Source organism: Solenopsis invicta, chromosome 8 (assembly GCF_016802725.1).
Source record: "Solenopsis invicta isolate M01_SB chromosome 8, UNIL_Sinv_3.0, whole genome shotgun sequence".
Taxonomy (NCBI): domain Eukaryota; kingdom Metazoa; phylum Arthropoda; class Insecta; order Hymenoptera; family Formicidae; genus Solenopsis; species Solenopsis invicta.
The window spans coordinates 16,352,818-16,485,783 of NC_052671.1; the positions used below are offsets into that span (position 1 = coordinate 16,352,818).

The 132,966-nt window shown below is 36.0% G+C and overlaps 4 protein-coding genes across 9 annotated transcripts; 1 reads left to right on the forward strand and 3 right to left on the reverse strand.

Annotated features, from left to right (window-relative positions):
• Positions 1-9,454: 9,454 nt before the first annotated feature.
• LOC105206253 (ATP-binding cassette sub-family G member 1-like) lies at positions 9,455-75,043 on the reverse strand. Of its 2 annotated transcripts, XM_039452393.1 has the most exons (11): positions 74,300-75,043; positions 59,186-59,442; positions 44,195-44,657; positions 39,454-39,571; positions 25,285-25,480; positions 24,856-25,003; positions 22,844-23,083; positions 21,952-22,068; positions 19,287-19,547; positions 10,387-10,643; positions 9,455-9,862 (listed from the first exon to the last, which is right to left on the reverse strand). In XM_039452393.1, exons 3-11 carry the CDS (start codon positions 44,409-44,411, stop codon positions 9,524-9,526), a joined length of 1,893 nt encoding a protein of 630 aa, XP_039308327.1. In that variant the 5' UTR covers positions 44,412-44,657; positions 59,186-59,442; positions 74,300-75,043; the 3' UTR covers positions 9,455-9,523. The 2 variants fall into 2 exon arrangements, with proteins under 2 accessions (XP_039308327.1, XP_039308328.1); XM_039452394.1 differs by lacking the exon at positions 59,186-59,442.
• Positions 53,317-54,359, forward strand: LOC120358360. The gene is made up of 2 exons (XM_039452401.1): positions 53,317-54,193; positions 54,240-54,359. The coding sequence occupies exons 1-2, from the start codon at positions 53,733-53,735 to the stop codon at positions 54,268-54,270; spliced, it is 492 nt and encodes a 163-aa protein (XP_039308335.1). The 5' UTR covers positions 53,317-53,732; the 3' UTR covers positions 54,271-54,359.
• An 11,635-nt stretch (positions 75,044-86,678) lies between the features above and the next one.
• Positions 86,679-94,079, reverse strand: LOC120356842. Of its 5 annotated transcripts, none has more exons than XM_039452388.1 (5): positions 93,818-94,073; positions 93,328-93,427; positions 90,676-91,035; positions 90,227-90,357; positions 89,141-89,881 (listed from the first exon to the last, which is right to left on the reverse strand). In XM_039452388.1, the coding sequence occupies exons 2-4, from the start codon at positions 93,419-93,421 to the stop codon at positions 90,266-90,268; spliced, it is 546 nt and encodes a 181-aa protein (XP_039308322.1). In that variant the 5' UTR covers positions 93,422-93,427; positions 93,818-94,073; the 3' UTR covers positions 89,141-89,881; positions 90,227-90,265. The 5 variants fall into 5 exon arrangements, 4 of the variants coding, with proteins under 4 accessions (XP_039308320.1, XP_039308319.1, XP_039308322.1 ...); XM_039452387.1 differs by having other exon boundaries at positions 93,616-94,071; XR_005575313.1 differs by lacking the exons at positions 89,141-89,881; positions 90,227-90,357 and adding exons at positions 91,183-91,421; positions 91,960-92,201 and having other exon boundaries at positions 90,910-91,035; positions 93,616-94,079.
• Positions 94,080-117,624: 23,545 nt separating this feature from the next.
• Positions 117,625-118,575, reverse strand: LOC105206569 (formin-like protein 14). The gene has a single exon (XM_011176057.2). The coding sequence runs from the start codon at positions 118,573-118,575 to the stop codon at positions 117,625-117,627; it is 951 nt and encodes a 316-aa protein (XP_011174359.2).
• Positions 118,576-132,966: the final 14,391 nt, after the last annotated feature.

The following is a 132,966-nucleotide window of genomic DNA, read 5'->3' on the forward strand; positions in this document are numbered from 1 at the left end:
GCTGTCATAAATTACTCTTCGAGCCATTCAACTTTCATTTAAAACATTTTTTTCTATCTCTTATAGTTTCGACGGCATACACTTCGAAAGAAAAAAACCGATTTTCTTCAAAGGGGTGTTTCACCCCCTTAAAGTGCGTATGGGCACGTATAAAAAAATACGTATCCCTTATTTTTATCTGTACTACAACATATTAAAAACTCGTTTTAATCTGAGGCGGACACTTCCCTGTGTTTCCTTGTGAGTTAGGCAACACTGAAGCAAAAATGGCCGTTTTTGCTTCAATGTTGAATAATTCAGTGAATAAAAACCGTACAACGCTCAACAAAAACTTAAATTAAAAGTAAAGATTCACGCTTTTGAATGCTGTAAACCGCATTTTTGTGGAATTTTTATTTCACGCTGTAAAGCTTTGCAAAATTCGTGAAAAAATTCGACAAATGTCAAAATCTTATAAAAATTTTGCTAAGTTGTACAGCGTGAAATAAAAATCGCATACAAGTGCAGTTTACAGTATTTGAAAGCGTGAATCTTTATCTTTAATTTACATATTTGTTAAGCTTTGTACGATTTTTTTTCATTGAGTTATTCAGCACTGAAGCAAAAATGATTCCTTTTTTCAATGTTCAATAAATCAGTGAATAAAAATCGTACAACGCTCAATAAGTACGCAAATTAAAGATAAAGATTCACGCTTTCGAACGCTGTAAATTGCATTTGTGTGAAATTTTTAATTCACGTCAAATAAACTCGTAAAATTCGTCATAAATTTTGCCGCATTTTTATTTTTATCCGTATAGCTCCGTAAAAAATCAGTACTTGTTTTCAAAGTCAATATTAAAAGTGTATGTAGAAATGTTAAGCTGTAAAATGCGTTTTGAAAGATTTGATTTATCATTTTTGTTGGTTTATCATGTTACACTCTCGTTTGAAGAGTAACTATAGGTGATCCTTTAATTTTGTTGTTCCACACTCACTCAATTTTTACTAAAGTTGTTCAAATAAACATAATAAAAAAGAATATAATTTACGATTTTTTTTGTCACAAACTAATCATCCAATCAGCATAAATAAAAAAACAAAAATATTTGGACAATTTTAAATTATAACGAAAATTTTATTTTAGTTTTATTTATTATTAACACTGAAAACTTTAATGAAGTTCTGATTGAGCATTACGTTTTATAAATACTTTTCTTAACTCATTGATTGACTGCATTACACGCAAATGCAAAGCATTTGAGCATAATGCAATTGATCTATGAATGTATATATAAGACAGCATATATGTACATATAAATTTAATTAAAATAGATTTTTAATTTTTTAGAAAAGAAAACCAGAAATTATGAAGTAGTATAAAATTCCTGAACAAAGGTATTTTGCAAAATTTTATTACTTACTATAAAATATATAATATTATTCTTCACAATCTTGCTAAGTAGAAATCACATCTTTCATTTAAAAAAATAAATATTGCTTCACATTACAAAACGCGTAATATCAGTACAAAATTATCTTTTAAAAAAAGGTAAAAAAGACGCTAAGTGTGTGTGTGTGTGTGTGTGTGTGTGTGTGTGTGTGTGTCCCTCAAATTTTGATTTTTTCTACAAAACTCAAGTGGTATTTTTGTTTCTTCATTGAAAAATTTTCCTATTCTAACCCATGTAGTACTCCTTTTAACTTTTACACAAAACCTAAGTAGTACAGTGCGCGTCAATAATTCGCTGGGTCATAGTAGGTAGCTTGACTTACCAACACTGAGTCGATAACGATGAACGCCTGTGCGCGCGCGTTTATACGAAAGGGACATGAATAATAAATATTTGGCACGGAGAATATACGTTACTGATTCTTTTAGTTATCCTCTTCTTTCTTCTTAGTTTAATTTAGGTTAAATATTTTTATTATTTATGTTAAAATGTCTACATGTTAAGCTGCATAATAAAATAAATAGTAAAATTAAAATTCAACACACAACTTTGATACTTTGTTTTCAATTTTAAATATGAATTTATTTAGTTTAATGTAATTATGTTTTTTTCTATTGCGTATAAACAATAATGTATTCATATAATTACATACGCAAAATTGTTAACGCCGAAATGCACGCAGAATAATCTCTGTTACGTTATGTTTACACCGCTTGTAGATCTATCCTTATAAATTTGATTTAATATTATGTTATTTTTGCACAGACAGAGATATACATAACAACAAAGATAAACGTGTATGAAGAGGTGAAAAAGGTAAAAAAATAAGTGATTTATTAAAATTAAAAATATATTGGTTTTTTAATTTTTTTTTTAAATTAAATTTTACATTTTTGACGAATGTTCCACCGTTAAATAATTTGGTGGTTCTGAAAAGAACCGTTTGAAATAATACTGGCACCAGCTAATAGTCGGTCCAGTATCCTTCCCGTGCAACCACTTGCTGCAATTGCCTCTCTACCGAATCGTTTAAATGTGCAAAATATTGAGGCTTATGCCTCAAATTTTCCGAGTTCTTGGCATGTGCAACCAGTTGTTTTCTAGTTCTCTCATGTCTCATAAATAACTAAGAGAATCAGTAATGTATATTCTTTGTGCCAAATATTTATTATTCATGTCTCTTCCAAATAAACGCACGCGCGCGGGCTCGTTATCGACTCAGTGTCGGTAAGTTAAGCTACCTACTATGACCCAGCGAATTATTGACGCGCACTGTACTATCTATGTATTATCATTGAAAAATCTTCCTATTCCAACCCAACTAAATACATCCACTAAGGTTAGAACATATTTTTTATTAGATTTTTTATTACACAGAGAGTACCATTTGAATTTTATTTAAAATTAAATTAAAGATGTAACGCTGGTACTTTTCCGGTGCGGCGGGAGTAGCGGGATATCTTTCGGTGCGTTAGGTTATCGTGATCTGTTGCTCGGATGTGCTCGCCGGATGCCAGGGTTTTTCGGTAGTAATGAGAACTCCGTGTTGAGTACAATAATGCAAACGTAACAATATATTTATCAGGTGTAATCAAAATACACAAGTAATACTAAGGCACCGGAGTGCTCGGTTAAACAATAATCGGACCCGCGCAAAATAAAACGGACGAAATATAATTCACGGCGTAACTTAAGATTTAAACAAAAGAACAGATTCGGATAACTAAAGAAACGGACGGACTGGTATTATGCGCTATGCGCTCGGAGGTAATACAGGGTGTCCACTACCTGGAAAAACCTGTAAAGTCATGGAAAGTCAGATTTCACATTATGCCCCCTGGAATCTTGGATTTTCCTGGAAATTTGATCAATTTGATCATTAGTCCTGGAATTTTTTGAAGTTTTACTTCTAAAACTTTATATTTTTTTGACAAAATAATTTCTTACATTTTTTAAATTTAGTTCATTGAAATCACAAATATTACATTATGTACGTTTTTCAAATTTGCGCACTTTTCGTATACCGTAGAGCATGCGCATGTTGTCATGGCGCATCTTCATATCGCTATATGTACCTTATCTGACAGGTTTCCTAAGTTCGTCAACTTTAACAATTGATATTTCACTTTGGGAGGCAGAGCAGCAATTATTTCTGTCATCTTCTTTCATTTTGAGCAAAAAGTTTAATTTTATTGAAATTGGAGGTAAGGCCCGTAAAATTATCCAATGTAGAAATTTCGTTCCTATGGTTTGGATTATTTTCAGTAACAAAAATACAAAAGTTAAAGTAACAGTATTAACAATTACGGTGACTATCATAATTTCCTCGAATACGCCCGTCGTAGGAATTGTAATAGTCACCGTAATTATTAATACTATCACTTTAATTTTTGTACTGAAGATGATCCAAATTATAGAATCAAAACTTCTACATTGTTAATTTTTATTCAATAATAAAGTTATTATTTGATTATTATCTACAGATTGACGGCTTTTATGATGTCAAAATTAATAAAATTTCAAGAAATCTGGCTTAAAAACTCTGAATTTCAAAACTGGCTACAGCCTATAATAGAGAAGTCAAATTATGCTCGCTGCATTTTATGTTATTGCAATATTTTTTTGAGTAATATGGGAAAGTCAGCTCTTGTAAGTCACATGAAGAGCAAGAAACACATTGATCGATGTAATTTCATATCATTAAGAAATTTTTTAGCTACAGCTGACGATTCTGCTTCAGCTGTTTCTTCTATTTCTTCCTCTGAATCAGCTCAAGTAAATCCTGAATCTTCCTGATCCTATTGCTAAATCTTTGTCTACGTGTTTCTATACTAATCAATTTTTACCTAATCAATCGATGCAACATTGTATTGAAACATTTTTGTTGAAAGATGATATTATAAAAGTTGAAGTACTATGGTGCATAGAAACTGTAACGACCCACAAATCATTGCGTGATTCAGAAAAAGACGTACGTGTCCTTAAGAAAATGTTTACGGATAATTATATTGCTCAAAAAATGCAACTGATGAGAACCAAAATTGGATATATTATTATGTACGGCATCGCTCCTTCCTTTAATAAGAAATTAATAGAAAATGTAAACCGTGCAACTTTTATTGCTGTTGGCTTTCACGAATCTCTCAACAAAGTTATAAAACGTCAACAAATGGATATAAATGTAAGATTTTGGTAAGATGAAGAAAAAGAAGAAATAGGAACATGATACTTAACTTCACGTTTTCTTCGACGCAAGAGCAACGGATCTTCTTGAAGCATTTAAAGAAGGTATTGGAAATCTGACAGAAAAATTGCTGCAAGTATCTATGGATGGACCAAACGCAAATTGGGCTTTCTTAAAATAATATAAATTGGAATTCTCAAACAATAAATTACTTGATATTGGAAGTTGCGGTCTCCATTCTTTGCATTGTCCATTCAAATCCGGTATATGTGCTACAGATTGAAACATTATCTCATACATGAGAGCATTGTATAATCAAAGATGTGCCAGCTCGTAGAGCTTTATACATTCATTATTCTGGTTCTGATATTTTTCCACTTAAATTTTGCTCCATAAGAGCAAAATTGGAATGGTTGGAAAATTGTGTAGTAGCTCAAAGAGCAATGTCACACAATGCATTAAAAAATTTGTAGAAGGTTTACAACGAGACAAAATTGAACCAATGTGTGAAAGTTATAAAATAATTCTAAAATGCATTCAAGATCCTTTATTATGTGCAAAGCTTGCTTTCTTCAAATCTCTTGCTTCCGATACAGAATCTTTTTTAAGGGAATTCCAGTCAAACGCATTTTTTTTACATAGTGCTCTTTGTTTAATGTTGAAAAACGTTTTATGAAACCCGAAATAATAGACAATATGTCATCAATCTCATTAAAAGATGTTCAGACACAGGAAAATTTACTTTCAGCAAAAAATATTAGGATTTGATACACTAAAAGCAATAAAAAAGTCGACATTAAAAATGTAGATTTTCTTTAATTTTGACAAGATTATAAGAAGTGTCTCCAGAAATTTGTTTTCAAATTAATGACACAATCTCCGTTAACATATACTTTGACAAAAGCTGTTACTTGCTTAGATCCAAGTCTCATAACTTCAAATTTAAATTTAGCCAAGAAACGTATACACAATTTATGTAGTATTAATGAAAACAATCGTTTAGCTGAATCAATAGCTGATATCGTACGACAGTTTCGAGACCTTACATCACGACCGTACATCATGGATATCATGAAATCTTATAATCGTAATGAAAAACGCCTAGATCATTTTTGGCGAAATATTGTAGGCCAAGATTTTAAGGAATTCATGAATGTAATAAAAATGATTTGTTGCCTTTTACATGGCAATGCAAATGTAGAACGAGGTTTTTCAGTAAATGCTGAATGTCTTTAAAAATATGAGAGAAGAATCCATAGTTGTGCGTCGTCAAATATATGATGCCGTATTACGTGAAGGTATTGATGTTTTACAAATACCTAAAGCTCTTTTGCTTATTGTTCGAAATGCTCATTTCCGTTACATAGAAGATTTTAATCGACGTCGACAGCAAGCATCTGTTGTAGAACAAGAAGCGTCTATGAAAAAGAAAAAAACTTTAGAAGTAACAGAATTGGAGAACAAACGTTTAAAAATTCTAAAAAATGCTCAGAAAGAAGCAAATGCACTTAAAGAATAAATTGAAACTTTAAAAACATAGATATATGTATATATGTATGTAACTACTTTGTGCTTACTAAATTATTTAATTATATATAATGTGACGGTGTTTTACGCACCTGACACAAGTTCAGTCGCCCGCTCACAGCGAATCTCGGGAACGCGGTGTTGATCTCCCTCAAATAATTATCAGCGGACGGAATTGGGCGCCAGGTACGAGAGAGCGTGCCACTCTTTTCGGCTCATTAATTTCGCGACTTTACATTAACGTGCTAACCGTGAGCGGTGACGACACGACCATCCGGCAACTCCCCGCTAAGTCGATAGAGACGCGGGGGCGGGTCGGTGCGGGCAGGTGGTGATCGGGGGAGCGAGGGAGAATCGTAGAATAACGAGGCCGGAATTTAACAGAGAAAATAACGTATATTTCGAATTCCGGGTTAGTCAACTACAAAACCTCGCACGCGGTTTACCCGCGTACGGAATGCGGTACAGATTCGCGGAATGTTACTCGAAGCGACTCAGTAATCGGACGATATCGTATGGCAGTCACAAGCGTAACGTTTCAATCGCTTCGGCGAGGTGGTCGCTGCGGGAGAAGGTGCATACATCAAGGCGGAATTCCGCGAAGCGAGTCATGCATACGCTAGTCGAAAGATCTCGCGTTTTCTCTCACCGCTACTATCGTAATCGAGCTACGCTCAACCCGCAGAACTAGACAAAACTCACACACGTACAACTACATAAACTTACGACACAACGACGGCTTGGCTGTGGCGATACAGGTGCGAATACCGAAACTAAAAAAACTGTATTAATACGGCGGGATCGGGCGAGCAATGTCGCGGCTGTAACAACGGTTACGTTTACGATTTTACACGCGAATACGAGTGGACTCTATGTAGTCCTGTCAGTCGCGACGTCACTCGTCCTCGATCGCGAGATCGGTGACTTTACAATACGTGAGTTACGCTCGTCTCACCCTTCGGCGCGGCACGGAGCCTCTTTCTGTGTCCTTTCGTGACTTAGCCTCTGGTGTTCGGCTCTCTGGCTCGGGACACGCTCACAGCACCAGAGCATCGATCCTCGATCCTGCGGGAGGCCCGCGGTGTTGCGTCCCACTTATCGCCGCTGCCGCTTCCGCATTGGCTGTTATCAGGCGGCTAGATCCTGGCGGTATGCGCATTATTCTATCGTTCTGCGCTTCTGACGTTAATAGCGCGCGAGGCCCAAATTCGGCAGGTGATTTTCGGCTTCCCCGGGAACTGATATCGGCCGGCCTTATCTCCGGTGGCGGATGGCCGCCGCCTCAGGCCCGTGGTGCCTCCTCAGCACGGTTCTCAATCTCGCCTCGTTCTCCGTTTTGCCTTTTAACTTCGCACAACTTCCGCCTGCGGAATCGTAACTTTGCCGTTCCTGAAAAATTAACTTCCGACAGACCAGGTTCTCGTTCGGCGGCAAACGAAAGAGACAGTGTGGGCGGTACAATCTGTGAGCCCCCGCGTCTCGGGGTGCTCCGTAAATCCCTCGGCGATGTTCCTGGATCCTTGCTTCCTTCCCAGTGCTTTTGGGTGGGCGAGATGTTTTTGCCCGTACAAAATGTTCTCCCGCAGTCATCGTCTCTCTCCTCGACGGACCTATCGTTCACTTGAAATTAACAGCGGTCGCAGGGACAGCACAGAGACGAACACACACACTTATACAATCGCGCCAACGGAATCGCGCCTGCTTCCGAGCCGGAAGGACGCAGCATCCGTGTCGCGCTTCGCGGTGAGACCATACGGCCCTTGTGAGGGACAACGAACGCAAGTTGCACCGTCACAATAAATATATTTTTTTATTAGATATATTACGTTTGTTATTACAATTTTTAATAAGTTTATGTTTATATAGTTTTTGAATTATTTTTGTCTGAAAGAAATTTATGTTACATATTTTTTGTGATTATATAATACATATTTAAAGTATGTTAAAAAGTATGTTTAAAAGTGTGAAATAAAATCAATTTATTTCAAAGCTATATTCAAAAATTCTCTAATCTTACATGGAATTTTGATAAAAATTCCTGGAAAATCCTGGATTTTCATGGAATTGATTTATAAATTTTGAGTAGACACCCTGTAATAATCGGAGTTGCCATGAAGCGGCTAACCAAAATGCGGTTAAACGGGCCGTGATTGGCCCGCGCGACGGACGGTCGTGATCGCGGAATCGGCGGCGCGCGGTGCAGCGGACAGTTCCGCGATACGCGAGAGTGATCGACGTTAGAGACCTAAGTGGTCTCACTCCGCGAGGTGTTGTCACCCCGTGGGGAGCAGGTTTACGGATTGAGCCGAAGGAAGGCGTCGAGTATTCCCGACGACGGTGTTGATCTCGAGAATTCCCGAGAACGGACTTGCGGGATGGACAGTTCCTATTGGCCGAGAATACCCAGCCGCGGAAACGACGAGTATTTCCGTCGCGGAGGATGGGATCGGCAGAATATTCCCAGCCGTTAGGACCGACGAATATGCCTGTCGTGAGATAGTTAGAACAAGAATGCCCGTTTCCGAGGAAGTGCTTGAGAATACCCAAGCTAAGGAGCGCCGAGGATACCCGGCGCAGGAGCGGAGTAGGTGCGAGATCGGTGGCTCGGAGCGATCTGATTTCGGCTGCCCGCTGCCGGTTCATATAGCGGTCCGCGCGGACGTACCAATCAGCGCGCGCAGTTGGGCCAGCCGGAGTGGGAACGCTTGCCGAACGCGGCGTGCGGCACGCATGGTAGCGCGTGATTGCGGTAAGCTTCGCCGAGCGCGTGCACGTGCTCGGTCTTACGCGTTGTGTTCGGCGTTTGGATCGGAGTGGCGGTGCGGCGGAGGGGCGTAACGTTACAAAAATATCACTACTTGGGTTTTATTAAAAAAATAAAAATATTATCACTTGCATTTTATTTGTTAAAAGTAATACAGCAGTTATTTCATAGAACAATATATTTTCTCTATAATTGGCGCAATTTAAAGATTTCATACATTTTTTTGGAAAAATACATTTAGATTGATTTAAATTTAAGATATTTATTTTTTAGTAAATACAGTCGGGTTGGAATAGGAAGATTTTTCAATGATAATACAGAGATGGTACCACTTAGGTTTTGTATAGAAATTAAAGGAAGTTTCACATAGATTAGAATAGGAAAAGTTTTCAATGAAGAAACAAAGATCATACTACTTGAGTTTTGTAGAAAAAAATAAAGATTTGAGGGATACACACACACACACACACACACACACACACACACACACACACACACACACACACACACACACACACACACACACACACACACACACACAAACACACACACACAAACACACACACACACACACACACACACTTGGCGCTTTTTTTTATCTTTTTTGTATTTAACTCATCTTCTGTTCAGCTTGCACCAAAGTGCGCTAATCGTTAGAAAATGCATTAGCACAAAGATGCCGAGAATGAGTGCCAAATTATTGACAACGTTTACGTTGACAATATCCATCTCTCTGAGAAATATGATGGGTCTCTTAAAGTGACAGTACAATTTATCGCATTTTAAGTCTTTTCTATCGTATCCGTATACAGTATATATTATACTGTGGAAACCCGCACGGAAGTACGATATGTGGAACATCCAACGTAACAGGTGCGGCGTATCAATGTAACGTATGCAGAAGCCGAATGAGGAGAATAGTACTGCGGTTATCGGTCCAATAAAGACTGCAATCTGCAAAATTAATGAAATTCTGAATCTTATTTTCTTCATATATCTAAAATGGAATATTTTAGCATATTTAATTTATAATTTTGAAGATATATAGGAGATTTATAGATTCGATATTCATTCGTTGGATTTCGAAATGCGGAATGAAAATGAGATTCAATTTGTATACGAATCAGTTATTGGAAACAGAATTCGAATTTGGAAAGAGATACGTAACATTGTAATTCTACAATAAATCTTTATGCAAGTTTTAAAAAATTCTGTTTGTTAAGTAATGTTTGCGAACTTTAAAATTCATAACAATAATAAAACTAATGATGAGTGTGCCAATATATGAAAATGAATAAGACGTAAAAAAAGTTAAAAAACGGAGTCAACTTCTTGGATTAATCTTAGCACAACATCAATGAACAGTTTGGATCTGTTATTTAATTAATCTGCATATTGAAATGACGTAACTTTAGATCCAGAATTGGAATTATAGTTTTACTTGGTATCACTTTGAGAAGGAAACAGAAGAAATTCACCTTAATCGGCGTAATAGCACTGATGAAGAAACCCCATGCTTGCGCCGTCAGACTGGTAGCTATGTTGACTACCATAAACAATATTATACGATTCGTTTCTGCGAGCTGTCCGGTCAACCAGTAGCTCACCACCAGATATGGCGCCGCACATGCTGCCTGGAAGGGTATCTCGACTAGCAATATGCTGATGTAATACGGCGTTAATCGGTACCAGTGATTGAAATGCTCTCTCATGAGAATCCGCATCTCCAATGGAACTGAAACCAAAAACTATAAACTTGAATTTGAATACTTATTGTATATCAAGATAATTCAATAAAGTAAGGATTTTTTTTTTAGAAAATGAGTTTAATGGAATGATCAAACTGCGATGAAATCATTCGGCAATTAATTTATTAAATAATATCTTTATGGATACAATAATTCTTGTTTAACATATGAAAAAAAAGATTATATTAGGGATGATGAATAATACAGTTAGAAATTTTGAAATAATTCTATCAATTGGACTAATTACCTATTATTCTTTGATTAAGGGGTTAGATCACAGTAGAATTTTAAAAAATTCGAAATTTTTTTTGCTTAAATAATACATTAAGGTTTTAGAAATAAGATCCAAAATGTTTTATAAGTAGGAAAAGTTTTTGATATAAGCGTATTAAATTTTGTTATAGCTTATTAAACACTAATTGAAATTTTAAACACGTTTTTTTTGAAACCATGTTTTTCAAATCGGGCGGAAGGATAACTCGGTCAAATCTTTACCGATTTACTTTAAATTTTAATTGCAGCTTTAAAACGATATTTTACATGGAAGTACGTACGGCATTTTAATTTCACTATAAACTTTTTTTTGTTATAAATCATTTTCTCGTCATTTTTTTCGTCAAAAACTAAAATATTTTTTTATTTGTGCACCATTTTTTTCAAAAAAACAAAAAAAAAAGAGATTTCCGTACGTACTTCTATAGAAAAACATATCTAGATTTGAAATATTGTTGTGCCCGAGCTTGAGAAGCTGGCCGAAGGAAGATCTATCGATCAGACAGAAGAAGTGCGGCCGGCTTTTGTTTGGTGTTCAGGGCGCGGAGCCGTCAAGAATTATTTTGTACAATTACGCTACGATATTATTATATAAAGTTCCACGATTAAAGCTTGAGTTCTTTTTGTAAAGAGTGTTTATTCATTTTGCGCGTTCGAGTGTCCTAGCGCGAGTGAAGTGTGTGCTCGTATCGCCGAGTATAACATTTTGGGGGCTCGTCCGATTTCGGACCACGAAATGGACATCTCGGAAGATTTTACGGCAGCGTCTCCTGCAAGAGCGGAGAAACGTCCTCTTCGTAAGAGAATGCATCTCCGTACACCTGCGAAACCTCGACTCTCCACCGAAGCAAATTCTCTTCGGGCGGTCGCCGTGGAATTGCGTCAGTTTCGTGCTGAGAGACAAAGGCAGCGGCAGCGTGAGGAAGAAATGCAGGCACTGCTCCAGGAACGCGACGAGATACTTCAGCGTCTAGAGGAGCGGCTACAACACTTTTCAGGCCAGTCGTTACCTTTTTCTGTTTGTCCTCCAACCGCGGAGATTCCTCGGGATTCCGGAAATGCGGGCGTTAATTTTAAATTAAAGCCGGATATTTTCGACGGGAGTGTTTCGTTGCGCGAATATTTTACACAAATTGAATTGATTGTACAAGCGAGTAACTGGGAAGATTTTACGAAAGCGGTCGCGTTAGCCTCGAGTTTGCGGGGGAAAGCGCGTTCAGTTTTAGACGGAATAACGGAATTAGAAAATTTAAGTTATGGAGAAATTAAATCAAAGCTCGAATTACGTTTTGGAGAGGGTCATTTATCTCAAACTTTTTACGCTGAATTTACGAATCGTAAACAAAAATTTGGAGAAGATTTAGCTTCGTTGGGAACCGATTTAGAACGACTATCACGTTTAGCTTATCCGGAGTGTCCTCAAGAAGGGCGCGACAAAATTGCTTGTGCTCAATTTATTATTGCAATCTCTGACGGATTTTTGAGACGCACTCTTCAACTTGAAGGAATTTCTTCTTTGTGTTCTGCAATTGAGAGAGCGAAAATGATTAAAGCTATTCAGGAGACTAGTTTTTCTCGCGTTTCCTCAAATAAAGATGGCGGAAGGAGAAAATTTTATCCTAGAGAGCAAATGAGAAAAGGAAACGGAAAGGAAGGAATTTTTTCACAGGATTCTAAACAAAAAAATTTTAATAAGTGGAGGGCCGACAAAGAATGTTGACAGTGTGGTGCAAAGGGACACTATAGATCAGAATGTCCTGCGGTTTCTTTTTTAACAAAGGGAAATTAGGTTTGGTCGAGCTTAACGGGGTCGACTCGACCATTCGAAGAAAGACTCCAACATTTTCGGAAATTAAAAATTGTAGGAAAATTAAGTTAAAAGATTATTTTTGTTATCCTGGTTTTATTGATGGACAGGATTGTATTTTTAAGATTGATACATGGTCAGACGTCTCTATATTAAATAAAAAATTTGTACTACCACTTATTGAAGAACTTATGTTAGTGTGAATTCTTTACAATTAAGATATCCCACTGGAGAGAAAGTTCCTATAATTTCTAAAAAGGAAGTTAAGATTGTTTTAGGAGATCATAGCTTAGAATTTCTGGTCTTTATTGCAGAAATCGAAGACGATTGTATTCTTGGAGTTGATTTTCTTTGTAAGTTAAATTTAGAAGGAGTTTTTGGTTTAAATTTTTTTTCTCCGAAATCTAAGGAAATACAAAAAACTTTTGTGCTCGAATTAGTAGAGATATAGTTCCAGACTTTCTTGAGGATCTTTTTCTTAGGAGTTCTGAGAATTTGAATGATTCTCAAAAAAAACTTTTTGCAGAATTTCTTTCGGAATTTCAGGACGTTTTCTCAGGAGAAATCGTTGCTGAAAATTGTAAAATTATTGAACATTCTATTCAAACAGAAAATTGTTCTCCTATTAAGCAAGTTCCTCGTCAAGTTCCTTTATAAATGAGAGAAGAAGTGGAAAAGATCATCGAAGAAATGAGGCAACAGGGTGTTATCGAAGAATCAAATAGTCCTTGGACCTCTCCTGCAGTTTTAGTTAAGAAAAAAGATGGTTCAATTAGATTTTGTGTAGATTACAGAAAGTTAAATAATGTGACTCTTAAGAACTCCTACCCAATTCCCAGGATAGATGATTTAATGGATCGTTTTTCAGGAAATTCTTGGTTTTCCACTCTGGATCTCAAGAGTGGTTATTGGCAAGTTAAAATTCGTCCTGAGGATCGAGAGAAAACTGCTTTTTCGATTGGAAAAAGGTTATGACAGTTTACAGTTATGCTTTTTGGACTTTGTAATGCACCAGCTACCTTTGAACGTCTTATGGAAAAAGTTTTTCAGCAGTTACTTTTCAAAATCTGCATGGTTTATCTCGATGATGTCATCATTTTCGGAAAATCTTTTGAGGAGATGTTAATCAATATAAAAAAGGTCCTTTTGTCTTTACGAGCAGCAAATCTTAAACTTAATCCTAAAAAATGTACTTTCTTCGGGAGAAAGGTTAAATATTTGGGTTATGTCATCTCAGAGAAGGGAATCACCACTGACCCTGAAAAGATTGTTGCAGTTAAGGATTGGCCGATTCCTAAAAATAAAGAACAAGTCTCAAAAATAAAGAACAAGCTTCTTAGGCTTTTGCTCATATTATCGAAAGTTTGTGAAGGGATTTTCCCTTATTGCTAAATCTTTATTTGTCTTAACTAAAAACTTGAGTAAATTCAGATGGGATAATGCCTGCCAAGAAGCTTTTGAGTTGTTAAAAAAATTTTTAACTACTTCGCCAATATTATCATTTCCTACTGAGGAAGGAAGGTTTATTTTGGATACAGATGCTTCGTATCATGGAATAGGGGCGGTCTTATCTCAAAATCAGGGAGGAGTAGAAAAAGTGATCGCTTATTTTAGTAAGGTGTTGAGTAAGTCTGAAAAAAATTATTGTGTAACTTGGCGTGAATTATTGGCAATTATAGAGTCAATAAAATCTTTTCATCACTATTTGTACGGACGAAATTTTCTTATAAGAACAGATCATGCTTCTTTAAGTTGGTTACTTTCTTTTAAAAACGTTGAGGGACAGTTGGCCCGTTGGTTAGAACATCTTCAAGAATATAATTTTATAGTAGAACATTGAAAAGGAAAATTACATGGGAACGCTGATGCCTTGTCAAGGCGCCCTTGTGCTAAAAAAGGCTGTAATTATTGTTCTAAAGTTGATCTGAAAGAGAAAAATTCTTCAGTTAAATTAGTAAGACGAATTGTTTTTGGGGAGAATAATCTTGAAAATTGGAAAAATTTTCAGAACGATCCTTCGTTGTCTATTTTCTTGCTAGGAAAAGAGCTTGGAAGACGGCCGACTCGTCAGAAAATTGCCTCTGAAGACGAAACTTCTAAAGTTTACTGGTCTATTTGAGATTCTCTCATTATTAAAGATGGAGTGTTGTTTAGAAAATGGGAATCTCCAAATTCGAAACGTCAAATTCTTCAAATTATTGTTCCACGAAGTCAGGTTCAACGTGTTTTGGAGGAAGCTCACGATTCTTCTTCACGATGGCCATTTCGGTGTTAATAAAACTTTAGATAAAATTCGAAAAAGATTTTATTGGGCGACTTGTAAGCAGGATATAGAACACTGGTGTAGAACTTGTGTTGTTTGTTTATCGAGGAAAGGTCCTTCCGATAAAGGAAAATCAGCATTGCAAATTTATAATTCAGGCTTCGAAAGAATCCAGATGAATATTTTAGGTCCACTTCCCCAATCTTCTTCAGGAAATAAATATCTCTTAGTTATTATTGATTGTTTCACAAAATGGGTAGAGGCATTTCCATTAAAAAATTTTAAAACTAAAACTGTTGCCGAAGTTTTTGTAAGTCAAATAATTTCTCGTTTTGGTATTCCTTCGGAATTACATACTGATCAAGGGAGAAATTTTGATTCACGAATGTTTTCAGAATTGGCACGTTTACTTGGAATAAGAAAAACCAGGACTACTCCTCTTCATCCGCAGTCTAATGGTCAAGTGGAACGTCAACATCAAACTTTGTTGGACTATTTAGCAAAATTTATTACAGAAAATCAAAAAGATTGGGATCGATGGATTCCAATGAGTCTTTTAGCGTATAGGTCTTCAAGGCATGAGGCCACGGGTTTAACCCCTGCGGAAATGAATTTTGGTAGGGAATTGAGACTGCCTTTAGATTTACTCCGTGGAAAACTTCCTGGTTCCGATTCAGTTAATTCTAGGGGAGATTATGTTTCGAAATTAAGAGAAAAACTTTCTCAGATTTATATCGAAGTTAGACAACGGTTACATGTTAGGTCTCAAAAAATGAAAGATGTTTATGATCGTAAGGCTCGCTCTATTTACTTTGAGTCTGGACAGAAAGTTTGGTTTCACAATCCTCGTAGGAAAATAGGTAGGTCTCTTAAACTGCAGAGTAGTTGGGAAGGACCGTTTGAAATTGTCGAAAGGTTAAATGATGTAGTTTATCGTATATGGAAATCGCCTAGGCATAAAAATAAAGTGGTACACTTAGATAGGTTGGCTTCATTTCAAGAGAGATAAATTTTCTTTAGAAAAAAATACTCTGAGCTTACTTAAATTCCTTATTTTATAAAATTGTTTTCTTGCATGTACTTTTTTTTTTTTTTTTTAAGGCAAAGAGTCCTGTTCAGACGATTACTGGGAGCCGCTTCTTTTTGGACGTTTGAGGATGAACTGAAATTATAAGGACAAGTCTTCTGGTTGTATAAACAAAAAAGAAGACTGCCTCGCCGCAGGTTTTTGAGCCGTGGTTTTCCCTGTGGGACTGAGGGCAAATGCCGAGGCAGGAGCTTGGTGAGTCTTTCGAGACGTTGATACCACCACCTTGCTCGAAGTTTTTTTGAAGAAAGAAGATTCCTCAGAAGAATTCTTCGGAGAGAATTTCTCTGAAGAGGTTGTTCTTCGAAAGAGGAGGATTTCTTCTGTGATTAAGAATTCCAGGATGTTGTTTGGATCCAAAGAAGAGTGACTCGGGCCGAGCTTGAGAAGCTGGCCGAAGAAAGATCTATCGATCAGACAGAAGAAGCGCGGCCGGCTTTTGTTTAGTGTTCAGGACGCGGAGCCGTCAAGAATTATTCTGTACAATTACGCTACGATATTATTATATAAAGTTCCACGATTAAAGCTTGAGTTCTTTTTGTAAAGAGTGTTTATTCATTTTGCGCGTTCGAGTGTCCTAGCGCGAGTGAAGTGTGTGCTCGTATCGTCGAGTATAACAATTTCTTTGAATTTTTATTCTAGGTTAAAAACACAGATATCTATACTAAACCTAAATCGCTAGGTTCGGCTGAATAGCTGTGTTCGGTAGAATTTCCGGATTTGGCCATCTTACCCAACAAGAAAATGGCTCTGACGCGTGTGTTAGTGCTTATGTGTTGTTAATTGAGCTAGAGTTCCTAAAATAAATTAGGAAATAAATGTTAGGAACTCTAAGTTGAGCCAGTTGAAAAAAAAGAATGAATGTATATGTTTGTAACATTTGAGTTTTATGACATTTTAAGGTTATACATATTTCAAATAAGCATTACAGGTGTAGTCTTTCGGATATGACATTTTTTTTTATTTTGTGTGCCTGTGTAATTATAATTAACATGATAATTTCTAAGTTCAACATTCTAATTTAGTTGTAAGAAAATCTTACAGATTTCATTAGAATTACGTAAAATTACGAGAAAATCTGAAATTAAAAACATTGAATCAAGTAAAATTAAAGAGATTGAATGGATCTAGTTTTTTATTCCAACGCACACCGCAGACGCGTTTAATAATTGGATTTAAACACATAAATTAAACACGTGAATCGATGATTTATCATTAATTTTAAGTTACATAACATGTGAAAAAAAAAATCTAAATGCTTCATAAAGACGGTAATAATCATTTGCATCAATGACATGCGCGAAAGATCATAATACCAATAGGGTAAAGTCGGTATATACGCCGCAGCTATCGAAAATTTAATTTACTAAGTATTATTTACTATGTTTAAGGAAAATAAATTAGGCTAATAAAAACTTCATACTGTTTACTATTATAAAAAAAATTTTAAGTGCGAAATATTTCTTTTCTTATACTTGAAAAAAAAACTTAAAGAAACCCTTGCATTTTTGTCATATAAAAAAAGTGGCGGGATTTTCGACTACTCATGTGTAAGATACACGGCGCATCGAAATTTACAAATAATATTTTCAGATATGATATAAAATAACATAATAACTTACAAAATGTGTTTATAAAGTTCATTAGGGAATAAGAACAGTAAATATGTATTCAAAGTAATAATAATGCAATATTAAAGAAGTTAATATGCACAGACATCAACAGAGTGCGCATTGTGTTCTCAACATAGTGCTCAACATAGAGTAAGTGCTGCTTTCCAATCACGCAGTGTCTGTATTACGGCATAAATCCCGTTCGCTGAAAAGGCCGTATATCCTAAACAGATGGAATATACAAGATATCAAACTAAATAAAGAATACAAGAGCTATGCACTTGAATCTTGCTTGTATTTTATCCTTTACTATCGCTCTACATTTACATATCATGAAATAATCATTATGTTTTTTATATTTTCTACAGTAATTATTTTACGTAGACGGTAATACACGATCGCGCTACTTCTACATGGAAAAATTAATTCAATTTACGATATTTTCGTTAATATTAACAATAAAGAACTGTAATTACAACACAATACTAATATAACATAAAGGCACATAACAAAATAGTTCTGAGCAAACTATCTTTATTTCTTCTATTTTTTCTGACTGCTGCGGCGTACATCCTCCCGCGGCGTAAATACCGACTTTACCCTATAACTAATAAAAAATTGTCATTGCAATGACTAATGCAATTAATTAACTTTCCTTTGTTAAATTACAAGTTATTATTCATCCTTGACTGATATTACAGATGATTTAATTAATCGGAATGTCTCGGTATGTAGAACAAACGTCAATTGTATTTTCATCGTAATTGTCTACAAAAATTTGTGATAAAAATTTGCGTTTTTGCGTTAAGTATTTGTAGAATTTTTTACTTTTACATTTAAATTCTAATCTTTTTCTTTTGCTAACAAAATTGTTTCTTTGATTATTTTTTCTTGATAATGCAAAAATGATTACAGTAAATATGACACATTGACGTACATTTTCTCCTGACTCACAAATTTTTATAAAAATATTAATGACTATAGAAAACAATATATCGAATGACAGTAGAAGACAATACACAAATTTTTATAAAAAAAATTAATGATAATAGAAGACAATGCACGAATTCTCATTAAAAATTTAATGGCAATAGAGACAATACAATAAATTAGCGCTGTGTGTTTAATCATCTTTTGAATTCTGTACTTCTGAAATTAGATCCATGTACAGCACGTAGATCATTACATGTCATATTTAATTTATATTATTTCTTTTTAATACGTTTCCAAATTTAATGTTCAAAACTCAAGTAGTTTTTCTTTGAGAGTGCTTAATTAAGAAACACTAAAAAGTATAATAAAATAAATTGTTTTGAAAAAAATTTTGTATCTAAAATTTTAAATAACTGGAATTTTAAAAAACTGGAAAATCCGAAAATTCTAAGGGAATTCTTTAATAAACTTTGAGTAAACATCTTAATTAACATATCATTATTATTGATCGTTTGTAGCTAAAAGAAGATAGATATATTTTTAAAAACATTAATTAGATTATTTTCTAATATCTTTTTGTGAATCGTGATCGAATATCTGCTCAAACAATTTAATAACCCTAGATATTGATAAACCTAATTTATAGCTACTTACAGACCGAAATAACAGCCATTTTTCCAGTGCAGACGAGGAACAGCAATGATCCATATAAATAAACACAGTTTGCCAAGACATTAGCTTGATAGCCGCTTTCCATGTACAGATATCCGAAAATTACGCCAATTAACAGATGATAGAGCAGTCGTGCCAGTAGTAAAGAATAGTGTCTTTTCAAGCTTAGAAGTTGCCTCTTGCACAAAAAGTAGCATTGCGTCAAGAAACCGGCAGGCGGTGGTGGTTCCTTGATTTTATCTGCTGGAATAATACATATAGTATAAATTAGCATTATAATTACTGCTGCAGACTAAATTTTTTTGAAGTTTTTCAATAATTTACTATTTTATGTGCACAGAAATATTAAAATAAATTAAAAATAAATGTTTGCTAATATATCCGTTAGCGCGATCAGAGAGAGAGAGAGAGAGAGAGAGAGAGAGAGAGAGAGAGAGAGAGAGAGAGAGAGAGAGAGAGAGAGAGAGAAAGGGAGGGAAGGATAGAAATAGAAACAAGTCATTGAAGGAAATCCTGTTCGTCATGAATAAGGCATGAGAATGTGAAAAATTATTTATAGATTACCAAATCATTTTAAATTAATGAGTATTTATACACAATTGTAATAAGAACACATAACTGACAATAAGTGTCTACAGAAAGATACAGAGAGATGAATTATTCTCTCGCGCATTTAAGTACCGCTAGTATAAATATAGCATTACTCTATACATCATATTTCGGATTCTAAGCGTTCAAGCTGCGTTCTATATATTGGGTGTACAACTTAGTTCGATCCGTTTTCAAAAGATGGCTCTAGGTGCTATAAATAGTTGACGACGACAGCTGATTTTTGTTGTATCGTGAAGTGTCAACATTTGTTAACCAAATATTGTTTACAAGCCTTTGAGTTTTGCATAACAAATTTAATTTTTACTGCGTTGAAAATGTCGAGTATCATTCCAAATAAGCACCATTTGCGACAAGTTTTGATTTTCTGTTTCAATTGAAAGAACAGTGCAGTTAAAGGGCATCAAATGCTTGTGGAAGTGTATGGTAAATCTGCACCATCGGATAAATCTTGCAGAGAATGGTTTTGACAATTTAAAAGTGGTAATTTTAGTGTTGATGACAAAGAGCGTTCGGGTCAACCAAAAAAGTTTGAAGATGAAGAATTAGAAACATTACTCGATCAAGATTCGTATCAAACGCAAGAAAAGCTTGCACCAAAATTGGAAGTTACTCAACAAGCTATTTCAAAACAACTCAAAGTCGCGGGATACATCCAAAAGCAAAGAAATTGGGTTCCATACGAATTGAAACCGAGAGATATTGAACAATGATATTGCGTGTCCGAAATGTTGCTTAAACAGAACAAAAAGGAGTCTTTTTTGCATCGAATCATTTCCGGGGACAAAAAATAGATTCACTACGACAACCCAAAACGCAAAAAATCATATGTAAAGCTCGGCAAACCGGAAACATCAACACCGAAACCGAATATCCATGGTGCCAAGGTAATGCTCTATATTTGGTGGGATCAGAAAGGTGTGATCTACTATGAGCTGCTAAAACCTAATCAAACTATCACGGGAGACTTCTACAGGCAACAATTGATCCGTTTAAAGCGAGCTATAGCCAAAAAACGTACAGAATATGCAACCAGACACGAGTCTATAATCTTTCACCATGACAACGCTCGGCCTCATGTTGCTGTTCTGGTTAAAAACTATTTGGAAAATAGCGGATGGGAAGTTCTGGCTCACCCGCCTTATAGCCCAGACCTTGCCCCTTCTGATTACCATTTGTTTCGATCGACGTAGAATGCTTTGACTGGAATACGCTTCACTTCAGAACAAGGTATCAAAAATTGGATTAATTCATTCTTGGCTTAAAAAAATGCATGCTTCTTCCGCGACGGAATCCATAAATTGCCAGAAAAATAGGAAAAAACTAATGGCTAGCGATGGACAATACTTTGAATAAGGTATTAATTTATTTTATCGTTCAAATAAATACGTTTTTCAAGCAAAAAAAACGGATCGAATTAAGTTGTACACCCAATATAAAAATAAGAAAAAAAATTATTGAATAAGCGAGGTCCATAGAAAATTCATTAAAAAGGTTATGACAAAGAAAATGAAATGTGTCGTAAACAAAGGAAATATTATTATTAAAAATACAAATTTATTATGTTCTATTTCGTTTTTATCGACGATTGTTGGATGCACCATCTTTTATCTGAACGTCAGTTCCATGAAGTACATACATATACAGGAGATCAATTATTTTTTACAAAGAGTTCTACGGACTGATAAATCAACTCTTACGAGAAAAAATGTTTTTAATTTTATTTTGCTAATTTTAAATTTCCTAATGAACATGCCATAAAACATGATTGCACAATCTCTTGGCCTTCAAGAGCGTTTCAAATTTCAAACGGCTAGATTTTTAGATATTTATTGGCTATAATTTGTTATAGACCTTATACTTATGTAATAATTATGTTATTCTTATCAAAGAAACTGGCGTAGTTTCGCAGTTTCTTGAAACTAAAAATATCACAGAATGTAAATAATCTGCGCGTGGATAACAATTTTATCTACTCGAAATTTACAATTAAATTTATAATGTAGAAATAAAATTCCCGAAAAAGAAGCGACCTTACTTTTTTCAGGCTGCCTCGCGGTAAGGGCGACCTGCTTTTCATCGTTCGGTATCGTTTCCGCCGCCGCCACCAGCTTATCGAGCTCAACTCCGTATTCGCCGATCGCCACCTCGATGACTAAAACATATTTAAGGATTCGATTTTAAAGCTATGCATTATTTCGAGAACTATATAATTATTCGCTCTTATGTAGCATGCTTTCGAAGTAAATGTTGACCATTTTAACACCTCGCCGCCGAGCGCACTGTCAGTACATTTGCAATCAACTTATTCAAACACGTCGTTATAAGACTTTGACACGCGACTATTCTTACTTCGTTATCTTGATGTTTCTATTAGAGCGCTTACAATATAAATAGACGATGTTATCAATAAAGATCTGAATCATCACCCACTATATGTATTTAATGACATTTGTCGGCAATATCAAACACAGTCTAGATTTTTAACTTTAACTTTTTCAAAACTATTACCTAATTTATTTAAGACCGTTACTACACTCTCGTGTGTGTGGTGAGTCAAGCTGCTCTTTCGTGATAACGTGCAATTTATAATAATTCGCTTTAGATGTGATTTCGCTGTCTTGGAACGGGCCACCTGCTGCCTTGGTCCGTTTCTGCAGAGTGCGATTTCGTATTCCATCAGCTACATTCGCTCATAAGTAGCTCATAGTCTCAAAAGCGAGAGCGAGAGAGAGAGAGAGAGAGAGAGAGAGAGAGAGAGAGAGAGAGAGAGAGAGAGAGAGAGCGAGAGAGAGAGAGAGAGAGAGAGAGAGCAGAGAGAGAGAGAGAGAGAGAGAGAGAGAGAGAGAGAGAGAGAGAGAGAGAGAGAGAGAGAGAGAGAGAGAGAGCCCAGACTTTAAGATTGCTCTAATTGTTCCAGCTGTACGTACCGAAATCTGCTACATTGTAATTAAATGGACATTGGGCGCCGACGGAAGCCAGGTGTGGTATCAAGGATCTAACCGGGCCTCTGTATATGCAATGACCATCGGCCAGCACGTACAGGGAATCAAACTTCTCCAGAAGTAAGGCGCTCGGCTGATGAATCGTACAGATTACCGTACGCCTTTCTAATTCCGCCAATCGTTTCAAGAGAGCGACGCATTGGCTGGACGAGAAGGAATCCAGACCTGAAAGGTCAATAATTCTCACTCTATCCTAGAATGCGATAAACATTCTGCGATAAACGCATTTTGTAATCGTTTTCCGCACCCAACGCATCGAGCAAGAAATGAGATTCGAGCGCAATCCCCTATTCTTGAACAAATATCGCATACGAAAATGGCAGTTTCGTATACGACTCTCAATATTTGATTTTCATTCCTGGAGGCCGATTCTCAAAAAATATTGCATACAAAAATACTAGGGAACTCTATAATATATGTAACGTATACTATAGTATTTTCGTATATTTTTATAAACGTTATTTTTCAAGAATATGGCCCCTGAATGATTACTACGCAGTCGTATTCGAAAAGTACCATACGATTTACATCGTATGAGTCATGGCATTTAAAATAAAGATACATATGCGATAAATAATCAAAATTCTGCATAACAGTGAAAATTTTATATAACAATGGCAGCTTTAAAAAGGTTAATTCATTTTAAAATAATAAATATTTTGGAAAATGCAAACATTGTGTTCGAAAAATACAGAAAGATTTCAACGTAATGATCAATTTGAATTAAAATGGAAAATGTAAACATTGTATTCCAAAATACAGAAAGATTTCAACGTAATGATCCATTTGAATTAAATAACTTAGAGTTTGTAAGATTATTTCGTTTAAATAAAAATATAACACAAAGAGTAATTGATAGAGGAGAAGAGGGTAATATGGTATCCATTTTCATTTTATTGAATAACTTTTTTTATAATTAATATTTTCTATTAAAACTTGAAACGATTACATTTGTCAGAGTGTTGTTTGACAGATTCTAGATTCAAAGTAATGAAATATTTATTATTTAGAACTTGATTTAAAAAATTTAATGCATTCTATAATCAGTGAAAGAAAAAAGTGATTGTAATATAGCTATCCATAAAAATAATATTAAAAAATTAGTTTAATTTAAAAGAAAACACAGTACTTTGTTACAAAATTATATATTTTTAATTTTCCATTGTTTAGAATTTTCCTGCGTTCAGAAGCTTTAGAAATACCATTAGAAATTTCATTAAAAATATCATTTTATCCTTGTTTAATATTAAACAACAAGCATTAAATGATGTCTCTAATGTTTCTAAACACCGGTCTTTAGAATGACAATCGATTTTTCGAAAAAATATTTTGAGAAAATATTTTGCTTAAAAAACCATATTAACAAAATTCTATGTTATTGTTTTAACTTTGTATAACTCAAAATGTATACGGCCAAATAAAAAGTTAAATAACGAAAAAACGCTCGAGTGTATGTACTTTTGTGTGATAATACACTCAAGTTAAAGAATAATGAAAAAGTGTATGTAATTAAAGGTTAAAGGTGTACCTTGAAAAAGTTTAGAAGTACTCAATAGTAAACATGCCTTATAACAATTGGCAGTCATTATGTATTGGCATATTAGCATCACTAAAAAATGACAGGCTACTAAACGAATAACTCCATAAGCAATTGTTAGAATACGTCACTTAATAACGGAAATAATAGGAGTAACCATATTGTCTACAGTAGCCATAATACCCTCTTTTCCTCTATAGTAGAGGAATATAGTAATCCAGTTTCAAGATCAACAATAGATTCGGAACAAAAGATAAAAAAAAGCTGTATATGTATATCGATGTAAATACATATTTATACATATGTATATATATATATATATATATATATATATATATATATATATATATAATTTAAATTAAGAATTTTTTATCATGTAATCGATATTCCTAATGCTTACCAGTTGTTGGTTCATCGAGGAATAATATTGAAGGATTAGTTAGGAGTTCTAAAGCGATATCAAGCTTCTTTTTCTGTCCTCCCGATAATTTTCCGCATAAAGTGTCGTAGCAATGGCTCAGCCCTAGCATTTCCAACAACTCTGAAACCTGCACACGTACAACAAGCGTAAAAACTATTCTATTTCTATAAAGTTTCATTTTTATAAATATAATTGCAAGGCGCAGCAATATTCAGATAAACATTGAGATAACAATGAACATAACCCATAAATTAAACGTGTCATGAAGAAAGAAGTTTATGAGAAGCAGTCGTGGAGCTTTCTCAAGTTGCCTTTCGAAACTGAACATAAGATCTTATAAATAGGGGTCAGACTTCGGAGAAGAATTTACGACGCAACAATTAAAGTGGACAGACAATTGTGACAAACCTGAGTGTGCTTATAAGCGGAGCTGATTGTGCAGCCAAGTTTCAAATGAGCGGCTAAAGTCATGGTTTCTCCGACGGTGACGTATGGTGTGAGAATGGTGTCCTGCTGTATGTAACACGACATCCTCTTCCATAGTTTGCTCTGTAGTTCACGAAATTTACCGTTGATCCGAACTTCTCCGCTCACACCCTTTACCCTATGCAAAGCCATCGTTATATTTGTATATGAATAGTTACGTTGCTAAACAAATATTGTAAATTACTGACTGCCTTCTGGTGAAAGATTAGAAAAAAAAACATGAGATAAAGTTACATAATAGTTATAAATGTATTCAACTTTGCGAAGATGTTAAAGTATCGCAAATTACGGGCATTTACAGACATTACTATATATCTTCGAATTTACATTACAAAATCACAAAAACTTTTTTTAGAATTGAAATATGCGTAAAAAGAAGATGCGCTCAGGTCAATTTTACAAGAAAATCGAACAAAAATTTAATAAATCATTAAAAATTTACTCGTATATCCGTCACCTAAGGTTTACTTTACCTTAAAGGTGGAAGGTCATATAAAATCGATTTTTTTTATTGCGTGTATTTTTATATATGTATTAACCCTTAAACACGTAAGTGGGTCTAAAAGACTCCATATGAAGTTTGGAACGCTTCCTGTGTGAAGACGGAATGAGATAGGAGGTTCGGACCAAGACATAAAAAAGGTTTGAAATCTCCTCTTTCGATTGATATGGTTGATCAACTTTTTTGGTCAACTAGAATTCGAACGGCACGGCAGCAAAGTTTTGTTAGGGTCAATGCGACCCATATAGTGTGTAAGTGAAACCTTTTTTGTGAGTACTTTACATAAAAAAGCTGGACAAAATACGTTCGAACAGGTGGGTTCGCGGATGTTACTTGCACATACTCTGTCTAAAGCTGGAATACTATACAATGCTGTAGAAAAGGGAGTTTTTCCGAAGTATATCATGAAACACATCAATTTTCAATTTTAGACACGATTTAATCAAAAATACCTCATATTTGCCTTGTTACATAAGTACATTTTTTAATAGAAATGACAATGATATAATTTTTTTTTAAGTATGAATCTTTAGTTTTAAAACGCCGTATTGTAAAGTCTTTAAAAGTTTTTTGTTGCAAAGGTATGACTTTAAAGGAAAATGGATTTTTAGATACCCAAAAATACCTCATATTCTCCATGTTACATAATTATGCTTTTTAAAAGAAATGACTTTGCCAAATTTTATTTTGAAAATGTGACTATTTAGCTTTAAAACGCCGTATTTGAAAGTCCTTAAAAGTTTTTTGTTGCGAAGATATGATTTTTTCGACGCCTAAACAATACTCTGCAGAATTGCGTTCTTTTGCACTCACTTTTCATTATTATTCTCCCCGTGCATATAAATATACAAGAAATATATTTCATAAATGTCTTCTTTATCCCAAAATACTGAATGCATGGTACACCTCTATTAATGATTCTCCGGACATTAATATTGAAACTTTAAATTGCATAAAAGAAAAAACTGCTTTAGTCAATTTTCCGTTATATGCTGGCATTACATTCAATGAAATGGCTATCAGAAAAAAAGTTGAATATGATGGCTCAAAATATTATGGCTATGTCGATTTTGGGTTTGATTCTAATTCTAATTGCATGCTTGTTGCTAAAGAAGCTTTAGTATTTTTATTGACATACCTAAACCAAAACTGGAAAATTTCTGTTGCCTATTACTTTATTAATGGTATAAATACTGAGGAAAAGAAAACTCTTTGGTTAAATTGTATTTCTGCGGTGCATGACTATGATATAAAAGTTGTTGCTGTTCATTTTGATTGTCTTGCAACCAATTTTACGATGGCACGTTTATTAAAACTAAATTTTAATATAGATTCTTTACAGACATAGTTCCATGTACCGAATACGTCAGACAAAATCTTTATTTTATTGGATCCGCGTCATTTACTGAAAATTATTTGTAATGTACTCGGAGAAAAACATACTATGACAGATGTCAATGACAACTTAATATCATGGAATTATATTAAACAGCATTTGTTACAAGAAAAAGAAGTATAAAAATAAAAAGGAGGGCTAATGAGAGTGCTGAGCAGTTGGTTTTGCGCGAAAGTAAATAATCATTTATAGACTGAGAATCATTTAATCGATTGACATTTATTCTTTGTTGTTTTGAAGAAAAATATTCATTTTTTGCAAAAAGTTTTGCAGAAAATTGTTTAAAAAAAAAGTTTATAACGAAACGTAAAATCCGTACGTACTTGCTGACAAATGTATTTTAGAAGCTACAGTTAAAATTTCGAGTAAATCTGTCAAGATTTATAGAAGTTATGAGTGCGGCAAGCTTAAAAAAAGTGATTTCGAGAAAAACGCGTTTAAAGTTTTTTGTAACAGAGATAGAAATTTGTCGTTTACCTTTAATCTGCGATGTCTGCACCATACAATTAGCCTTTCTTATTGATGTTTGCCTTTTACTAATTCCTCTTGACCGATTTTAAAGAAAATTCACTGTAGGTAACTAATTCTTTTATAATATTATTCTCAGAAGGATCCCATCGCAAACGCTTCAAATCTTACCAAAAAGTACGATGCTTTAAACTTCCAAAAATGACACTTAGGGATCTTTTTTCGCATTTAGACCTTTTGTATCTTATTTCTAAGATCTTAAAGAATCATTTAAGCAAAAAAAAAAGGAAACCAATTTGTTGAAAATTCTACAGTAGTGTTACCCCTTAACATTAAATCTGTGTTTAGATTAATGTAGTTGAATTAATGTTTAACTCGAGATGTTTATTAACGTTAAGTCAAAAGTCGCAGCAAATATCTAATCATAGTTAAATGTTTCTTTTAATGTAAATGACAAATGTTTCAAAAAGATTTGTATAAAAACAACTTGTTACTCACAAAGGTCTTTTGGTTTTGAGCAAAATATTTTACAAATGATAAGTTTTTATCCTAAATAAAATCGCTTTAGTAACGGAATTTTGTAACTTTTATTAACTGTATCGATATCTTACTCGATAAGAAACACTGTCATTGCGCAAATATTATGTATGGTGAAAAAACTACGCAACAATAATTTAACGATGCCTATTCTGTCTCTAAAAGATACAAAATTCTACTGTTGTTTTGTTTGAATCGATTTTTTTTAATAAAACACATTGTCTCTTTTATTAAAGTAAGATCTTATTTCAAAGAAGTAAATATTTTGCGTTTTATATTTTTTTCATGATGTAAATGTAAAACATTTTTTCTTAAATGTCCTAAATGTGTTCTATGGAATGAGCAGGGTTGGGTAATTAATTAAAAAGTTAGAAATTTAATAATAAACTTAAAAAGTTAACAATTAAATAATAAAACTAAAAATTTAATAACTTTTTATTTAACATAGTTAATTTCACAGGGGTTAGTTTTTAATTTCAAATAATTATTTTAAAAACACATAAAGTTTAATTTGTTAACATTTTTTCTAAGTTAAATATATATTTATATTTAAATCAATGCCAGTTATTATTTAATTATTAATTGATATTGATATTTATTTCTATTTTCTACATCAGCAGACTAGCCGATATTTGTAGTCGATTCTTATTTCAATACAGACTAAGTATACCATTCTATGTCTTTTCTAAATGTTTTTAAAACATTTATTGTTCATTATAATGTTTTTTATATATTTAATAGACATTTATAATGTCTGAAAACATTGCCTGTTAACTAGAATCGTCTACGGTAGTGTCAATATGCCTATGATAAAATCAGTATTATCAATTTAGTTTAAATGTTAATTTTTTATATGGTAGCAATTTGCTTTACCTCTTATTATAGATACTCTAGACTCTAGAACAAACCACCGAGGATATGTGTATTTTTATTAGGACAGTCACCATGAAGCATGCATTTTTCGACGCGAGTAGGTCGCCAAGAGAACTAGACCGATTTTGATGACTAATAAAACAGTTTATTTAAAGCAAACGCGGTGTACGGAATCGTATTTACAAAGCGTGGCGAAGCCATTAGCACGCGGATGGACAAGATGAATATGACGCTCGGATGGACAAACGGATAATTTATAATACATACGCGGACGGACGGATACAGATAATCGATAATTAATCGCGGGGACGGACAGACGGATAATCGCAAACGCTCGGACGGACGGGATCGAATATGCAATCGCGGCTATTTACAGCGCAGATGATTCCGAAACGGATTTCTCCAAACTCGGAATCCTTATTTACGTGTTGGCGCAGCTTTGCCGAAGGCGGCCACGGACAATGTAGCTCGCGCACGGTACAGCTGTACTGACTCGTTACGTGTTTACGCGATTGCGACGCATGGCGATTAATACCGCGGTGTTGTTGCGGCGGTGGCAACGACTTACGCCAAGATCTCTTGGTAGAATCGCGGAACTCCACACCCCTGGTCATGAGTCAACCGTGCCAACGGAGAGGAGAAAGGATGTAGGTTTCTCCGATTACCAAGATCTCTTAGTTGAGTTTAACTTAAGCCCGTGAATCGGCGGTCTAGGAGTCGGAGTGCTAACTGCCAAAATCTCTCAGCGGAAGCTAAGTTTTCTTAATTTGGAGCTAGCTCGGGAGACACTTCTTTGCGGACGGAGATTTAGAAAGAAGCCACTTTCGTAGAAGCGGCGTCGCTTATATACCCGCATTTCGAAAGGAGGGGATGTTTGGGGAGCGGTACGTCGGCGAAGAGAGGATTCCCGCCACTCGAGATCGACAGCGACCGCCACTTCGGTCGCTTGTACGGCGCGTGCGCGCAGAGAGTGCCTCGACGCGCGGATACGTGTTCGCGCGCTACGCGTATTTGAATTATTATTGGCGCTATGCGCCTCTTCTTTGCTGTCCGGCGAGTAGCCGGACAGCCTGGAGCGGAGGATGGTCCGACGGGGAGCGGCAAGGCGGTTCGTTATAATGTTTATATGACGACGGCTAATTGAATATCTGTTCGTGCTTCGTGAACAGCGAGTTTCTCTGCCTCCTGATTAGTCGCAGAGGAAAACGCGAAGAGTACCGAATTTCACGAAGTTTACCAATCTTACCAATACTATTATAAGTGGAGATAAAATACAACTCCGAGCGAAACGTCTCCACATGTGGTACACGAAATATAATAATAAATACGAAACAGTATCAGTGTTCTCAATTCTCGGATAACTCACTCGGTAAATTCAAGTTCAAATTCTTTGCATTATGTAGTTTAATAACTTGTGAATGTAGATGACGTCGATACATAAATTACTCTTTGTTTTCTCTTATAAATATTAACATCGACTATAACAATGGTTTCTTAGAAGTCTTTAAGATCGAGAATTTCTAATTTTTTATAAAAATTTCAAAATTCCCTAATGCAAATTCAAAATAATAACTTTGAAAGTCACACAATTTTCAAATACATATTTTACGAAACAAATGCAATGAATTTTTTTAAATAACTATAAAGAAATACAATTATTATTAAGTTCATTTAAAGTGAAAATTTCTAAGGTCTTGCGCACAATGGAAGAATATTAGATATTAGAAATTGGAATTAGAATTTTAGAATTAGTTTCCTCAATAAACAGTGTAGATAAATAATAAGTTATGTTGAGTTTTGTTGATGTGCTATATCTTATTAATATCCACTGTGCATTATATTCAATATTCATTGAAGAAACTGATTCTAAAAAGTTTTTCTTATTTTTAATATTTAATATTCTTCTGTAGCTATTAAAAATCTAATATAGCGGATTTACATTTTTTTAATGTTACTTTGCACAATTAAAAGTAAACGTCTTCATATATATCTTCATATTCTCATATATAAATTATTATCTAAATCCATACACTGCACATTTTGGACCCACTTTAAATTTCCCATTCAAAAGGTTAATATTGAATGTGTTACAACCGGAGGATTTCATGATTTCCCTTTTTGCACCCATCATATAAAATATGTGAAACAAGCTAAGGGATTGTCTGTAAAATTTATAATACTTATACCCGGAACTCCACAATTTCTCTTTTACAAATAACACTATCATCCGGCTATTATAAGAAAAAAATTAAACATTGTTCTCGGAATATATATATATATATATATATATATATATATATATATATATATATATATATATATATATATATAACGGCCACATGTTACATCCGGAGCAATAAATAGAAGCAAAAAAAGAGAAATCGTGCGACGACAAAATTACAACGATGCTTATTTAATAATTCATATGAACGAACAAAGCCTGGACTCGAAAGAGAAAAATCTAAACGCTATTAAAGTTTGGCAACAATCAGAGATAAGATTGAGTCACGACGCCGGACGGAAATTATAAAAGGTAAATATATCGAATAGGGGAGGCTGCCCCGATGACCTTGACCTTGACAAATGTTGTCAAGGTCATGACCCTGAGTAACGCCCAACAAGTTTTAGCCGTCGCTCGCCCTTCGTTAAAAAGTTATAATCATAAAAAGTTTATGAAAATTTAAAGCGATAACTACACATATACTCACATATACATATAAAAATATGGTACAGAGACCGCGTGGGCGGGGGCTTCGCCTCTCCCCCTGCACCCCCTCCCCGTATTTTTTCTAACCCAACCTACCCCTATTTTTGTCGAAATTTGTAATAATGTTAGATTTTAAATTATGGGTTAGGTTAGGTTACGCGCGCACGGGAACGGGATGGATCTACCCACAATTGTGGGGAGTATCCTGGCAGCCCCCGAAAACTGGGATGCTTTCGCCGCCTTCTGCAGCACTATTATGCTGCAGAAGGAGGCGGCAGAGCGGGCGCGGGAGGAGGCTCCCGACGCGCCGCCGGAGAGGGGGCGGGGGGGGGGAGGTTCCTGCAACAACATTAGCAGGGACCACCTCCTCCCCCATAACTATCAAAATGCGGGCAGCGGGCAGGGAGAGGGCAAGCAAACTTATGGCCCTGGCTGATACAGGAGATCGCTGGTAACCTGGCGGCGACGGTTTTTAACGCCGCCGGGGACAACTCACTGGCGCGGCCATATACTTCCCCTTCTTTGCCCTTCCTTAGAGAGCGGTGAAGGAGGGATGGCCAGGAAGGAATAGTGGAGAGGGGGGACTCTCACAGCGCCGGCTAGACCGGACAGAGAGCCCTACCCTCTCCACTGTTGAGGAGGTACGCCTCGGGCGGAATCAGCGGCGGGGTAGTTGCCCGGCTGACCCGTGTCGGGGCTTGGGATGCGAGAGTGCGTACCTAGGGCCCTCTTCCAGGGGAGTCCGGCGCACTCCCGGCACCCCGGTTCGGGCGGCTGGGGCTCGACTTCGGTTGAGCTCTGGCCGCTAACTCTGGAGGGGGGTTCCTGCTCTCGGGCGGGGATCCGTTTGGGCTAGGACGGATCGCGGTGCATGCTTAGTTCGATTCCGTGATCCGTCCCGAGCCCAGACGCCGGAAAAAGTTGGGTTTTAGTGAGTATGTCGGCTAGTCAAGTCGACAAGTCTCACATACCCCGCGTTCCTGTCTCCACAGGACCGGGGACCCATAAAGGCGTTTCCCAACTATAAAAAAAAAAAGGTTACACGCGCACATGCGCACGCGCACGCTCACTGCGTGGAACAGTACTAATAGCTTGTTGACCCAGTAACGGGTTGCCATACCCAAAATATTGAAGGAATATGGCGTGATATGCGTGGTGCAATTCCTCGCTATGGAATATCACAAAAGCATTATAAATTTTATCTCGCCGAATTTTTATTTAAAAGAATTTATCCTTTTGATGATAGAATTGACGCATTTTTTCAAATTATGAAAGATATGTATCCACTTAGTAATAATATTGATGAATAAAGTATGTATATAAAACTAAAATTGGTAAAAAAACTCTGAAAGACTCAAATATTTACATGTAGTACAGAGAAAGCTTATTTTAGTTGTAACTTGGCCAAGGATATCCAATTGACCACGTTACAATATTAGATTTAAAATTAAACTAAAATAGAATTAGGAATTAGGTTGGGTTAGGAAAAATACGGGGAGGGGATGCAGGGGGAGGGGCGGAGCACCTCCCCGCCCACGCGTTCTTGGTACTACATTTTTATGTGTATATGTGAATATATGTAAATATATGTGAGTATATGTGCAGTTGTCGCTCTTAATTTTAATAAACTTTTTATGAAGGGCGAACGACGGCTAAAACTTGTTGAGCGTTACTTAGGGTCATGACCTTGACAACATATGTCAAGGTCATCGGGGCAGCCTCCCCTATTCGATATATTTACCCTATAAAACTATAAAATCAAAATTTACAACCCCGGTGTTCAAACCTATGTTTCATCACGAACGGAAAGATGATTCATGTGGAAAGCAAGTCCCAAATAAACGGACGCGGCGATATAAAAAATCGGGACCGAACGTTCCAAGAAGAGAAACCGTAAGATAACGAATCCCGATTGGGTGATGCAACTGCTCGTCCCTCTTAAAGTTAAGAAAAATCAGGAAAAGATGGAAAATTAGCCAACGTGAGATCATCCGAGAAGATGATTGGTAGTGAGCGTTGGTAAACTACTCAACGAATAAGCTCAAAATTTCGATAACAAGGAATCTCCAAGGGAAGGGAAAAAGCTCAGAAAGCTTTAATCTCAAATCTTCATCTCACCCACTAAACTAATTCCACGCCCTTTTCCTAAGCCCTATAAAATGCGCAATTTCGAACGCCTCGAGCATTCAAGTTCACACTCACATCCACGCGTTGCAAGTATCGAAGCTATGCGCGTTATTTTCAAAATCGTTTTGAACTTAGAATCTGTGCTTAAGAATTACATACATTAAAACTCCGAGCAGCCCACCGTTGAAGCATCCCCTAGAGCAGACAGCCTGCGCTGCGTCAAGTACTTTTCAATCCGCCGAATTTCATAGTTTCTTCCCTTTCTCTTCTCGTCTAACTAATAAGTAAGTTTTTTTCTTTTTTCTCTTTTTTGGTTTTACTTCAATTTTCCATTCAACTCGCCAGGAATCAATCGCTAATGAGTAATCACAGCCGTTCATGTCCCAGCTCCTTGTTCCCAATATTATTACTTTTATTTCGGATTAATTAACAGCAATTCTCATTTTAAACAATTCCCGACTTTCTCTCTAAATATTTCTTAAATCTCTATGTTCTACTTCCATTCTTAAATCTTAGGTTTTGAATTGATTTAATAGTTAAAATATGAATCTCAACGCATAATTACGTATTTATTAAAGAATAAGTTAATTCCATCTCCTCCTGTACACATAATAACGAGTATAGTTTAAGTTTTTAAAATTAATTATTTGTAAAACCTATGTTAATTCATGTATAGTTTCTAGATCAATTATTCAATATGTTCCGTTTAGCTTCCTCAATTAAACACTATACTTATAACAATAGATAACTTACACTAACATTAATTCTTAAATATTTGTATTTTTGATAATTAATCATGTTCTTGTAATTCTCAATGCTTCCAAACCTCAAAAATAATGTTAATTTCATATTAAACAATGTACTTAAATTTTAATCTTTGGAATAATCATTACCTAATCGTTTTATATTTTAAATAAACTAACTGATTACGTGGGGTGTATGGGGATTTGGTACAGAGGTAGTACCTTTGACTAAGAGCGGTCACATCCAACGTATACGAGGGATGGCTCGAAGTGACTGGTCCTCGTGCGAAACCCAGCTCTTACTTGTGGCTCCCAGTGCCACACCCCGGGAACTGCATTGACCTGCAGGCGAAACTAAGTAAGGGTAGCCAGATATGGCGAAGCCTGATGGAGGGCAGCAGTAGCCATCAGTATTGCACTGGGGCAGAAAAAGAAGTACGACTTCAGAATGGCCTAGAAGCAAAATATTGCAAGCACGGCTAGAACAGCCTTCATGGTTGCAGTACTGCGGTGCGGAAAGGCAGGGGAATCTACCGCACTATCACTCCCATGAGCACTATGCAAATGTCGAAAAAGGGACCTAATATGTCGGGCAATCCGGTTGACGACCGGCGCCGTCCTACGTCCGGGGTAGATGGTGGGAAATTGGCTACCGGGCATGTAGGTGTGGTCCACTGGGCAATACATGCGAATAAGGCGACCAGCGATGACAGTAAACTCAACGGCCGAGCGGAGTCTCGCCTGGCGACCTGGAACGTTCGGGGACTGCTGCAGACGGGAAAACTGGATATACTGAAGAAAGAACTCGAAAGAAACAGGGTGAAGATAGCAGGAATCTCGGAGACACATTGGCGCGGAAGAGGTCACTTTAGGAGCAACAACTTTGCAATATACTTCTCTGGACCCGATGACGCAAGCCGCAACGGGGTGGCCTTTATGGTGCACGGCACACTGGCTAGGGCGGTCCTCGGCTATGAAACCGTCAGTGACCGTATAATATCAATACGCCTCAAGGCGAAACCGTGCACACTAAATATTATCCAAGTCTATGCACCCACCTCTGAGGCAGATGAGGAAGACATGGATAACTTCTACAGCTCTCTACAAAGGATTATTGAGAAAATACCCAATAGAGAAGTCACCATAATCATGGGAGACTGGAACGCTAAGGTGGGACGCACTGACGGCGATAATCACATCCGCGATGTGCTGGGGAGATACGGCATAGGAATACGGAACGACAGAGGTTCCAGGCTCATCCAGTTCTGTATTGATAACAACCTCGCGATTGCAAATACAATGTTCAAACAGCACATAAGGAAACAATACACGTGGACGTCGCCGGATAATCGCACCAAGAACCAAATTGATTACATTTTGATCAAAAGTCGCTGGAAATCGGCCGTTCTCTCAGCGAAGACACTACCTGGAGCGGACTGCGGTACGGATCATAGGCTGCTGACTTTCAAGTTTAGGACGAGGATGAGGAGCTGCAGAAAAACAACAACCAAAAGCAAGTTACCACCAATTACCGACAAACAAGCCTTCCAAAATGGGCTAAAAAAGGAAATAGAGCGAGACGACATAGAAGAATTGGACAACCCTGATGATCTGTGGGAACGGCTCAAAACAGCGATCAAAACAACAATAACTGGCACGCAAAAACCAAAAGAGAGCCCAAGGAAACGCGAGTGGATATCTGACAGCACCTACAGGCTGATAGAAGAAAGAAGGAAATTGTTAGCCGCCGGCCTAAATAGTACCGAAGCAGTGGATAAATATAAAAAGATATCATCTGACATTCAAAAAAACTGTAGGAAGGACAAAAACAACCTATTGAATGGGATTTGCGCAGACATCCAACTCCATGCAGACCGTCTTCAACCTGGGGATGTATTCCACAAAATCAAACTAATCACACGAAAATTCAAACCACGCACGTGGACCATCTATGATGAAAACGGTACATCAATCACGGATATCGGAGACATAATGGAGGTATGGAGAAGGTACTGTGAGAGGCTGTATAGAGAGGAAGAGGACGCAGTGACTGATTGCCTAGAGAAATATGAACAGGAACCACATATTCTGCTGGAAGAGACGGAAAGAGCCATACGAAAGCTTGCTAACAATAAGGCCACCGGAGTAGATCAGATAACAGCGGAGATCTTCAAAGCAATGGGACCAGTGGGAACGAGAGCTATACACTGCATTCTTCAAAAAGTATGGACTACCGCGACCTGGCCCAAAGACTGGACCACCTCTATAGTGATCCCTATACACAAAAAGGGTCCAGCCAACAAATGTGAGAACTACCGATTAATAGCACTGATATCACATGCAAGCAAAATTCTTCTGCAGATCATACACAGTCGATTACAGCCATACACTAACCGACAGATAGCCCCGGAACAAGCTGGTTTCGTCAGTGGCCGAGGTACACGAGAACAGATACTGAATCTACGACAGCTGATAGAAAAGGCAAGAGAGTACTACATCCCTATGTTCGTCTGTTTTGTAGATTACGAGAAGGCTTTTGATAATGTCAGATGGTGCCTACTGTGGCCCATCCTCAAAGAAATGGGCGTCCCGACACATCTCATACACTTAATCAAAAATCTATACAAAGACAGCACAGCTGTCGTAAGAATTGAGAACATCACCGCGGGAGAGAGTGCATTTAGGAAGGGAGTGAGACAGGGCTGCATATTATCGCCACTACTGTACAATATCTACAGCGAACACGTGATGAGACGGGTGCTGGAGGATTGGGACGGCGGTGTGACCATAGGCGGTGATAAGTTTTCGAACCTTAGATATGCAGATGATACGCTGCTGATTGCCAAAAGCGAAGGAGAACTGATAACACTCATGAAAAAACTGGAAAATATCAGCCAGATATATGGGCTTCGCATAAACAGTTCGAAAACAAAGATCATGATAATTGACCGCGAACACAACAACTCTCCAGAAACGGTGCGTATCGGCAATTTTGAGGTGGTCGATAAATTTGTGTATTTGGGAGCATTAATAAACAACCAGGGTGACTGCGAAGCGGAGATCCGTAGGCGCATCCAAATGGGTAGAACAGCAATGGCCCAACTGACTAAAGTATGGAAAAATCCTAGCATCACAAGACACACCAAAGTCAATCTAGTCAGGGCCCTAGTATTCTCGGTATTTCTGTATGCTTCCGAAACATGGACGCTGCGAGCGGCTGATAGGAAGCGCGTGGAGGCCTTCGAGATGTGGTGCTGGCGAAGGATGCTGCGAATTCCTTGGACAGCGAGAAGAACAAATGCGTCCATTTTGGCAGAGATAAATCCACCACAAAGACTGTCGAGTGTGGTGTACAGCCAAATCCTCAAGTTTTTTGGGCATGTAAATCGCAGTAACAACATCGAACGCCTGATAGTTCAGGGAAAGCCAGAAGGAAAGAGGCGAAGGGGCCGCTCACCAACACGCTGGACTGATACAGTTACGCAACTGCTTGATACCACCATGGAAAAGGCGGTGAGAGCCACCACTAGTAGAGACGGGTGGCGCACCACCATCAAGAGAGTCATTAGAACCATGGAAGCACAAGCATAATCACCACGCATCTGCCAAGATGTAAAGGACTTAGATGATGAACTGATTACGTATTCCTGTTTTAGTTAATAATGATCACCTTGTTATACTGCTTTCTTTTTTCTATTAAATAACAATAACCGATTATGTATTTATTTGCTAATTCTTATGAACAACTTTATAGAAACCTTATGTATATAAATTTCAAGTATCAGAATATATGCTAAGTCTTGTTTAAAAGAAAAGTTTAAATGTAAAATTTTATTTCATCAACCCATCTCGTACTCACACTAACCTCCCGACTTAAAAAGATTGCACTCGGTCCGATCCCGAGTTATAGAGATTGAATTCTCTGAATCAAATTAGGACCAACGATCGCACGATTCTGAAAAGGCGTTAAAGCGTGTCATTACACGTTGACGCATAATTTCGGAATCATCAAAAGTGCGTTTGGCTCGCGCCGCACATCCCACTAGTGCGGTCACGAGAATAAAAGAGTTTTTGTTGCATCCTTCCCTGCCTTCTTTTCCTTAAGGCTGGATGTAACAAATGTAATCAAAACGTTATTTGTCGTTTTAAACCTCGGACAATTCACGGTGAATAAATTCTAGTTTTTTTTTTGTATTATTTAATATTAAATGTAACCGACAACAGAGAGAAACCTGAGATTTTCTAATACGAGTGTATTTTAATACTCAATCAATCTCGAATGACGAAAACAGGAAAATTGCAACTTACAATAGTTGTTAGATGTAGTATTATCTGAAACTTTGTTTTCATAATAGAATTCCTCTATCGTATCATATTACAATTATGTACAAATGCGGTTCGATGTATTATCTTGCAAATGGTCAGGTTTCTATTTTGAGCGTACTTCGCGCAGAATAATGATATTTAACTGTGCTAAACTGCTCAATGAAATTCGTAAAAATAAAAATAAAAAGCGCAGAATAATAAGATTAATTCATTCAGACAGCATGTTGTGGAATGCACAATAACAGGATAATAATAGATATACAAAATGATTATCCGTAACACTTTAAATGCACTCAAGGATGAGGTTCGCACGTGCACAAAGGAAAAACAAAATTCCAAAAAGTAATTCGCGTACGTGTTAATTTTAAAGCACGTATATGTGAAGAACAATCTTTAAATTTTTGTTACTTACGTGAAACCGGCAAGAGCATTCAGCAATGTCGATTTTCCAGCCCCGGACGGCCCCATTATGGCAACTAATTCGCCGGATTTAAATTCGCCTTTAACGCCGTGCAGAATTTCCTTCTCGCCTGCAGAGAGAGCAAGATGCAATTAAATTGCAATTAAATTACTGCATCATTCAACATGCGATAATTCACAATTAAATTCACAATCAGACGCGTACGTAAGAAAATATTCCTTAATTTTAGCTCGATCCACGTGAATGTGTAAGAGATAGAAAATACAGCGTGGGCATGTGTTATAGAAAGTCATGTATCTTTAGTCAAACCGCAAAAATTTATATAACAGATTAAGGTTTGTTATTTTATGGTTTTATGCAAATATAACCACTTCAAGATTATTTTTGAAGTCATTGACTATAGATATTTACATGATATCTTATTTGCGAAAAAATGAGTAATATGAGAATATATTAAAAAGAGTTTGATAAAAATAATAAAATCTAGATGAAAACTGTTAAACTTTATTGAAATAATTTCAATTAAATATTCAGTTAATATAAGTAAATATTTAAAAACCAATTAATAATCTAATGCTTACTATTATTATATTTAGTTACTATCTATCAATATAATTAACATTAACCAAGTGTTACGTCCGCCAGTTTAAAAACTGGGGCATAATTTATTTTGATTTTTTATATTATATTTGACCGGTGTCACCAGTTGTTATAAGTGTAGGTGATATGCCCACCATTACAACAATTATTATTAAGAATAGATGAAGAAAATTGGAAAGATTTTGGGAAATTATATAAGGTACATTTGAATTCTTGGCTGCGTGAATGAGTGTGCGTGGGATTATAGTTTAAATGAAAGTGCCGTATTTGATGAGCAGCCAGTACACGCAATCATCATGCGATCTTGAATTTATTGTTTTATTATTATTTCTATTTTTAATTGTAGCGACAATTATTACAAAAAATAAACGACTGTGTGTAGCCGCTCCAATTTCAGTTATATAAATTCTGATTCGAAGATGTTAACTGTGTTAAACTTATTTTTATATTTCAAATTTCTTGTTATTACAATTTCTTGTTATTACAATTCATATTAATTGTATTTTTAAAAAATTAACTGTAATAAAAATTATTTTGACGCATATATACAGTTAATATAAAAAAAAGAAAATTTTTATACGCTAGACGTAACACCAAGTATTTTATACCATACTTGATTATTATTACTAAACTCCTATTTTCAGTGTAATGAAAAAATACTGTGTACAAAGAAATAAAATTTGAAATATTTCACTGGAATTAGTAATAAAGGCAATTTTATTTTTTCCTTTGCATAAGTACAAAAAATAGATTTATAATATAGGTACAGAGTGTCAGAAAATATTCATTTATGCTTTTGTGAGTTGATAGAGCAAGTCAAACGAAAGTTCTTTGCTATTTTTCAAAATTTGCAACAGTTCTCGAGATAAAAGTTAATAAATTCGGCAAACAAGCATATACTTTCCCTACCCACAGCACGCGGGGACCGCCCTTCGGTCGCTAAGTCAGTGGCAGCCGCGGTAAGCGGCACGGTGAAAAGGGAGAAGTAGCAATGTTTTAAGCTGGGTACATACTAGTGAACAAACATCGAACGAGCAGCTGCAATTGTATTATACTTATAAACGCTTATATCGCGCACGAATTCTTTTTGATGTATTGCCTCATGAGGAAATCAAGCCGAACGCGAATCGAACGTTTTATTCGTAATCACTTTAGCATAATATCTACTAAATAATAACAATGAACGTTCAAATTAACTGTTTGTTCAATGTTCGTTCGCTAAGTCTGTACCTAGTTTTACCCGCCTCACTGCCTGCCGCGGCTGTCATTGGTTTGACGATCGACGGGCAGTCTCGGCGTGCGGTGGGTAGGAAAAGTACGTGCTCATTTGCCGAGTTTATTAATTTTTATCTCGGTAACTATTGCAAATTTTGAAAAATGATACAGAACTTTTCTTCGCAGTTTGATTTGCTCTATCAATCCACGAAATCACGGGCAAACTTTTTCTGACACCCTGTATATACGTACAAAAATACCGCCCTCCTATTATTAAAAACCATGACAAATGTTTCATTAAATTTAAAACTATTTTTAGTTTTTAAAACTATTTTCGGAAATATTTCTTTAAGACGTTTTTTAAAAGTCTGTAAGATATTTTATGGTCAAATTTGAGACTTTGTGTTATCTGGATTGCTTTGCTTTCAACCTTTCATAATATCCTATTGATATTCTATTGCGTTCTTTCCAAAATTGTCGAGATGATCGTTATCATAATCACGGTTCCATGAATAAACTCTTGTACGTTGTATTTTCAAAAAGTGTCGCGAGACTTTCTCCGTTTAAAACATTCTTCGTTTATTGTATAGCTACGCGATACAAATACATTCTCTTCAAGAGGACCGGTACACTTGGACACCGTACAATTAGACACCGTTCAAATAGACACGGTCCAAATAAACACGATATTTTGAATACGATTCCATTACCGGTGCCAGACACCGTTCAGTTGCATACTGCTCACTTGCACTGTTTATTTGCGCACGAAAAGATGCTGCCAAAATTAGTCTCATTTGATGCGTTTTTGCATGAAATAAACGAATCTGGCAGAAAAAAGTGTCGGACTGCCTCGCAAATCGAAATATTAATCATTAAAGTTGACGACTATTGAGGTTAGGATAGCATTTAAGATTTTTTTTGTCCCCCCCTTTCCACCCCCCCCCAAGGGTAGTAAAGTGGATGTTTTTGATGTTATGTGGTAGATTCTGTGATACCATTGTAAACCTATAAATTTCAATCAAAAGTTATTTTTTATTTAGTACCTTTAGAATTGTGAGGCTTAAAAGCTACAGTGTACTGTAACTTTCAAGCCTCATAACTCGGAAAATACTTAACAAAAATAAACTTATATATAGTGTTTTGGAAAACTCTTGACACCAGCTATTAGATTCTGGAATCGTAAATAGGGTGTTCCATTTAAAAAAGTTAATGTGATTTTGATCTGACCTTGGCAACGCCATCCAAGGTTAAACTGATAAAATCAGTAAATAGATATTTTGAAACCCTACCACTTTGATCTGAAACCCTTTTTTCTGAAATGTTTAGTTTTCAAGATATTTCGGCGTTCTGGTACTTTTTCTCCACCCTGTACATGTATATGACTCAGACAAATGCATTATTATGTAACAACCTGTGTTTTGTCCGAGCGCGGACGAGCTCAGGGAAGCCAGAGCTCGAAGGAAGGTTGCCGGGTTAATTAATTCCGAGATCGGGCGTGCGTTTAATGAGAAACTACTTTATTTGAGATATAATGCTGATAATATGCGCACGTAGTTCGGGGATACACGAGGTGTATCCGCGACGGTACGGTGACGCGATTTCACAATAATAAGACGCGGTATTTACAGAATGGGGATCTATTTACATTCTCTCGGTCGCTCGTACTCGGCCCGCGGCCGGTATGAGAGAGCGCACGATAGCGCGGTCTCGCTCGCGCTTGGTTCGGTGTCGTCGCGAGGGCTTCACGGTGTTTTCGTCGTCGCCGGCCTTGTCGATCCGCGACGCGCACGGGTCGGGACGCCCTACGTTAGAAGCCACGCCGGTGTTCCGCGAATTCGCGACAGGTGCGCGGCGGGATTCCCTTAGTAGGGAATCCCCGACGTGAGTCGGTGCCGGCTGCCTCGAGATCTCTCGATGGAGGCAGAGATCTCTCTACCCTCTGGGTGGCAGTCGTTACCGCGGACTCTCGGACGGAGATGGGTTTGATGGAATCGTTGAGATCTCTCAACGGTGGCAGAGCTCGCTCTACCACTCGGATTCCCTAGGTGCCGGGAAAGCGGGATCGGAAATCGCCGAGATCTCTCAGCGGTGACAGAGCTCACTCTACCACGTGGATTTCCTGGGTCTGGCTCGGAGGCTGGACCGGAGAAGAGTCGCTCTCTCTGTGAGATCGTCCGCCTTTTATACCCCGATCTCGGAGAGTCGGGGATGTTCGAGTGGAGCTCGGTTCTTCCCGGAATACAGCATCCCCGCTGCTCCGAGATCGGTCCGGTATCGCGCTCTCGCTTGAGCGTACGCCTCTCTGTCGCTCCAACGCCAGGAGCGTGCGAATTAATGCGCGTGCGCGTGGACTTCGGGCGTTTAACGGCGCGCTTGTCGGACCGTTCGCGCGCGCCGTGTGTGAGGCGATTATCGGCGCGTAGCGCCTGTTCGTCTGTCCGGCAGGTGTTCGGCCGGACAGGGGAGCGGTTCGTGGCCCCAGGGGGAACGATGCAGAGGTGCATCGTTACAATTATTATTAGATCCCAGTTTCAATCCCTGACTGACAATGAGATATTATTTTTTACAATAAATTTTTTACAGAATTTGGAGGGAAGGAAAGAAGAATTCTTACTGCGATATTAGATTGAATAATAATAAAATGCTTATAAGCATTATTATTAAGTGAAATTGATTGTCGATTTAATATTGTGCACCCAGACCCAATTCGAGACTGTGTTTCAAGATTGAAAAATTTGTCGGTTTGATAAACTTGAAATTGTAAGAATATAAAAGCACAGAAGATATCACTACTAACAATAAATGACTGGTCAAGGCTCTTTAATTTGCTATTCTTTCACATGTTGACCTTTGTCCTCTTATTATTAACACTTTTTATTATTATTACATTTTATTTTCTTGTTGACATTGTACTTACTGATTGAGAAATTGCGTATATTCCATTCCCTGACGCGGTAGTGTATGTCGCGGAACGACAGGTCCAGCTCAGGTCTCTTTGGGAAGGAGTGCTTCTCCCGTTGTAAGACATTATTGTTGTCTATGATAGCCGTGTCTCGCATGTTGTCCTGGCTGCCATGATCGAACTGACAGCTCACAGACGATCGTGACAGCGAACAATGCGTCAGAGTGGTCATCGCGGCGGGATGGAGATAAAACGATGATTCGAAGCGCAAGCCTTTGCTTTCGTACGTAATACAATAAAAATGAAGATGAAACAATGTCACCAAGCTTCGAGTGTCATTCGGTCCTGTTTGAGCACTCGCGTTATCTGTTCACGGCACTTCCTTTTAATTTTCCCGTACTTGCCGATCACAGATGAAATATCTATCGTGTTGACTCACGTGCTTCACGTTGACTCTTACATATCTTATTAATTCAATCTGAAACGAGAAATCAAAGGAATACCTGTCAATTAGGTATTTTAACTTAACTTTGTGCTAACTATTTGTTAAAACATCGTTTGTATGCAAACATTAATAATATTCATTGATGATTAAGCAAGAAGTACAGGCGTAAAAAAGTACGCTAGAAAAAGTTATAAACAACGTCGCTAGTTGTAATAATAACTTGATTACATAACAGTAAAAAAAAAAAAATATGCGGCCGCTTAGAATTAATTTGAAGTCATCACAGAAAACAGATTTGCACAAAATATGCTATAAGTTATCAAGTAATTTCTTATTTTGTTAATAGTACGAGAATAGAATATCATAGTTGAGAAAAGAAATGTGAAATATTTCAAAAATCTACAAAGCTTAGAAATATTTTATAACAATCAAATTTGATATGCTTACATGTGGTATTAAGAATCATATTCCAATACATTTGCAAATGGATTATTAATCGCGGCATTATAATGAGAGAGTATAAATATGAAAATGTCGGATAAATGCAATGTCGAAGAATAATTACGCAAAAAACTTATTTTGATTGAATTGTTAGACCAAGTTGCAAAAGACGCGTGCAAGAGGCAAATCGTCGTCTCTAACAAATACGAAGAGATGATACCGAATTACTTGCGTGTTTTATGGACCGTGTATCAGTAGTGGATGAATAGCTGTGGCAAAACTTTTGAATTTTATCACTAATTGTAAGTACGGCCGAGAACTACTTATAAAACTTACAAGTATTATTTGTTCTTATTTAACAAATAGTATGGATGAAATGATTCTATACTGTAAGCGTCAAGTGAATTGCACTCCGAGAAGCAAAATTATGGAACCTATGTCAGCAGCTACAAAAATAGAATTATTCGGTACCAAGAAAACGATTAAATATATGCAAATTGATTAGCAACTGTTAATCTAATCAGCAGACAAGAGAACAAACCCATTATATATAAATGAGTGATTAGTTTTCAAAGAAAGGAAGGATAAATATCTTCTTAAAATATTCTTTTTACGATGATAAATAATTTTGTTTTCTTTTACATTATACAGGGTGTTCGAAAATAGTTACTTATGCTCTCGTAGATTGATAGAGCAAGTCAAACTGAGAAGAAAAGTCCTTTACCATTTTTCCATACTCGCAATAGTTACCGAAATAAAAATTAGTAATATTCGGCGAATGAACGCGTACTTTTCCTGCCCACCGCGCGCGGGGACCGCCCGTCAGTCACCAAGCTAGGAGCAGTCGCGGTAAGGCGAAAGAAGCAGCAATGGCTACCGGCCAGCGCGTCCCACCTTCTGCCTGCCTTCCGAGCTCCTCCGCAGTACCGACGGGCGGTCCCAGCGCGCGGTGAGTAGAAAAAGTACGCGCTCATTCGCAAAATTTTACTAATTTTTATTTCGGTAACTATTGCGAGTATTGAAATATGGTAAAGGACTTTTCTTCTCAGTTTGACTTGCTCTATCAATCCATGAGAGCATAAATAGCTATTTTCGGACACCCTGTATATGCAATTCTTAACCCTTAAACACGTAAGTGGGTCTGTGAGAGCCCATATGAAGTTTTGAATGCTTGCTATGTGAAGACGGAATGAGATAAGAGGTGCAGACCAAGATGTAAAAAAAGTTTGAAATCTCCTCTTTTGATTGATATGGTTGATCAACTTTTTTGGTCAACTAGAATTCGAATGGCACGGCAGCAAAGTTTTGTTAGAGTTAATGCGACCCATATAGTAAGTCAGAGCTGGATTTACTATAGGGGCTTAATGGACTATAGCCCAGGGCGGCAAAATATAGGCGCGGCAAAATGTGGAGACACGACGCGCTGCGGCGCGTCGTGTCGTAAGACCGCGTTTCAGCGGCGGCATACGGCTGAGGTTCAGTCGATTATTACATATATGAGGTTGAGCCCGGCAACCGGTACCGATACTTACGATACGTGAGAGTTCGTTTGGGGTTGTTTTAGTCTTAAGTATTCGGACAGTTTGTTTCGATATATCTTTGTGCCTGTTGATTGCATCTTGCATCACAATCGGTCACCGGAACGATAATTATCGTTCTGAGTTTTGAAAACTATAATTTGGTTATTATGGCCAAATCGTTTCCGCTCTTCTAATTATTGGGAACGAGTGCCAATAAAAAGGAAGCAAGCAAGCACTTTACGATACGTGAGAGTTAGCGTGCGACAATATTATATTCATTAATGTTTTATGTTTAATATTATATCCATTTATATTTTGTTTTATCTTTCATATTTCTAAATAAAATAAATTTCTTAATTAGTATATATATATATATATATATATATATATATATATATATATAAATTTTAGTTATTAATCGCAATTTTTTACGTTTTTTCCCTTTTCCTTTTTTTATAATTTGCATCAGAATGCTGTCTTTAATTTTTTTTTTAATATAAAAAACACGAGTGACGGACGGGTACGATTAAGTGGAAGTCAGTATAAGAAACAAAGGTTAGATAAGGCTGAGAGAGGACATAGTGTTATAGAAAAAACACTTAAGATTGATAGTTTTTTTAATCCAGCCATTCCCATTGCTGGTTCTTCAAAACAACTGCTTCCCATTACTGGTTCCAATGTTCGGATAATAAAGAAATTGTACCAACAACGTGTGACATAGACCATTTTAATTTCACCTCAAAGTCCCCAGAGTCAACTATCTCGTCTTCTATAATTAAATATTGATGAGAGTAATATAGTTAATTCTAATGTGTTTGTAAATGATCCAGTTTTATGGGTAGTAAACGATGCTACACGTGTATACGTTTTGCAGCATGAATTAACCAAGACGTTTATAATAAAAATTTTGATTTTTTCCGTTCAAAGAGACTTTGTGGTAAGCAATATCGATATTTAAATGAATCATTATTTAAAACTCAACTTGTCAATGGCCACATAGTAAAACAATCGTATTTAATGTACTCAGAAAGTTCGGGTTCAGTGTTTTGTTTGGTGGAACTACAAAAATGGTGTTCCTTGTCAATTGTTTGGTGGAACTACAAAAATAGCAAAAGAAGGATTTGACGACTGAAAGCATGGCAATAATGCATTAAAAAATCATGAGAATTCTTTTGAACACAAGTCGTGTGTTTTAGATATAAAAATGAGATCAAACACTCTTGGAAAAATTGATACACATTTTTTGTATCAAATAGACACAGAGAAAAAGTACTGACGCAACGTTTTAAAACGGGTTGTAGCCACTGTCCGTGCCTTGGTAACTGCAGGTTCACCGTTAAGAGTCATATCGAGAAGTTTGGTTCGTCAAGCAATGGTAACTTTATAATGTGTCTTAAACTTATTTCTGAATTTGATCCTTTTTTGGTAGAGCATATAGCTAAGTACGGTAATCCAGGTCAAGGCCACACTTCGTATTTATCTTCTACTACATATGAACAGTTTGTTAAGTTAATGGCTGAAGATGTAACGAAACAAATAATTAAAGAATTAAAGAGTGCCAAGTATTTTTCTATTGTAGTAGATTCAAGTCCAGACATATCTCATACCGATCAACTTGCAGTGATTGTGAGATATGTTTTGGAAAATGGACATCCTGTAGAAAGGTTTTTGTGTTTTGTTCCGAATGCTGGTCATAAATCGATCGAACTTTTTGATGCTGTTGTCATTGTGCTTATGGCTTTTGATATTGATATTGCAAATTGTAGAGGTCAATCATATGATAATGCCAGGAATATGTCTGGTAAATATGCCGGATTACAAGCTAGAATTAATAAAAGTTCTCCAAACGCTGTATACTCTCCCTGTTCAGCTCATTCCCTGAATTTAGTTGGAGAACATGCAGCAAGTTGTTGTAAAGAAAGTAATGACTTTTTCCTTCTTCTTCAAAATTTGTATGTATTTTTTTCAAGTTCTATTTATCGCTGGGAAATATTACAGAGACATTTAACACAACGTGAAAACAGAACTCTAAAAGGCTTGTCACCAATACGATGGTCAGCCCGTTATGACGCATGTCAAAGTCTTAATAAAGATTGGAATGAAGTGATTGAGGCTCTTGCATCAATTGCGGAAAATGAAACAGAAAAATCTTGTACTCGATGTGAAGCTTCAGGTATCCTCCGTCAACTACAATGTCTTGAAACAGCTATTCTTTCTTCAGTATGAGATGATTTATTACAGAGATTTTCTTTTTCTAGTAAGAAGCTTCAAGCAGCTGACATTGATCTTTATACTGTAGCAGAATTATACGGTTCATTAATGACGGTTCCTAATACTATGTTGAAAGTATTAGGAAAGCATTTGATATCTATGAAAATGCTGCTCTTAAAAAATCATTTATTACAGATTATAAAGATAATTTAAAAAGAAAAAGGATAAGAAAACTCCAAGACGACGAATCACGAAATTTTGAAACCGAATTTAATAAACGAGAAAACTTTAAAATCAATACTTTTTATGTCATAGTTGATAGAATAGTTGCAGAGTTAGAACGTCTACGAAAAGTTGAGCACAAGTTTTGGTTTTTTAATTAAAGGAATTACATTGGATGATAAAACTATTGCTAAAAATGCTGTCAGATTAAGTAATGAATATAAAGAAAACTTGCCAGATTCAGAATTGTTTCAAAATGAATGTCTCTATTTCTTTGGATTTTAAAAAAATTTAGATAAACCTCCAAGCACTATTCGAAAGATCTGTAAAATGATTTATGATAAAGGCTTCCAAGAAGTGTATCCTTACATTAATATCGTACTTAGAATTTTCTTATGCATATCTGTAACGAATTGTTCAGCAGAAAGATCTTTCTCAGCATTACGGCGCGTCAAAAATGATCTCCGATCTACGATGGGTGATAAACGTCTCAACTATTCAGCAATTCTTACAATTGAGTCAGAAATCGCAAAACGTTTAAATTATGATGATATAATTGATTCATTTGCTGATGCTCAGTTGCGTAAAAAAGAAATAAAATAAAATCAAATCAAAATTATAAAACTTAAAAAATAAGAAAATAATTAAACTTTAAAAAATTAAAAAAAATTAAAAAACAAAAAAAAAACAAAAAACCGGAGTGTGAAGTCCTATCGTGCAGCCTTCTCGTGGCACACTCTGAGTGGTATTTAATAATTCATTTAATATAATAAATAATCAATTATAATACCAGCTAATGCACGTAAGTTTTTTTGCAATATTATATAAGTTGACAAGTTACATTAGGTTAAAAAATGTTACATTTAGGATTTATTTTACACAAGTATTAGGATTGTTAAGTTAAAAGTTGTTACACTTAGGAATTATCATGTTCAGATCGCGTTATGCATTTCTTATAAAAATTCTAATTTTCACTACCTGTACAAGGGGCGGCAGCTACTTTTCAGTCCCAAGCGGCAAAATATGTAAATCCGCGCCTGGTGTAAGTGAAACTTTTTTTGTGAGTATTTTATATGAAAAGGCTGGACAAAATACGTTCGAACATGTCGGTTTGCGGATGTTACTCGCTTATATTCTGTCTAAAGTTGGAATACCATAAAATGCTGTAGAAAAGGGAGTTTTTCCGAAATATATCATGAAACACATCAATTTTCAATTTTAGAAACGATTTAATTAAGAGGCGCGGTCGCGACTCGCGCTTGTTTTTTAAAAGAAAACTTTTTTCTCATCTCTGAATTTCTCTGAACGAACGAAGCGAGAGAGACCGAGCGCCTCTTTTACTCAGCAAGTTTAAGCATAACGAGATTATCAGAACTCAGCAACGGCTGAACCGATCAAGTTCTGAGTAGTCTCAATCGATAACTTGAGAACAAATTGCATAACAAAAGTGTTTTTATTTTTTCTCTCCGTGCCCTACGAGCGGAGAGAAAAAATAAAAATCGCGATGCAAATTCTAATCTCTCTACATTTTTTTGTAAGATACGTCTCCTTGGTCGTCGCCCTCAAGAATTCACATTTTCAACACAGTGTGGCGCTCGCTACTACACTATCAGCATTTATGTGATGTGCATCACGTGACCGCGATCATGATTGCGTATGACAGGTTTCCTAACTGCTGAATCGTCAATAATATCTCGGTTCGTAGGGCAAATGACACATTTTTCTGCCGAATTCGTTTGCGTGGTGCAAAAATGTGTTAAATAAGCCTATTATTAATGAATATGTGCAGTTAAAAATATATATTTTGCATTAACTAGTGTCAATATTATATTATACTCCTACGAGTGCTACGTATAAAATTTTTCAAGTGTCATAAGATATGATTGACAAAGTGCACATGAATATGATAATGAAACGAGGTTAATTAAATCGTATGACCTTATTAAATTTATTTTTATTTTTCCATCTTTTTCCAATGCATATTTTTACCTTTCCCAGCAAAAATGTGGTTTATTTTCTCAGGTCTGACTCTAAGTCATACTTTTTTAATTCTAGCGTTAATGTAAATGTATATTTGTATTAAATTGACGTTTGAAACAAGTGTCAAAAAATTGAATAAAGATATAAAAATGATTCCAATGCCTGGTGTACGTGTAATTTTACAAGTTGAGTCTCAGAGGCCTCAACGCTGCGTGTACTTTCTGGTTTCAGAAATTTGTAACTGGATTAATTAATAAGTAAGGTAAGTATATTTTGAATCCTGTTTATTAAAAAAGTTAATAAAGTAAGTGTAACTTTTACAATGTATATAGAGTTTACTGAAAACTAGTTAAAATAATACATGATATTAAATATGCTCGCTATGTTACAAAATAAATTATTTTTTTATAAGAGAAAATATCTTTTATAAGACGCTTAGAAATATTATTGAATATCATGTAACAGCAAGATTAACATATATTATTTATTTACAATTAACATTTATTTTGTAACACAGAAAGCATATTTAATATCATGTATTATTTTAACTAGTTTAGTGAACTCAATATATATTGTAAGAGCTAGACTCAACTTTGTTAACTTTAATAAACAGGATTTAAAATGTACTTACCATACTTATTAATTAATCTAGTTAAAAATTTCTAAAACCAGAGAGAATACGCAGCGTAGAGGCCTCTGAGACTTAACTTGTAAAATTACACATATTTTTATATCTTTATTCAATCATTTGACACTTGTTTTAAACGTCAACTTATTCAAAATATACATTTACATTACGCTACAGTTAAAAAAGCATGACTTAGAAGTAGACCTCAGAAAGCGAACCACATTTTTGCTGGGAAAGGTATAATATGCATTGGAGGAAGATAGAAAAATAAAAATAGATTTAATAAGGTGCATGCGATCTAATTAGCTATGTTTCATTATCATATTCATATGCACTTTGTCAATCATATCTTATAACACTTGAAAAATTTTATACGTAGCGCTCGTAGAAGTATAATATAATATTGACTCTAGTAAATGCAAAATATATATTTTTAACTGCACATATTTATTAATATTACACTTATTCAACGTGTTTTTGTACGAGACAAACGAATTCGGCTGAACAAAGTGCATAATATATAAGCTTATCTATACAAGAAACATATTATTTATTGTGGATAAGAGTTGAGGTTAATTATATTCACGTAAGCAGTTTTTGAAATTTGTTTGATATATATATATATATATATATATATATATATATATATATATATATATACTGTATATGTACACACACACACACACACACACACGCGCGCGCGCGCACACGCACATATATCATGGAGTATGGACATAAGTTATGATTTCAACTTACACGTAAGATTATAAAGAATTAATGTATGTATGTATGTATATATATATATCACATATATATATATATATATATATATATATATATATATATATATTGTTACGGTCGTGCGATATTTGTAATGTGTCACCGTATAGTTTATGTAATCGATAGTAATGAGTTGACGGTCGCTCGTTGACGACGGTTGTTGTTATGTTGCTGACGTCGGGAGCCTCGTTTCGGTGACAGACGTGTTCTAATAAACGTCTCAGTTTCTTTTAAAGAATCTGCTCAATTATTTATTGTGCGTGAATGCGCGTGAGTGTCTTGTGCCACCGTCGGACGTAACAATATATATATATATATATATATATATATATATATATATATATGGGTCATTCCATGTGAAATCGAACACCGCAGGTCCAGAACAATTCTTCACCTAACAACTTCTATCTGGGCGCAAAAAATAGGTATTGATATAGACTTTTAAATGCCATGTGGCCCGTTCCCGGATTCAAAATGGTTGATCCAATATGGCGGCTGAAAGCAGTAAAATTGCGAAAAAATGTAAATAATTGATTGTTAAACCTTTGTGAAAATGTTGTTCATGTCTTTAGGGGCTTTTTTGGCACGATAGAAATATGATATGCCTTGATGTTCAAAAAACAAGATGGCGGATGCAATATGACGGACAGAAGCAGTGAAATTGCGAAAATGCAACGACCAACTTGGCGTAGTAGATTTGAAAAATGCTTGACATATTCCCACAGCCTCTTACGGGCACGATAGGGATATTACATGCCTTAAATAATTATAAAAATCAAGATGACGGATTCAACATAGCGGTCAGAAAAAGTCAAAGGTACATCAAAATTAGTTTTATATAAAAGTTCGTTACTCAAAAGGATAGAAAATCTATTTTTGAGACCTTACTAATTTTTAGTAATTTGTTTAAATAAGCATTGTTCTAATAATATTAATCATTGTCGTATTATTATTTTAATTATATAAGTTTTATCATAATTAATTAATTCTTATTGTAATAATATAATCATGCTCTCACACATTGTGTTGTGTAGTTACGTTCGCGTCCGCTAGGAGGCGAGCATAGGTAGCGGCGCACTCGCAAGAGAAATTGCGACCCTGCGTTTTTAAGTATGACTGGCTGTGGAGCTCGCAGCTACGGATATATTTGACAAATTTTCCATGTCAGTACTTTCTACATTTGCAAACAGTTCTTCTTAGGACTACTTTTTCAATCACTTTTTTTGAGAAATACTTTTTAAATCAGTTCTTTCTTGTGACTACCCTTCAGAACAGTTTTTTCAAGATTACTCTTTGAATTAGTCCTTTTAAGGACTATCTGTAACGATGAGCACTATTTCTCAAAAATTGAGGCATGGTGATAGGTGTGTTAATCCTTTTATGACCAATGACGCTGATAATCGTATCGGAAAAAACTTACGTTCCATTACTTCGTCATTGCTCAAAAAATTCCCTTCATTAGATCCGAAATCAAAAATTTGCCATTCATGTAGAAAGAGAGCATATGCATTGAATACATCCGATCTTGATGTCAGTGATGAAAACCTCAACACCACTAATCTTAGTACTGAACAATCAGAAGGGAAACGTTATCAAAAAACGATTTCAAGAGAAGAAGAGTTGGAAGAGATATTGAATGCTTTGAAAGATAAGTTCTCCAGCTTACCATACAATGACCCTGATCGAATGCGCATATTAACTATCGCTCCTCTAAGTTGGTCCATTCGAAAGATTGCGTCAAAGTTCGGTACCACAATACACATGGCTAAAAAAGCGAAAGATCTCAGATCTTCAAAAGGGATTCTACCAAAAATAACATCTAAAGTTGGTCAGAGCTTACCCGACGAGACAGTTGAGAAAGTGAAACAATTTTACGTCAATGACTCAAATAGTAGAATCATGTCCGGAAAAAAAGAAGTAGTTTCTTTAAAAAGTGATGGGAAAAAAACTATAAAACAAAAACGTCTTGTACTTTATAATCTGAAAGAGCTTCATGCTAAGTACAAGGAAGAAAGTATTGATCATCCTGTTGGTTTTTCCAAATTTTGCCAATTGCGTCCAAAATATTGTGTTCTTGCTGGTGCATGCGGTACTCATTCCGTGTGCGTTTGTGTTACGCATCAGAACTGTAAGCTGATGCTTGATGCGATCAATGTAGCTTATTTAACGAAGAACTTGGAAGAACCAATTAAAGATTACAAGACTGTCTCAAGGCTATTATGTGCCAGAAACCGAAATCGGAATGCCATTTGAATAATTGTGTATCCTGTCCTGGAACAGATAAACTTTATAACCTCTTTACTCGCCTTCTCGATGAAGCTGAGGTTACTGAAGTTCTTTTTAGCGTTTGGGAGTCAACAGATAGAGCCACTCTACGGACTAATAATTTTCCTGTGGAAGATTTCATGCAAGAATTGTGTGAAAAACTGATCAACTTAAAGACTCATCACTTTATCGCAAAAGAACAGTCATCTTATTTGGAAAACCTAAGGACTAATCTAAAAAATGGGGAAGTACTCGTTCAGTGCGACTTTTCCGAAAATTATGCATTTATCGTGCAAAATGCAGCGCAGGCATTCCACTACAATAACGACCAGTGCACTGTGCATCCAATTGTTTATTATTACCGGAAGGAAAGTGAAGTCAAACATCGCAGCATTCTCATCTTATCAGACTGTCTTTCCCACGACACGGCAGCTGTTTACGTTAGCCAGAAGATTATAATGCAGCAAATAAGAAAAGATTGTAATGTACAAAAATTAATATATTTCACAGATGGAGCGAAACAGCATTATAAGAATCGTTTTAATATGGCGAATTTAATACATCATGAAGATGACTTCGGTGTGAGGGCGGAATGGCATTTCCATGCTACAGCACACGGAAAAGGAGCATGCGATGGCGTGGGTGCTGCCCTGAAAAGAGGAGCAACACGAGCAAGTCTTCAAGCTTCTGCCACACATGCTATACTAACCCCAAAGGCTCTCTTCACATGGGCCAAGAAAGATTTGACAAATATAAAAGTATATTTCTATACGAAAGATGAATATGAACAAGTAAAGCAGTCTCTTGAGAAAGGATTCAGCATAGCTAAATCGATTCCGAATATACACAAAAGTCATTCTTTCATACCAACGTCTGACAAGCAGATTGTCATCAAAAGATTTTCTAATTCTGCTACAGAAGTTATATTTCCCAAACATGATACAAAAAAACGAAAGACAATGTAAACATGATTTTCTTGAATTTGAAATTTGAAGTTAAAGAATATTATCGAAAAAAAACAGAAACGGTTAGGAAGAGATAAAAAACCGAACGAGATTGAGTGAGAATGCTCATACTCTCACGCACACACGCGCGCGCGCACACACACACACACACACACACACACACACACACACACACACACACACACACACACGTACATGCACACACAAACAAAGGGATCAGATATCCGCCACGTCCTCGTCGTTGATTCTGGATAAAGCTAAGAGCGGGAATCTGATGAATAAGCGTAAATGATCAATGGAGACACTGAAAATACTTTCTCCTCTTTTGATTCTCGGATCCTTATCATTTGTCACTATTCTCTAACTTTTTCATTTAGTCCTGACGGATCATATTTGTTGTGCTATTTCGAAATCCGAAATTTCGATATCAAAATCGTAATTAGCGACCCCGACAACCACCACGAATCAAGTTTGAAGGTGATCAGTATAGTTGCGTAAAATATCGCCATTTTCAATTCATTATGTTGACCATTACAACGTGGACGACAGCCGATATGGTTTTATCTCGGAAAAAATTGATCAATTGATGTAATGAACACTGTTTTCCTATAATTTTCGTTACGTTTTTCAGTTTTGATGTACCTTTGACTTTTTCTGACCGCCATGTTGGATCCGTCATCTTGATTTTTATAATTATTTAAGGCATGTAATATCCCTATCGTGCCCGTAAGAGGCTGTGGGAATATGTCAAGCATTTTTCAAATCTACTACGCCAAGTTGGTCGTTGCATTTTCGCAATTTCACTGCTTCTGTCCGCCATATTGCATCCGCCATCTTGTTTTTTGAACATCAAGGCATATCATATCTCTATCGTGCCAAAAAAGCCCCTAGAGACATGAACAACATTTTCACAAAGGTTTAACAATCAATTATTTACATTTTTTCGCAATTTTACTGCTTTCAGCCGCCATATTGGATTAACCATTTTGAATCCGGGAACGGGCCACACGGCATTTAAAAGTCTATATCAATACCTATTTTTTGCGCCCAGATAGAAGTTGTTAGGTGAAGAATTGTTCTGGACCTGCGGTGTTCGATTTCACATGGAATGACCCATATACATATATATATACATACATACATACATACATTAATTCTTATATATATATATATACACACACACACACACACACACACATATATATATATATATATACAGGGTGATTCAGAATAACCCGTTGTCTTTCAAGGGACGTATTCCTGATCGAATTCTAAGACGATTTTTCCTTTGCCAAAAATTTGTCGGACGCTTAGATTTTGAAATATCAGCCGATTAAATTAGCATATCACGGGTCGAATACAGATGGTACGCAGGGGCGGCGCACTCACCGTTACGCGCGGGTGTGTCGTGAGGTGCCTGCTGCGCTCAGCTGATACAACACACAAGTCTTTCTCCCCTCTCACACTCACTCTCTCTCTCTCTCTCTCTCTCTCTCTCTCTCTCTCTCTCTCTTTCTCTTTCTCTCTCTCCCAGTCACATGCTAGCTTTAACTTAAAAATGTAATTAATTTTTTTCTTAATTTTAATGATTTTAATAAGAGAAGTGCCTGGAAATTCTTTGTACAGTCAAAGAATCGAACAAAGAATTGCACGAAATCTACAAAAGTATTTACATCTCGAGTTTTTAGAAACAGTAGTACTTTTTTTGTCACAGTGAGAGAGGGGGGGGGGGAGTGATAAAGAGAAAGCGAGCGCGTGCGTGCTTGCATGAACAAGTTTGGACATGCATTTACTTACGTATTATTCTGTACAGCGATCAATTAGTTGTCTTCACGATGAGACAGACCAAAGTTTTCTTGATCCTTTCGTAAATTATCACTTTAGTATCATAATACACAATTCATTCACTTGATCGCTAAAACTTGAGTAACTAATTAACGATCACTTCGAGTAACGATCACTGCAAATAATTATTAGTCATTCAGCGTGCGAAAATATGTAGCTTGATAAAACTCGTGTTTACGTGCGACGAACAGACAACACGTGTTTACTCGGGAACAGGAAAGAGCCGACTGATTTTATGGGTTACGTTATGATCGAATATGAATGCGTGATTGGTCGAACAGAAGTTAGAACGCGGCAATTTAAAAGTAAAGTAGTGATTAATATTGTTTTTAATAATAAAATTTATAGAAAAATATTTTTCTATTTATTTTATTAAAATTATTTTTTATATCAAGAGATTCTACACTAAGAAAAAAAGTTATTGAATTTTAATAAATATTTGTTTGAATACTTGCAATGACATAATTTATTAAATCTAATTAAATATTTCTTTAATACAAGAATCACTAATGTAACTTAACTATCATTTTTTTACTGAATAAATATTTATTTACATTTAATAAATTGTGTCATTGCAAGTATTCAAACAAATATTTATTAAAATTTAATAACTTTTTTCTCAGTATAGAATCTCTTGATATAAAAAAATAATTTTAATAAAATAAATAGAAAAATATTTTTTAATAAATTTTATTATTAAAAACAATATTAATCACTACTTTACTTTTAAATTGCCGCGTTCTGACTTCTGTTCGACCAATCACGCATTCATATTCGATCGTAACGTAACCCATAAAAGTCGGCTCTTCCTGTTGTCGAGTAAACACGTGTTGTCTGTTCGTCGCGCGTAAACACGAGCTACATATTTTCGCACGCCAAATGACTAATAATTATTTGCAGTGATCGTTACTCGAAGTGATCGTTATTCGAAATGATCGTTAATTAATTACTCAAGTTTTAGCGATCAAGTGAATAAATTGTGTATTATGATACTAAAGTGATAATTTACGAAAGGATCAAGAAAACTTTGGTCTGTCTCATCGTGGAGACAACTAATTGATTGCTGTACAGAATAATACGTAAGTAAATGTATGTCCAAACTTGTCTATGCAAGCACGTGCGCGCGCGCTCGCTCTCCCCCCCTCTCACTCTGTGACAAAAAAAGTACTACTGTTTCTAAAAACACGAGATGTAAATATTTTTGTAGATTTCGTGCAGTTCTTTGTTCAATTCTTCGACTGTACAAAGAATTTCCTGGCACAGAGAGAGAGAGAGAGAGAGAGTGAGAGAGAGAGAGGGAGAGAGAGAGAGAGAGAAAGAGAGAGAGTGAGAGGGGAGAAAAACTTGTGTGTTGTATTAGCTGAGCTCAGCAGGCACCTCACGGCACACTCGCGCGTAACGGTGAGTGCGCCGTCCCTGCGTACCATCTGTATTCGACCCGTGATACGCTAACTTAATCGACTGATATTTCAAAATCTAAGCGTCTGACAAATTTTTGGCAAAGGAAAAATCGTCTTAGAATTCTTCCAGGAATACGTCCCTTAAAAGACAACGGGTTATTCTGAATCACCCTGTATGTTCAAGAATAGGGGATTGCGCTCGAATCTCATTTCTTGCTCGATGCGTTGGATGCGGAAAACGATTGCAAAATGCGTTTATCGCAGAATGTTTATCGCATTCTAGGATAAAGTGAGAATTATTGACCTTTCAGGTCTGGATTCCTTCTCGTCCAGCCAATGCGTCGCTCTCATGAAACGATTGGCGGAATTAGAAAGGCGTACGGTAATCTGTACGATTCATCAGCCGAGCGCCTTACTTCTGGAGAAGTTTGATTCCCTGTACGTGATGGCCGATGGTCATTGCATATACAGAGGCCCGGTTAGATCCTTGATACCACACCTGGCTTCCGTCGGCGCCCAATGTCCATTTAATTACAATGTAGCAGATTTCGTTACGTACAGCTGGAACAATTAGAGCAATCTTAAAGTCTGGGCTATCTCTCTCTCTCTCTCTCTCTCTCTCTCTCTCTCTCTCTCGCTCTCGCTTTTGAGACTATGAGCTACTTATGGGCGAATGTAGCTGATGGAATACGAAATCGCACTCTGCAGAAACGGACCAAGGCAGCAGGTGGCCCGTTCCAAGACAGCGAAATCATATCTAAAGCGAATTATTATAAATTGCACGTTATCACGAAAGAGCAGCTTGACTCACCACACACACGAGAGTGTAGTAACGGTCTTAAATAAATTAGGTAATAGTTTTGAAAAAGTTAAAGTTAAAAATCTAGACTGTGTTTGATATTGCCGACAAATGTCATTAAATACATATAGTGGGTGATGATTCAGATCTTTATTGATAACATCGTCTATTTATATTGTAAGCGCTCTAATAGAAACATCAAGATAACGAAGTAAGAATAGTCGCGTGTCAAAGTTTTATAACGACGTGTTTGAATAAGTTGATTGCAAATGTACTGACAGTGCGCTCGGCGGCGAGGTGTTAAAGTGGTCAACATTTACTTCGAAAGCATGCTACATAAGAGCGAATAATCATATAGTTCTCGAAATAATGCATAGCTTTAAAATCGAATCCTTAAATATGTTTCAGTCATTGAGGTGGCGATCGGCGAATACGGAGTTGAGCTCGATAAGCTGGTGGCGGCGGAAACGATACCGTACGATGAAAAGCAGGTCGCCCTTACCGCGAGGCAGCCTGAAGAAAGTAAGGTCGCTTCTTTTTCGGGAATTTTATTTCTACATTATAAATTTAATTGTAAATTTCGAGTAGATAAAATTGTTATCCACGCGCAGATTATTTACATTCTGTGATATATTTAGTTTCAAGAAACTGCGAAACTATGCCAGTTTCTTTGGTAAGAATAACATAATTATTACATAAGTATAAGGTCTATAACAAATTATAGCCAATAAATATCTAAAAATCTAGCCGTTTGAAATTTGAAACGCTCTTGAAGGCCAAGAGATTGTGCAATCATGTTTTATGGCATGTTCATTAGGAAATTTAAAATTAGCAAAATAAAATTAAAAACATTTTTTCTCGTAAGAGTTGATTTATCAGTCCGTAGAACTCTTTGTAAAAAATAATTGATCTCCTATACATGTATGTACTTCATGGAACTAACGTTCAGATAAAAGATGGTGCATCCAACAATCGTCGATAAAAACGATGAAATAGAACATAATAAATTTGTATTTTTAATAATAATATTTCCTTTGTTTACGACAAATTTCGTTTTCTTTGTCATTACCTTTTTAATGAATTTTCTATGGACCTCGCTTATTCAATAATTTTTTTTCTTATTTTTATATTGGGTGTACAACTTAATTCGATCCGTTTTTTTGCTTGAAAAACGTATTTATTTGAACGATAAAATAAATTAATACCTTATTCCAAGTATTGTCTATCGCTAGCCATTAGTTTTTTCCTATTTTTCTGGCAATTTATGGATTCCGTCGCGGAAGAAGCATGTATTTTTTGAAGCCAAGAATGAATTAATCCAATTTTTGATACCTTGTTCTGAAGTGAAGCGTATTCCAGTCAAAGCATTCTACGTCGATCGAAACAAATGGTAATCAGAAGGGGCAAGGTCTGGGCTATAAGGCGGGTGAGCCAGTACTTCCCATCCGCTATTTTCCAAATAGTTTTTAACTAGAACAGCAACATGAGGCCGAGCGTTGTCATGGTGAAAGATTATAGACTCGTGTCTGGTTGCATATTCTGTACGTTTTTTGGCTATAGCTCGCTTTAAACGGATCAATTGTTGCCTGTAGAAGTCTCCAGTGATAGTTTGATTAAGTTTTAGCAGCTCATAGTAGATCACACCTTTCTGATCCCACCAAATATAGAGCATTACCTTGGCACCATGGATATTCGGTTTCGGTGTTGATGTTTCCGGTTGGCCGAGCTTTACATATGATTTTTTGCGTTTTGGGTTGTCGTAGTGAATCCATTTTTTGTCCCCGGAAATGATTCGATGCAAAAAAGACTCCTTTTTGTTCTGTTTAAGCAACATTTCGGACACGCAAAATCATTGTTCAATATCTCTCGGTTTCAATTCGTATGGAACCCAATTTCTTTGCTTTTGGATGTATCCCGCGACTTTGAGTTGTTTTGAAATAGCTTGTTGAGTAACTTCCAATTTTGGTGCAAGCTTTTCTTGCGTTTGACACGAATCTTGATCCAGTAATGTTTCTAATTCTTCATCTTCAAACTTTTTTGGTTGACCCGAACGCTCTTTGTCTTCAACACTAAAATTACCACTTTTAAATTGTCAAAACCATTCTCTGCAAGATTTATCCGATGGTGCAGATTTACCATACACTTCCACAAGCATTCGATGCCCTTTAACTGCACTGTTCTTTCAATTGAAATAGAAAATCAGAACTTGTCGCAAATGGTGCTTATTTGGAATGATACTCGACATTTTCAACGCAGTAAAAATTAAATTTGTTATGCAAAACTCAAAGGCTTGTAAACAATATTTGGTTAACAAATGTTGACACTTCACGATACAACAAAAATCAGCTGTCGTCGTCAACAATTTATAGCACCTGGAGCCATCTTTTGAAAACGGATCGAACTAAGTTGTACACCCAATATATAAAACGCAGCTTGAACGCTTAGAATCCGAAACATGATGTATAGAGTAATGCTATATTTATACTAGCGGTACTTAAATGCGCGAGAGAATAATTCATCTCTCTGTATCTTTCTATAGACACTTATTGTCAGTTATGTGTTCTTATTACAATTGTGTATAAATACTCATTAATTTAAAATGATTTGGTAATCTATAAATAATTTTTCACATTCTCATGCCTTATTCATGACGAACAGGGTTTCCTTCAATGACTTGTTTCTATTTCTATCCTTCCCTCCCTTTCTCTCTCTCTCTCTCTCTCTCTCTCTCTCTCTCTCTCTCTCTCTGATCGCGCTAACGGATATATTAGGAAACATTTATTTTTAATTTATTTTAATATTTCTGTGCACATAAAATAGTTAATTATTGAAAAACTTCAAAAAAATTTAGTCTGCAGCAGTAATTATAATGCTAATTTATACTATATGTATTATTCCAGCAGATAAAATCAAGGAACCACCACCGCCTGCCGGTTTCTTGACGCAATGCTACTTTTTGTGCAAGAGGCAACTTCTAAGCTTGAAAAGACACTATTCTTTACTACTGGCACGACTGCTCTGTCATCTGTTAATTGGCGTAATTTTCGGATATCTGTACTTGGGAAGCGGCTATCAAGCTAATGTCTTGGCAAACTCTGTTTATTTATATGGATCATTGCTGTTCCTGGTCTACACTGGAAAAATGGCTGTTATTTTGGCCTGTATGTAGCTATAAATTAGGTTTATCATTATTTTATTTTTTAAATTGTCTCTAGAGTTGTGATTGCGTTTCCCTCCTCTTTTCCCGCTACACTTAAGAACTACCCCTCTGCCAAAATTCGGAGCAAGCCGCGGGCAGAGATATACGCCTTTTCGTGTTGCGCATTTGCCGATCTTTTTGAAGCGGCGCGAGAGATCGCGCCTGGCGCCCAAACACTAATTAAGCTTGAAGAATTTCCGCTTACCGCCCCCCTTTAAATAAACGCCGGACTTTAAATAAAATGGGTGAGAGACAATTACACTGCTTCCGGTGATTGAGAACTAAATTAACGCGTTGCGTGGTAAACGATTTTTCACGTCGTTAGATCTTAAGGACGGTTTCTATCATGTTTATGTAGCCGAAAACAGTATTAAGTACACCGCGTTCATAACGCCGTTATAAATATGAATATTTAAAAATACTGTTTGGGTTGATAAATGCGCCTGCGAGATTTCAGCGTTATGTCAACAAAGTTTTGAGTGATTTGATAAAGAACGAGAACGTAGTTGTATGCATGGATCATTTTCTGATAGTGACGAATATTTTGGAAAAATATTTCGAGGTCCTTAACGAAGTTTTTCGAACACTAATCCAAAATTGTCTTGAATTGCGTTTAGAAAAATATCGGTTTTGTTACAAACAAGTAAAATTTTTGGGTTACATCATTTCGAAAGAAGGTGTATGACCGAGCAAAAAAGGAATCGGTGAAGTGTAAAATTTTCCGATGCCCAAAAATGTACACGTCATGCAAAGGTTTCTGGGATTAAGCTCGTGTTTTAGAAAATTTATCGAAAATTACCTGTCAATATCCAGAGTTTTGTACAAGCTTCTGAAGAAGAGTGTGATATTCGAGTTTGGTTAACAATAGATTGATGCGTTTAAAGCGCTCAAAAGAAAATTAATTAAAGCTCCGATTTTGTCAATTTATAGTCCCGATGATTCGACTGAGTTACATTGCGATGCGAGCTAACAAGAATTTGGCGCGGTGTTTTTACAACAAAAGGCGGACAATCGTTTTCATTCAATCTTTTATTTTTCTAAAAAAACGACCGAAGTAGAGGCGCGTTATCATAGTTATGAGTTTGAGACTCTAACGATCATTTACGTGTTAAAGCGATTTAGAATCTATCTGTAAACCATACTCTTTAAGATAGTCATGGATTGTAACGCTGTTGGAAACTTTAAATAAAAATGACATAAACCCACGAATTGCGAGGTGGGCGTTTAGAATTATAGAATTTCGATTACAATACCGAACACAGGCCTGGAAAGAAAATGACACATGTTGACGCGCTCAGCCGAATAAATAGCGTTTTAGTAGTCGAAGATAATACTTTCGAATTTAATTTATCGGTATGTCAAGCGCAAGACCCAAAGATTAAGGAGTTAAGAACACGGCTTAACAAAAGGGAGCAAGATGGTCTATTTAAAATGCGAAACGGAATCTATCAAACGGAATTTATCAAAAAGAAAAAAAACAAGCTTTTGTTTTACGTGTCTCACTCGATGGAGCAGGAATTATTACAAAAGTATCATAACGAGTTAGGTTATTTCGGTGTAGATAAGACGTACGCGATACTTTAGGAAAGTTACTAGTTTCCCGAGATGAAAGCAAATATTTGAGAGCACATTCAGAATTGTATAAAATGTATTTCGTTTTCGAAAAATTTGGGTAAAGTAAAGAGGTTTATTCCAAAGGAAAATATGCCATTTGAAACGATTCATGTAGACCATTTTGGCCCCGTTAACCAAACCGATACGACGAAGAAATATATACTGTTAATTGTTGACGCATTTACAAAATATGTAAAAATTACAATAAAAGACACCGAAGTGTAATACTCTTAAACTGTCAAGTAATCACCTATTAATAGACTAATAAGAGTAACCGCAGTTGTTAATGCGTAGAATTAACAATGTTCAGGCATGATCAAATTTATCAATTGTGGGAATCGATAAGTCGAGTCATATCGCCGTCTCGAAGCGGCGCCAACCCCTCGACACGCGACTAAAACTGCGATCGAGATCGATACTCGACCACCGTAGTGCTACCTGCTTCGAAAAGGAGAGCAGATTCGTAAGACACGCCAAAACGGCAAGCCGCTAGACTATTCGCTCTCGCATTCTCAAAATCATAATAGTGCTCCGGCATTTTTGCTATCACCGTTTTCTCGTTCAATCTCGCTCGACACGCTTCTCTCCTGTGCACGGATCATCAGGACCAAAATCTCCTGTTTAACGCGCACGCCAGGACGCAATTCAAAGGCCTGAGCAGCGGCATCGGCGAAAATTACTCCGAGCAGTCACGTGCTCTTTACATCCGACGAGGTGGACATCGACGGAGCGATAACGACTCCGGTTACACGCTTGCACTATAAAGACATTTACAGTCCTGTCATTTGTAAAGTGATCGCCAAAATTAATAAAAACGATTTGTGTAATTTATTTGATACGAGAAATGGTACATTTCTATTCCCACACTCTCAAACGCTTTCTGACACTAGGCATTCCGATCGGAATGCGAGCCAGCCGTATTCAAGGTTGAATAACAAACAAATAATTTTAATTTAAAAACGGACGTTTCGACTTAGCTTCGAGTCGTCTTCAGCTACAATTTCTTCTCTCTTGAGCGCAGTACATACGTTTGCTCTTGTGAGATGCTCTCCGACTGAGCAATTCACCGGTTAAGATTCACGAACAATTTTCATGGGGAGTGTAGTGTATAGATACGCTACTGAGCGGTAAGCGTAAGGCGCACGCGTAGAGGCGCATTAGGCGAGACTAGAGACTAGAGACTAGCATGGCTGCGAGCCGGACGCACGTGGAACACGAGTTACAGCCTGTATCGAAGTACTAGCAATAAAGTGAATATTATATACCGAAGGATATTACATTGGCGACGAGGATTGAGTCTAAAAGGATTAAGGCTTAAGAAATAAATATGGAAACAACAAATCTGCCGACGTTCGATCCGAATGCGGAGACGGGAAACGTGTACCAGAGGTGGACACGTTGGTTAAGAGCGTTCAAGCTATTTTTAGTAAGCAAAAAAATAGAAGACGACGAGAGAAAAAAAGTTATGTTGCTACACTATGGAGGATTTGATCTGCAGGACATTTTCTACGCAATACCAGATGCGGAAGAAGTCGAGGAAGGGGAAACAGCGTACACCAAGGCCGTGCAGGTATTAGAAGCGTATTTCAAACCGAAAATGAATACGACTTATGAAAGACACATTTTCCGAAATCTGTCTCAAGGCACAGAAGAAACAATGGTACAGTATGTTTCAAGATTGCGGCAACAAGCAAAAAATTGCAATTTTGAAGACGCAGATACAGAAATCTGTGGTCAGATAATAGAGAAGTGCCATTCAACGAAATTACGCAGACGTTTATTAGAAAAATGTGAAATTAAATTGGACGAAGTATTAGAGATTGCAAAGACAATGGAAGCAGTCTCGCTACAAACGAAAGGCATGGAAGGAGAAGCGGTGGCTCGCATAACAGACAAAAAAAAACATGTGAAGACTGGCGCGACGAAGACAACAGATAACGTCGAATGCTATCGGTGCGGATACAAAGGACATAAATACACAGATGAGAAGTGCCCAGCAAGAGAGAGGACCTGCAGTAAGTGCGGGAAGTTATGACATTTCGCGAGGGTTTGCAAGACAAGGACGGAAACAACGGGCAACAGCTACAGGAAAAGCGGACAGAGGAAAGGGGTTCGACGGCTCGACGAGAATACAGAAGAAGATGAGAATGAGCATGCGTTCAGCCTGAGAAGAAAAGAGATCTACGCAGTGGACGGTAAATGTGTTAACGCCGCGATAGGAGGAGTTACTTTAAACTTATTAGTAGATTCAGGGGCATCGTGTAACATAATATACGAGGAAACGTGGAAATGGTGTAAATCGCGAAATATTAAATGTAAATCGGAAAGAACGAACGGAAAAAAAATATACGCGTACGGTCAGAAAAAAGCGTTAGATTTGCTAGGAGAATTTCATTGCGATATTGAGATAGAAAATCAGAAAGCTCGAGCGACGTTCTTAGTATTAAAAGGTAGAGGAAGAGCGTTATTAGGTTATGAAACGGCAACAAAGTTAGGAATTTTGCGGATAGGACCGGAAATAAGTAATATTAATGAGTTTGAAACAGAGCAAGACCCAATTTTTAGAGGCATGGGTAAATTAAAAGATTTCCAACTAACATTACCAATAGATAAGACATACACGCCTATTGCACAACCCGTGAGAAGAATTCCATTTAAATTGCGCGAGGAAGTGGAAAAACAAATAAAAACTTTGATAGCTCAGGACATAATAGAAAAAGTCGAGGGCCCTACCGAGTGGGTCTCTCCAGTAGTTCCTATAGTAAAGAGAAGCGGTGAGATAAGATTATGCGTGGACATGCGACGAGCAAACGAAGCGATTATTCGAGAAAGGTATCCGTTACCAGTATTAGAGGATATTTTGAATGTAGTTGAAGGAAATAATTGGTTCACTACATTGGATGTTAAAAAGGCATATCATCAAATTGAATTAGAAGAGGAATCAAGGAAAATTACTACTTTTGTAACAGATTCAGGGCTATATCGGTATAAAAGATTAATGTTTGGAATAAGCTGCGCTCCAGAAATTTTTCAAAGAATTATTAGGTCAATTTTGAAGGATTGTAAAGGGACTATAAATTTTATGGACGATATAATTGTTTGTGGAAAGACAAGGGAAGAACATGATGAAAGATTAGAAAAAGTTTTAGAAACGCTAAAAGAGAAAGGAATTACTTTGAATAAAAGTAAATGTACGTTTAGAAAAAAAGAAATAACATTTATGGGATTTAAAATTTCAGGAAACGGATATCAACGTTAGAATCAAAAGTAGAAGCAGTAGAAAAGTTCCAAATACCTAAAACGGCGGAGGAAATATGTAGTTTTCTGGGACTAGTTAATTTTTGTGCAGCATTCATTCCCAATTTAGCAACAATTAGTGAACCATTAAGAAGATTAATAAGAAAAGGAATAAAATTTCTATGGGAAAAAGAACAAGATAGATCGTTTAAAATTTTGAAAAGGAGTTTAGCAAGCGCGCAAACGTTAGGAATTTTTAATATAAATGCAAAAACAAGGGTAATAGCGGATGCAAGCCCAGTAGGATTAGGGTGCGTATTAACCCAACGGGACGACAAAAATCAATGGCGGATAATTAGCTACGCGAGCAGAAGCTTGTCAGATTGCGAAAGGCGATATTCACAAACAGAAAAGGAAGCATTAGCGTTAGTATTCGCATGTGAAAGATTTTATAACTGGTTGTACGGAATAGAATTTGAATTAGTGACAGATCACAAAGCGTTAGAATGTATATTTGCACCGCGCGCAAAACCGAACGCGAGAATAGAACGATGGGTTTTACGTTTACTACCATTTAAATATAAAGTCATATACGAAAAAGGAAAATCGAATATAGCAGATGTACTGTCGAGACTCTGTGGTAAAGAGAACCGAAAAAAAGAATTCGAAGAGGACGTGCATTATATTCGATGGGTAACAACGGAATCAGTACCAAAAGCAATGACATTAAAAGAAATTGCGATAGCGTCAAAAGAGGATAAGAAAATAAAAGAAGTAAAATTAGCGTTACAAACAGATGATTGGGACGCATTGAAAAATTCGCGGTATAAAATAATAAAGGAACAATTATGTATTTATAATAATGTATTACTAAGGAATACGCGTATAATTATACCCGAAGCGTTGCAAAGGAAAACATTAATGTTAGCACACGAAGGACACCCAGGAATTGTCGCAATGAAACAGCGATTACGAAGTAAGGTTTGGTGGGAAGGTATAGATAAAGATGCAGAAAAATTTGTTAAATCCTGTAAAGGTTGTCAATTAGTTCAACGTCCGATAGAACCACCACCTGTCAAACGAAATCAGTTACCAGAAAAAGCATGGGAAATAATCGCGATAGATTTAATGGGACCACTCCCAACAGGGGAATATTTGTTAGTAACTACCGATTATTATAGTCGATTTGTAGAAGTAGCAATTCTTAAAAGGATATCGGCGAAAGAAATACAAGAAGAATTATTCGAATTGTTTGCGAGACACGGTTTACCAAGGACAATTGTATGCGATAACGTCGTCAGTTTACGGATGAAGGGTTAAAAGATTGGTTAAATTCCTACGGAGTAAAAGTGGCGCATGTAGCACCGTACTGGCCACAGGCAAACGGAGAGGTAGAGAGACAGAATAGGAGTATCTTAAAAAGACTAAAAATAGCATATGCGCAAAAGAAAAATTGGCGTAATGAACTGTTAACATTTCTAATGATGTACCGGTCAACTCCACATTCAGTTACAGGAGTAACCCCCGCGGAATTATTGTTTAATAGAAAATTAAGAACAAAGATACCGGAAATAGATAATAGTAGTAAATTCGTAGAGGAAGAAATTAGAGAGCGCGATAATTGGTTAAAAGAAAAAGGAAAACAATATTACGATAAAGCAAATAGAGCTAAGGAGTGTGAATTAGGTCAAGGGAATCGCGTATTAATCAGAGCCCCGAAAGAAAATAAACTAAGTCCAAATTTCAGCCCGGAGGAATATAAAGTAATTGACCGAAAAGGAAATTCAGTAATACTAGAATCAGAAGAAGGAAGGAAGTACAAAAGAAATTTAACGCAAGTAAGAAAAGTAATAGATTTAGAAAGCAAAGAATCAGAAAACGAGGAGGAAGAAGTAGTTAGTAAGGAAAAGGAAAGAGTAGGAGATGATCAGAGTAGAACAGAAAGAGACAAAAATGAAAAAGTTGTAGTAAGAAGATCTCAGCGCGAAAGAAAACCGCCGGAGCGATATGGCGATTATAGAGCACATTCGTTAGTTGGTAATTAAATGTAAGAGACTCAAATTGTAAGCGTCTAGCGTTTTAAGGAGAAAAAGGGATGTAGTGTATAGATACGCTACTGAGCGGTAAGCGTAAGGCGCACGCGTAGAGGCGCATTAGGCGAGACTAGAGACTAGAGACTAGCATGGCTGCGAGCCGGACGCAAGTGGAACACGAGTTACAGCCTGTATCGAAGTACTAGCAATAAAGTGAATATTATATACCGAAGGATATTACAGGGAGATTAATTTCCGATCACTGTATAGAACATTAACTTACAAACCTACGGAGGTGTCACTTACCGATTTTAATGAAACTTTGCATACGTGTAGGATTTTGAAAAATATTTGAGAAGTATTTTTTTTATTGGCAATGGTCTACTTTGAAGGGTAAAAACTACCTCTTAAAGGTAAGGGATAGATTTAGCATACTAGATGTAATAAGTTGAAAATTTTAAAAAGTAAAATGTGTTAGGAGGTTTTTAGGGTCGCTGAAACTAAATCTCATGTCAAAAGTATGAAATTCAAAATGACCGATTCAATATGGCGTCCAGATACTTATTTCGTAGCACTCCAAAAAGTGAGAAACAAGGGGACTCCCTGTAAAAAAGCACCCCGAAAGGTGAGAATCTTGTATCAACACATATTTTGCAAAAATTATAAATTTTAACATGTATAGCTGTTATATTGAAACCGCCATTTTGAATTTTATATCTTTAACACCATATTTAAAATCATTGACCCAAAAATTGGAAATTTTAATTTTGTAATGACAAGAATTTTTAAAATTTACTCATTTTGACAAAAAATAATAAAAATTTTAATGTATCTGGACGCCATATTGGATCGGCCATTTTGAATTTCATACTTTTGACATAAGATTTAGTTGCTGCGACCCCAAAAACCTCCTAACACATTTTACTTTTTAAAATTTTCAACTTAATACACCTAATACATTAAATCTATCTCTTACCTTTAAACGTTAGTTTTCATTCAGAGTGGACCATTACTAATAACAAAAATATGTGTCAAATATTTTTCTAAGTTCTACACACATGCAAAGTTTCAAAATTGTTGAGTGACACCTCCGTGGGTTTACTTGTTAAACTTTTAGTCTTTTGTTAAAAAATTTTTTTGAAATCAATCTTTTTACGCTCGTATCAATAAATAATGAACAATATAAGGCCGATAACGAGCTATTCTTTGGGTTTTCGGATTACAATTTATTTTAATCTTTACAACCAAGATACAGTTAGTAGAACGTTTCGAACGTAATTATCCTTCTTCAGCCGCATTAATTTACATTTCTAATGTCGAATTACTATACTTAAGTATAAATTTCTACGTGAGCGCATAACTATTTATCATTTTCGGTTGCAATTTACTATTGAGTATGAGAATAACAATTGTCTCAACATTTGGGATATAAAATTAATAAGAATTAAAAACTTTTTAATAATTAACTAGTATCACACTTTCCAATCCCATATTTCAACAAAAAAATACAATTAGTCATACAATTGCTAAAAGAAAATGGTTACTTACTGAATTTAATTTTCAACAAAATCAACCTCAGATTAAAAAAACTCATTAATACAAAACTTACAAACAAAAAAAAAAAACAATACTCAGGATGATTGTGAGCCGGAAAATGATAAAAAATACATAACAATCCTATACATAAGAGACGTGTCCAAAGTAGTAACATCAGTTATAGACAAGAACAAATTGACGATAGGTTACAGATGTTTAAATCGACTGAACAAGATTGTCAAAGCACAAAAAGATAGAGACATCATTACTGCCACAAATAACGTGGTATACAAAATAAAATGTAATGACTACGATGCCTCCTACGTAGGCCAGACTAAAAGAAAATTGAATACTAGAATAAAAGAGCACACCAATAACATCCAATTATATTCGTCAAAGCACTCTGTCATCTCAAAACATATCACATGCTACAATATCTCAATAGATTGAAACAACACATTAATTTTAGATACAGAACCAAAATATGACAAAAGATATATATTTAAAATGATACACATAAAAGAGCAGAACAACGGACTCAATTTTCAGAAAGACACAAAGCTTTTAAACGAATCTTATTTTGATTTGCTCGACAGATTGACCGATAGAGATTAGAAGCATATATAATATACAAAGACAATAAATAGTTTATCCGCTCCACGTTCTTTTTGATTAGCGTTTTACACTCACAAAGAACACTAGGCAACCCGAAAATTCAAAAAAATCTAAAACTTTGGGTACAAATAGAGGAGTTCATCCATAACACAAAAATATTTTTTGTCGTGCCCAATCTCACTTTTAGGGGCTGAGACGCTTCAATGAAGAAAATTGGTTTTCTTCTTTCGAAGCGTATATTGTCGAAACTATTGGAGATAGAAAAAAATATTTTTATTAAAAGTTAAATGTCTTGAGGAGTACTTTATAACAATGATAAAAAACATTAAAAATATTTTTATACTTTTCTCTTCTATTTACCTGTTGTTTTTAATTTTTATTTTTGTTATAAGCAAAATCAATTAGAACATATTTTTCTATCTCTTAAAATTTTGACGCTATATGCTTCGATAAAGAAAACTGATTTTCTTCAAAAAGATGTTACACCCCCTAAAATTGAAATTAAGCACGTATAAAAAAAAATACGTGTATCCCTGATTTTAATCAGTACTACAACATATTAAAGGTTCGTCAAAGTCGAAGAGGAATACTTTTGTAGCGCATGGACGGGTGCGCGAACCAGCCTATAAAAACGTTTTTAATTATATTTTGAAAATGTTGGAACAAAACTTTATCCATACATTGTTGAATTTGTAATAAAATAAGCTTTATTTTGCTAATAAAAAGAAATAAAAAGTTTGAAAAAACAGGCAAGTGGTAGAAAAAAGTATAAAAAATTTTTTTTATTATTTTTATGAAATACTCTTTAAGCTATTTAACTTTTAATCAAGAATATTTTTTTCTATCTCTTATAGTTTCGACAATATACGGTTTAAAAGAAAAAAACCGATTTTCTTAAAAGGGATGTTACATCCCCTAAAAGTGGGATTGGACACGTATAAAAAAATACGTGTGTTTTATTTTGATCTGTACTACAACGTATTAAATGCTAGTCAAAGTTGAAGGGGGACACTTCTATAGTATACGGACAGGTGCGCGTACCATAAGATATGAAGTGGTTTTTAATTACTTTTGGAAAATGGAAATGTCGCAATATAACTTTGTCATATACCATTAAATTTGTTATAAAATAAGCTTTATTTTGCTTATAAAAGAAAATAAAAATTTTGAAAAAAAATAGGTTGGTTGTGGGAAAATGTATTAAAAATTTTTTTAAATTTTTTATCACTGTTATAATGTCTTGCAGCTATTCAACTTTTATTAAGAACATTTTTTTCTATCTCTTATAATTTCGACGATATACGCTTCGAAAGAAAAAAACCGATTTTTTTCAAAAGGATGTTTTATCCCCTAAAAATTCAAATAAGCACATGTAGAAAAAAAACGTGTTCCTTATTTTTATCCATACTATAACATATTAGAAGCTCGTTTTAATCTGAGGCGGACACTTCCATCCCTTTCCTTTTAAGTATAATTAGACATTAGAAATGTAAATTAATGCGGCTAAAGAAAAACAAGTACGTCCGCAACGTTCCGCTAATTGTATCTTGGTTGTTAAGATTAAAATAAATTATAATCCGAAAACCTAAAGAATAGCTCGTTCTCGGCCTTATATTATTCATTATTTTTTTAAAAATCGTGTCCACCGCTCCCCCACCGTAGGATTACCCACCAGAGGAGCCCGCAAATTGACAAAACTAGTCACATTCATTTCACTTGAATTATACAAATTATTGAACTTGTAACGAAAAAGTAGTAATACAAGTTATATTGTGAAAGATTTTTATGCTTATTTTACGATAAAGATATGCGATATTATGATAAGGAATATGCGATTAAACTTACGCGTAGTTGTATTCATAAAATATAACATAAGCGTCCGTCACAGCGGTTTTTAATGTAAATAACAATTTTTAAATTTTACAATCCTAATAACTAGATCACTAATAACTAAAAAAATATTTATAAGACTTGAAAGTTGCAATATCAGCGACATTATCATTACCCAAGACGTCGCGTTACGAAGAAATTGTACAATCGGATTTACATTGCCTGTATGTGTCTGTGTATATACTGTATTATGGCAATTGCACACGCGCGTGCGTGCAATTATAAATAATAGACAATAATATGGATAATAAATAATGCGAATAATAAACAATTTCTCACAATTTCGGTACGATAAATTTTTCACAATTTTAGTACGATACACGTGACTATCGGTGCCCGCGTTCCCCGATAGGGACTCACGATCATGTCCGGGCTACGGTTGATCTCTCGGTAAGGTCGTTATATCCGTCCTGCTTCTCAATCGCGGTATAACTCTCAGATATAATTATGGTAACGCGGAATTATTTGATGGAATCAGAAGAGATCGACTCTCACCCGAATGCTTGATACTAAGGTTACTGGAGCAGCGGTTTATAGAGATCAGTAGGCGGCAATCGTCGGCTCCCGGTTTGGACCTTCCTCTGAGATAGCACACACAACAGTGATGAGCCGATCCGCTCGCCGGGTTATCTTCCGCCGAATATCCGCGCGCCCTCGTGATATCGGTTTGGGCGCGTGATGTCAGCCGCGTCTTTTTTCGCCGACTTTCTCCGGTGATAAGCTCGGTATTCGGTTAGGTGCATCTTTCTTTCTCGTCGCTATTTGCAGTAATTTATCTTTCCGCGAGACTCCGCGCCGTTGCCGGTAGCAGCTTCGCCCGTCTCACAGCGGGTAGGCTTGCAAAAAGAAGTTTGTCAAAATTATTCTGGTGATAAGTATCCGATCTCGAGTGGCATCCGCGCAGAAGGTCGTCGGACTGACCAGGCTTCAACGAATCTTGATCGTGGTTGTAGTTCCGCGGCTTGCAGTCCGCTGGCTCGATCGTAGATGCTCCTTTAACGCGATGTCACTTTCTGAAATAGAAACGGCGGTAGCACTTAAAGCGTTCAAGAAGGGAAATAGACAAGCGGAATAGGCAGAACCGTGACTTAACTTTCTGGCGCGTTGTCGACATCGGTACGGCTCCTCTGGCTGTTCTTTCGATGTCTTGTCTCCGGATGGTCACCTTTGATACATAATTACCGGTACTGACCGCTCGGACTAAATCAGGACTTCCACCCTTCCACTCTCTCGATAGATTTACATAAGATACGTAGAACGGTAATATAAAATAATTATTTTTAAGAGATGATTAAGATCAGGTATACCCGTCTTCCTTCTCTCTCCAGGGGAGAGGGAGGCGCAACCCAGGGTACTCTCCACGGCCTTATCGCTCTTCGGCCTTATCGCTCTCTGTAACGGCGCTTATGAAAGCGTCACGTTATAACTTATATAATATGAATAAAATAAATATAAAGATTAGATCAGAGAAACGAGCTAAATGATTTGGATGCCAATTAAAAACATATATTATATTAATACGCGAATTGCAATAAATAAGGAACGTTTCGGTTATACTTAGCCTTCATCAGCCGAAATAAATAATTTGAATAAACAAGTTACAGGTTTTTTTTCCAACGAAAAACAAAAGAAAAAACGAAGAAAACAAGTTACAGACGCTCATTTCGCAGATCTATGTTTGTTACGTTGCAGCTCACAAGTGCTATTATAGATGGAAAGTCGGTGACAGCTCCAGACGAAGCTTTCCATAATGTACAAAATTCACCAGTTCGGTCACTTCATTAATTGGCGATGTAAGAAGGACATCGAGATCCGAGATCGTCAAATGATTATATGATGAAACGCCGTAACGGACACAAATTCATATGTAATACCCGATGATAATAATTGACGAAAATTATCTGCGCGATAAAGGAACATAAAATTATAAATGAAATAATATGATTTGCTACCGCACAAGAATTCGAAACTCACTGTGATGTACATTTTGAACGAATATAAACGACTAACGATTCTTGTTTAGATTTCTATGTTACATGAACGGTCGAATATTTTTCTATTTTATTTATTGTGTTGGTTCTATTTTCTGCGTCGATAAAAATTTTTCTTTTTCCCTTGGGCGTCTTCACGATTGTTTCAGATAAGTTTTATTAATTGTTTTTATTTATGGTTGTAATAATTATCATTATAAAAAATTAATATTTGCTGTACAACTTAATTCGTTCCGTTTTCTTTTTTTGCTTGAAAAACGCATTTATTTGAACGATAAAATGAATTAATACCTTATTTAAAGTATTGTCCATCGCTAGTCACTACTTTTTCCCATCTTTCTGGCAATTTATGACAATATATTCCGTCGCGAAAGAAGCGTTCATCTTTTGAAGTCAAAAATGAATCGAGCTAATTTTTGATACCTTATTCTGAAGTGAAGCGTATTCCAGTCAAAGCGTTCTGTATCAATCGAAACAAATGGTAGTCGGAAGGGGCAAGGTCTGGGCTATAAGGCGAGTGAGCCAGAATTTCCCATCCGCTATTTTCCAAATAATTTTTAACCGGAACAGCAACATGAGGCCGAGCGTTGTCATGGTGAAAGATTATAGACTCGTGTCTGGTCGCATATTCAGGATGTTTTTCGACTATAACTCGCTTTAAATGGATCAATTGTTGCCTGTAGAAGTCTCCCGTGATGGTTTGACCAGGTTTTAGCAGCTCATAGTGGGTCACACCCTTCTAATCCCACCAAATACAGAGCATTATTATACCTTGGCACCATGGATATTCAGCTTCAGCGTTGGTGTTCCTGGTTGGCCGGGTTTTACTACGATTTTTCACGTTTCGGGTTGTCGTAGTGAATCCATTTTTCGTCCCCGGTAATAATTCGATGCAAAAAAGACTTCTTTTTGTACCGTTCAAGCAACATTTTGGGCATGCAAAATCGTCGTCTGATATCTCTCGGTTTCAATTCGTATGGGACCAAATTTCCTTGCTTTTGGATGTATCCCGCGGCTTTGTGTCGTTTCAAAATAGCTTGTTGAGCATGTTCCAATGTTTTTGCGAGCTTTTCTTGCGTTTAACACGAATCTTGATCGAGTAATGTTTCTAATTCTTCATCTTCAAACTTTTTCGGTTGACCAAAATGCTCTTTGTCTTCAACACTAAAATCATCACTTTTAAATTGTCGAAACCATTCTCTGCAAGATTTATCCGATGCTGCAGATTCACCATACACTTCTACAAGCATTCGATGCGCTTCAGCTGCACTTTTCTTCCAATTAAAACAGAAAATCAAAACTTCCCGCAAATGGAGCTTATTTGGAACAAAACTCGACATTTTTAACGCAGTAAAAATTAAATTTGTTATGCAAAACTCAAAGGCTTGTAAACAATATTTGATTGACAGATGTTGACACTTCACGATACAGCAAAAATTAGCTGTCGCCGTCAAACATTTATAGCACTTAGAGTCTTTTGAAAACGGACCGAACTAAGTTGTACACCCAATACTTTGTGTTCTAATTTATTTCCAATTTCGTTTAAAATTATTATAATATTGTTATTAAAATGCTTTTTTGTATACAAACATGATTATTGTGGGATTGGATTAGATAAAGGATATAAGAATGAATTAACGATAGGAGGAAGGAGTAAGAAAAAGTCAAAATTCTTAATCAAAGAACAATATATAATTAAAAAAAAACTCCCGACTGCTGCCAAAAGTTGGTTGAATAATAAGAATGAAAAAGTTCCAGAATAAAAATTAAAAAGTTAAAAACTTAAACAAATTGAAATAAAAAAAATAATAAAATGTAAAAAATTAAAAAAACAATACTTAAAAAAACAATACTTAGAAAAACAGAATTTAAATATATTATGAACAAAACTTAAACAAATTAAAAAAAAAACACAAAAAATTATAAAACATTGCTTTGAAAAGTTTAAAATAAGAATTAAAAAATATAATAAAACAAGTAAAAAAAATAAAAATTATACGTAGCAATATTAAAAAACAAAACTTAACAAAAAGTTTGAAATAAAAGCTAAAAAATAATAATTAAAATTGAAAACTGCAGATTGCCTTAGAAGTTTTAAAGTAAAAAACAATTAACCAATATAAAATATAAATACAAAAGAATCGAAAAAGATAGTTTTTTACAAAATTAAAGTAAAATAAAAAGGTCAAAAAGGAGCGACAATATATAGATGGTCTGTATAAAAATATATAATTAAGTAAATTATAACATTCATTCAATAAACATTTATTCCAACATGTACGTTTCGAGCTCATTTGCTCTTTTTCAACATGTAATACAATAGTTTACAATATGATTAAAAAATCTATGAAAGAGATAACGCAATTAAAATACGAAAGATTTACAATCGGAATACAAAAAGGTCTGCTTGGGACGCATACAGACATTTCTTATAAAAGATATTGCGATTGTCCATCAAGCTGTAGAATGATATCGATGACAAAGATACTCGTCCTGCCGTCAGAGATGTGAAAATTCTCCATGAAAACGTTATAGCGTTCTGTCTGTTTAGCGATGTAAAAAACATAGTGAGTCACAATAGTAGAGTTATCTTGAATAAATTATATGTGTCAGAAAATTATGTTTCAGAATAACAATAAATTTTAAAGAGTACAACACATAGGCAACATTAAGGTGAATGTCCCAATTAGTAACCATGTCCTAGTTAGTGACCAGGTACGTATATTTATTTGAATCGCAAGAAAATTCTGCAATACAAATCGCCAATATTAACTTATGAACGTCCTAATATCAAAATAGTACATGTTTATATACATGTTTATCAGTTTTCTCTTTTATTTTATTATTTTAATCAGATTAAAATTGGTGCGCGTTATTATTTCAAGCAGATGGCACGTGTATTGGCCATTGGCTTGTAAGATACATTAAATTCATGACGAACTTGTGTTAGTCAATGTATATATTTAATTCACATAATTGATAAGAAATAGTGATCACTTATATTATTTGGACATAGAAAAAATTAACAGTAAGTACAAAATGTACAAATGTACTACAAGGCTAATTGTAAATAAAATAATCGTGGGGTCACTAATATGTACCAAAAAACGTACGTGTCAAAATAGTGACCGACTAGATAAAATAACTAGAAATAATGTGGTTTTTTTATTTGCATTCACAAAATTATTTGTTCTTATCGAGAATTGCATTTTTCTCGTATCTAGATCAATTTTTGCATAAAAGTTGCAAATTTATTTATTTTAATCTGTAAATACTTGACACTTCGCTTGAAGTTCACTAATCGAGACAAACATTCGTTAATAATTGAAACAAAGCAAAATCGTATGGTCACTAATAGATACATTTACATGTAGCAATATATTTGTTATTTACAGTCTGTTAAGAGCGTGGTCGACCTTATTCACAACTGGTAAAAGTATCGCTCTCAATTTTTTGTGAGCCGATAGAGGAAACTTCTGTCTTCGATGCACTTTGAATAAAGATTTAGTAGTTGTTAATCTTTTGTAAGAAAAATACAAATGCCATGAGTGCCAAATACGCGACGCGCTACGAGGCTGTGTTTCCGTGCAGCTATCCGTAAGGTCCGAAAATGTCTCGAGATATTACATGCTTGTTGAAATTGACCAAATTTGTTTGAAACTACTTTATGCTCGTATAGAACATTCGTCAGTAAAAATTACGATTCATTAAAGTCTCGATTGATGTTCTAGCTCGTGCGCCCAAGCGAGTTACTTTTTCACATGTTTTTCACTTAACAGAAGTTTCTTTATTGTACTACGGCATTTCATGCCATGAGCATGGATATGAGTTCGAATAGTTATACATATACGATATATCTAAACCTTTTGGCTTCTATTTCGCTTGTTCTTGACGCCGTATTAGGCCAGGATTCCGCAAAAACAAATTTGCGATTATTTTATCGTTTTTTTTATTCAATTTTCCTATTGATCCACGTTCCGGCAAATCATCGACAATTTTTGTGAGGATTATATCGCTGAACCCACTTCTGCACGAATTGTTTTGACTTTCCCATATATTTAATAATCGCTGATTGCGATATTTTCGGATCTTACGGATGGCTGTACAGAAACACAGCCTCGTGGCGTGTCGCGCATTTGGCACTCATGGCGCTTAATATGTTTTTCTTACAAAATATCAACAGCAACTGAATCTTTCTTCAAAGTGCATCGAAGACGTAGATTTCCTCTATCGGCTCACAAAAAATTGAGAGCGATACTTTTACCAGTTGTGAATAAGGCCGATCACGTTCTTACTTAACAGACTGTATTAAATATGTATAGCATTATAAAATTATTAGCGAAAGTTTCTGTTGATAAATAATCTAGCTTTCCAAGAATGAAAAGGATTTTAATTAAAAACAAAGTTTTATTTATTTAAATCTCATCCAAATTTAATAATCTTACTTGTTCATTAATTGGGACATTCACCTTATCAACTTAAAATATAACAAGAGCGTGAAATAGTTATAGTTAGAGCTTGTGTTTCTCGCATGGTACCATCAACTTGTTTCCGAGATAGGATTCAAAAGACTGACATTTCAAATAATTGTTTCGTTGTCTTATATTGAGTTGTGTTCATATTATTGACATTTGAGTTAATTTATATTTGAAGGTTTGTTATCACTATTTTGTAAACTTTTCGATGATATTAAGATATGATTTATCTAATAGCTCGGTGTCTTTTATAAGTTGATACTTCAATTTTGCTCGTTAATATAAATCATTTCGGAAACCAGCCGTTTGTGATAATTGGTCTAAGTGATGATTACATTTTCCCAATCGAAATTATGGTCACATTGAATGATGTGATCGGAAATAACTGAATGTTTATCGAGAGCTAATTTAATGTTATTGCAATGTTCTTTGATTCTCGTTTTTAGCCGTCTTTTTGATTGATCAACATATGAGGCATCACAATTTTTGCATGTCAATCTATAAACAGTATTATTATTTTCAAAATGTAGAATGCTATCCTTCTGTATTTTCACAATTCTATTTAATTTATTAAGACAACGATATCCCAAAGAGTAATTATAATCTAATTTTTTAGTTATGGTTTCTGTGACACCCTGTATGTGCGCCATTATCAAGCGAACAGACATGTTTCTTTCTTTAAAAATAAAGAGGTTGTTATGGATTAATTTTTTAAATCTACGATTGATTTCGGTGAATATAATGTCAAGGATATCCATTATTTCTAAGTCTTTTGATACACAATTCAATATTTTTTTTTTATATGTGGAGTGAGATAAAAGTAACGCGTAATCTATTAAGTTATAGATTATCCCCACTTTTTGACACCGGAAGTGGTTTGAGAGATAGGAAAGTGTGCGTCCCAAAAATGTCTCTTTCCGATACCAGTCAATTCTAATGTGATTATTATCAACTATTACTAACAGATCTAGGAAATTTAACGATCGGTTCCTTTCTTTTTCTATTTGTGAATTTTTTCCGTTCATGTTGAGAATTAAATCTCTCAAGGATTGTGTCAATTTTATTTTCCAGAGCTATAAGAAAAATGTCATCAACGTATCTAAAGTATGTCTTTATGTTAAAATCAAAGAAATTCAGTATATCATTCTCCAAGTTCTGCATAACAATGTCCACAATGACGGATGATAATGGTGCCCATCGGGATGCCAAATACTATAGTTGTTTATATGTGACTCCATCGAACGTGAAAAAAGTAGATGTGAGTGTGAATTTTATCGCATCTATGAGATCTTCTTTGAGAATTCTTGTATTCAACTTGATAAAATTCCATCTCTTATTAACCCCTTTGATGGCTGACTCAATAGGGATGTTCGTAAAAAGAGAACTGATATCTAATAAGAAGAGGACCTTCGAATTATTGATGTAATTTTCATTAATAATTTTGTATAAGTCGAATTGTTAATATGATTTCTAGTTTTATGGATGCTATTTATGATTATGTCTTGAAGGAAAAGAATGTAACGCTGTATTTACTGAAGAAACTATGATTTGAAAGAGATAATTTTCTTTGTGTATCTTTGGAAGTCCGTATGCTCTCGGTAGTGAGGTGTCATTTGTCCGTAATCCATAAAAAACACGTTTAGAAATAAATTCGTTCTCAGTCTACTTTATTAGTATCACATTGAGTTGTTTTTCTATCAATTTTGTTGGATTTTTTTTCACTATTGAGTATGTGTTAGGGTCACTTAGGAGCTCTTATATTTTAATACGATATGCGTTTTTATCTAAAACGACCATGACGTTGCCTTTGTCAGCTCTTGTGGTTGTATATAAGGTTTATAAATCAATTCTAATTCGTATAATGCAACGGATTTACCTCTGATAAATTCAAAATTTTTTAGTCAATGTTGACATGACTCTCGGTGATAAACTTATTAATATAGGTTGCGAAATTATTACTATTTTCATGAACCGTTACTGTGTAGTCTATGAGCGTGATATTATTAATCTAACCTGACTTCTTTTTGTTATATAGCCCATCAAATTTGTTTTGATAACGTTCAGACACTCGTTTTCTGAAATTATTAAAAGAGCTAGTGTGGCGCTTAAATAAAGCGTTCCAAATATAAGCTGATAATCCATTGGATAGTACGTAAGAAGTGTGTAATAATATTTTGTGAGAAGAGTTAATTTGTCTGTGGAGGTCAAAAATCTCTATGTTTAGAGTGTTAGCAATAAAATGTTGTGTATTACTTTCTAATTTGTTTTTAGATTTATAATAAAAAAGAAGATAATCCTTTTTAAGACATTTGAGATGGGCAGGAATCACGTAAAATCGTTTGCACAGTTTCAGAAATTGTAGTTTTGATTTCCCTCAAATTATTTTGTAATAAATATCTCGACGCCTGAGCCGTAGAAGGTGCTATAGTAAATCGAGAAAAACATGAAGAACGGTCTATGTCAGAAAAATAACGGTCTATTTTGCGCGAGGCGTGAAGACGGGTCTATGTAGGAATGCTTACGAAGTACGGTTTACGTCAAGAAAAGCGTGAAGAACGGTCTATGTCGCATGAATTTGCAGAAACGTCTATGTACCACAACATTTATTTCTCATAAATTTTGTAGTGGTATGGCTGACAATAAGTGAAGGAAATGAAGAAAATTATGAAGAAAATTTTCGTACTTGTGTAATTGAATCAAACAAATGTTCGAAGAAGAACTACCCTCTGAATAAATTGCACGAAGCAATTGAGAGTTGATTGAGAGTTTCGACTCATTCTTACTCCATCCGTTTTTTGCCCAGCGGAAAAACATTTTACGACCGACTGTTGCCAACCAAAGATTGGCAACAGTCGGTCGTAAAATGTTTCATGATCAAAGAACACGCCGGTCGTGCCATTTGATTGATAGTACACAGATATTCGACAGAAATTGAACTTTGTACTAAAACGAGACTCAAATATCGATTGGGAGATACGGGACAAATGCACATCAGTAGCGATTATCTCTTATCTGAAAAAATCCATGTTAAATCGATAGTCGCATCTCTTGAAGTATATTGTTGACGCTTTTCTGTAATACAGATTGGTTCTCCCGCTGTGCTTACTTCATGAGCTATTGTCATCGTGGAGATCGTGTTTTGATAGTTATCAAGAATTATGTTTGTATCGAGTAAATTTATAATTTATAATATCAAAAACTGTTGAGGCGTAGCGCGCGCCTGTTTTGCAAGTTACTACAAGAAACTGAAGATTAAGGTCAATATTGTTGAGAGTGATTTTTATAATTACGTCCGTTTCGAATATTTGTTTAAGATAACATCAACTTATCACAAAATCGCATTCTTATATCAACGCGATTGCTAACAGATCTGACAAATCGATTAAAAATATCGACCTAAGAGTTCTTAATTAATATTTAGTGCCTTTAAGTTTATATTAAATGATGCCAGAGATAACTATTGAACGTTTCTAAATCGTTTTTTTATAGAATTACATTTGTTATCATTAGGAGTGGGTACTATTATTAGATATTGTTACTAGATATAAATAGAATTATCAGTTCCAGAGGAATGTATTATAATTTTAAAGAAAGAAGAGAAATAAACTAAATACAAAGATCTTTTCTGTATAAAACGTGTTAAACCTGAATTAGTTCAAAATTCTAATCAATCGTTGTTGATATGCCATTTGACTCTGGCCTGTTGAAAATCTGTGATATCCTTCGGTTCTATGCAAACAAAAGCTGCGATCTTTGAATTCTGTGTACTTAGGAAAACGAAAGAAAGTGAAAGCATTAATTATGATTAAACACGATTATTTATTAATACGGTTTATAATTCTATCACGGTTAATTTATGTGAAAAGCACAATGTAAATTAAAAGAATAAAACTTAAATAATAGTAGCATTGTTATAATAGTTGTAATAATTGTTGAACAAATGCGATAAAAGTTTGCTGCAATGTAGAATCTAATGTAACAATAAATAATCTAGTGGGAAATGTTACAGTGGAATAAATCCATTTAAAAAATGGAGATTGTATTTTATTTCCTTAACTATATAATTTTAAGCAATATAAATTCTTTAAACTTTTTTTATATCGTATATTGTATCAATGCGAGTTACATAATTCGATAATACATCATAATGCAACCATTGAAAACATTAACCAGTTCAGATAATGCTACTCTTGAAATTTCAAGATTTTAATTGATAAGATTATATTCAAGGTTATTTAAACTTGGCACCGTTATTTATATATAATTTCGATAAAAGAGTTTATTGCAATAATAATTTTATTTTTATAATTTTATTTATAAAAAGCTTGTTTCAAGACGCTACTTTTATCTCCATCATATCAAAATAAATCCTCTCATAAGTTGGCAGGACCAAATCAGCAGAATCGAATGCGACCTATCAGAAAATTTAGTACTTATTTATTACAGAATAAAAGTAAATAAATAGCTAAATTAGAAAATATTCATAAGCTTACATTTACGTTAAAAAGTTTTGTGATATAAATAATAATTGTACCTATACAATGCTATTTGTGTTGAATTACTGTGCATAATTTTAATGCATCTTTAATGCTATAAATTACGAGTTACTCCACGCTATGATCTTTTCGTACCGCAAGTAGATAAAATGGTAAAGGGAGATAAAGTGGTAAATAAGAATTCAATTATTCCTAAATTTATATTAATTATTTAAAATGTCTGAAAGAACAGTTACAATTCTGTCAACTTATACTGGTTAATTTTTAACGTAATTACTTGACTTAACAGAATTCTCGCCTCCGACCGAAGAATGATGTTATGAAACAAATTTGTTATCTTTTGTACGAATTTGACTACTCTCGAAAACCCGGGCTACAGTTAGGTACACTGAGAAAAAAAATTACTTGAAAGAAAAAAATTTTATTTGCTTCAAGAAAAGTATTTCTTTGAGGGGTCCTAGGAACATAATTACTAATTTCAAGAAGCAGTATTTGCTTTCTGGAAGTAATTATTTTCGAGAATGAAGGAAACATTTACTTGCATCTATGCAGATATTTAATAGAGTTAACAAAATATTCGTTTAGACGCGCAGAATGGGTCTCGGCTCCAAAATAAATATTTTGTTCGAAAAGACATATTTAGTTGAAGCAAGAAAACATTAACTTGCATCAACGCAGATATTTAATAGGATTCACAAAATATTTATTTAGTTACGGACAATGAGGCTTCACCGAGAGAAAAATTATGATTAAAATTAAGAAATTTTTTCTTTAAACATATTTTTTCAAGTTGAAGTAAAAATACTTTTAAGAAAAATAAAAATTTATTTGATTTTAAGAAATGACGTTATTAGCTTTTACTAAAGTAAATAAATTATTTGTTCAAATTATTTATTTAATTTAAATAAATAACTTTTTAATTCAAAGAAATACTGATGGAATTATAAGAAATAATTTCTTTGTTTTTTATTTAAAAATATATTTCTTTCATTTAAAAAAGGATTTTCGTTGCCCAGCCAAATTATTTCTTTGATTCTAACGAAAAGAAATAACCAAGAAATTTCTTTACCTCAAAGAAACTTTTGCTTGACCGTATAGCAATGCACAAATTTGTTTTATACAAACAAATTTTCTTTGATTCAAAGAATCTTTTCTCTGGGTGTTAGGTGTAAAAGAAATATTATGTTGATAACCACAAATATTCAGTATTCAGTATTCATAAAAGGAAAAAAATTTATTTATATCAATGCAGATATTTATGAGAGTCAACAAAATGTTTATTTAAATGCGCATAAGTAGTATCCGCCACGGAAAAAATTTTTAGTTGAGAAAAAGACATATTTAGTTGAAGCAAGAAAACATTAACTTGCATCAACGCAGATATTTAGTAAAATTCACGAAATATTTATTTAGTTACGGACAATGAGTCTTCGATTTAAAAGAAATATTTTCTTGGAAACCAGAAATATTCAGTTAAAGCGAAAAAAAATTTATATCAATGCAGATATTTAGGAAAGTCTACAAAATATTTATTTAAATGCGCATAATTAGTATCAACTACGGAAAAAATTTTTAGTTGAGAAAAAGAAATATCTAGTAAAAGCAAGGAAACATTAATTCGAATAAACGCAGATATTTACTAGGATAAAAGAATTATTTTTTTGAATATGTAGAATGGGTTTTCGTTACTCAAGAAATATTTAATTGAGGAAAACAAACATTTCAAGGAAAAATGAAAGAAATATTTATTATAGAGCGCACATACATATATAAATATATTTACTATATTTATTATAAAACAATATTTTATGATTCGTCAAATAAAAATCTCAGCTAAAAAGTATCTACTACATATACAAAAAATGTTACATAAAAAAAAGAAATAAGTATCTTTTTTTACTGGAACCTAAAATGAAAAAATTATGTTCTTTATGCTGAAAATAAAACTCTGTTTGAAAATATCTGTCAAATAAAAATACATAATCAGATACCATTAAAAAACGTTTATAAACATTATTACATATATTATTAATATATGAATTAAGAGATCAATACTAGAATATAAATTAAATATTAGAAAATTTCTTATCACAGAATAAACCCTCACATTATTTTACTTACTCTATAAAACAATACATTAATACAGTCATATATCTTAAAAGTATACAGGCATATAATGTTTCCCATTCGACATAACTTTAATATAATAATCAGTACAATCTAAGAGATCTTTTCGAGAAACAAAACCCCATTTCTGTGTCTCATTTACTTCAAACGCACAAAAATGTCGATTGTAACAGACTGTAATCATTATAGTATATAAAAAGAAAACATGTTTTGACGGACTTATAATAATATATTTAATTTTTGCAAACGTAGATTCATTGTCGTTACTTCGTATACATATTACAGAATTTAAATCATATTTATTCCCATTTATTATTATCCATGTTATACAATCATAATCATTAAAACTGTCGTGGGGTAAAAGATTTTGTAAACGGCCATAGTTACTTATTAAATGCAATTTCGAAACGATAGTTCCAATAGAAATATCATCTGTAAGACCTTGATTGCAAAGAAATCTGTAGCATAGTTGGAGTTGATGTTTTACAGCTAGTGTAAACGAAGAATTTACTCGTGTTTTACATATCTTACTATTTTCTTTTATTTGCATATGCTTAGCTTCAAATCGTGTACATGTCATGCTCTTTAAAGGTCCATACGTGCGCATAATTCTTGGGTAATGCAATAAATTATGATGTTTATATTTTATTGCATTTGTAAATAATTTTATATGTAAAGAAAAATATTCAGAAATAAGTACTTCCAACAAATCAATAGTTTGTCTATTTATAGTGTGTAAGAAAACAATACTAACAATTTGTCTTAAAATTAAGTACAATTTCCAGATAGCATTATCAACTGGGATAAGATCTCCAATAATTAAACAAAGATTTAGAACGAGATATTTCATTTCGGAAGCTAATATAATCAAATATTCTTTTTTTATTAAATTTTGCTGTATTACAGGAATATTTTCACCAAATGAGGTATTCTTAAAATATCGAAGCCTTTCATTAAAAACTTGTAATGTTAATAGTTTATTTGTTATAATAAAATTTTTTAATATTTTCCCAATATCGTAACGACACACATCTTCTAAGAGATCGTGCATGGGATCAACAGAAAAATTTTCTGCGACATGAAAACTGGGAATATTATTAAAGATACACTCTTTGTCTGTTCCAAAAATCTTTTCCTTACAGTGATTTATGTAAGTGGTAATCGTTCGTATTAGATCCGTGTTTTCTCGTAATTGTTTCTGAATATCTTGTTTAGAAATGAAACAAATTCTGCAACAATATGATGAATTAAAACTTCTGGAAAATCCTAATATAGTATTCAATCCTAAATTATCTCCCGCAATAAAGCACAATTTGAAAAGTATTGTTTTCACTTCCCCGTTAATTTGAATCTGTATACCATTTACTTCCAAATCTGTTATAATTTCAATAACTTTTTTAAATATCGTCTTATTTCCCAAACGCTTTTGATCAACGGAATGATGGAGTTGAAATAGAAAAATATTTTCTAGTCTACTGGAATATTCTTCAGGAATACATGGAATTGTACAGTACATTGCACCAAGCTTATGTATACCCTTATGCGAACCTAAAGGATTATTAATTTCAATATCATCTGAAAATAAAATTAATGGTAATACAGTTGTACAGTCCAAATCTTTTACAGTAGACTTCCAAAACGCACTTTGAATTATTGAAGTAATTATATTGTTTTCATTTTTACATTTTTCAATGTATGCAGTTATTGTGGAGAAAACGTTTGGAATTTCCAGAAATTTTTCAAATACAATTTTTAAAAGTACAATACTAATCTTCGTATATGTTAATGACTTTTTCTTTTTGTTAAGTTGACTAAATATTATTGATGTATCTATTGTTATAGTTGAGGGCATTATTAAACTACCAATATTCTGTAAATATTGAAAAGTAGAATGTTCAGTTTTAAAATTATTAAACGCGTTTTCTATCACCTGCAATATGTCTTCCAAACCATCAATATTGTTATATTTAATTCTCAGTATTGATAAGCAAATGCTATTATAAAATAATGAAATAGTTTTAATGATATCGTTAACAACTTTACGGCTTAACGTTCCATAAGCATATAATTTTGCTACAATAAGAGTAGCAGCTTTACTAATTTTTTCTTGTACTTGTAATATATTCATGTCATTGCTTTCGTTACAAGTACTTGATATAATGTCAATAATACTACTACTCTCTTGCACCAAATAATCATTAATCGAGTGTATAGTGAATTGTAAAATAGATTTTTTTTTTTTTCGTGTACTTTTAACCGTACTAACGTATTGCACATGCTTCGAATTATTGATATGATTAGACAGAATATGCCTTTTTAAGAAGTATATGTTGTTATAAATTTGTGAACAATTTTCAAAATTGCATTTTACTGCATTGCACATAAGTGGCTTATGTCTTAATTTTATATGGCACATTAAATAATCTATGGATAATAATGAATGGGAACAAAAGAAACAACGCAACATCTTACATATAATGAAATAAGTGGAAAATGCAACAAAATTTTAAAATTTTACTACTTGCAAACTCAAAATAATTGGAACAATAATAATTAGAAATAAAATTGCATTCAAGTGGAATAACTAGTGTAGTACTCGAAAGGTGTAATATGCATGACGGAATCTACTGTCTACATTAATTGTTTCTTATAACTCATTGTCGTTATTTAACATCTTTATAATGTGTTCAGTACTAGGTATTATTGTATCTCACTTGATTGTTAACTTATAAATACATTTTTGTATAACTAACCATAAGTGTTCACTTGCCGTGGGATACTGTAACTGAAGCACGTGGAACGTCTTGAAGCAAGCGTCGACAGCTTCCACAGTTGAAGGTGTACTGTACAACACGTCGTTAATGCATAAATAAGAAGTGCTGATTTCGTGCAATGTGTGTCCAACAACGATAATGTACGGTTGAATAGTTTCAATTCCTTACACTTCTTGACGTAATCTTCTCTAAGTTTAGTAACATCACCAGGAATCTAAAGTACGATTTATAACTTGTATTAAAGTTTTCAAAATAATTTGTAATTACAAATATTAGTAATATTAGATAAAAAGGAACGGATGCAAAAACACGGATGGAGCAATATGTATCCCATTTGACAATGACTGCAAAACATATTCTTATATTGGATATTACAAGGATTGAGAAATGCATTGAGAAATATATTAGTGTTAATATTTAAATAAATATAGATTGTTTTTGTTATTATCTGACCGTGCGATACCCGAGACAATACAAACGCGAAACGAAGCATGCTAATTTCTTCCAACCAGGATATATGTCTACACAACTTAATACTATTAATGTTTTAAATACTAACCACTGCATGTTTAATAATACTATCTTTTGCATCATAAATTTATGGTTTCCAAAATTTGTTGTTACATCGAGTCATTTTCTTTGGAGGCAGCAAATGAAGCAATATCATCATTTGTAAAGCGACCTTGAAATCTAAGACAATGAAAACATTACAATACGTACATCTTCTTGGGAAAATGTGGAAAAATTTGTACTGAAATCTATATATATATATATATATTGACCACTTCTTTTATGAAAAGTAGAAATAAATTATTGAAATTGTTTAAACAAGAAATAAAAATAACTGAAAATTTTATTGTTGAAAACATTATTGAAATTCGAAACAAAATTATTGAAAATCATAGAAAAGCAATGAAAAGTACTAAAAAGGCAAAAAAGAGAAATATGCATGACAACTATTGAAAAAAATTTTTTAAAAGAAGGTACAATATATTCAAAAAAGTTTACCTTCGTTAATGTTCGTATCTTGCAATGTTTCCATCAGAAATTGTAACTGATCATCTTTCTGGTTTGGTTTTACACAGTTTGTAAGACGATGGAAAAATGTATTCCATTTATCTATTGTTAATGTTTCTTCATTTAAAGCCATACGTTTAAAGTCATCAATTATTAATGAATAACCATGTGGATGTTTTAAAATGGACCATGTAGTAAAAATATCATATAACGTGTTTTCTTTCGACTGTTCAATATTTACTTGACGAATGTTAAACGTATTATGCCAATGTTGGAGCACAAGTTCCCACGGCATTTGGTTATTTTGCAACCAAAGTATGCTATCTTGTGCCTCGGGATCCTCTATCATATCTATGAAAGAATAATTTACACACGCAAGAAACAAAATATAAACAAATTGAAGAATAAATTGTATCAATATATGTACAAATATTTTAATAATATATGTACATAATACATGTATAAAATATGAATACACAACATTTTGAGTTATCTTACTATTTTCATCAGAATTACTTGTTGAATGTGTTAAATTCATTGTATTTTCTAATTTTTTTGTGGCCAATCTGCGATTTCTCCACAAGTTTAATATTTTACCACGTGCTGGTATTGATTTTTTTTAAAAGCTTTAAAAGGAATCCTTTTTAATAGGCGGTACATAATAAGTACTTGATACTTCCGTTGGAAAATCAGCAACGATTAGATTCGCTATCTTATCAGCACTTTCATTACTTAGGCTAAATAAATAAAAATAGACTATATATATAAATTTAATAAGAGACAAATTATAGGCTCATAATTTTAAAAATTATAAATTGATGGAACATGAAAACCAAAACAAGGTCTTTGCGTTAATTTGTATATATATACATTTTAATAATCAATTCTAAATAATAACAGTGTCAACCGTAAGATCAAACCTTGAGAACCAAGAACAAAAACCTCACATCACATACCGTATTACAATATTTGCAATAATTATTGAAAATTATAAATATTATAACAATTGTTGAAATCAATATAATTATAAGAAATTAATATAATTGTAAGAATTATTGAAATTAATTGTAACTATACTATTTATATTGTAATATAAGCTCGAACAGCAATATAAGGTTTCTTCTTGGCAGATGCTTTGATCCGAATATATCATTAATTATATCTCAATAATTGTAATAAATATCGAAAAACAGTACAAGATAGTTTTTCATCTCAGATTTACATCTGCAGCGGGTGCCGGTAAAATGTAAAAAGATATTTAAGTAAATTTTGTACCGTCCAAGACGATTCTCTACGTCTGTGACAACCATGTCACAAATCTTATTTCTTGTTTTTTTGGATAATTCTTTTTGTCTTGCGTACGCTTTCATTATTCGCTGGCCTGCAACGCATTCTTGTAAAATATCTTTCACTGGTCGTAAACGAAATTCATTTGATATCAAATTTGCATATGCATTTTCTTCAACAAGTTCATTTGCAAGTACATGATCATCACTTTCTTCATTATCATTTATTTTCTATAAATATACAGAAACGATTTTTTTTCACATATAATGAATATTTTAAATATGAATATTTTAAATGAATAGGAAAAATCAGTGTTATCTGTCTAAGGAAACAGGCATTGCAAAATACATAAAAATAGCAATAAATAATAAATAGTCGCCTGATGAGCCCAATGCTGTTCTTATAATGATCAATAATATATATTCAATAATAATATGCAATCAATAATACAAGTATATGCAATCAATAATATTCAAGTTAAGCACAAAAAATAAAAATATATAAAACAACAAATAAACATTTCGTTGAAATACTTCTCTTTAACATATTTAATTAAATATAAATTTAATTGATTTAAACAAAGTAATTTTGTGAATTATAAAAGCAAATGTCGAAATAAAAAATTCATAGCTTTGAATTTAAGGTGTCTAACATAATAAGTGTAGGAAATAGTTAAAGTAAATTAGTTTAGAGAGAGATATTCAAGGAAAATTTGATATCCAAGATAGAGAGAGATATCCAAGGAAAATTTGATTGTGGTTTGAACACATAATCATCATTAAAAAATACACAAATATAATAAAAATATTATAAACAAATATTAACTTAAGGTTTTTTTTTGTTTTGGTACATCGTCATTATCTACGGGATGCAACGGATTTTTTTTAAAAGTTTTTCGCCAGTAAGACAAAAAAATTGCCCTTGGCCCAATAAGTGGAATTAGTTCCGCAATCATTTCTTCCGACAATGCTTGTAAAATATTTGTTGTGATTTTTTGTTCTGTTAAATAAACGTGTATATGTATGTACTGTTTATATAAATATCAACTTCACCTTACAGGCTGCTTGGTTTAATTGTTTATATTATTAAAGATTCCAAACGTATTTTACGAAAAATCTTTTCTTATAAATATGTACACATATGTGCATACATATACGTACGTGCAGATGTGTGAACATAAATAGCACTCATAAATAAGCTGTACAATGCTTTTTGCTTACATTAGTTTATTACTTACTATAATAGATATATATATCATAAAAAATCATTAAAAAATTGCAAGAAAACTTTATGTTTTACAAGAACATTGTCAAAATACTTTTGAGTGCTATTGTATACGCATCATTGAATACTTACTTTCAAAGACGGGAATCAATTCTTGTAATTGTAGACTATGTAATATCTCATTCATGTTCTCATCTGGCATGGTGTTTGGCAAAGTATCTAGCATAGATATCTAAAATTTTAATCTTATAAGTTGCACAATATTCTCAGAAACTGTGCGTAGATGCGTATATTTGTGTGTGTGTGTGTGTAGGAACGTGCGATATGAACATTGAGATTCTTATACGAAAAAAATATAATAGAAACAAAGAAGTATTATAAAAAGAATCTTAGCATTATGTAATATTGCACATTACATACCTTTGAGTTTGGTAAATGCAATAATTGTTTAATACAAATTGCAATAATTGTTCTGCACACCGTATACACTAACACGTATATATATTTATATAAGAGAGTAACACTGACTTTTTCGCAAGAGTACGTTGCGACTCACTGAAGATATAACGCAATGTGACAACTGCGGATCGCGACTAGCAACAGAGATAATCAGCAATCTCACCTGACTCGAGCGCCTTCGTGTATCATTTGTTATTCGTGCCTAGTAACAAAGACGTTTGGAATCAGAGAGCCTTCATGTATTATATACATTTTTTGATCACAGTATATGTCTGCTTTGATCCTAGTAAATGTGGTCTTAATCTTTGCACATATTTCATTCTCTCAACGAAATATTTCCACTGAGCGCGTTCACGCGTCGCGTCAGTCCGAATTAACCAATCAAAGCATTTAATTTATCCCATCTTATTGCCGTACAATAAAATGGGATGCTTTGATTGGTTAATGCGATTGATGCAACGCGATGCGCTCAGTGGAAATTTGCCATTAGAAATCGGCCAAAGATCTCGAAGAGAGACAGAATTGACAATCACATTAGTCAGTCGGCCGAATTCTCATGCAGATACTAATGCTTTGACATTGAGCGTTGATTGAGAAATAGATAGTGGATAGCAATGATGCTATTTATTCTATCACATTTATTATTGCAAACAAATTATTTCTTTTGTTCAACAAAATATTTCTGTATTTCCGAAAGTTTCTCACTGCAAATACATGATTTCTTACGTTCAACAAAAGATTTATATATGATAGCATTGTATTCTAAATCAATAGATTTCATATTGCAAATAAATAACTAATTTCATTCAATAAAATATTAAATAGTTAAAAGAATTGATACATTCCAAGAAATCAAGTTTTTTTTTTTAAATAAATAATTTCTTTTGTTCTACAAAATATGTTTTTAAGTGTAAGTATTTAAAAATACATTCAAGAATATCAGGTCTCTTATTGTAAGTGAATGATTTTTGGCGTTCAACTAAAAAATTAGAAAGGTTTCTCACTGCAAATAAATAATTTTTTATGTTAAATAAAATATTTATTTAATAGTATGTATTCTAGCATACAAAATTTTGCATTGCAAGTTAATGATTCATTTCGTTCAATAAAATATTTAAATGAAAATATTTATTTATTTCAAAAATTTGAGATTTTAGTATAAGTAAATGACTTATTTCGTTCAACAAAATGATTATTTGAACATATTTATTTATTACAAAACATAAAATTTCTTATTGCAAAATAAATATTCTTTTCATGAAACAAAATATTTATTCAAAAGTACTTTAATTCATTCAAGAACATCCGGTTTTTTATTGCAAGAAAATTGTTTCTTTTGTTTAATGAAATATTTGTTACAATGTGATGCTATTTATTTATAAATTCTGATTTCTTATTGTAATAAAATCATTTACTTTATTTTAGTGAAGATATTATTTATGTCCTAGAATCATTACTTACAAGAACGAAATCGAAAAGTATAAAATAAATTACTTAAGAAAATGAAATATTTATTTACAAGTGTACATAATTTGTTTTTGTGAAAGAAATATGTACTTATATCTAAGAAATTTCTTTCAAGAAAATGCGTTTTCTTGTTTCAAGAATATTTTTTCTCAGTGTACTGTCGCATATGCTCTTGCGTATTAGTATGTACGATATTACGGCAAAAATTCTATTATTAAATTATGCGGTAAGAACTTTTCAAAACACTATAAATAAGTTTATTTTCGTTAAATATTTTGGTTTTATTTTTAGTAATTTTGCGTGAAAAGTACGTGCTTGGGCGGGGGAGAGGTTCCGCCCCTCTCCCGCACACTTTCCCGTATTTTTTCTGACCTAACCCATCCGTCTCAGTCGGGCCATTAACGACGGGTCCATTAACGATGGGTCCGGAAGAGGATGGGTCATAATTTTAAATCTAACATCGCAACGTGGTCAATTGGATACCCTTGGCCAAATTACAACTAAAATAGGGTTGGATTGGATTAGAAAAAATAAACTCGTGGAAATGCATCATTTACAAAAGTTTGGAATTCGAAGTTATCCGACTGATTATCTGACATACACTAAACCGTAATGAAACTAAACAGTAAACGAAATCAAAACAACGCATATTTTCCTATTTATAGACTTTTCACGCTTGTACTAAATGGTCACACAGAGCAAGGTCCATCACCCCCCCCCGTTCTCTCCCTTGCCAAGGGAGCGAAATAAGTACACACACACACACACACACTTGACAGTCCTCACCCTTCCACACTCATCCCGTCATTAGTGAACCAACTGTGACGGGGAGGGTTAGGTTGAAAAAAATACGATGAAGGGGTGCGGGGGAGGGGCGGAGCCCCTCGATTTTGAAAACTTCAAAACACTATAAATAAGTTTATTTTTGTTAAATTTTTTCTGAGTAATAATGCTTGAAAGTTACAGTTCATTGTAGCTTTCAAGCCTCACAACTCGGAAAGTACTCAATGAAAATAAACTTTCTTGTAGAGTTTTGGAAAGCTCTTGACACCAGCTATTAGAGTTTGGAATCAAAAACAGTATGTTCCGTTTAAAAAAATTGATGTGACTTTGACCTGAGCTTGACGACGCCATTCGAGCTCAAACTAATAGTACTGTCTTATGTCCCCCTTGAAACCATACAACTGTTGTCTAAGACATTTTCTTTGAAAATCACTTACTTCGAAGTTATTCGAGGTGCCCTCTTAAAATAAGACACCCTATAAAATAATAGTTTTATTACTATTTTCTATCATTTATACTTTTTTAATTATTTACTCTCATAACATATTAACATTTTATAAATTATACATGTATATAGGGCAAAAGTTGAAAAATCAAAACTAGCAGAGTTTAACCAAAAAATGTTACCATACAAATTGATAATTAACTCAAATACCATAGTAAACAATCTTGGGTCTTTCAATATCAAAACAAAAATAAATAAGATATAACCTCAAATTGTTACTTTCTTGTAAATCCCAGATTACTTAAATTCATTCATTACTAAGTATTAATGCAATATTTAAGAAAACTTGTTTTGAAAATTATAAAGAAAAGAGAAGGGAGAATATCGTAAAATAATTAAATAAATACAGGACGTGACATAATTTATAATTTGCCGCAGAGGAAAAGAAGTAGCATTCGTGAGATAGAAATCAAAGTATATAAACAACAAATATCATAAAAGCCATAAATGATAAAAGAATCACAAATTAATAGTATTTTGTAGACCTTACACATTAATAAATGCAACAAGATTTGATAAACATTTAACAAAGTTTATTTAAAAAAAAAGATTTTTCTAAATAATTTCTTTAGCTTAAAAAATAACGTTGTAATATAGTTTCTTTGCTGCTAGTAAATTTTATATAAAGAAAGATCACAAAGCTTGCAAGATTCGTAATACAATTAGCTTACAATTATTTCCCGTACATAACTTAATTTATACATATAGTGAATTTATACACATTACGTTACATACTAAGTTCAATTACATTATTTAAAAGCACATTCCATTTACATTCCAGGCTTTCATAAGCTAAACTAAAATTAAAAAATTAATATCTAACATATACATTAGGCAACATAATTATCGCAACACTTATTTATACCAAAATTTTGCAACTTCAAATAATCATAACTTCGTTAAAATCTATCGTACTTGAAAGTTTCTTTTTCCCCCATTTTAAAGCTCAAAATCTTTACTTTAAGTTGCACCAAAGTGCATTTGGTTAATTTTGAATACTAGCAAAATAGGCGCGCGCTACGCACGCGATACACAACTTTTGATATTATAAATTTACTCGATACACACATAAATCTCGATAACTGTCAAAACGCGATCTTCACAATAACAATAGCTCACAAAGTAAGCACAGCGTGAGAGCCAATCATGATTACAGAAAAGGGTCAACAATAAACTTTGAGGAATGCGACTATCGATTTAACATGGACTTTTTCAGATAGGATCGACTTTCTTCCTTCCGCCGTTTTTTTAAAAATAAGGACTTGTTTTGTTTCCAAACATTTACATAGTTTAACGCACTCCACGGGAAGGATAAATTTTTTCGTAAATGTCACGGTAGCCGTTGTAAAATTTGGAGTTTTCCCTGCACATTAAAAAAAAATCAAGTTTGTACGATTTTTGTTTCGAGGAGTTAGAATGTATCAAAGTTATGTATGCATTTCTGTCAGTTAACGCCGGCACAACGCCTGGATTTTGATTCGTCTTATTAATGATGAGGCGATCTTCTCTAACTGACTTTATTCGTCTTCGACCTTGTCCTCTTCTTCGAATCCAAATCCACCTGTTTCTTGATAACGAGCCCAAACTCGAGAGATAGAGGATCGATGAACACTTATTCTTCTTGCAACATAACTTTGATTCAATCCTTTCAAAGAGTAATGATTTGCGTACATTGAATTTTGTTCAAACTAAGCATTGTTACAACTCTATCGTTTGCTTCTTAAGTGATACAGTAAAGAATAAGTTTACGCTTATAGAGTTTTGGTTTTTACAGTTTCTATGAGAATCAATATAAATCGCTACATTTCACAGCGTTTCTTTGAATTATGCAAAAATGTTATCAAGAAACAGGCGGATTTCGTTTAAGAAAAGGACAAGGTCAAAGACAAATAACGTCAGCTAAAGAAGATCGTCTCATCATCAATGAGACGAATCGAAATCCGGGTAATGCTGGCGATAACTGACAAAAATGCATAAATAACTTTAATACATCCTAACTCCTTGAAAAAAAATTGTACATACTTGACCTTTTTTTTAATTTACAGAGAAAACTCCAAATTTTACGACGACTGTCGTGACATTTGCGAAAGAATTCATCCTCTCCCGTGGAGTGCATCAAACTATGCAAATGTTTGGAAACAAAACACGTCCTTACTTTTAAAGAAACGGCGGAAGAAAGAAAGTAAATATTTAAAATTGACCAAATGCACCTTAAAGTAGAGACTTTAAGCTTTATACGACGAATTTGTCAAACCGTTGGCGACTTGGATGCTTCCCGTTTTCGATGACTGATGCGGCTTCTATTTCTATTGTCTGTACTATTTTTTGTTGCGCTGAAGATGACTCCAAAGCAAGTTGAAACAGTCGTTTTGTAATTTTGAATTGAATAAATGATTCAATATCAATACTTGTGATTGCGCTCTTTGACCCATGCTGACTCTCATTAGACTATTTTCCATTCATTAATTGTACTTAAATTTCGAGAATCCAAAATTAATTAATTGTTTAATTTTTAACAACGTTATGATTATTTGAAGTTGTGCAAAATTTTGGTATAAATGAGTGTTGCGATAATTTTGTTGCCTAGTGTATTTCAAAATTACATATACATCTATAAAATAAATCTTAACTATCTGCTGATATTCAGCTTCTATAAAAAGGTAAAAAAAAAACTAATAACATATGACCTCCTGCAATGTCTAAATACACTATAACATGTAACGACTCGACTTTTTCCGCGCACGGGGCGGCGTGAATTCGGCGGACTAGGACGCGGATTGAGGTCGCCAAGAGAACTAGACTTTGCGGGTTGTTGTTGGTATAAAATAAGCGAATTTATTGCGCGTAAGAAAGCGAACAGTGTAGGAGTAGTATGGCGGTTTAGCAACGATGCGCGGACGGACGGATGGCGGTGACGCTCGGACGGACGTAACAGAGCTTAAAGAATACGCGCGGACGGACAGACGGAAATCGGAGCGCGCGGACGGACGAACGGTATTTACACGTGCGTTTAACGCGGTATCGCATACGGAGCTATTTACAAGGCTTGGTTCGCAGAATTTCCGAGCCGAGATTTCGGGGAACTCGGGATCTTTTGTTGACGCGCGGGGACCGTGGCCTTGCTGAAGTAGACGACGCGCGCGCGGTACAGCTGTACGCGGGTCTCGATTCCGGCGCGAGGCGGTTAATACCGCGATGTTCGGCGGTGGTGATCGACTCACGCCAAGAGCTCTTGGTAGAGGCGCGGAACTCCACACCCCAGGTCGTGAGTCGATACACAAGCGGAGACGGCGGATCGGGACGTGCCGACTACCAGGATCCCCTAATGGAGACCAAGGTAGACTTGAGCCCGTGAACCGGCGGTTTGAGGAAGGCGGACAGCTCTTGTCAAGACTTCTTGACGGAAGCTAAGGCGCTTAACTCCCTGTGAGCACTAGGAAGGTTTTCTTCTACGGACAGGAGAGCGGACGGAGAAGAAGACCGCTCGACTCTCGGAGCGGCGGCGCTTATATACCCGAATCTCTAGGGCAGGGACGGTGCGGGGGTACGGAACGGTACGGAATCGGTGGAGGGTCTCCCCGCCGCTCGAGATCGGTCCGGCGGTCGCCACTCCGGTCGAGCGCGTGCGCGCGGAGATCTGCCACGGAGATCTCACGTGCGGATGCGTCAACGCGCGCTACGCCGGTGTTTGCGTGTCTTATTGGCGCAATGCGCCGTGTTTTTGCTGTCCGGCGGTTGTTCGGCCGGACAGCCCGGAACGGTGGACGGTCCGAGGGGGGAGCGGAAAGGCGGTTTGTTACAAACAAAGTAATTTTAACAATTGTTCTTAGAATTCAAAACGAGTTATATGAAAATTTATATCTCATTCATATTATTTCACAATCTTTTCACTTTTATTATTAATTAAATAATATTATATTATAATTTAAATATTATTAACTTGGACTTCTGTACACGAAACGCTTGTCACGTGAGGAAAGTTAACGCAGTAACCAATTAATTTATTATTCTTTTATTAGAGTAAAAGAATGATTTGTTATTGCATCAACTTTCTTTGCACCACAAACCGCATCCTTTATGCAAGAGCAATATAAGACTCCTATTTAGGCTGTGTTCCACTGTTCACTACGAGTATTGAAAATCTGTAGAATTTATAGGGTGTTTCAAAAATACCTAACACTAAATACACTATGAGATTTCTACATAAAAATAAGTAATAAAAGTTCTTAGAAGAAAAATCAATACATCAATAGTTTTTGAATGGTGACCTGTTGAAGATGATCAATTACAGAGCGTAATCGTCCGGCACTCAGGTACGGCACACTCGAACAGTCTTATGTCTTTTATATCTTAACTTTTAAGTACTAACTAAACTAAAAAAATAAAGATATTAAACATTTCGTTGAGTTATTACTTATAATTTAAGAAATAATGGTTCGAGTCTGCTTTATGTCTTTAATCATTTGATTATTGGCTATTTTTAGGAATAATTTATGTCATATGCGATATTGATAAAACTAACAAATTGAAGGGATTTCGAGTTTTTTGGATAGAGAAAACGTACTGCTGCAGCTCGTAGAATTCGAAGATCGCGGGCGCGTTTGTTCGAGTGCGCCGGATGGTTACGCTCTGTAATTGGTAAACAGCTCACAATGCAAACACTATTGATGTCTCGACTTTTCTTCTAAGAACTTTTATTACTAATTTTTATGTAAGGAATCTCGTAGCGTATTCAATGTTAAGTATTCTTGAAACACTCTGTATAACAAAAATTAAGAAATTAAACGAACTTACAGTGAAGTTCGATTTCAATTATGCTGTCTCGTCCGGATGGATAGAATTGTAGTAGCGTTCCGCTGCGCTATCCTCAACAGGTCTTTTACCGTAAAGCAAAATGGGCGCCACCCGCCTGCACTCGGGTGCGCCCCGGTTGCACCTTCATTATTTTAAAGACAACAAATCTGAAAAAGAAAAAGGGGTTAGGGGAGGGGTCGGACTCCATCCGGACGAGACAGCATAATTGAAATCGAACTTCACTGTAAGTTCGTTTAATTTCTTAATTATGCTACGTCTCGTCCGGATGGATAGAATTGTAGATATTCAACGCTCAGATTTGTCATAAAAATGCCTCTATATATTAAAAAAGAACAATATAAGCATAAGAAGTGGTAAAACTAAGTATCGCTTAAAATAATATTCTGGAAAGATGAGGTCTCAAGTATCGGACGATTATAAAACTGGGCAAAGACATCGGAGGATCTGCTCCAACCAGCCGTGCGCCTGATCTCGTCTAGGCTAATCCCCTTACTTGCTGCGAGGGATGTAGCTGCGTGACGAGTATAATGTGCGAAGAAAATGCTCGTATCTTTTCCCGCTGCCTCGAGTTCTAACTTTACCCAGCGGGCTAACGTTTGAGTCGAAACTGGACCGTGTGGGGCGCGCAAAGAAATGAAAAGATGGTCGCAGCCTTCTCGCCGAAGCGCCGAAGTAGCTTTAAGATACCATTGTGCTAACGAAAAGACACAAACCTCCGGCTTATTCAGAAAAGGTTTGAACAAAAGTAAAGGTTGAGATCTTCCGATCCCGGAGGTCTTTAGACGCGAAGGAATCTTGATAATCAAGGAATCCGAGAAATACATATTTGAAATCCGAATCGCTGCCAGTGTTTGCATCCTCTGTGCAGTGGTGAGAGCAAGGAGCGTGATCAGCTTCCTTGAAATTTTTTCCAATGAAAGATCCTCATGAGGATATAGAGTAGCCAAATACTCAACTACCGGAGCAGGGTCCCAGACGAAGTCGTAACGGGAACGCTGAGGCTTTAATGTTGCGACTCCTTTAAAAAATCTCTTAACTAGAGGATGAGCGCCTATATTATCCGTAGAAATGAGAGATATAGCCGAGCGGTAAGTGTTGAGAGTGGCGTAAGAGCCCACCTCAGCGAAGGCGGACGATAGAAATTCCAAAAAAGAAGGTACTGATGGGGCGAAGAAGTTGAAATTTCTCTCTTTGCAGAACGACCACCACATCTTCATAGGCTTTGCATATTGGGCTAAAGATGCCCTTGAGAGGGAGGCAAGTGTCGTATCCAGTGCTGCGCTCGGAATTCCCTTTAGCAAGAATGCCTGCCGGACAACTTGGCGGCAGCCAGGGTAATTCTGTTCCAAGCGGGATGAGTGCTGCTAAAAGGAGATGACAGCATGTTAATATCTGGAGCCATGAAAATAGGTTGACTGATTAACAACCGATTAAATAAAGGGAACCAAGGTTGAGCTGGCCACAACGGGACAACCACCACTCCCTCTGCCTTGTCGGTAATAATCTTGCGCAGGACTTTGAGAATTAAAATAAAAGGGGGGAATGCATAAAAGTAAAACTTGCTCCAATCCAAGGAAAAAGCATCGACTGCAAAAGGATCTGGAAGCCAGGAAACAAAACGAGGGCATTTTCTGTTAGCCGCCGATGCGAAGAGGTCAATCTCAAAATGCCCAAAATATCGATCAATTCTGTCAAAATACTCTTGTCTCAGAGTCCACTCCGTTTGATCCGAAACCACGCGTGATTCCGCGTCTGCTTCAAAATTCTGAGCTGAGGGGATATAAGAGGCATAAATGAAAATATTTCGATCTGCGCACCAATTCCAGATCTAGCTTGCTAAATGGCGAATTCTGCAACTGTCCCTGGATAACATATCCAAAGTTTTCTGAAGAAGCTTCTTTCTCCTGTCCGGAGGAATGGAAACTGAAAAGGAGTCCGTGTCAAAAACGAAACCCAGAAATTGACAAGATCTTGAGGGAATCAGAACGCTCTTGCGTTTGTTAATCAGAAAACCTAGAGAAGATAACAATTCCATTGTAGTGGAGATGTTATCTAGGCATTGATCATATGATGCCGCAACTAAGAGGAAGTCATCCAAGTAGATTACAGAAAAGAAGTTTCTTACTCTAAGGGAAGATACCACCGGTTTTAAAATCTTCGTGAATATATAGGGAACCGAGGCAAGGCCAAAAGGTAAAACTCTAAACTGAAAGAATTGACCTTGAAAACGAAAGCGTAAGAACTTTCTGTGTTCGTTATAAATGGGCACCAACAAATATGCGTCCTCCAAGTCAATAGAGGCTAGATAATCACCCGGCGAGATGAGGCGAATTACGGTCTTCCGGTCCTCTAACTTGAAATGCGGAGCAAGGATAAAACGATTCAAGTGTTTCAGGTTGAGAATAAATCTCCAACCCCCAGAAGATTTGGGAATTACAAAATACGGAGACAGAAATTGATTCTCGCAGTCTATAACCCTCTCAATTGCTCCCCTACTTTGAAGCCTGGAGATCTCCTGAGAGCAGATCTGCTCCTCAGACAGAGATAAATGGACAGAGGGCTCGATGGCCTGAGCGGGTAGTTGTCCCGTGAAAGGCAGCTTGTAGCCCGTTATAGTCTCTAAAATTCTTGGATCAGAAGTGATCTGCCTCCAATGGGGCAAGAAAAGGGCTAACCTACCGCCCACTATTACCTCTTCTCCGCTTAATGCCTCCTCGACCTCGACTGAGATCTGGCTTGGTATGACCGGCGACTTGTGCTCGCCCCTGATCTCTTTGTCGCCGTCCTTGTGTGAGACGCAGGGGCTCGGGCATTTCCCGATCTGTATGGAGCCACCCGTAATGGTTGTGACATTGGCTGTTGCACTCTTCTATTTACCGCAAGCGGAGTCCTAACTATGTCCTTGGACGTCTTTTGCATGGAAGCTGCTTTTTTAATCTGCTCACCGAACGAGGAACCAAATAGAAGCTCGTCGGATGGGATAGCATCCGCCGTGGTCTTGGCAGTTAGGTTAAGCCCAGGTCTAATTTGCGCTCGTCTGGCCCGAGAGAGCCGGTGAAAATGATCTGCCAAAATCTTCGCTCCCTCATTGACCTTAGCGACAGCTAGGCGTGCTTCGAGGCTGAGAGAATCCCGGGTAGCTGGCCTGAGAAAATCCGAAATGGCCTCGCCCAAGGCGCAGAGGGCTATACCTGCTTGATCCTAATTTTTCCCCGCAAAATCGTCTCTTTTGACTACCGCATTATTCTTGAGGGCGACCCTGCATTCCTGATTTAATACAGGGGCCTTAAGAAAAGCCATGGACTCTGGAGGGGAGTATTTCTTTACAAGTAACTCGCGCTGATCGGTTGCCAAACCTCCACGAGTCAGGTCTTGCCACGTCTGGATCACGATGTCCTCCCAGGGTGAAAACTCCTCATTCTCACGATCACCAAACAGTTGCCTGACAAGAGAGCCGGTATCGTCCTTGGCTATGTCCGCTATAGGCGGTGGCAAACTATTTTCGAGAGAGACATCAGGCTGTGCAGGGAGTGTCTCCACCTCACCTGCCTCACCTGCCATTGGAAAACGCAATAAACCGTCTGCAATTATGACAAGGAAAAAGGCTGTGTCGTCATGCCGCCTGTATTTCGCAAATACAGATCCAGCAGTATTCATACACACCTGGAGGGTCCGCTGACTCCACCTGAGGAGTCAATAGATCCGGGTCCGAGAAGGATCTTGTAACAGAGACCTCCTTTGTCTCAATGCGTGACCCTTGGCTCGTCTCCGTAATCGCAGAGCCGAATCTAACCTGCGGGGAGGGACATCGGGGCCTCCTAACCTCACTCTGGGAGAGAATGTCAATTAATCGTGACATCTTTCTCTCTAAACCCGCAATCCGGTCCGAAGATGAAGACCTTCTTCTTTTCCTAGATTTATGAGATGATTTTCCCATACCTGAAAACTTTAAATTAAAAGAAATAAGCGAACTGAAGGAAATGATAGAAAGACCCGTGTCGAAGAATCGCACAACAGGAAAACAATGAAGGTGCAACCGGGGCGCACCCGAGTGCAGGCGGGTGGCGCCCCTTTTGCTTTACGGTAAAAGACCTGTTCAGGATAGCGCAGCGGAACGCTACTACAATTCTATCCATCCGGACGAGACGTAGCATAATTACATATTTTCAATGTTCACTGTAAACAATAATACACGACTATAGTCACAATTATATCATAACGTCAGATGGAAAATAATACGTTAAAATTTTTTTTAGCTTATGTTGCCTCGTGTGCAAATTGTGAAAGTTTGCAACTTGTAATCACATCATGCATACTAATCAATACGTATAATTGCTGGTGTCGCTGTCAGTGAATATATCTCATTGTTAGTCACAACAGTTTCGCGAAGTAAAGAGAAATAAAGTCGATTTACTTTATGACATAGAAGCGGCTATTTTTATAATAAAAATGAAAAATTTTAAGGAAAACGCTCTATTACACGAAGAAAAAATAAAATTGACTGGAATTACAGGACATGCCATGTCAATAATAGAAAAAGTCTATGCGACCATTATCCTAAAATAAAAGATCGTGAAGTAACACACCCGTTTTATGTAACACGAGATGACTTATCGTACAAATACGACAATTTAGGAGCCAATTTTATTTAAATATACGTAGATTCATGCGATTATCGCTGTAAACAAACTAAGACCGGGAATACTTATTTTAAACTGCATCTGCAAATAAAAATAATTTTGCAACCAAAAAGCGAAACAATTGTGCAAGGTCACTGTCGAACGAAACATGATAGGTGTGACGCAATCCGAAGAACCGTCACGCGATGTCGTAATCGGGAGCTGTCTTGTAAAGTCCCGTGAATTTCAATGCCCTGTGAGCATACTAAATACGACAGAAAGTAAAATATAAATCAACTTTCTACATATAGAAATTGAAAAGCTAGGAAAACTCATAAGGATACCTATAAACGCGCTAACAAAAGATGACAAAATTAAAGTCTGTTATCAAGAGAAAATTCGAAACGTTTTACGAGTTAACTCATCTCAATCACGAAGAAGAAAAAGCTTTAATTTCTTTATGCGAAGAATATAGCGATATATTCCATCTCGACGGAGAACCACTATCATACATTAATGGAATAGCGCATGAAATAACGATACGCAAACTGATACCTCAAGTATAAACGTGTGCCCGTATCAACTTCCCAAGGAACTTAAACAAGAAGTAAATAAACAAATTAGCGAGATGTTAAAACAAAAAATTATACGTCCAAACATCAGTCAATGGAATACACCCCTATTGGTGATACCTAAAAAAGCGGACGTATCCAGTAGATCAAAATTTTGAATTGTCGTGGATTTAAAAAAATTAAATGATCGAACGATAGGAGACTCGTTTTCTGTCCCACATATAACAGATATACTAGATCAACTAGGAAATGCAAAATATTTTACTACGTTAGACTTTGCCAGATCCGGTTATCACCAGATAGCAATAGCCGAAAAAGATAAACATAAAACTGCTTTCTCTAGATCTTACGCAGATACGAGTTTAACCGTATCGACTTTCGACTTAAAAACGCGCCAGCAACGTTTCAATGATTAATGAATACGATATTAACCGGAATGCAAGGTTTGGTATATTTAGATGATATCGTAATTTACGCATCCAGTTTAGAAAAACATAATAAAAGATTTAAAAAGATATTCAATAAATTACACACAATAAATTAAAACTACAATCCAAAAAATGCGAGTTCTTACGCAAAAAAGTAATGTTTTAGGACATATTATTACCAAAAATAGAATTTTACCCGAACCAACAAAATTAAACATTGTGGACAAATTTTCTGTGCCAAAAATATTAAAGACATACAATCTTTTATAGGTTTAGTCGGATATTACCCAAAATTTATTAACTTTCTAAAGATTGCCCTAACAAAATAACTAGAAAAGGAAGAAAAATTTACATGGACAAATGAACAACAAAACGCGTTCGATATATTAAAAACTAAATTAACTACGGCGCCCGTTTTGAAATATCCCGATTTCGAGCAGAAATTCATAGTGACGATAACACCGTTGAAGCAGTGTTATCAAGCATCCGGTAGATCAAGAGCGCCCGCAAGCTGCGTACTATTACGCGCTGATAAAAACACAGTGATAATTCAAGCAAGAATTGATATAATAATAAATATATATTATAGTACTAAATATTTATTGTGAAACGCGAAAATCTTTAGAAAACCGCTGTGTTTCCAAGTGTTTCAACAATGTTTAAAATACGTTCAGTAATCTTTTTTGACTTCAAGAAAGAAAACTGTGAATACAGTTACCAGTTAAATGCTTTGAGGCCATAATGGAACTTTTAAAAGACGTAACAAAGAATTAATACTTTTATATACAGAATAACTAGAAGAATTATTGATTTTATGATTGTATAAAATAATCATATATTATTTAAAGTAATGACTTTTAAGGAACTTGAAAAATCAATTTTTCCAAGAATTAATTTATCATTATTTGTCTCTTTTTAAATTATACAATTTTTGTTGAAGACATTCTTTCTTCTGCTTTTCTTAATTTCGAGGTTTGTCGTTATAGGCTTCCCTCTATGTATTAAGATATTTTAGCGGAAAGTCATATCAAAGACATATTAGAATCATTCTGAATCATTTATAATCCATTTATGAAGTTAACCGATGTATTAAATTTATTTTTTCAGGATTAATTCAACTTTTGGGATTTAATTAATTTAAACTGCACCGAAAGACATTAGCAAGTTTCTTCCATCATATGATCACCAGTTTCATTATCGTTGTCACCAATGGTAAATTGCAAGTTGTCTATCGTTGCCATCATGTCACCCCAAGTTCTCAGCGAATGCAATACTGGAATCATACCAACGAAGACGAGCAGAAACAGTGAAAACATCGCACACAAGTTTGATAAGAATCTGTTAGAGGCACTTTCGTGAATATTCGGCTATAAGCCGGTGTAACAAAGCGAAATTCGTATCGCGTACGAACACGCTGATGCAATGCGTGCATCATAAAGAATAGGCGATGATCGGACGGCACGATACAATAAGACGCAAAAAAGGGAGAATAAAAAACGAAAAAGAAAAACTTTCGGACATTAGGAAGATCTCGAGCATTTCCTGTTGACGCACGACATTATCCGACGACAAAACATCGTTCGGACAATGCGGCGCTGATATTACAATTGTAAACACATTAAATTGTAAGCAACCATACCTAACATAATATAGGCGTCGCTGGTCCGGGGATCTCGGCGCTTGTTCGCAGCCGTTCGGCTCTTATTCGTCACTCTTGGGATCTGAAGATCCGGATTGCCCAATCGGGGTAAGAATTTCGGAAATCGGAACTAAGCGGGCGAAGACGCGGCAATTCAGAAATTTATAAATAAAGGGTCTGAAAGGCTCTTCAGTACTTATTATTCTATCTTCAATATCGGTCGACGTTGATAATGTCGGAGCATTCTCTTTTTCTGCCGTGCCTCTGCAAGCCGTAAAAATATAAGTTTGCCTATTCGCAAAAAGGCAGAGTTTCTATTTAAAATACGGGCCTAGAGCGAAATACGCTCCTGAGTCAACTCCGGCGATACAGGGTGCAAACCCTCTGCGGCATTATCGTTTCTTATGCTCCGAAGGAAAGATAACTCGACCCACGCGAATGATATCGCGTGAAAGTGTAACTCATTGTAATTGTGACAATTTTGTGCAATAAATAATAAGCGAAACCACAGTGGCAAAGGATTAATTTTTTTCCCATTGAACGTCCGGCAACACTGAGCGTAAAACGATTAAGCTTAGTCGTCCATTCAAAATCTACCTAGGTAGACGAATTTAATATATGATTAATAGTGTGATATTTAATATTTAACCCTTAAACACACCGATCCTGTAAAATACGGAAACACATTTTTGGGTCTGGGAGACTTTTTCAACTTTGAGAAGCTATAATTTTGATTACAATCAATATTTTTCTACGGTATTTTTTTAAAACAAAAGTTCAAAATCTCAGGAGTGTGACTGCATAATTGGCATTACCGACAAATAATTTATTGTGAAGTCATAAAAGTAAAACCATTAAGTAAAAATGAGAAATTGGTTAAAAATCCACTTTGCCTTCAAAAAATCATATCTTCGCAACAACAAACGTTTAAGGACTTTCAAATACGGCGTTTTAAAGCTAAAGAGTCATACTTTCAAAATAAAATTTGGCAAAGTCATTTCTTTTAAGAAGTATAATTATGTAACATGGAGAATATGAGGTATTTTTGGGTATCTGAAAATCCCATTAAAAAAAAAAAATCATATCTTTGTAACAAAAAACTTTAAAGAACTTTACAATACGGCGTTTTAAAGCTAAAGATTTATACTTAAAAAAAAAAATTATATTATTGTCATTTCTATTAAAAAATGTACTTATGTAACAAGGCGAGTATGAGAAATTTTTGATTAAATCGTGTCTAAAATTGAAAATTGATGTGTTTCATGATATATTTCGGAAAAACTTTTTTTTCTACAACATTTTGTAGTATTCCAACTTTAGACAGAGTATATGCGAGTAACATCTGCAAATCGACCTGTTCGAACGTATTTTGTCCAGTTTTTTTTATGTAAAATACTCACAAAAAAAGTTTCACTTACACACTATATAGGTCGCATTGACCCTAACAAAACTTTGCTGCCGTGCCGTTCGAATTCTAGTTGACCAAAAAAGTTGATCAACTATATCAATTGAAAGAGGAGATTTCAAACATTTTTTACGTCTTGGTCCGAACCTCCTATCACATTCCGTCTTCACATAGCAAGCGTTCAAAACTTCATATGGGGTCTCTCAGACCCACTTACGTGTTTAAGGGTTAATATTATATATTTAAGTAAAAAATTCAAAATATTTACTACACGTTGTTTGTCCAGAGAATTTTATATTTTACATAGAATTTTCTATTTGTGTTATTAAAAATTTTGTATCCATACAGAACCGATTGTTGTAAAGAAAGTTTCCAAAAGGGCTTTCAACTTTTTACATTTGATGTGTAATATTTTTGAAAGGATTCTGCAAAACGTATAAAATGTTGCAACAGAAATATTTCTGAAATCTTGTAATATAGAATATGTTGCAATAGAAATGTTTCTGAAATCTATTACATGTAGTAAATTTATGCATTAGATTTAAAGTATTTCAGGAATAATATTTATATTTATTAAATTTAAAAAAAATTTTTTTTTAGTAATTTTTTGATATAATAATATATTTCAATGATCTTTTAGCAATATTTCTACAAGGTTTCAAGTGCAAAAATCGCGGACATCTTGCTATATCAGAGAATTCTCTGAAACATTGCAGAAATATTTTAAAATCTTTCTGAAATATTCCACTTTCTTCAGATGAAATACTTTTGAGATATCTCTGAAAAATTTTGGTGTAGTATGGATATTAAAAATATTTATCTTTTACAAAGATTTAAAAAATTTTGATAATGACAGAAATAACTCAAGTAGCAAGCTGACGTAAATTCACCATTACTTTAATATCAAAATTTTGACGTCAGCTTGCTATCTGAGTAGTAATTGCCAAAACAAGTCAGACTCTGGTCACGAATGATCATTACAAAATAATCAATATGTTGTAATGCATGGCATTTATATAAGAATTTGTCTCATTGGCAGCCTAAAGAAGTTTAAACAAAATATTAAATAATTCAATGCGATTATCAATGCTTGATATTTCAACATAAATTACGCACAATTATTTTAATCTAACGTAACAAGAGTGATAATTAGCACCTGTGTATTTCATTATTTCGGTGGTATACATGTTCAAAAGTATGAAGTCACATGAAGAAAGTTTTAAACTCTTCCGTGTGTAAAACACAACCTTTAAACTATACACTCTTGCTTGGCACCGCTAACTTAACGCACGTTATTTCGATTAATGTTCCGTGAACGTTTTACTATAACGAATGGAGAATCGTTAATATTGTAAGTGCGACATGCATGATTACTTTAACCGTGAAGTGCAACAATCCCACATAAAAGTAGAAACGAATAAAGATTGAAATGCGCAACAAAAAGAAATCTGTTACAGGGCAGTAGCTGTAAACACTATTTACATTTATATAATTATCATTTGAATGTCAATTTCATCGGAAAGTACTCGAACTGGTATATAAACGCATCAACGACAAGACGTGAATTGAAGTATTAATATAGCATATACAGTATACCAATTGAATCAGAACAACAATAGAAAAACAATAAAAAGAAAATACCAGTTTTTACTATAATAATATTGTAGACTTTTTAAATACTTTTCTTATAAATGTATTTATTATTAATATTTACAGCAAGTATATCTCATTTAAAACATGTAAGGATTCTGTATTTTTTCTTTTTATTTCTGGGAATCAAAGTACGCCGTCCCTAATCTTCATTGTATAAGGGAGAGGGGGATAAGATGATGACCTTAAGGTTTGTCAATTTTTGCTAATTTCTATGGTAATGTAAAAATAACAATCTATTTTTTTTTAGATTTACTGAAACCTCGTTTATCATCAGTTGTTTATCACCTTGTTTATCATAAAAAATTGGAAGTTGTTAAATAAACTAGAATTTTTTAAAATTTAAATTATTTTAGGACACGTCAATTTCGTCATCTTGCTCTCATATGCGGGTAAGATGACTTTTAATACCGAATAAGGTGAAAAACAGTCAAATAAAGGTAAAAATATACTCTTATGAATAAAAAAGATTTATTACAATATAATAATCTTACACAATTTTGATATTACAACGTAGTTGAAGAAAAACGTAAATAAAATAAAAAATATTTATGTAATCTACGAAAATAAAATTATTAAAATTGTGATATACGTTACGATACATATTGCGATTAAAATTGCGTTATATATTGTCAGAATGCTGTTAAGACCGAAAAAACTAATGCACAAATGCATTGTCTTGCTTATGCACAACTTTTGTCATCTTATCCCCAGTCGCCATGTTTATTTGTTTATGAAGTATAAAATATTGCAATACGAAAATTGAAAAATGTAATACATTATTGTAAACATTTTTAGCTATACAATATTGTGATTTTATAGAGAAAATAAAAATATTTATTATAATTATGTTATTTCTTATGAACGAACACTAAAAAGTTACGGAGGGGTGCTTCCAAAACACATTTCTTATTATATTATCTATTCTAATGGACAGATTGAAATCAAACCACAGATTATTTGTTACCATCTAAAGTCTCTAATAAATTGAGCATCGGTTCATTATTTGTTATTAACTTGAATAAATTAACAATTCGTCATCTTACTTACTTTGTCATCTTACCCCCCTCGCCCCTACATCTGATGTTTTCAAAGATTACGATACATACATATATGACAACCATCACGCAAAAGCCGTTGTGGTAAAAGTTCTCGTGTTCGCGTGACATAAAATTTTAATATCCTCCACTTCTCATACCGTACCTCTTCTCTACATTTTGAGTTACATTGAAGCTGTTGTTATTTCTGTTGTGCTTCCCACTCTCGATACAGGTATTAGTGGATTGGCGATGAGTACGTAAAGTTTAGTAAAGGCGTAACACTTCTTAAGGGGGCATATACACCCAGGAAGATAAAAAAAGTTGATTTTTTAATTATTACATATTTATAATGTTTAATATTTCGAGAATGACTAGTAAAAATTTCAAATAAAAATTCCGGAAAATGATGAAGTTATAGACCTGATAGCACATTGGCGCGCTGCTGAGATATCGTGATTGGACCCATCCCTTCGGTTTCGTGTCTAATACCACAGTAAAGACGCATTATTGGAGTGCTGTGTTGATAGCTATACTCAGAATAACAATAAAAGTTTTACCAATATAATTTGGAAAATAGCTCAAAAACAATGCACAGCGGTGCTATTACAATAGAAATTGTTGCAGACATAACTGCTTGCATATTCAGTGATGGTATAACTTTAATATTACGAATAATGAGCATTATGGATATTTCTCTCTGACCGAATGCATACCAATATGCTACGCGCGAAGATGATCGCCGCATAGCGCAAGCCGAGGTACGCGCACAGGAACAGACGAAAGAAGTCGCCGACAACAAAATTTAGACGATATGTGCATCGCATCTACTGCAGAAGACTTGTATTATGGCCCTGGAATTGACTCTGTGTAAGTTAAAAAAATTTCATGTTTTCTTAACAAAAATATATGTTGAATATTCAAACGCGTTCTTCTCGAAACGACATTTTCCAAACTGGTACCAGAAATATCTCGACAACCACTGAACCGATTTGCTTGAAATTTATACTGGCTATTTTACACATGATTATCTATTGCATAAGGGGTTTTTTTTAGACTTCTTAGTTTTTTGGGGGAAGCAAGAAAACAAACGAATTTTGTCTTGAAAATCGCAATTTTAAGTTAAATGCTCGCCATTTTGTCAAAAATTGAAATTTTTAAAATCGGCCCCTATACGCTAAAGATGCTATTATATATTTTAAAATTCCATAAACATTTTTTGTTTCAGTTGATTTTTGGCGACGGTACACCTGGTATCGTTTTGGGTGATTTCTTCAGGATTGCCTCTTCACCATATCTTTGTCATTTTACTCAATTTCTTAATAAAAAAAATCATGAAGTTTCTTCAAAATATATATTTTTAACTAAAAAATCCCAATTCGGTAACTCCAACACTATCCAAAAAAAAATTCCAGAAAATTGCTGTTTTTGTGGCCTTCTAGGTGTATATGCCCTCTTAAGCTAGCAGCAGACGATGTGATTTTTCGTGCAATCTAGAAAATTGCTACAAATGTGTTCAAACAGCTCTTAGAATTTCAAATAATTTACTAGAAAAGCGTAAATTGTAAGCAATCTAACAAAAAAAAATTGCATAGTCTGTCACAGACTTTAATCACTTATTGTATTCTTATTAGACAAACTCATTAACAGCACCGTGTCTTTTTGGAGGAGTCAATTGATATTACACAAATAATAGGTATTATTAATAATATCTAATGAATGTAATTTTATTACATCTTCAATGTTAATTTTTATTAAGTATTATGGATTTGTATAATATATAAGAAGATATTATTTGTAAATGACATTTTCTAATTAATTCGTTGTCATTAAGTCATTGTAGAAGTAAATATGTAGAGCGAACAGTTCATAATATAAAATAAAATAAAAGAGTGACTCAAAACGAGATCGCCGATCTCGTTAAATGATTAATTGTTTGGAGTAAGTAGAGCGCACCAAATTTTTAAAATTGTTAGATTCAGTAATTATTAAATTGAATTTCAATTTAATATTGTGATATTACTATTTTTTGTTGAAACAGTAATATTATTCTTACGTTTATTATTCTATAGGTAGATATAAATAAAAAAATTAAATTTTTTAAAGTAATAGAGAGAGATATTTTGACCGTTGCTGTATCAATACGAATTGAACAAGAATGCCTTTTACGGTCGCAGTTAGGTCTTCGTGCTTGTATTGTTTGTGTGATTTTATATACTTTCCTCAAGTTTTAAGAAGCGCGATTATTGAGGACGACCAAACCATGCTTAAGAGGCAACTTGTAAAAGGTGAGATTTCTTTGATAGATTCGTTTGCGCTAGATTCGTTCTACAAGGGTCTTCCTAGAGAATTCCGAGCAGAATTAAGGGGCGAAGATTATGTGGGCCTCACAAATGCTTTCGCTAAAGCAATTGCTATAAGTAAACGACTGGATAGGGATGAACTGCGCCAACAAGGCGCCAGTATCGGCCACCCACGCGACAGGTCATTCTCATCCTTTTCCCCATCGCAACCTAACATACTTCGCCGAGACCCTCCTAGCCGACCGCGTAATCAAGAACCAGCACCGACAATGTCGAAAGACTTATCGCGCAAAATCTGCAGTTATTGTCAGAAATTCGGGCATCTATTTTCGGAGTGTTGTAAACAAATGTATCAGGCAGGCAATTCCAGGAATCGCGCGGACGGCCCTACTGGCCCGAATAATACAAACTCTAATAATAATTTCAATAATTCTAAGGATGGTCCAGCCGGTAATGCAAATGGCGGATACGGACACGCGCCGAGAAACTCAAATGGAGCGTCGTAGCCCGGGGCAAGTCGGGGCTTCGGGACGGTTCGCCCCGCTTTTCCAGTAGAAGTCCATCTTCACCCCACTTCATCTACATCCTCAGAACAGCCCCCGGAGACGTTCCCACTATTGAACTAAACTCACCCTTATTTGTGGGGGTGACCACGTTTATGCTCAATACAGGAGCACAACCAAATATAATTAAAGTCGGTTCGGTACACCCTAAATTGAAAATTGATTACACTGAAAAGTTGCCACTTACCGGAATCACTGCAGATATAGTCGAAATGATCTGTTCAATTAAGGGACGAATTCTTCGGGTGCCTATCATCTTTCAGTCGACTCAGTAGTCTCAGACGACTTTCTCATAATACAACAAGGAATTCTTGGAAGCTCATTCTTTGTTACAAATAACGCTCAAATCAATTATGATACAAACTGCGTGGCATGGCAAAGAAGCACCTTTCCCTTTAAGAAGCGCGAAAGCGTCGTTATTCCGCCACGCACCAATACGGGATTTATGATAAGAATATCTAACCCAGAAATCAAACCGGGATACCTACCGCGTCTTTACACTCTCAATGGAGTCATTATGGGAGACTCTCTCGTGACGTGCATTAACAACAAGTGGTATGTTCGAGTTATAAACACATTAAACTACCCACTAGAAATATAGGTCCTTACTTTGTAACGCTGGTACTTTCTCGGTGTCGGTTACGGGATTTTGGGTTCAGGACAGGATGCTCGGATGTGCTCGCCGGGTGTCCGGGTTCGTATTCAATGATAACGCCGTGGTTTGGTAGTGAAAACGAAAGAGGTTAAATATATTTGGCTATGCTTTAGTACAAAAATGAAATGATACAGATCCGATATTGTTATCGGGTAATACTGAACTACTCGAATAGTATTGCGGCACTTAATTGCGCGGTCGTCGGCCCGCGTGAAATCAAGAGAACGATCACGTGGTATTCGAATAGTGTCGCGGCACTTAACTGCGCGGTCGTCGGCCCGCGTGAATTTAAGAGAACAGTCGCAACGTATTTGCGCGGTACTTAATATCTAAACGGAAAGGATTTTAGAAAACTAGGAAACGGACTTAACAATCTGGAAACGGACGGACGGTGACTAGGCGCTTTGCGCTCCTAAGTAGCAAGCGGGGTTGCTCGGTTCGACAACATATGTCTATATACATAGTTCGCGGCGGAACGTGCGATATCGGAACGGATTCGCGGTTATCGCAATGTAACGACTCGGATGAGTCGTGTGATTTACGGACGGCTTCGGTTTACGCTCTATGCGTACGGTATCCGTTTGTTAGAGTGGCCGCGCGGCGGTCCACTCTAATGCCGTGCTCGGGGCCCGATTGGCCCGTGCGGTTGACCGGTTACGGTCTCGGTACTCGACGCCCTCGCGCTGTGCGCGGGCTGTCGACGGGGGCGGCCGGTTCGGCCTCATCTCGCGGGGTTAGCCCGGGAGGTGCGGTGGCGGACACTGGATCGGTGTAGGCGCGGACGGTCCCCGAGAATTCCCGGGGACACTCGGAACGGTCTGGTCGGAGTGGCCGGACGACGAGAATGCCCGTCGTCCAGCCGAACGGAAACAGAATTGCCGTGCGGGTATAATACCCGCCGCACGGCGCAACGGATCCGGATCGGATTTAGCCGGACGTACGGGAATGCCCGTTGTCCGGCCGGACGGTCCGGATTGGCCGCGTGACGAGGATGCCCGTCACACGGCTTTCGGATTGGATGGCCTGCGCGACGAGAATGCCCGTCGCGCGGCTGAGCGGATCGGATTGGCCGAGCATACCCGGCCTCGGGGACGACGGTTTTACCCGTCGCGGGAAGGTTCGAACGAGAATGCCCGTTCCCGAGGAGGTGCTCGAGAATCCCCGAGCTAGGAGGCGCCGAGTATGCCCAGCGCTGGAAAGGATCCGAAGAGATCGGATGTTCGGACGGATCTCTTTTACGCTGCCCGCTGCCGGCTTATATATCGTTCCGCGCGGCTGAACGGACCAATCAGCGCGCGCGGACGGGCCGGCTAGAGTGGGAGCGCTTTCGGAACGCGGCGCGTAGCGCGTCGGTCGCGCGCGGTAGCATGCGGTGATCTTACGTAAGCCGATGCACGCGCGTGGGTCTTACGTAAGATACACGTGCTCGGCTGCGGTGCGTTCGACGGTTGGTCGGTCCGGAGTGGCGGCACGGTGGAGGGGCGTATTGTTACACCACCTCCCCCGTTTAAAGTGGCGAACTTAGGCCACTACGCCGGGAATTCCCGCACGTAGTGGCACTGACCCCCGCGATTGAACCGTAGTGTGAAACGGCGGTTAGCAAGGCGCACTTTATACTTGCGAGAGATAGTAGCGGCGTAATGGGGTACGTGGATGACCAGGTCATCTCGTACTCGGACAGGCATCGGCGGGTGGTCATCGGTCTCGGTGGCCCTGGCTTCCGGTGACGGTGTTGCCGCAAGCTCGCGTGATCCCGGCATAGTCGTTGGTGGGGTGCACGGCGAGGGTGGCCGGATGACGGTGCCCGCGGTGACGGTCTTCTTGTTGCGCGTGTCCCGCGCGCTCGGTGTCGTCTCCCTGGAGGTCGTTTTGAGTCTGCCTGCGGCGGCAATCGGCGGTGCGGTAGCGGGGGTTTCGCCTTCGTCTAAGTCCGACAGGCTATCCCCGAATACTTCTCGTAACTTGTCCTTGGCCTGGGTGACCTTCGGCTGTCGCTTTGGTGGTGGTGGCGGCGTCGGTGGCGCAGCCCCTCGACCTTGCTCCTCGCGGGCCGTTACCTCTGAGGAACGCTGTAGGACGCAGCCTACTGCCGGGGGAGGACGCTTCCCAGTTACTGGCGGCCTTGGGCGCGTGGGCTTGCGTGTTGGTGCGGTGTGCCCGTCTGCAGCCTGATGGCTAGCCTTCCCTTGAACGAGCGCTGGGTCTGGAGCGCGGATTGTCGGTGTCCTCCGTCGCTTTCGGGATGGTGCCGTCATCAGGCTTCTAAGACGGTCCACGGTCATCGGTGTGACTGGTGGCGTCTGGTGCGGTGACCGGGTCGTTTGAGTAACCCTTGTAGGTTCCCTCGGCTGGTCGACGGTAGGGGTTGTTGCGGTGAACAGATGCGCCTGGTCCGTCGCGGTGGCCATCGCTTGGGACCACAGCGATTCAAACTCGGCGTCGGTGGCCGGTCTGGTAAGGAGCGCGTCCAGAAATTCCATGCTCGGAGAGAACTTTCTGCGATTTTTGGTCCTGCGGGCGGCTCCTTATATACTCGTCCTGGACCGGGAGAGGTACCCCCTTCTCCTGGGGAAGCCATGTCCAGGACGCGTGTTGTTCACGAGGTCCGTTTTTTAGCGGTGTCAATGCCTCGGTTAAAATCTGCCGCTTCATCCTTCGCGGCATGAGTGTCGTCTGCTGGAGCCTTCTGCTCCGCTGACGTCAGGGTCGGAATTGGTCAGATCAGAATGGTACCCCAGGTGCGCTTGAGCTCGGTCAAGTATTCTCGGTGTGTTCGAGTTGACGGGATTCGGTACGGCGGTCACGGTTTACCGGTGGAAACGGTCCTGGTCGGTCGGTAAAAGCGGTCACCGTTTTAGCGCGGAGCAACATATGGGACGGAGACGGTCGCGGTTTGCCAGAAAGGAAGAAAAATTCGAGGGGAAAGTCGGTTAGGGAACAACAGGTAAATCAGGACAGGTACGAACGTGAACGGTTGGCGGGAACGGTCAACGGGGACGGTCGTCGGAAACGATCATCGGAAACGATCACTGTTTCTCGGAGGGGGGGGGGATAAAATCAACACGAAACGGTCACGGTTGGCTAAACGGGAAAATCTTTCTAAGTAAATCGGTCGCGGGCAAAGGGAAGAAAAAAAATACGCGCGAAAGTGACTGGTCATCGGAACTGGTCTCGGTCGGTCGAAAACGGTCCCAGTCTATCTAATCGGCGGTCGGATAGCAACAAGATCAGTCAAGGTCGGGGGGGGGGGGGAACCAAATGACGTGGTTCCGTTTTATTAAAAGAAAATCGAAACGAAAAGATTGTTCGGAGACGAGAAAACACGTATGTAATTGAACAGTTATCGGAAAAATGGCCGTCGGAAACAGTCATCGGGAATGATCAGACAGTAAGTAACGATGACGGTGGGACATACAAGATGCACAAAAATTTAAAAGAAAATCGGTGGCGGTTTATCGCGAAAATTACGCACTGAAGTGATCGGTCAACGGACAAACGGTCCCTGTTCGGGTGCCATGTAACGCTGGTACTTTCTCGGTGTCGGTTACGGGATTTTGGGTTCAGGACAGGATGCTCGGATGTGCTCGCCGGGTGTCCGGGTTCGTATTCAATGATAACGCCGTGGTTTGGTAGTGAAAACGAAAGAGGTTAAATATATTTGGCTATGCTTTAGTACAAAAATGAAATGATACAGATCCGATATTGTTATCGGGTAATACTGAACTACTCGAATAGTATTGCGGCACTTAATTGCGCGGTCGTCGGCCCGCGTGAAATCAAGAGAACGATCACGTGGTATTCGAATAGTGTCGCGGCACTTAACTGCGCGGTCGTCGGCCCGCGTGAATTTAAGAGAACAGTCGCAACGTATTTGCGCGGTACTTAATATCTAAACGGAAAGGATTTTAGAAAACTAGGAAACGGACTTAACAATCTGGAAACGGACGGACGGTGACTAGGCGCTTTGCGCTCCTAAGTAGCAAGCGGGGTTGCTCGGTTCGACAACATATATCTATATACATAGTTCGCGGCGGAACGTGCGATATCGGAACGGATTCGCGGTTATCGCAATGTAACGACTCGGATGAGTCGTGTGATTTACGGACGGCTTCGGTTTACGCTCTATGCGTACGGTATCCGTTTGTTAGAGTGGCCGCGCGGCGGTCCACTCTAATGCCGTGCTCGGGGCCCGATTGGCCCGTGCGGTTGACCGGTTACGGTCTCGGTACTCGACGCCCTCGCGCTGTGCGCGGGCTGTCGACGGGGGCGGCCGGTTCGGCCTCATCTCGCGGGGTTAGCCCGGGAGGTACGGTGGCGGACACTGGATCGGTGTCGGCGCGGACGGTCCCCGAGAATTCCCGGGGACACTCGGAACGGTCTCGTCGGAGTGGCCGGACGACGAGAATGCCCGTCGTCCAGCCGAACGGAAACGGAATTGCCGTGCGGGTATAATACCCGCCGCACGGCGCAACGGATTCGGATCGGATTTAGCCGGACGTACGGGAATGCCCGTTGTCCGGCCGGACGGTCCGGATTGGCCGCGTGACGAGGATGCCCGTCACACGGCTTTCGGATTGGATGGCCTGCGCGACGAGAATGCCCGTCGCGCGGCTGAGCGGATCGGATTGGCCGAGCATACCCGGCCTCGGGGACGACGGTTTTACCCGTCGCGGGAAGGTTGGAACGAGAATGCCCGTTCCCGAGGAGGTGCTCGAGAATCCCCGAGCTAGGAGGCGCCGAGTATGCCCAGCGCTGGAAAGGATCCGATGAGATCGGATGTTCGGACGGATCTCTTTTACGCTGCCCGCTGCCGGCTTATATATCGTTCCGCGCGGCTGAACGGACCAATCAGCGCGCGCGGACGGGCCGGCTAGAGTGGGAGCGCTTTCGGAACGCGGCGCGTAGCGCGTCGGTCGCGCGCGGTAGCATGCGGTGATCTTACGTAAGCCGATGCACGCGCGTGGGTCTTACGTAAGATACACGTGCTCGGCTGCGGTGCGTTCGACGGTTGGTCGGTCCGGAGTGGCGGCACGGTGGAGGGGCGTATTGTTACAATTTTAGCACTTCATAAGGTTAGCGAAATCGCTAATGAAAGTTATCAATTGATCTTCCACCCAACGCGGATAACCAGGAAACTCCGCGAGCTAACTAATTTCTCAAGGAAACATCGGGATAAAAAGACATTGTTCGCCAAATCCTTTTGTAATAAAAATTTGTTGGATGCATCTACTTTAATTATAAACAAATCCAAGGAGATAAAGAAACAAGCGTCAGCACGTTCAAAGGGAAACAACTATATAAGGAAGCAAATCGTCAAAATAGTAGGATAACGGAACCTGTATTAATAAGCGATCACGCTCATACATCTTCCCGTAGAGTCGACCAGGAGTCCTCAGCCAAGAAACAACAGCAGAACCTCGAGAGGTATCTACTAGAAAAGCTCGCCCCTCCCCTAGGAAACCGCAAAGCAAACGTTCTTCACTGCAAGCTTACTATTAAAAATAACGACAAATATAAGCGCTCTCATGAAACGAGGAAAAGGGCCTCATTATTATATTTGGAAACCCCGTTGGTAGCCAAGATCCTAACACAAGCTGACGAAGTAATAAGCCTTCTGCAATTAGAGCATCTGAATAACGAAGAAAAAGCAAATGTGACAGATCTAATAATCAAACACTGCGATCAATTTCATTTACCTACAGAGTATCTCGATAAAACGTAACTACGCAGAAAATTGTAACAATTGACGATACGCCCACTCACACTAAACAATACCGCTTCCCACCAATTCACAAGGAGGAGATCGACAAGTCGGAAAATTGGTAACAGAAAAAATTGTAAAACCATCAGCCTCTCCGTATAACTCACCGGTTTGGATCGTCCTAAAGAAACCTGACTCGCGGTAACAAACGTTGGAGGATTGTGATCGACTATCGCAGGCTAAACGAGAAGATCATGGTGGACGCCTACCCTTTGCCTGCGACATCGTCGACCAGCTAGGCGGAGCAAAGTATTTGTCCGTCTTGGACTTTGCTAGTGGCTTCTATCAAATCCCGATGGATTCTCAAGACGTTCATAAAAAGGCCTTCACTACACCGCACGGCCACTTCCAATTCGAGAGGATGCCCTTCGGGCTTAAAAACGCGCCCACTACCTTCCAGCGGCTTGGACCAAACCTTAACAGGACTCCAAGGAACAAAACTTTTTGTCTACATGGACAATATCGTGGTGTACGCCAGTTCCTTGCGTGATATTAAGATGGAAAAACTAATGGAACGACTGAGGGATGCTAATCTCCAGCTACAGCCGTATAAGTGTGAGGCGCGAGTCTATGGCGCGAAGTCGCCTACCTCGGCTATAATATAGGGGAAAATAAAATCTGCCCAGGCCCACAAAAAATTTCAGCAGTCAAAAATTTCCCAACGCCAAAAAATCTAAAAAACGTTTGCCAATTTCTCGGACTTGCGGGCTATTATCGTCGATTCATTCCTGACTTCTCCAAGGTAGCAAAACCACTGTCGCAACTTACCAAAAAAATACCCCTTTTCATTGGAACGAAGATTAGCAACATGCATTTATAATGTTAAAGGATGCACTTTGCAAGGAACCCGTTCTACAATACCCAGATTTTTCCCTGCCTTTCATTCTCACAACCGACGTCTCAGACTACGCGATCGGCGGCGTTCTAAGCCAAAAACACAATGATAAAGACTTACCAGTAGCATACGGCTCTCGTATCCTCAATTCGGCTGAAAAGAACTACTCAACTTTAGAAAAGGAGCTTCTTGCTATCACTTACTGTACTCATCACTTCTGTCCCTACCTCTACGGACGGAAGTTCACACTCATTACCAAGCATCAACCCCTCACGTGGCTACACAAAGTTAAGGATCTGACGTCCAGGCTGATGCGCTGGCGTCTGAGATTGAAAGAGTACGACTATGAGGTGATCTACAAATGTGGCAACGCTAACAAGAACGCCGACGCACTCTCAAGAAACCCTCCTTGGCACAACACAGCATTAAAACGAGTAATAGTCACAGAAATCATAGACGTCACAGAAGAAGAAAACAAAAAATGACTAGTAAAATAATTTGCTGTTCCTTTGACTATTGATTGTTTTATCGTCAAATTTATTGTATTTTAAGATTATAAGGTTATTATTAAGGGTACTACTACTTTTAAACAAAGGAAGTTCATCTATATTAAAACTAACATTTATTTCATTGTAAAGCTTACATAACATAATTCCCCCTTCTCTAACTGCCGGCTTGGCATAAATAAATCTGTTTTTAATAAAGTATGACTATCTAATGGTAATTCTGGATAAAAATAGTGAAGAATTTTTAAAAGATTATTAAGAACAGCTTAAGAAATACTAAGTTGTATAGTAGCCCAATGTCTTAATAGAAAAGGCAAACTTTCTCTGATATTATTTTGAGGTACAATTTTAATTACAAAATTATCCGCGATGTCATTTACAGAATTATCTGCAATTTCAATTGCAGAATTATCTACGATTTCATTTACAGAATTATCTGTAATTTCAATTATAGAATTATCTACTAAGAAATCATTAATTTCAGATTGATCAAAATATTGATTAATTACAGTACTTTGAATTTTTAGTTTTCGAATCTTATACTATTATCATTAAAATATATGTCATTTTCATATCTTTGTGTATTCATTTGTATCTTATTATTAACTTGCATTTGCTGTTGTATTTCTTTCCAAGTATTTCGTATATCTATAGCAACTCTTCGATATAATTGATGAGTACTTACAACATTTTTCTTTTTCTATTGAATTTTCTCAGCCATTTCTAAATAAATGCCAACACTTTTTTCAAAATAAGAATCTTATTCTAATTTTGTTCATTCTGTTTCTTTTTAAGTTAGATTTTCCGTCTACTAAGAGCGTGCTTCAGTCATATCTTAAGATTGTCGTCTATATTTTTGTTAGTTCCTTCAGGTGTAGTACGTTTAAACGAATCTAACAGAAGAGAAATAAACAAATTATAAATATCGTTGACAAGTATTTCACAGAAAGAAAATACATGTTATGTATTAATATGTATAAAAAACAATATGTTTATGTCTAAAAAGTAGTACACAAATATATTCACTTACAACTACAATTTTTACAGATAAATCTAAAAATGGCCGCTTATTTAATCGTTTTCCGTAGAAGCTAAATTCTGATGCTAATGTATCTGTGAAAAGATGTTTCAGAATTCTTGATACTTTTGAATATATGTATATCTCGTCCATCAATTGTACATAAATAAACACTCTAAAAGATCACAAAATTAAAATGTTTCAAATTATAAAAAATATAAAAATTGAATTTTTATTAAAAAATGGAAAAATTCAGATACCAAAATATCACTTTGTACCTTTTCTTTAAGTATTTCTTCCTCAGAATTGATATCATTTGAAGTTTTCATAGGAAACTGGAAAGAAAAATTTTTTTTTTGAAAATATTACTTCCTCTTTATTGTTTGCCAAGGCCAATAACTGTAAATTCTGAGTTTTAATTTGAATTAGAAGAAAAATAACTTTTTCTTGAAAAGCTGAAAAAAAAACTACTTTAGAAACTATTTTTAAAATGTATAATTGTGTTAGTATAGAATTTTTAAGCAGATTTATGAAGATTTCCAACATTTCTTAATTTTAATAGTGTTATATTTATATTAATATTTAAAACTTAATTGGTATCATTGATTAAAAATAGACAATTTTATGCAGATACAAATGGAAAATATCTTACCTTTTGATTCTGTAATACTATTTTCTGTATTAATCTCGTGCGTATGATATCTACTAATTCTGCTAGTCTACATTAGATCCTTGTTCATGACATACATTAGACGTAAAAAATTTTGAACTATTACTAGGTCCTTGTTTATGAAATATATTAGACGTAAGAAATTTTGAACTATTACATAGCGTCTGTTCAAAAACTTCAAAAAAATTTACATTGGAAGAATCTGTTTCTAGAAAAAAATTTGATAATGTTAAAATTAAATGGTTTCATAAAATAATATGGATGAAAAATATTAACATAGTTCAAAAAATTATTATAGAAAATTAATATTTACTTATTTTTCCATTTATTATTATTTAAAAACCTTTATATTTAAAATTATAAAAAAATTATACAAACATTTATAATTATATAAATAGTATAAATATGCTACAATTACTTAATAAATAATTTTTGTCATGATAAAAAGTAAAATATTAATATTACTGTAGTGAGATATACTCACGCGTGCGCAAATACACGCATACACAATCTTTTAAAATTATAATTTACCATTTCTAAAAATTGGAGTTTTTTCTTGAGGTTGAATCAAATTTAGAAATTTGGTCTTTGTTGTAATTGTGCGTGGCTGGGGACGGGATGCGATTCACTGAGACACAGCTTCTTTACTTAAATCACTCTTTATTAAGTATCACACGCTCTATACGTAACCCGCTTGAGTCTCTCCAAACGAATGCCGGTCGGTCGCACACACGCTTACAGCAACACACACACGAGAGGCGCTCGGCACACGCGCCACCACAGCTGCCATCTCTAAAAGGCGGGAGCGCATTGCTCGTTCAAAGTCGGCTTTTCCAATACTCCCTCCCTTTGTACGAGCGATCCGTGGCATCTCTTTATATTTACTCTTTATCTGAAACATAACAGAAGTTAGTTATTGAATAAAAATTAATCTCTAATTTTGTTCAGACTCTGTACTCATTATCTTATCTCTTAGATACGCTAATGCTTCTAAGGGCAAAGGTTTTGTCATAATGTCTGCCAAATTCTCTTTGGTCTCGACCCATTCGACTTTCACCTTTCCTTGATCTACACACTGTTTGACAAAATCTCCATGAGTGTTAGCCATATGTTTTCTGTTTCCAGTTTCTTCTCTCTCTATTAAATTTCTCTTTATTTCCTCTAAGTTGTCATCAAACGTTTTAAGTTTATGACTTCCATCCTTCTTAGTGCAGTTTCCTGCTGCTCTATTGTCGCACCAGATTGTTGCAGGCAAGAATGTTCTTCCAACAACATATCTGAGTGACTTGTCTAACGAAATTATTTCTTGACAGGCCTCACTCATTGCTAGGTATTCTGCTTGACAAGTAGAAAGTGTAACATAATTCTGTTTATAACTTTTCCATGCTATTACATCTCCATATAGTCTGATTATATATCCTCCAGTGGATGTAGAGTCAACGCAATCTCTGAAACTGGCGTCTGTTAATGACTCTAACTCGTCTGTTTTACCTCTAAATGTCAATCCTCGATTTGCAGTTCCTCTAAGATATCTGAAGACTCTTTTCACATCTTGCCAGTCTTCTTCTGTAGGCTCTAACTGTTTTCTCGCCAAATAATTTACTGCAAAAGCTATGTCAGGTCGTGTAGCATTAGCCAGATACATTAAACTTCCTATCGCTTCTCTATAGGGTACTCTTGTAACTTCTTTTTCAGAATTCTTTTCTTCTAATTTACTCTTTTTGTTGCTCAGCCTTCTAGTGACCATAGGAGTACTCTGAGGCTTGCATTCATTCATATGAAACTTTTCAAATACTCTCTCAGTATATTGCGTCTGATGAATGCTCATATATCTTTCTTCTTTGTTTCGCTCTATTGTTATTCCCAGAAAAGTCTTGGGTTCTCCAAGATTCTTCATCTCAAAGGTTTCACTCAACTTTTCTGTAATTTCCTCTAATTTCTTCTGGTCGTTGCTTGCAACTAGCATGTCATCTACATAAAGTAATATGATCACCATTATGCCTTCTTTCCTCCATGTGAACAGGCATGGATCGTGTAGATCATTCTCTAATCCAAGTTTCTTGGCTTCCTCTGAAAACCTCTTATTCCATCTTTTCGGACTTATCTTCAATCCGTACAAGGCTCTATTCAATTTACACACCTTCGTCTTCTCGGTGTTTTTATTCACTTCTAATCCGTCTGGAATTTCCATATATATTTCTTCTTCTATAGTTCCATTCAGGAATGCAGTTTTCACATCTAGTTGGCGGGTATATAGATTATGCTTGTTTATTATTGCCAATATGGATCTGACCAAAGACAATCTTGAAACCGGTGCATATGTCTCTTTCAAGTCATACACATTCTTGTCTTTACATCCTCTTATCACCAGTCTCGCTTTATATCTGGTTGATCCATCTGCTTCTAGTTTTCTCTTAAATACCCATCTTGAATCTATAATATTAGCTCGTTTACCGTCCATCGTCTCTTTTGGTCTATCAACAAGCCTCCATACCTGATTGATCTGCATAGATTTAAGTTCTTCTATTACAGCATTTTTCCAATTTTCTCTTTCGCTGCTCGTCATCGCCTCTTCATATGTCGAGGGTTCTCTATGTAATGATGCCAGAAGACATCGACTCAGTTCATCTTCAATTTCTATATTCTGTCCAATATTTTTAACAGTAATATGCTTAGTGAAACTAGTATCTTCTATTAGTCTCCGCACGTTAGTGTCTCTCTCATCCTCTAATTTTCTCTTGCTTTTGCTTCTAGTTATTGGAGCTTCGCTCTTCTTTTGTTCGACCTTCTGTTTCTGTTCTTCTAACTGGGCTGTTTGTTTTCATGGTCTTCCTCTTTTCCTTTTTTCAGGAATCTCCAAGTTTTCTTTTCCCTTTTCCTCATCTTCTACAAATTCTTTCATCCAGTTTGAGTCTTTTCTTTTTCTATTTGACTGTTTTTATATGTACTTCTATATGTTGCCTTTTCATTAAACCGAATGTGTCGGGACTCTATGAACTTTCTTGTGCTTGGATGCCAGAGTATATATCCAGTGTCGGTGTATCCCACCAACACGCCTCTAACAGCTCTCCTGTCGAACTTCGACGAAGACTTTGGTACTCTTGCATATCCAATACATCTGAATCTTTTTATTTGCTCAAAATGACAACTCGTTTCTGGTGAAAACTTCTTCAACGGGATCTCATATTCTATGGTTTTGTGTGGAGATCTGTTGTACGCATGCACCGCAGCGTCAACCGCCGACTCCCACATACTCTTTGGTAATCCCGAGTCAAACATATATGTTCTCACTTTCTCTTGTAATGTTCTATTGAATCTTTCTGCAACTCCATTGTGTTCCGGAGTGTACGGTGGTGCAAGTATGGCTTCTGTCTTTTCTCTTTTCAGCACTTCTCTAAATGTACCTCCCGTGAATTCCTTGCCTTGATCTGACTTCACGTAACACAGTTTTTCTTCTTTTCCTAGTAGATTTCTGGCGGATATTAGATATTTCTCTAGAGCCTCTCCCGATTCATCTTTCGTCTTCAAAGAGTAGGCTTTCGCCAGTCTAGAGTAGTCGTCTATAAAGGTTATTATGAATCTCTTTTGTCCTGGATAGGATGTAGGTTTGATTGGTCCCATGATGTCCGTATGTATTACCTGTAATGGTCTCTGAGCTCTACTTCTATTTTCTTTATACGGCAGTTTTGTCATCTTTGCCATTATACAGACTTCACACTCTAATATGGAATTATCAAACTTAACATTCTCTAATCTCTTTTCTACCTTTTGTAATTGTTTTAAATAGTTTAGCGATGCGTGACCTAGTCTAACATGCCATAACATTGCCTCATTTATTTTCTCTAATTTCTTTACTTCTTCGGTTACTGAGCTTTCAAACATTTCTTCTATATTTTCTATTGTTTGTATGTCCTCTAACTTAATGGCTTGCTCAGATTCAGTATTGCTGTTGTTCACATTTGTGAGCTCTCCTTCATTCTCCCTCCCAATCGCAGAGTCAACATTATTTCTCTCATCTAATTCTCCCTCCGAAATTGATAACTCATTATTCTGAATATTTGCTCGCGATTGTTCAGGAAGCTCACAATGTGGAACAATTTCTGCTCTACATTTATATATAACACACTCAACATTATTTTCATTCTCTATGTTTTTGACTTCAAATTGCATAGTCCAATTTGGCTTCTCATATTTTCCTTCAAAAACTGTTTTATTTGTGAATTTATTGTAAACTCTAAGCAATTTATCGTCTAAATAAATACTGAACCCTGCATCCGCCAATTTTCTTAAAGACAATAAGTTTTCAGATACTTCTTTCGTTGCCATTACATTAGTTAATTTAATGACTCTATTTTCTTTGGCATTTGATATTAACAGAAGATCTCCTTTACCATCTATCGAAATGTCTGCAAGCTCATTTTTATTCGCGCATTTGATAACTCTATCTTTACATTTTTTAAAATTTGACAAGATTATGCTCTTATTTACAATATGATCTGTTGCACCCGAGTCAGCAATAAAATTAACTAACTCTTTTGTACTATCTCTATCTTGTATTAGTTTAACCTTACATATTTTACCTTCTTTTGATTTATCTTCTTTTGCTGTCTTCGTTGCAGTTTTCTTGACGTTTTGTATTTTAGTTATTTTCCCTTTGTCGTTAACTCTTTTAGTGCCTCTATGTTCAAATTTACTCTTTTTCTTTATATTTTTATCAATGGTTTTATTTGCGTACCTTTTTCTTCTAAATCTGTTCGCCTCTTTTCCGGAATTGGGGCAGCTATCCCCTTTGTGGCCTCGTATCTCCTGGCAATAGTAACAGAACCAGGCCCCTAGTTCCGCCAACGGACAGTCTTTTGCCATGTGACCCATCCGGTTACATCTAAAGCATTTGGTTTCTTCTATGGTAGCCCTCTGCACTCTGGTTTCGGGCTTCTCTACTCTCTCTAACTTCTCTCTAGTTTCGCTCTTTTTCTCTGCCTCTAGCTGCATCATAAAAGATTTTATTTCATCCGTGTTCATTTCTTTCAGGTTTGATTGTCTTCTAATTAAATCTACATTTCTCAGTTCCGGTACATTAATCGACACGGCCTGATAAAATGCGGATCTAATTTCTTGTTCTGTGAGAAGCACCGCATCCTCACACGATTCATACTCTCTAATTATTGAATCGAAGCGTTCGCAAAAATCACTTACTTTTTCATCTTTTCTCATTTTAATTTGGTAAAGCTTAGCTCTTACCGATGTGTGAGTAACATTTATTTCGCTTTTCTTATATCCTCTTAATTTCTTTAAAATCTCTATTGGCTCTTTTTCATGTAGAATTCTCTTATGATAACTTTCATCCAAATGATTAATTATGATATCTCTAACTAAACCTTTTCTTTTCACAATTTCTAACTCGGAAAGATTTTCAGGACTTTTAATACTCAAATCTATTACATCTAATAAGTCGTTATTTGTTAACTCAGATTTTAAATAATCCATCCAAAGATCAAAGTTGTATTTTTGCGTCAGCTTGTATTCTCTTTTAATGTGCAACCTCTGATTATTTAACTCTAACTTTATTGCATTTTTAATTGTCTCTAAACTTCTATCTTTACCGGCGGAACAGACTTTGATTTCATCTAATTTTCTCTTTTTAGATTCTATCTCTAATTCTTTAACCGTTGGTATATCATTCTTAACTGAATCTTGCTTATTTTTATTATTTACCTCTAAACATCTAAGTCTGGCTTTTTCTTTCTCTAGATCTAATCTAGAGACTTCCACCATTTTGTTCATCATTTCGTTGGCCTTCGACATCACTTTGTCGAGCAGTTGCGTCGACCTCTCCATCCTTGTGACCAGTTTTTCCTGCTTCTCGTATATAATCTTGCTTCCGATCGGCAGCATCGGACGATTTTCCGCCTATTCTCTGGTCACTTCTATGTTCTCGACGACTCTGGGCAGTTTCCTTTTCGGGATCGTTCCTCCTTTTCCCGTCTCCTTCTTTGTCTCTTTTTCCTCTCTATCTCTTTCCGTCACATCTACGCTGTCGCTCTCTTTCTCTATTATGGTGACCACGCTGCTATCGCTGGCATCGCTGTCGTAGTCCACCAGCACGTTTTGATCCTCTTGACTCTCTTCCTCTAACAGGAAATTCTCCTTTTCCCCTTCCATCCTCCTCCTTCTAATCTTCCTCCTCCTCTAATCGGGATTCAAATGTTAATTGAACATTAGTATTTTTCTTTCGGTACGACTAATTAACGTTCGCGTTTACAATTATCAATTTACGGTATTATCATCAAATCTCTAAGTTAAAAAAATATGTATGCTTGTGAAATTATATAGAACGCACTGCAATTCACAATAACTTCAAAGCGAGAAAACCACGCGCCTCTGCAGGGCTATCCGCGCGCGCACACCGCTGTCCGTTGCGATCTCCAGCACTGCTGAAAAGATCTATGGGAGCTCGGGTTGATCACGCACGCGCACGGGGCCTATACAAATTTACGCGGCCTCCCTGAACAGTAGCTACACCGCACCGCAAGTTTCGCTCGATCACCGACCCGATCCACACCGATTTAAAAAAAAATTGACTCTTACAGATTTTTATTCGTACGCATATCATGTTTGCACATATATCGTTATCTAACCATCTAACACCGGTGCTGTATTAGTCGAAATCGGTTATATGGTTGTGCGCGCCCAGCAACAAGATTCACGCGCCAAAACAAAAGGCTCTCGCCATACACGCTCGGACTTGCACGCGCACGTCGCCGCTTCGTTCACAAGCGACATCTCTCTCTCTCTCTAATATACATCTCTTTCAATTTCGTCTTTCTCTACTTCTATCAAATAAAAGCAAAAGGAATTTGTCTCCTTCTAACTTCTAACAGCATTTCTCGAACGTTCTTATTAGCCGGGAATCTCTACTTCTATATTGTACTCTATCTCTATCTCTCAAAAGTGAAACTTTCTTCTATCCTTTTCTAACAATATATATTGAACGTTCTTATGAGCTGTTTTCTCTCGTTTCGCTCGTCAGCATCGAGAGATGTCGTTTACTTACCCTCTAATCTTCTAATTACTTTTATCTCCTTTTCCGATGCCCTTCACCGGCGTCTCGCGAACCCTTCCGTCCACTTTCCACGTGTCTCGCTCCTTGCGCAATGAGCACGTGTACTGGGCCGATAACCTGTTGTAATTGTGCGTGGCTGGGGACGGGATGCGATTCACTGAGACACAGCTTCTTTACTTAAATCACTCTTTATTAAGTATCACACGCTCTATACGTAACCCGCTTGAGTCTCTCCAAACGAATGCCGGTCGGTCGCACACACGCTTACAGCAACACACACACGAGAGGCGCTCGGCACTCGCGCCACCACAGCTGCCATCTCTAAAAGGCGGGAGCGCATTGCTCGTTCAAAGTCGGCTTTTCCAATAGTCTTTAATTTTGATGGCCAAACATGGATCTCACCACTTTCTTCTTCATCGCTTAAACTAATTTGACGAGGCACTCTTTTCCTTTTGAAATTTTTACTCTCTTGATCTATTTGTAAATCAGATGTTTCTTCTAACAATTTACATTTTTGTCGAGCTTTTTGTAAATCATCTAAAATAATTTAGCAAATATATATCTATAGAACTACAAATTAAAATAATGATATACATGAGGACAAATTATAAGTTTTTTTACAAAATATACATTATAAAAGATATTTAATTTTAACAAAAGAGCTATTTTATATAAATTCCGTACTAAAACACTTAAAAGTTTATTAAATTTTTCAAACATAAGCTTAGTAGGTCTATGTCAGTCACAGCAGTACTTAGTACTAAATAACAATTTTTACAGTTTTTAGCTAATATGAATTGCGTGCCGCATTTTCATTGGACGTAAAATGCAGTTGTTAAATGTTACAAATTAAATTGCTAGGCAATTCAAGTTTTTGATGCTAAGAAGTATGTACAAGATTCCTCCTCTAAAAACTGTTAAGAATTTATTATAAAAAAATATTTTACTCAAGATTTGAACCTGGAATAAATTCTGTTATTCAGTACAAAGTACCAATGCCTGACATAGACCTACTAAA

What these genes read in the sequence shown, in the direction of transcription:
- LOC105206253 (XM_039452394.1), bottom strand. Translation starts at nt 44,411, where the DNA reads ATGACCACTCTGACGCATTGTTCGCTGTCACGATCGTCTGTGAGCTGT. An exon ending in TATACGCAATTTCTCAATCA is followed by an intron (nt 39,572 to 44,194) that starts GTAAGTACAATG and finishes CTCTCTCTGCAG; the next exon opens with GCGAGAAGGAAATTCTGCAC. An exon ending in TTACAATGTAGCAGATTTCG is followed by an intron (nt 22,069 to 22,843) that starts GTACGTACAGCT and finishes AATATGTTTTAG; the next exon opens with TCATCGAGGTGGCGATCGGC.
- LOC120358360 (XM_039452401.1), top strand. Translation starts at nt 53,733, where the DNA reads ATGAGCACTATTTCTCAAAAATTGAGGCATGGTGATAGGTGTGTTAAT. An exon ending in AAAAAAGCGAAAGATCTCAG is followed by an intron (nt 54,194 to 54,239) that starts ATCTTCAAAAGG and finishes AAAGTTGGTCAG; the next exon opens with AGCTTACCCGACGAGACAGT.
- LOC120356842 (XM_039452386.1), bottom strand. Translation starts at nt 89,360, where the DNA reads ATGTTGCGTTGTTTCTTTTGTTCCCATTCATTATTATCCATAGATTAT.
- LOC105206569 (XM_011176057.2), bottom strand. Translation starts at nt 118,575, where the DNA reads ATGGAATTTCTGGACGCGCTCCTTACCAGACCGGCCACCGACGCCGAG.